Raw genomic sequence first — 141,066 nt, 5'->3', positions numbered from 1 at the left:
CAGGTGACAGACTGACCCCTGGCCTCAGGGAGTGCACAGGGTGGCAGGGGGCGGTCTTGGTGACTGAGAGGTGACAGCTCAAGTGTTCAGTATGACCAGTAAGCCTGGAATCTCCATGGCTGGGGAGAAGGCACCTTGGCAGAGGGGCCTCTGGGTTGGACCCAGAGGGGTGGGGCACATTTTTGATAGAGCTCAAGGGCATCTGAGCAGAGTGACGGGTCACAGCGTGTTTCAGCAAGGCCACCTTGGTGGCAGGTGAGAAGGAGGAGGAAGGAAGGGGTAAGACTGAAAGCAGAAGGACAGGTCAAAAAGGGCCTGACAGTGGGCAGCGCCCCCATTCACTCAGGGTGGGGAAGGCAGGGTGCCCTGGGAAGACAGGGCAGTGCCCAATCTAGAACCATCTCTGAAGCAGAAACTCCGAGAACACAGCTGGGGTTGGCAGGGCACAGCGGGACGGGGAGGACAGGACCGTGATCTGGGAGAGCCGCGTGTGCCAGGGCTGGGAGGCTGCCCGAGACCTTGGGCGTTCAAGGAACAGGGAGTGGCTGGAGGTGGGATGCGGGCTGTGCCTGCACATGGAGCCCCACTGGCCGGGTGAGTGAGGCAGAAATGCAGCCTGGGTCTTTCAGGCTGAGCCGGACACCCTGGGGACAGCCTGTGTCACTTTCCACCGGCATGTGGAAGTGTGGAAGGCCTTGTGGGGCTGCCAGAGGCGGCCTGGAGGGAGGGGCAGTCACCACGGGATTGTAGAAGGACCCGGCTTCCTGTGGGGAAGAATGGCCAGGGCTGGAAGGAGAAGCTGGGAGACCTCAGGGGAGGCTCCTGTGCTTATTCCGGGAAGAGCTGGCCAGGCTTCCGGCCAGGTGGAGAATAACAAGGAGGTCAGCCAACAGGACTTGGAAGTCAATTGGACAGGAGTGCTGGGGCACGGAGGGGTCACGGTGACCACAGGGTCTAGCCAAGGGTCAGAAGCCAGCCTAGGATTCCAACGAGCCTGAGTCCTGATTCAGCTAATTACACGATCAAAACAGGCCAGGAGCTTCTGCCAGCACGTGGGGTCAGCCAGGTGCCCAGACCTGGGAGGGAAGGCCCCGGCCCAGCCTTCCGGACTCTGTTTCCTCCTGGAAAGATGCAAGAAGCCAGAAGCCACAGCCTTGGCACGCCGAGCCCAAACTGTTCCTCTCCCTGCTGCTGCCACCACCTCCCATTCCCATCCCGGTGGCCCCGGGATCCACCAGGGCCGGCCACCCCACCCGCAGACCCCTGCGCCTTTCTCTCCAGATCAGGGCTGGGGCGCCCCCACCCCCCCCCCGCCCACACATTCACCACCGCCCTGGAGGCAGAAACTCTGAAATCCAAGACAATCTGGCCGCGGCCACCTGGCCTTCAGCCCCCGCTCCTGGAGGCCGGGCTCCCCATGTAATCCCGCCTCCCCGGATTAGACGCCTCGGGCGCTCTTCCTGCCCCCGCCCCGCCCGGGCACGGAGTGCAAACGCCCGCCCTGCGCTCGGGGCCCTTCCCCTCCGTCCCCTCCCCTGCCGCTCCGCCCACCGCCCGCCCCCTTCCTTTCTCCACTGCCGCCACCACCGAGCGGGAGCGGGTGCCACCGGGGCTCCCCCGCCTCCCCGGGCCCGGCCCCCCTCCCCGGGCGCCCCCGCTGCCCACCCCCGGCTGGCTGGCGCCTGTCGGTCGCCTGGAGACCAGCCGCCGCCCCCGCCCGGACCCGCGGCCGCGGCCGGAAGTGGCTCCTGCCGGGCTGGCGGCCGCGCGGGAGGCGGGGCGCCCGGGGAGGGCCCGGGGACGCGCGCGCCGCGGCCTGCAGAGCCTCCGCCATCTGGCTGCCTGCGCTCCCGCCGCGCCCACGCGGGCGGCTAAGCGGGTGGTGCAGCGGGGCCCGGCGCCCTGGGGCCCGACCCCGCTGCACAAAAGCAGAAGGGGGACCCCCACACACCCCCGCAAGGCAAAGCCCCTGACCCAGGAGGTGGCCTGTGTCCGTTCAGCCCGTCTTGGGAGCTTTACGCTCCGGACGGTGTGTCCGGGCGGAGGGCACGTTGGGAGGCCGCCCCCCACCCGTGCCCCGCTTTGCCCGCAGTGCCCACCCAGCCCGATCCGACGGGGCCGCCTTCCTACTCCCGCAGGCAGCCCGCTTCCTGCCGCAGAGCCCAGATGCTGTTTATGCGGCCTCTCCAGTCTCCGCGCACTGTACTTTTTAAAGTGATTTGATTCAAAGCACTCATTCTTTAATTAAAGTTCATTTAGCTGCCATCTGTCTGGGTTCAAAACAGCTTCGTGTTTTGCAACTCTAAATGAGGATTGTTATTGGATTTGTAAACACATCCACCGAAAAAAAAAATTAGAAAAAGAAAATCAACAAAACATTTTCAAAAGTAATAAATGAGGAATGTGCCGAAGGAGTGTTAGGAGCTGCATCTTAAACACTGTAATTGCCGGGGAATGTATTCTGGTGGGTACATAATCATTTTATATACAAATCTTTGTGCAAAAATCTGGTATCAGTGAAAAGATCAAGATTATAGAAAATGCCGGAATTATATCTGACTGAAAACAGTAATAAAGCAATAATCAGCGCAGGGACAAAGCTAGGGTGAGGCGGGAGGGGAGGGGAGGGGAGGGAGGGGCAGCTCTCAGGCACCTGCTCCCAGCCGCCATCCTCCCTCACCGCCCAGGTGCACCCCTTCCGCTGAAAAAAACAGCCTGAGCTCTGGGGACAGGGTCTTCTTTGAAGGAGTCCACACTTCATAGGGCGCCTGGCTGGCTCAGTCCCTAGAGCGTCTGACTCTCAACCTTAGGGTTGTGAGTTTAAGCCCCATGTTGGGCATAGAGATTACATAAAAATAGATTTCTGTGGGTTTTCAAGATTTATTTATTTTAGAGAGACAGAGAGAGCACGCGTGGGAGGGGTAGCAGGAGAGGGAGGGAGCATCTCGACCTGAGATCAGGACTAGAACCAAAACCAAGAATCAGGCGCTTAGCCCGCTGCACCACCCAGGTGCCCCCCTCCAAAATAAATGTTAAAAAATGATTGAGGGTTCTTCGCTGAACCCCATGATACAGAGTCTCCTCCCGCCACCTAGCCCAGCCAGAGAAGAGGAGAAAAGATGGAGAGGAAAGTAGACAATTGTTTTTTGCTTTTTCTTTTCAGTAATGCTTCATGCTGTGGCCCAGTGGAAGGGGAACAGTCTTTGGAAAAATAGTAATGATTTTTCAGTGGGGAAACTGAGGCCCAAGTTCGGTGGAGGAGCAGGGCTAGAGGCTGGTGAGTCTCCCGACGCACCGCTCTTGTCTGCAATGTCCTGGGTGATGTCTGAGGATACCGAGTGGGGATGTGGGAAGCAGCTGAGGTGGGGATTAAAATAGGACCCAATGACCCTAAGACTTTCTGCATGATTTGGCCTCTGCCCTGTGCTTCTCAGAGGTCATCCTCAGGGCTGTCTGCATATGGGGTTGGGGGTCCTTCTTCCATTTCTTCAAAAGGGCTTCCCTTCCTTCCCAACTTAGAGTGGTGCCTCTTTCCTGTTTTACCTCTCTCTCTCTCTCTCCTTTTTTTTTTTTTTTTAAGATTTTATTTGTTTGTTTGACAGAGATTGCAAGTAGGCAGAGAGGCAGGCAGGGGGGCGGGCGGGGAGCATCATGTGGGACTCGATCCCCAGACCCTGAGATCATGACCCAAGCCAAAGGCAGAGGCTTAACCCACTGAGCCACGCAAGGCGCCCCCTGTTTTACCTTTCAATGAAACGTCTCCTCCTGAAATTACAGAAGACTAGGCCCCGATAGATAATGATTTTTAATGGAACAGAAGAATGTAAAAACAAAGCCACTGTCACGCCAGGAGATAGTCTTATCATATCAGGGACAATAAATCCGTGGTAAAGCTCGCAGTGCTGACTCAAAAGTAAAGAATGACCTGACACACATTCTCGACTTATCTCAAATGGAGGAAAGTCAAATGGAGGCACGGAATGGGCAATGCCGACTCTTGCTGGCCCTCCTGCCTTCCACCAGGACAGACAGACCACCTTACGATGACTTTTGCCCTAATTCCGTGCTGAACCCCCTACGGTGCAAGCCCCTGTATGACTCTGTATGCCTCCTTTGCTTAAAACTTCCCAGGTCTTCTGTGGCTCGAGGAGATGCCACTTTGGGAAATGGCCCCAGTATCCTCTACTAGCTGCAGGCAAAATCCTTCCTTTCCCTATTCTTTGGCTCAGTTGTGTCTTTTGGGTTCGACACCCACCAAGAGGCAAACCTAGTTATGGGTTAACACCAGGATGGCTGTTATAAAAAAAAAAATAGAATAAAATAAAACAAAACAAAACAAAACAGGATAACATGTGCTGGCAAGCATGTGGGGAACTGGAACCTTCATCCGTTGCTGGTGGAACTGTAAAATGATGGTGCAGCTCTTATGGGAAACAGGCAGAATTGTCATATGACCCCATGTGATCCTGTCATCTAATAAAAATGTGTATTTCACCTGCATGCCTGATACCAGCACCTAAAACCCTTGGAATCTTCTGATAGCACAACAAGGGTGTCTTTTGTTATTCATAACAATCTTCATAACAATCTTCAACCACACCCAACTTTATGTTACTGAAGAGGCTTTTGGAAAGCCCCTAACAAGGGCCCCATCCTGACTCCTGGGGAGGAGAGCGGGCTAGAGATTGAATTAATTACCAATGTCTGTGGTTTAATCATTCATGCCTAGGCCCGGTTTTGGAAAAACCCCACATATCTGGTGACCCGAAGTGTAGACCGGAAGTATAGTTGTAGTGGAGAAGAGCAGAGTGGACCCTTGTCACCCAGCAATTCCGCTCTAGGTGTGGACGCTACAGACCTGGAAACAGGGACTCAAACAGCAGATCTCTGTACACCCACGATCATTTGCATATCATGCATGGTAGCCGGAAGGCAGAACCAACCCAAGTGTCAACCCACGGACGATGGATAAGACAAACGCGGTCTAGCCACACAGTGGAATATGATTCAGCCATTAAAAGGAATGACACTCTGACACCTGCTACAGCACGGGAGCTCTCTGAAAACAGGCTACATGCAAGCAGGCAGACACAAAAGGACAGACAGGGTATGGTTCCCTAGGATGACATACTGAGAACAGGCAAATTCACGGAGACAGTAAGTAGATTACAGGTTACCAGGGGCTGGGAGGGGAGGAGGAAAAGGGGAGAATGACTGTTCATTGGGTACAGAGTTTCTGCTTGGGATGATGAAAAAGGTCTAGAAATAGTGGTGATAGTTATACAACATCGGGAATGTACTTAATGCCACTGAGTTGTACGCTGAAATGGTAAATGGTATGTTATATGTTTTTTTTTAACTTCATGTTTTAGTACTCTTTTTTTTTTTAAGATTTTATTTACTTATTTGACAGACAGAAATCACAAGTAGGCAGAGAGGCAGGCAGAGAGAGGAGGAAGCAGGCTCCCCATCGAGCAGAGAGCCCGATGCGGGGCTCCATCCCAGGACCCTGAGATCATGACCTGAGCCGAAGACAGAGGCTTTAACCCACTGAGCCACCCAGGCACCCCATGTTATGTGTTTTTTAACGATTTTATTACCTATCTATTTATTTAGAGATTTTATTTATTTATTTGAGAGAGAGCAAGAGAATGGAGAGGGTCAGAGGGAGAAGCAGACTCCCCATTGAGCAGGGATCCCGATGCGGGACTCCATCCCGGGACTCTGGGGTCATGACCTGAGCTGAAGGCAGTTGCTTAAGCCACCCAGGCACCCTATTTTAATTTATTTTATTTTATTTTATTTTATGATTGATTGATTGATTTGAGAGGGAGAGAGAGAGAACAGTGGGGAGGGCCAGAGGAAGAGGGAGAATCCACAAGAAGGCTCCCCACCCAAGCATGGGGCCTGATGCAGGGCTGGATCCCAGGACCCTGAGATCATGACCTGAGCCAAAACCAAGAGTTGACCGCTTAACAGACTGAGCCACCCAGGTAACCCCCCTCCACACCCAAATTGTATTTTAAAGCACGCTGGCTGCTGTGTGGAGAATGGTGGCTTCTAGATCAGCCCCCAGTCATCAAATCAAATTCCTTCTTCCATTTTTCCCCGCCACGCACACATGCTGGAAAAAAGCGGACTGCCACCTTGTGTCATCCTGAACCCACCAGGTGATGTGAAGCCCCTGGGCCTACAGGTGGGCATCTGAGAGACCCAGGCTTGCCTTGATCCAACCCAACCCACTGGTCCAGAGGAAGCAAGTCCCCCAGAACACTTTACAGCCCATAGCTCTGCCCCCCTCACCACTCTGGGGGGCCGCCAGAGGAAGCATGGCCTTGTGGAGGGCTTCCTGTAGAGGACGGCTGGGTCTATAAGAAGTGCCATGACAACAGAGGCCACCAGTAGGCAGCTCCCGCAGATCCCAGAGCGGCCACTGGCACCAGGAAGAGGAAGAAGGCAGGGGACACCTGGGTGGCTCAGTGGTTAAGCAACTGCCTTTGGCTCAGGTCATGATCCTGGGGTCCTGGGATTGAGCCCCACATCAGGCTCTCTGCTCGGTGGAAAGCTTCCTCCTCCCTCTCCCACTCCCCCTGCTTGTGTTCCCTCTCTCGCTGTCTCTCTCTGCCAAATCAACCAATCAATCTTAAAAAAAAAAAAAAAAAAAAGGAAAGAAAAGAAATATGCTTTGGACAAATAGTGCTGGTCCCTGCTTGGCAGGAAGCCTGATTCTCCCTCCCCCTGTCCCCTGGTTTGTGTTCCCTCTCTCTCGGTCTCTGTCAAATAAATGAATAAAATCTTTAGAAAAAAAAAAGGGAAGAAGGAGAAGGCAGGTGCAGGGCCCAGTGAGGACGGAGTACCCCTAGCTTTGAAGGAGGGAAGTGGAAATTCTATCTTCCGGATCATGGGGATCTATTTTCCTGTCTATATCCTCCACCTGTCACCTGCCAGCCAGCTGCTCACGGGCCCAGGAGTCCGGCTCCTCTCCCAGACCTGGGTCTGGCCCACGGAGGGGGCGCTGGGGACAACTGTGATAAACCAGTGAGCGCTGGAGGCCACAGACTCCAGTCTGGGAGCCCAGAGAGGTCCAGCCCCGGCCCCGGGTGACCCACAGGAAGTTGGTAGCTGAGCCAGGACTGGCACGAGTGCCCCTTCCAGCTCTGCCCTCTCTCCCCGGGGACCGGTCCTCGGCCCACAGTGGGGAGGAGCAGCTGGTGAGTCACACCCACCAGCTCTTTCCATGGGGAACTTCTTATTTTCTCTCCTCTCCTCTCCTCCCTCTCTTCCCTTTCTGGAAAAATACGATTAGAACTTTGAAAGCTGAGCCGCTTAGCACCGGGCGGCCAGATTTAGCAAATAAAAATACAGGATGTTCCGTTAAGTGGAAATTTTCGATAAGCGACAGAGAGTTCTCAAGCCTCAATATGCTCTGTGTGTTATCTGGGTCATAACCCAGAAATGGCAGCTTCCCTCCTCTGCCTCCTCCAGAACCTGGCCGGGCCTGGCCTGGCTGAGGGGCTGTCCCTTTCCGTGGCACAACTTGGTGTGAGCCCGGAGGCTCATCGGCTCGGTCCCTGGTGGCCGGAGTTTCCGAGAGCGGGAGGGAGCCATCCAGACACCTGCTGCACGATGTTGCAAGGGGAAATGAGGAAGCTGCCCAGACAGCCAGAGAGAACAGGAAACCCCTGGCGGCCACAAGAGAGGAAATTGTGCAGGGAGGCAGTTGGGAGGGGGTGGGCAGGCGGATCCCAGACAGCAGCCCTGCTGCCCCAATCCCCAGCCCCTGGGCAGCACAGGGGCCCAGCACAGAGCGGCACTAGGAAGCAAAGAGCCACCGACTAGGAAGACATATGTCATGTCCCCAGCCAGCTGCAGGACACGGTGATTGAGTCTAACCCGGGGCTCCCACGTGCTGCAGCCCTGCTCAGCGCCTGTAGGGTAGGATCTGGCCACAACCCCAGGTGCCCCAGAGCAGGGAAGGGAGCAGACACCTGCTCTTGAAAGCAAGGACCCACTTCTGGGGAGCCCGGGACCTGCGCTGCGGGGGCCGCAGCCGTGCCCCCATCCCACCCCCCGTCTTGCATCCCGGAGCTCTGCTTCCTCTGGCTGCTTCCCTTCTCACAGGCTGCATCTGCCCCTCTGGGCCTCCCGGGTCCCGGTGGGTTCCCAATGTATCTCTGGGATGGCTGGGCCTCCACGCCAAGGCCTGTGAACAAATCTGGAGCTGGTAGTGCTCGATCCCGCAGCAGAGCCCAATCGTCACGCAGCTTGGAACCCGGCTGGTCACTGAGGACCCGCTTGCCTTGAGCCCGAGTGGTGACCGGTAATTCCAGAACGCTGTGCCATTGTGCCCTTTGCCTTTCTTCCTCTCCTATATGGATATTAGCGTATTTGATTCTTCCTCTCTTTTTATAAGGTTTGTGGACCCTATTATAATGTGTCACAAAATTAACAAATGTTTGCCATCACGACATAAACGGGGTAAAAGTAAAAGCTTCATAGCCTCTGCAGTGTTGACAGTCAGATACGCATCCTTCAACGTCGTTATGCTCACACAAGTAATCTCACACACAAACACACACCGTGACTTTCCTCCCTTTCTTCTTTTATTTTTTTATTATTTTTTTTAAAGATGTTATTTATTTATTTGACAGACAGAGATCACAAGTAGGCAGAGAAGCAGGCAGAGGGAGAGAAAGGGGAGGAAGCAGGCTCCCTGCTGAGCAGAGAGCCTGATGGGGGGCTCGAGCCCAGGACCCTGAGATCATGACCTGAGCCGAAGGTAGAGGCTTAACCCACTGAGCCACCCAGGAGCCCCCCCTTTCTTCTTTTAAATAAAAACGGATCAGGGCACCTGGATGGCTCAGTCGGTTAAGCGTCTGCCTTCAGCTCAGGTCATGATCTCAGGGTCCTGGGATCAAGACCCGCATCGGGATCCACCCATGCTCAGCACGGCATCTGCTTGGGATTCTCTCCTTCTGCCCCTCCCCCGTTCTCACGTGCACACTCTCTCTCTCAAATAAATTTTAAAAAATGTTTTTTAAAAAATGTATACATGTTACTAGAAAACTGGTAACTTTCCTTCCTGGGGATTCCGCTTCTATCTCATTAGCCAGAAATACGCTCCCGTGGTTGTTCCAGGGGCTGCAAGGGAAGCTGAGAAGTTGCGGTTTGGTTTTGATGCTGGGACCACGGCCTGCGAATAAGGAGGAAGGGGAGGAGAGGTGCTGGGGAGCCACCTCCAGCAGCGCCTCCCACAGACGCTGTACGTGGGACTCTGCAACCCTTCTGCTCCCCACTCGATGGGCCATGAACCTTTCCAGATTCACGCATACAGGTCAACCTTAGGGACCTACCCAGAATGGCACAACAGTCCCACAGAATGGCATCACCCTCCTTTCTAATTATACCCAATATTTTCCTAAAGCAAAGGCGGAGGCAATAAAGCCCCTTGTAGATACATCGACTGATGCTAGGGTTTCTGGTCCTCAAGTTCAGATTTTCCCAGAGTGGCTTACTGAACGAAAGAGTGGCATCTCCGTTGCTCTCGATCGCCATGGAACCATGACCCTGAAAATTAATAGCTTAGAATAATAAACTCACGGGGGCCTGGGCTCCTAGCTGGCTCAGTCGGTAGGGCATAACTGCTCTTGATCTCGGGGTCACAAGTGCGAGCCCGACACTGGCATAGAGATTCTTTTTTTTTCTTTTTTTTAAAAGATTTTATTTATTTGACAGAGGGAGACACAGCGAGAGAGGGAACGTAAGCAAGGGGAGTGGGAGAGGGAGAAGCAGGCTTCCTGCCAAGCAGGGAGCCCTATGCAGGGCTCAATCCCAGGACCCTGGGATCATGACCTGAGCCGAAGGCAGATGCTGAACGACTGAGATTATTTTTCAAAAGATAAAATAAATATATAAATAAATAAACTTACTGTCTAATATTGATTCTGAGGGTCAAGAATCTGGGAGCCGCTGGATGGATGCTTCTGGATTGGAGAGCCCCAGGAGGTTGTCCTCAGGCTGTGGTTGGGCAGCCGTCATCTGCTGGATGGGGCGGGAGAATCAGCTTCCAAGCTCACTCGTGTGGCCTGCGGCTACAGGCTTCACTTTCCCGGCACCTGGGCCTCACCAAGGGGCCACTTACAACATGGCAGTGAGCTTACCCCCACGAAAGAATGATTTAAGAAAGAAAATGAGGGGGGCACCTGGGCAGCTCAATTTGTTAAGCATCTGACTTGATTTCAGCTCAAGTCATGATCTTGGGGTTCTGAGATGGAGACCCACATCGGGCTCCCCTGCTTTTCTCCCTCTCCTGCTACACTTTCCCCGTGCTCGCTCTCTCTCACATAAAAAAAGCTTAGAGAGAGAGAGAAAGTAAGCACCCAAGACAGAAGACAGTCTTTTTTTTAATTTTTACTTTTTTATTTTGTATTGAAAGATTTTATTCATTTATTTATTTATTTAGGAGACAGAGACAGAGAGAGAGTACAAGCGGGGGTTAGGGGTAGAGGGAGATACAGACTCCCCTGCTCAGGGTGGGGCTCCATCCTGGGACCCCGGGATCATGACCGGAGCTGAAGACAGATGTTTCACTGACTAAGCTACCCAGGTGCCTTGTATTTTCTTTTCTTTTTTTTTTTTTTTTAATATTTTATTTATTTATTTGACAGAAAGAGAGATAAGTAGGCAGAGAGACAGGCACAGAGAGAGGGGGAAACAGGCTCCCCGCCAACCAGAGAGCCCGATGCGGGGCTCAGTTCCAGGAATAATAGTCCATAGATTCCTATGGATAGACTACATAAAAAAAAAGAATATCGGGCTCTCTGCTCAGCAGGGAGCTTGCTTCCCCCTCTCTCTCTGCCTACTTGTGATCTCTGTCAAATAAATAAATAAAATCTTAAAAAAAAAAACAAAAATATTTTTAAAATTTAAGTTTAAAATCTTTTTTTTTTTTTGAAGATTTTATTTATTTATTTGACAAACAGAGAGAGATCACAAGTAGGCAGAGAGGCAGGCAGAGAGAGAGGAGGAAGCAGGCTCCCTGCTGAGCAGAGAGCCCGATGCGGGACTCCATCCCAGGACCCTGGGATCATGACCTGAGCGGAAGGCAGAGGCTTAACCCACTGAGCCACCCAGGCACCCCCAACATTCTAAGTTTAAATGTAAAAAACGTCACACTTAACATATATTTTAAAAATTTATTTAAGTGGGGCGCCTGGGTGGCTCAGTTAGTTAAAGCATCTGCCTTCAGCTCAGGGCATGATCCCAGGGTCCCGAGTTCAAGCCTGGCGTCCAGCTCCTTGCTCAGCAGGAAGCCTGCTTCTCCCTCTCCCACTCCCTTTGCTTGTGTTCCCTTTCTCACTGTCAAATAAATAAATAAAATCTTTTTTAAAAATTTATTTAAGAAATCTATACACCCAACTCCGGGCTCAAACTCCTGACCCCCCGCCCCCACCGCAGATCAAGAATCCCTAAAATATTTTTAAGAAAAGTATTATTTACTGATTTCTAATCACATGTGCCTATGATATTCTAACCACTTTGAAATGGACCCAGAACGGTGCAAAAATTGCAGTTTGCAGACCAAAGACTGCCAGGGGCTTTTTGGTATGAGAGCAGACCACACCGCGGCCGTAAGCAGAAGGTCCCCTAAGACAACAAACATGGATTCCTGCCTCAACTGGGAGTTTATAAAAATTTTCCATGAGGTGGCAGTAGCTCTTCAAGGAGTTGTGGAAAATGATCTCAGCAGAAAATTCAAGTTTTTTGGTGTTGGTGGGTTTTTGTTTTTTGGGGTTTTTTTTGGCCATTAAAGTGATATCTCTTTCATGCACGTGAACTTTGCCTACCTTAGACTAAAAGCCATGATTTAATAATTCCCCGATTTACAGAGCAAAACTGGTTTCAAGTGTCGCTCTTTTCTGGAATTTTCTCCACCCTATTCTCTACCAGCTCACGCGGGAGGCGGACAGAGGCTTCCTTCTACCTCTCAAGGTCATTTCCGAGCCAGCAGTCTTAATGAATGATGCAAAATGTGATTCCCACCACAGTGACCAGAAAGCCGTGTTCAAGGTCAGCCTTGCCAAGCAATGGGAAGCGAGAGGTAAGTGATTCTGGCATCTGGCAGTTTTTCGTGCCCGCCCCGCCCCGACTGTGTCCCTTACTTTCTCTGCTCTCGAGCTGGCTGCCCTGTTAATTTCTATTTTCTCAGAAATCCGCACCGATCCCAATTTACGCTGTGAGTAGGAGACAAGAGTAAGAGAGGATCCCAGTTAGCTCAAGTGCAGCAGAGAACAAAAACTAGAAAGGGTGGGTTGTTACAGAAGAGAATTGTTTCTGTCCTAGAACAAAGGGGCCAATGGATAAGGCCCGGCTGAGCCAGGGCTCTGCCTCTTAGCAGCTGGGCCCTCACCTGATCTCTGAGCCGGTGTTTTTCAACCTTAGAAAGAAGAACAACAATACCTAGTCACAGGATCCGAGAGTGCAGAGCGGAGAATGTCCAAATTAGTGGGACTTAGCCAAATATTTTACCAGGCCATCCAAATATGTTTCCCTGCTGGCTTTTTAATTTTTTTTCCCCCTTTGCCTGTTTCCCATCCCAGAAAGACGGCGGAATAAAAATCAAAGTCCTCATCCTCCTGTCAATCCCTTTTTGGCTGGCTGTCCTCCCGAATTACACAGCAGGGTCACTCCGGAGCCCTCCCTCCAGCCCCAGGCAATGGCCCCAGTCCCCGTGGGTGGGGTGTAAACTTGAAGCTGCCACTTCGTAAACCCTCTGAATGCCCTTGAAGGGATTCTGCCTTACCCGGAGCCGTCACGTGGTTTCCTTGCGAAGGCAGCTGCCGGCCAAGAAACCCAAGATTTCGCTTAAGTGGATCTGGGAAGCAGCTGCTTCAAGTTCAACCTCTCAGATTCCGTGGGATGTCGCAGATTCCGTGGGATCTCACTGAGATCAGTGGACGTACTTGCCTTCTGGTCTTAGAGCAGCATTTTCACGAGCGTCTTTACACACTAATTCAACAGAGAAAGTGGAGATCCGTGACCTGTAATTTGCAAGATCTTTAATTTACTCTAATTATAAGGACACTTCTGAAATTAATGTCCAGATAACCAAAGGCACTAGATGCCTCCCAGCAGGGCCTTCCTCCCTTCCCTCTTCTCTGTGCCTTCCCAAAACAATGCTTCAATTCAGGTGGGTTTGGGGTTTTGGGGGTTTTTTTGGTTTTGGTTTTGGTTTTGGGTTGTTTTTTTTTTTCTTTTTTTTTACTACTTTAAGTACTTTATTTGCTGTGACCTAGTTCTAAAGCCCCTCTGATGAAAATATCAGCAGTTTTTGGTTAAATCAGTTTGTTTTGTTTTTTATATTTTGCAGATCTCTTGAGGTTTTTTTTTTCCTTTCAAAAAATTTTTTTAAGGGGCGCCTGGGTGGCTCAGTGGGTTAAGCTGCTGCCTTGGGCTCAGGTCATGATCTCGGAGTCCTGGGATCGAGCCCCGCGTCGGGCTCTCTGCTCGGCGGGGAGCCTGCTTCCTCCTCTCTCTCTGCCTGCCTCTCTGCCTGCTTGTGATCTCTCTATCAAATAAATAAATAAAAAATCTTTAAAAAAAAATTTTTTTTTTAATATTTTGGGGGGCACTGGTGTGGCTCAGTCGGTTAAGCGCCTGACTCTTGGTTTCAACTCATGTGGTGTCTCGGGACCATGAGATCAAGCCCCAGAGTCTGTTTCAGATTCTCTCTCTCCCTCTCCTGTTCCTTCTCACGCCTCCCCAAAATAAGTAAATAAATCTTTTTTTTTAAGATTTTATTTATTTATTTGACAGAGATCACAAGTAGGCAGAGAGAGAAGGGGAAGCAGGCTCCCTGCTGAGCAGAGAGCCCGATGCGGGGCTCGATCCCGCGACCCTGAGATCATGACCTGAGCTGAAGGCAGAGGCTCAACCCACTGAGCCACCCAGGCGTCCCTGAAATTTGAATTTAAATTCTAGTTAGTTAACATACAGTGCGATATTGGTTTCAGGAGTAGAACTCAGCGAGTCATCACTTAACATGCAACACCCGTGCCCTCCATAGAGCTGCCTAGGTAGCTTAGTCATTAAGCTGAGCCTTTGGCTCAGGTCAGGATTCCAGGGTCCCGGGATCGAGTCCCACATCGGGCTCCCTGCTCAGTGGGGAGTCTGCTTCTCCCTCTGCCTGCTGCCCCCCATGCTTATGCTCTCTTTCTGACAAATAAGTAAATAAAATCTTAAAAAAAAAGTGTCCTCCTTAATACCCAGCTCCCATCCAGCCCACCGTCCACCCACTTCCCTCCATCAACCCTCTGTTCTCTGTCTTTAAGAGTCTCTTAGGATTTGCTTCTCTCTCTTTCTCTCTCTCTCTCTTCTTTGCCCCTTGGTTAAATCAGTTTTAAGTCAAAGCCATTCATTAAATAGGAATTTTCAAATGCGACTATTCCAGAAATGTTCTCCATGCCGCCTGATCAAGACTAATTTACTGTAATATTACCTTTTTTCTGGAAGGTATCTGCATATATTTGAACTGAACTCAACATTTTTTTAAAATGTCCTAAATCTAAAAAAAAAAAAAATTATTCTGTATTAAAACCAAAACAATTTTCATACCACTTCCCTTTCGAGGCTTTTTTGTAAAGTGTGGTCCTGATACGTCTTGGTAAAAAAAATGAATGTGTGCCAAACTTCCCCTCTTCAAAACAGATTCTTGCTCCCTACAGCCTTGGAAACCAGAGAGCGGCAGCCCACTGTAACAGCTTCTGGCCAAGAGCAAGACTCAGGCTGCTGGGGAACGGGTGTTCCTCGACTGGGGGCCACACACCCCCTGGGATGACCACACTGCATGCCTGGAACACCTCTGTACAGCGTCCTAGCCCCATCGATAGCCCATTCTGTTTTTTTAAAAAATATTTTATTTATTTATGTGTCAGAGCAGAAGCAGGGGGAGCAGCAGAGGGAGAGGGAGAAGCAGGCTCCCCACTGAGCAAGGAGCCAGACTCGGGACTTGATCCTAGGACCCTGGGGTCCTGACCTGACCCAAAAGCAGGCACTTAACCCACAGAGCCACCCAGGTGCCCGTGAATCTCCATATTTATTAAGTAACTCCCCATTCCACCTCCCTCGGCTCCTGGCAACTGCCATTCTACCTTCTGTCTGCAGGAACGTGACTGCTCTAAGGATTGCAAAAAAGTGGAATCATACAGCATTTGTCTTTTTGCAGAAGCAAAACATTTTCAAGTTTATTTCTTGAAGTAATCTCTACACCCAACGTGGGGCTCGAACTCCTGAACCCAAAGATCAAGGTCACATGCTCCCGTGACAGAGCCGGCCCCGTGCCCCTGGGAGCACGGTGTTTTCAATCACACCTTCGTCCCACTGGAGGCACAGCCAGTGAACGCAAGATCTGAAAGTTTGAACTTTACGATGAAGTATGCAAAACACACTCACACACACTCACACACACACGCTGTATAGAGCTGGGCTGCGTGGAACAAAGTCCATCTGTGGGGGCCACGGGATGTCTGTTCAGCGAAACTGCCACCCCACGTTTTTCACCTGGATGAGCAGAAGAGGAAAGTGTGCTTTTGGCAACTGGCAAGGGTCAAGGTCTTTCGAGTTATACAAGAACGGGCCTGCCGGGAGGCTTCTCAGGACGGATCCTGGAACTGAAACCCGACATGAAAACCGGTTGCAAAGGGAAGAGCCCCCCCCCCCACCCCGGGATCAAACCCAGGCCAGGTGTGGGCAGAGGGGCCTTGTGGGGTCGGAGCTCAAGCCTGGGAATTTCACAAAAGGCTGGTCTGGTTCTGCAGGTTTGGCTTTGGGGATCTAATCCTGGGCCTCCCCGTGTTATCTGCACTTCCCATGCCAACCTGGCCCAGGGTCAAGGTAGGCTGGGTCCAGGAGGTGCCGGGGAGCAGGTGCCCTGAGGACTTCGGCAGGAAGCCCGTCAGCAACCGCTTCTTACTGTCTCCACGTGGAAAAACACAGTGTTCTTACTTGACAAAATGTTCTGGAAACTGCTCTGCGGTGGAAGGCGTTGCTGGTCGCCCCGGTGGTGGCAAGGCCAGATGGGGGCCCAGCGCAGACCGGGGCAGCTGGGGTGACCCTCACTGCCAGGGGACACAGGTGGCCCGACCTGTGGCTTCACGCATGTGCCTGAGATGGGGAATGCAGGCGGGGAAGACCCTCCCTGAGGCGTCAGGACTGCTCTTCCCCTTTCCTTTGTTGCTGTGCAATTTGTCTCAATAGCTTGACCTTTTCTTTCTTTCTTTTTTAAAGATTTATTTTATTCATTTATTTTAGGGGGGTGGGGCAGAGGGAGAAAGCAGACTCCCCACTGAGCGCAGAGCCTGACACGGGGCTCTATCTCACGACCCTGAGATCCTGACCTGAGCCGAAACCAAGAGTCAGAAGCTTCACTGACTGAGCCACCCAGGCCCCCTCTACCCTTTCTTTTTAGACCATAAAGGCTTACAAGGGACTGGCCTCCAGTGCCTCCGGGTATGACCGTGGGCCACTTCTGGGGCCTGGCGGGTGGGCTTATGGGCCAGGGGATCCTGGGGCCATCAGATCTCCTACAACTCACTGCTTGTCCACACAGCCCCTTGCCCATTCCCTAAGGGCTCATTCCAGCAGCCCAGACCATCTCCCCTGCCAACTTCCAGGGGCCTCAGCCTTCTGGGGCCTCGTTGCACACACCCCATTTTCACAGAGGGTCCCCGGGTCTGATGTGATATCCCGCACATCGGGGGAAGACTTTCTCAGGGTGCCAGGGAGGCCATGGTGGCCCAGAGATATGGGTGTGGGGCTGAGCGACACCTGCCATGTCCCCCTTTCCCCCCATAAGCCCCCACCAGCCAAGGGAAGCTGGCTGACTGTCGGCTGAGGGCCTCTCTCTCCCTCTCTCTCTTTCCCTCCCTTCTTCTTTCCCTCCCTTCCTCCTCTTCTCTCACAGTCTGTGGTTTCCTAAAAGTGAAACAAGCATCCACCCTAAGAACCCACAATCCCATTTTAAAAAATATTTTATTTATTTATTTGATAGAGAGATCACAAGGAGGCAGAGAGGCAGGCAGAGAGAGAGGGGGAAGCAGGCTCCCCGCTGAGCAGAGAGCCCGATGCGGGGCTCGATCCCAGGACCCTGAGATCATGACCTGAGCCGAAGGCAGAGGCCCAACGCACTGAACCACCCAGGCACCCACATACAATCCCATTTCTAAAGATTTTATTTATTTGACAAGTAGGCAGAGAGGCAGGCAGAGAGAGGGGGGGAAGCAGGCTCCCCACTGAGCAGAGAGTCCGATGTGGGGCTCGATCCCAGAACCCTGGGATCATGACCTGAGCTGAAGACAGAGGCTTTAATCCACTGAGCCACCCAGGCACCCCTACACAATCCCATGTCTAGCCATTTATCCCAGAGAAGTGAAAACACGTCCCCACACAGACTGGTATTACGACCATAGCCACTTTATCCATGATAACCCCACTGGGGAGACCATCGCGATGTTCATCAAGGCTGGAGAAATCGTGCCACGTCCATGCAACGGAATGCGACTCAGCAGTAAGAAGGAATGTGATATTCTGTGACTCCAACCCCAAAGCATTAGAGGGGGCCAGGGAAATAAGCCCTACATAGAAAGTAGGGACTGGATGATTCCCTTGATAGGAAATTCTGGGACAGGCAAACGAGGGACAGCAAACAGATCAAAGATCACAGGGGCTGGGCGGGGGGGCCGGGGGTGGGGAGAGGATTAACCAAAGCAAGGGGGCACAAGGGCACTTTGTCGGTGATGGAAATGTTCTGGATCTTGGTGATGGTGGGGATTCCGTGGGTAAAGACATTGGTCAAAAACACATTGAACGAAACCCGGAAAAAGGAATCATTTTCTTCTGTGTAAATAAAGTACTTGAATAATGGGGGTTTTTTGTGTGTTTGTGTGTGTGTGTTTAAGGCAGCTTAGCCCAGCTTGCCCGAGTGGGTGGCTCCGTTTGGCCTGGAAAGGGAAGCTGGAATGACAGGCATCCTGACCAACGCCTCCAGCACAAATGACTTAGGTGGCACAGAAGACCCATTGTGAGCGGACCGGAGTCTCTCTCTCCAGCCTGTGCCGCACCTGGTCCTCAGCCCGGCCAGCACGAACTGGTTCCCGTTCCCTCTGTGAGCCCTGTACCTTGACACCTCCCTGTCTTTGACCTGCTCCTCTTCGTGCTTTCAATACCCCCCACATTTTTGGTGGGGAGTTTCCATGCATCCTTGAGAGCGCCACTCGGGTGTCTCCTCCCCCGTGGCCTTGGGGCTCTCCCTACGGCGGGGCTAGCCTCACTGTATTAAAACCTGTTACTCTTCTGTCCCCCCACTGTCCGTACCGCCTTGAGGTCAGGCATGGTGCCCGATTTCCCTCTGCACACCCCAAGGCACCTAGCACCTTCCCTGAATGCCCATTATGCAACACGCCCTGCCTACCTAAGTCCGCCAGATACATTCCAACAACCTAATACCACAGATGTGATTTCCCCCAACTTGCAAATGAGGAAATTGTGGCTCCGAGACTTCAGGTGATGATGCTGGAGACCTCAATTCACCTCAATCAGGTGATGAGGCAGGAGGCGGCACCAGTAGGACAGAGAGCGGAGCTCAGTCCCTGCCTTCCGTGAGCTCATAGAGGAGAGCAGCTCACAGAGAGTGGGAAGGGTTCACCGAATGGAAACATGAGTGAATGAATGACGGGGTTTGGGTGGCCGTTCCCCCACTTTGCAGTCTCCAGCAGCAGGAGCCCACAAGTGTAACAGCAGCTCCCTCCTCCCCCGCCTCCTCGGAGGGACCTAACCCAGGGAACTCCAGCACACCCCATCTCAAAGGCGGCCAGCTAGGGACCTTGGGGATTAATTCACCAGTGGATTCATAGTTGTCGTTGTTTTCAATGATTTTATTTATTTGAGAGAGAGAGAGAAGGGGGAGGGGTAGAGGGAGAAGCAGACTCCCCACTGAGCAGGGAGCCCAAATGGGGCTCGATCCCAGGACCCTGAGATCACGATCTAAGCTGAAGGCAGATGCTTAACCCACTGAGCCACCTGGACGTCCCAGATTCACAGCTTTCTCATTGGGCTTATAGCCACAGCTATGTTTTGTATTCTGCTATAAAAATCTTTTGATTTTTGGGGTGCCTGGGTGGCTCAGTGGGTTAAAGCCTCTGCCTTCAGCTCAGGTCATGGTCCCAGGGTCCTGGGATCGAGCCCCGCATCAGGCTCTGCTCGGCGTTGAGCCTGCTTCCCCCTCTCTCTCTGCCTGTTTCTCTGCCTACTTGTGATCTCTGTCAAATAAAAAAAAAAATAAAATATTTTGATTTTATTAACAGTTTATGCCGTCGCTGCTTGCCTTTTGCCTTGCATCAATGTAACGGCTCTGGAGATGTGCCAAGAACGAGGCCCGGAATGCAGTCAACGTTCCTCCAGTATTCATTGGAAGTTCTGTCCGTGCACTTTTATGAAGCTTGATTTTGAGAGACTCAACTTTCCTAGTCAGATTTTAAAAAAATCTTTAATTTCCTATGTCTGTCTGCAACATGTGAGGAAATTGCTTGCAGATAATTTCACTTGACTTGAAAACAAAGCATAACCTTTGATTCGGGGCCAAGTGTGCCTGGTTTTCTCCTCCTTTCCAGTTTATTGGTACAACAGATAGAATTGCGCTTACTCCATGGTACCACCCCGAACAGGGCAATTGGGAAACCGGTACCTATGCTCTGCTTTATGCTTTTATAAGAATTAAACCTATCATCAAAGTATGATGAAACCAAATTATTGCTACTTATAACAACATGGGGGAATCTCATAAACAGAATACGGAGGGAAGAGAAAGGACACAGAAGAGTGTATACCCATCGTAATTCCGTTTACGTAAACTTCAAAAAGAGCGGGGGTGCCTGTCTGGGCCACCTGACTCTTGATCTCGGGGTTGTGAGTTCGAGCCCAACGTCGGGTGCAGAGATTACTTAAAAATTAAATCTTTTTTTAAAAGATTTTATTTATTTGACAGACAGAGAGACCACTAGTAGGCAGGGAGGCAGGCAGAGTGAGAGGACGAAGCAGGCTCCCTGCGGAGCAGAAAGGCTGATGGGAGGCTCTATCCAAGGACTCTGAGATCATGACCTGAACCAAAGGCAGAGGCTTAACCCACTGAGCCACCCAGGCGCCCCAAAAATAGAATCTTAAAAAAAAAGTTCAGAAAGAGACACAAATCTGTGGTCATGGAAATCAGGGCAGTGGTTATTATGGTGGGGGTTGTGGGGGAACTTCTGGGACATTGTCACTGTCCTATGTCTTAGTCTGAGTTCTGAGCACACGGGGGTGCTCCCTGTTAAAGTTCATAAAGCTATTGACTAGTCTGTGCTCTTGTCTGCTTGCCTGGGATATACGAATAAAGAAGTTAATGGGACAAAGTCAAATTTCAGCACCTTTTCTAGAATAAAGGAGGGGCTTTTCACCATTTGCCCTTTAGTTCTGTAAGCCAGCAAAGAGTTACAATGAGATAAAATGTGGTTTGGGAGGGAGATGGGGGGAGGATGGGCAAAACGGGTGAAAGGGAGTGGGAGGTACAAGATTCCAGTTATAAAATAACTAAGTCCGCGGGGACAAAAGGCACAGCATAGGGAATATAATCAATGATATTGTAATCGTGTTGTATGGGGACAGATGGGAGCCACGCTTGTGGGGGTCCCAGCATGACACACAGAGTCCCAGAGTCCCCGGGCTGTACTCTTTGAACTCCTAACACTGATGTAACAGTGTTTCATTTCAGTTAGTCAACATCTGGGACCTGTTTGTTCTCCTGCAGTAATCTGTAAGATTACCTGTATCTATTTTATGTTGTTATTACTTTTTCATTTCATTGAGCATTAGTTTCAGGCGTAGAACACTGTGATTCTAGGGGCGCCTGGGGGGCTCCGTGAGTTAAAGCCTCTGCCTTTGGCTCAGGTCATGCTCTCAGGGTCCTGGGATCGAGGCCCGCATCGGGCTCTCTGCTCAGCGGGGAGCCTGCTTCTTCTCCCTCTCCCTCTGCCTGCTGCTCCCCCTTCTTGTGCTCTCTTTCAGATAAATATATAAAACTTTTTTAAAAATTCCAGAATCTTGATGTTTTTAAACAATTTTATGTATTTGTTTGTTTGAGAGAGAGACAGTAAGCGAGTGAGGGCAGGGTGGGGGGCAGAGGGAGACAGAGAGAGAATCTCAAGCAAACTTGGAATTGAGCACAGAGCTCAATGTGGAGCTGCTCCCACTCCCATGAGATCACTAACTGAACTGAAACCAAGAGCCAGATGCTTAACTAGCTGTGTCACCTAGGCACCCCAAGACTGATTTTTTTTAAGGATTTTATTTATTTATTTGACAGAGAGAGATCACAAGTAGGCAGAGAGGCAGGCAGAGAGAGAGAGAGAGAGATAACCAGCAAAGGGAGCAACAGGCAGAGAGAGAGGGGGAAGCAGGCTCTCGCTGAGCGGAGAGCCCGATGCGGGGCTCAATCCCAGGACCCTGAGATCATGACCTGAGCCGAAGGCAGAGGCTTAACCCATTGAGCCACCCAGGTGCCCCAAGATTGATGATTTTAATCTATGTGTGTAGGAAGGATTCATGAGCTGGGAACAAGGGGTCAGGATCAAATGGGAAGGAGTACAGGTGAGACTGTGGGGTGGTACAAATGGTCTACACTTTGATGACAATGGTCACCATGTATTTGTCAAACCTCAAAGAACTATACTCTTAAAATGGGTGTATTTAGGGGCGCCTGGGTGGCTCAGTGGGTTAAAGCCTCTGCCTTTGGCTGGGGTCATGATCTCAGGGTCCTGGGATCGAGCCCCACATCGGGTTCTCTGCTCAGCGGGGAACCTGTTTCCTCCTCTCTCTGCCTGCCTCTCTGCCTACTTGTGACCTCTCTCTGTCAAATAAATAAATAAAATCTTTTTAAAAAAATGGGTGTATTTACGTTAATTTTACAAATCCATTTTGTTCTCATTATGCATACACACACACAGGGTAACCACCTGAAGTGGTCGATGTGTTCACGGATTTATTACAATAACCATTTCACCTTATCATAATAACTTGATGATTTCATAAAAATCATCAGGTTGTATGCCTTAACCTTACACAACGGTACATCAATTATATTTCAATAAAAATGGCAAGAACATAAAAAAATAAATTCCTATGATAAAAAAAAAAAAGATCCGTTCTGGTGTCACACAAAACGGTTGAGTGGGCAGTTCTGGGGGTCAGTCCCTCCTCCACTGAAGCAAACATTGAGTTGAAAAGAATGAGTGTAATCAACGATTTCAGAACTCTGGGGCCTCATCAAGCCCTTGTAACAACCAGAAGAGTGCTTGACGAGGGAGAGGCTACTGTTTCATAACCAGTGTGCACAAAGCAGCCGCTATTGCCTGGTCCTCGGTCCCCACCATGACTGTGGGCAGAGCAGCCTGTGTTTCTGGAGAGGCTGGACGGGTGCCAGGGTGGGCAGTGGGGAATATCGTCCTTCAAAACTTTGGGGTTGTGCACTTTGGTTTGTCTGGTGGTTACCGGAGCAGACTAGTGTAGACAGGTACCTGCTTTTCCCTCTCGGGCTCCCTTGTGCTTGTGTTGCCTCTCTTGCTATCTTTCTGTCATAAATAAACAAAGTCTTAAAAAAAATTAATGTTAATCCATCTCAAACTCTTCAAAACGATTGAGGAGAAAACACCTCCTAACTCACTCTATGAGACCAGCCTTACCACGATAGCAAAGCCAGACACTAAAGGAGAAGAAAACTATAGGGGCACCTGGGTGGCTCAGTTGGTTAAGTGTCTGAGTCTTGATTTCAGCTGGGATCATGGTCTCGGGGTCACGAGACTGAGCCACAACAGTTTCTGTGCTGGGTGTGGAATCTGCTTAAGATTCTCTCTCCCGGGGCACCTGGGTGGCTCAGTGGGTTAAAGCCTCTGCCTTCGGCTCGGGTCATGATCCCAGGGTCCTGGGATCGAGCCCTGCATCGGGCTCTCTGCTCAGCAGGGAGCCTGCTTACCTTCCTCTCTCTCTACCTACTTGTGATCTCTCTCTGTCAAATAAATACATAAAATCTTAAAAAAAAAAATTCTCTCTCCCTCTCCCTCTGTACCCCTTCCCCCCACCCCCTCGTGCTCGCTCGAGCTCTCTCTCTAAAAAAAGTTAGGAAGGAAGGAAGGGAGGGAGGGAGGAAAGAAGGAGAAAACTAGGTCAATATCCTTTATGAATACAGATGCAAAAATCTTCAACAAAATACTAGCAAACTGAATTCAGCAGCACATTAAGGGGATTATGCGCTATAACCAAGTGGCGTTTCGCTCTGAAATATGAAAATCCATCAATGTAATACATTTCATTAACAGAAGGAAGGAGAAACAGCTACGTGATCATCTCAATTGAGCAGAAAAATAATCGAACAAAAAAAAATTTTTTTTTAAGATTTTATTTATTTGACAGAGAAACAGACAGCGAGAGAGGGAATACAAGCAGGGGGAGAGGGAGAGGGAGAAGCAGACTCCCTGCTGAGCAGGGAGCCCGACGCAGGGCTTGATACCAGGACCCTGGGATCTCGACCTGAGCAGAAGGCAGAAGCTTAATGACTGAGCCACCCAGGTGCCCCAATCTAACAAAATCTAACTCTGTTTCATGGTAATGTCATAAGGAGCAGTGAAAGACTGAAAGCATTTCCCCTAAGAACAGGAACAAAACCAGGATACCGGGGCACCTGGCTGGGTCAGTCAGTGGAGCATGTGACTCTTGATCCTGGGATTGTGAGCTTGAGCCCATGTTGGGTGTAGAGCGTACTTAAAGATTTAAAAAAAAAAAAAACCAAAACCTTAACAAATAAACAAAACAAGGATGTCTGCTTTCCCCATTTAATTCCCCATTTATTTTCCACATAGAAGCTCTAGTCTGAGTAATTAGGCAAGAATAAAAAAAAGGCATCAAAATTGAATAGGAAGAAATCAAATTATTCCAGTTCTCAGACAGTATGATGTTATATGTAGGATGTCCTAAAGAACCAGGCAGAGGGAGAAGCAGATTTCCTGCTGAGCAAGGAGCCGGATGTGGGAGTGGATCCCAGGACTCTGGGATCCTGACCTGGGCTGAAGGCAGATGCTTAACCCACTGAGCCACCCAGGTGTTCCAAATCACTTGTGTTTCTATAAACTAAGCGATGAACAAGTTGAAAAGGAAATGAAGAAAACAGGGGCGCCTGGGTGGCTCAGTGGGTTGAGCATCTGCCTTGGGCTCAGGTTGTGATCTCAGGGTCCTGGGATCGAGTGGGGTGTCAGGCTCCCTGCTCAGCGGGGAGTCTGCTGGCCCCTCTCCCTCTGCCCCTCCCCCTGTTTGTGCGCACTCTCTTTCTCTAATACGAATAAATAAAATATTTTAAAAAAGTAAATTAGGGGCGTCTGGGTGGTTCAGTGAGTTAAAGCCTCTGCCTTCCACTCAGGTCATGATTTCAGGGTTCTGGGATGGAGCCCTGCATTGGGCTCTCTGCTCAGCGGGGAGCCTGCTTCCTTTCCCCTCTCTCTGCCTGCCTCTCTGCCTACTTGTGATCTCTGTCTGTCAAACAAATAAATAAAATCTTTAAAAAAAAAAAGGAAATTAAGAAAACAACTCCATTTCCAAGAGCGTGACAAAGAATATAATACTTCGGAATAAATAAACTTAACTAAGGAGACCAAAGTTTTACATACTGAAAGCTTCAAAACACTGCTGAAAGAAACTAAAGACCTAAACGAGTGGAAGGATAATTTACAATCGCGGAGTACAACAGTCACTATTGTCACAATGACGATACTACCTGAAGTGAAAAACTACTACTCTGTGCAAGGCACTCTAACAGCTGTAGATTGGAAGTGACAACAGATTCAATAGAATCCCTATCAAAATCCAAATGGCGGGGCACCTGGGTGGCTCAGTCATTAAACGTCCGCCTTCAGCTCAGGTCATGATCCCAGGGTCCTGGGATAGAGCCCTGCATCGGGCTCCCTGCTTCTTCCTCTCCCACTCCCCCTGCTTGTATTCACTCTCTCGCTGTGTCTTCCTCTGACAAATAAATAAATAAAATCTTAAAAAAAAAAAAAGACAAGAAAAAGCAGTGGAAACAGAAATTCAAATAGATACTCAAAAAGATAGTTCATGAATGCTCATACCAGCATTATCCACAATAGACAGAAGATGGAAATGCCTCCCATCGGAAGAATGGACAGGCAAAATAAATACATATAGAATGGAAAAGTAGCCATAAAAAGAAATTTCTGTTGCATATGCTTCAGCGAATAGCACTGAAAACTTGCTAGATGAAAGCAGCCAGTTACAAAAGGGCAAATACTGTGCAATCCTCTTTTTATGAGGTATCTAGAAAAGGCAGAAAGTACAATAGAAGTTATGGGGCCCCGGATGGAGAATAAAACGGGGAGTTACCGCCTGATGGTAGAATTTGTGTTTGGGTCCTGCCAAAGTCCTGGAGTCCGCTCACTGTGAGGGCTGCACCACACTGTGGAGGTCCTTGATGTCACGAACAGTCCCCCTAGAAATGGTTCCAACAGTGTGAGTTTTATGTTATACATATTTTACTGACAACCGAACCAAAATGCATACCAAAGTGAGCATTTTTTTCGGACTAGTTGGATGGACAAGACCGTGGGAAAGGGGAACCTTTCCAACATTGTGGGTCGATGATGCTGTCTGGGGCGCGGGCCCGGGGCGAGGACTGGGGACGCGAACTTGCGGCGTGCTGAGCAAGAGCGGGGCCTGAGCTAGGACACCAGAACAGGGGGCTCCTGGGCACAGTTTCTAAAGACGGACAGGCGTGTCCCGAGCTGTTTCTGTCCTCCTGCAAACTGTATGGCTACGGACAGCCCTAACCCGCCCTGGGATTGCTCCGCTCTGGCTGACGGCGCCCCCCGAGGATGCAGCTGCTTTGCTGGGGGGGGGGGGGGCACCTCCCACCTCCCCACCCCCACGCAGGTGCCCTACCAGCTCTCCGGCGGCCACGTGCTGCTGGCGTTTCCAGGGACGCCCAGGACAGGCCTGCTCCCGGGCTCCGACGGAGGAGGCCCCTTGGCCGGCGATGGGAGCCTGCGGGGAGGGCAGAGTCCAGGTGCCCGCGGGGCAGCACTTCCGCCCCGCCTGGACGACCGTGCCCCTCCCCCCCCCCCCCGGGGGCTGCAGGGGAAGTGACGAGCCCGCAGGTCCTGCGGGAGGGATGCCCCGCGGCACACCCGGCGGGCAGGCGGGCAGAACCGGGAAGCGGGACTGGGACCCGCACCCGGAGGGCGGGACAGCCTGACAGGCAGGGTGCAATGGAGAGCCCGGACCGCTAAGCTCGCCGCGGAGACGGATGGAAGTGGAAATGCAGAAACCTTGCTCGGGGAGAACGTGTGTAGGTGTCTGTGTACATACGCATGCCTGTGTCTGCATGTCCATGTGCATTTATCTATGTCCGTATACATCGTGGTGTGGGGGAGGCTTTTCTCACCACTGATTTTTAACACTGAACACATAAGGGAGAAAATGGATACATTCCACTGTATCAACCATAAAACTTAAGCACAACAACGCATCAAAAAAAAAAAAAAAAGTCACGGTCTAATGACAAGCTGAGAAAATATTGTAACACACCCAAGGAGAGAAACCCAAATTTCTTTCATTTTATATAGCACTCGCAGGAGAGTAAGATGGGGGGGGGGCGGGAAGCAAAGGACTTAATGGAGAAAATGCAAACAGGAATGTCCTTTGCAGAAAAATGCATGAGAATGGCAAATAAAAAGATGAGAAGACACCCAACTTGGTTCAAAATCAAGGTGCACAGCAGAATTGGGGTGGGGTGGGGTGGGAAGGAATGCTCCTTTTCACTGGAATTGGGCAGGTGTGGAGGAAGTGGACGTTTTCATACCCTGTCCTGTCCAGTGGTGCAATCTTTCTGAAGCGCGAACTGGCAGTGTGTATCGACCTTTTAGGTGCACAGGTCCTTCAATGTGATCATTTTGCTGTTAGGCATTAGAAGGCTAATACTCAGGTTATTTTATTTTTAAGAATTCCATCCGCCTTTACTAGTCATTGCAAATGCGACCTCCTCCATGTAAAATTTCCTGTCTCCCTCTCTAACCTTCTGGTATGATCTCATGGTGGCAACAACCTGACTATACCTTGTATTTGATTCACTTATCCTATCTGCCTAGATGAGATGCCTGGAGCCTACAGATAGGTAGCAGTAAAGAAGTCAGGCTTGGATACAGGCTGATTTAGATCCGAGTCTGGTTTTGCCATCTGTGTATCCTTGGCTAAGTACCTTAACCTTTCTGAGCCTTTTTAGCAAATGGGGAGTTGTGTTTTTTTTTTTATGTTTTTAAATTATGGTTTTTCGTCTTTTTTTTTAAGATTTATTTATTTGAAAGAGAATGAGAGAGAGAAAATGAGAGTGGGGAGGGTCAGAGGGAGAAGCAGGCTCCCAGCTAGGAGCCCCAGGCTTCCTAAATGGGGAGGTTTTAAGCACCTACCACAGTGGGGTTTTGTCAGCACTGCATGAGATAATTAAGAGTGGAGCACCGGGTATGGCTTCAAAGAAAGGAAGGCTCAGTCTCAGCTAGACAGCAGAGACAGGCTCACAAGCTTTCCGGAATTTCATACATTCTCAGATTCTTACCAGTTCTTTACGTGTGCCTCACTTCCCCCATTATCTCAGGGCCAATCTGAATTCATTTGGGATGGGAACACACAGTTTGCAGGAATAAATCAAGTTCATCTAATACCCCAGGTACAACCCAGAGCCTGGCCAGGTTGCTCCCCAGGTGCAGGGGGAAGTAAGAGGATGACTGAACACCTTCCCACAGTTGGGAAGACAAAAAGTACTTGATACATCATGCCATGGTGGCTAATTTCATCTTTGAGCAGTTTCCTTATCACTGGTTTTTTCCCCCTCTCTGATCCGTTACTCAAAAATTCACTTTATTCTTGGTTGAAAATTTCTCCAAGAGCATCTCTACTTTAATTATTATTATAAACACGAGGTCATGAAAGGGGGGTTAAAAAAGGGTGATTAAGAGTCACCAGAAGACGAGAGAAGGCTTGTGAAATGTACAGATAAAAACTCAAGAATCTGGATCACTGACGTTAAACTGACACTGGAAACATATAGAGAAAAAGGAAGGAATGGGGAGATTTGTTTTCAGCATGTAAACGAAGACTTTCCTTCTCTTGGTGTTATGAAAGTCAGGCTTCCGTTATGCATTTTGTTTGGAAATAGCTTTCCTTGAGACAAATGTACGCTCAGGTTTCTGAGTCCTCTATAATATTTCTGACAGAGATATATATTCTGGAAGGACATGCTACTTATATTACTTGTTTTTTTTTTTTTTATTATTTCTATCATCTGATCAGTCAGGCCCACCTTAATCCGGTGGTAAGAGTTAGTCTTGTAAATGTAGTTTCTCAGATATTAGAATATAAAGCAATTTTTTAAAGATTTTATTTATTTATTTGACAGAGAGAGATCACAAGTAGGCAGAGAGACAGGCAGAGAGAGAGGAGGAAGCAGGCTCCCTGCTGAGCAGAGAGCCCCATGCGGGGCTCTATCCCAGGATCCTGGGATCTAGCCCTGAATCTGGCTCTCTGCTCAGCAGGGATCCTGCTCCCCACCCCCCCAACACACCCCTCCTCCTCTCTGCCTGCTTATGATCTCTGCTGTCAAATAAAATCTTAAAAAAAAAAAAAGATTTTATTTATTTATTTGACAGACAGAGATCACAAGTAGGCAGAGAGGCAAGCAGAGAGAGAGGGAGGGAGAAAAGAAGCAGGCTTCCTGCTGAGCAGGGAGCCTGATGCAGGGCTCCATCCCAGGACCCCAAAATCATGACCTGAGCCAAAGGCAGAGGCTTTAACCCACTGAACCACCCAGGCGCCCCGAATATAAAGCATTTTAAAAATGAGCGATAGAGGGGCGCCCGAGTGGCTCAGTCGTTGTGTCTGCCTTTGGCTCAGGTCCTGATCCCAGGGTCCTGGGAAGGAGCCCCACATCGGGCTCCCTGCTCAGTGGAAGGCCTGCTTCTCCCTCTTTCTCCCCTTACTTGTGTTCCCTCTCTCACTATCAAATAAATCAAATAAAAAAACTGAGCCACCCAGGCGTCCGGCCCTAGTCTTTCTTAATATTTTATTTTATTTTTATTGAACCATAGTTGACACACAATTTACATTAGTTTCAGGAGCACATCCAGGCTTTTGATGGAAACTAAACAGAGGTCTTTTTTTTCCCCCCCATAATGGCACTTGATAGAAGCCCAGTATCTTCTGGGTCCAGTTTCTTGGTTTTCTGTGTAATTGAGAGAATGAGCCATAAAACATGTATCATTTGTAAGCCGGCAGTTGCTCTCTCCCTTCTGCGCTCCCAGTTAGGATTGGTCCAGGTCAGTCCAGAACATGGGGGTTGGGCCACAATGACATTGTTAGCTTTTGGGTGGGTATCTGCACTCTAGCGGATAAATCCTTTGTCATTACAAGGATGCTTTTTTAACCGATTATAAAACACTGTTTTTGCAGTTTTCCATTTGGATAATTTGAATATTTAGAAGGCTGGATCAGGGTGACCTCTTCCAGAATTCTTCCAAAAGGGGGGGGGCTGAATCCCAGTTATAATTTATTCATAATAATTAATAATGTAGATGTGATATAAACCAACCTTCCAGCTCTTGCTGTGCCTTTCATGCTAGCATCTGCCCTATGCAGTCAGTACACCTAATGTTCACGAAAAACTCGTTGAAACAAACAGGGTTTCTTGGAGGGGGCTGGTTAACAGAATTTAGAGGAATATGGTTTTCTGTTTAGCATTATGTTCAGATGGATGTAATCACGTAACTTAATTTGTAACAAGTAAAATCTCTATAATATTTTCTCTGCTTCCCTCTGGGATTTGGGGGAATCAGATGATGCGCAAACGAAAATACTTTAGAAACTCTAAGTTAAGTGTTCTATAAATATTACATGGTATAATTTAGCCTTCCAAACATTATTTTTAAATGTGAACAACATGTGCATGTTTCTTTTCTGACTGAAGAAATCTATTGCTCATTTTTTAAAAAAGATTTTATCAATTTAGGGGCACCTGGGTGGCTCAGTGGGTTAAAGCCTCTGCCTTCGGCTCAGGTCATGATCTCAGGGTCCTGGGATCGAGCCCCGCATCAGGCTCTCTGCTCAGTGGGGAGCCTGCTTCCCCCTCTCTCTCTGCCTGCCTCTCTGCCTACTTGTGATCCCTGTCAAATAAATAAATAAAATCTTAAAAAAAAAAAAAGAAAGAAAGACTAGGGCCCCTGGCTGACTCAGTCAGTAGAACATGGGACTTCTGATCTCACAATTTTAAGTTTGATCCCCACATTGGGTGTAGAGATTACTTAAAAATGAAGATCAAAAAAAGGAAGACCGGATGTGTTGTAAAAATGAGTATGTCAAGAGCATCTCAACTTTTCCTCAGAATCATGGTTTGGGGCAATTTAAAAATACATGACAGAGTCACAAACAGATTAAATTATTCAGTTCAAATTCAAAAGAGCATCTTTAAAGAAGAGCATTAAATGATCTCTCAACAACAGTAACCTTGACCAAGTGATGTGAGCATGATTCTGTCAGCATGGGAGCTCAGAGTTTCCTGACCAGGGTGGGTCCATGATAAATGGTCCCATGATAGGGGAGAAGGCAGACTCCTGATACCAAATATTAAAAGTCTCAGGAGAACATGATTAACTTTCAAGACTGTTGGAAGACATTCCAATATTACCACACCACTTGGTATTTAAAAGCAATCTACAGGGGTGCCTGGGTGGCTCAGCGGGTCGAGAGGCCTCTGCCTTCGGCTCAGATCATGGTCCCAGGGTCCTGGGATTGAGCCCCGAGTTGGGCTCTCTGCTCAGCAGGGAGCCTGGTTCCCTTCCTTTCTCTCTCTGCCTGCCTCTCTGCCTTGTGATCTCTTGTCTGTTGAATAAATAAATAAAATCTTAAAAAAAAAAGCAATCTACAAGGCTGGGAACTCAGTTTATATGAAGATGCATTCCTATCAGTTGGTCTAGAATTCATCTCTTGACTGGCCAAGGCCCATTAGAGTTGGGTTTTGTCTCCCAGGTATACAGTAAAATGGTGTCATACTATATGGACATTCATCTACAAGACTGCGTACACTAGGTTAAACATTATAAAGAGAGGGGCATCTGGGTGGCTCAGTGGGTTAAAGCCTCTGCCTTCGGCTCAGGTCATAATCCCAGGGTCCTGGGATCGAGCCCCGAATCGGGCTCTCTGCTCGGTGGGGAGCCTGCTTCCCCATCTCTCTCTGCCTGCCTCTCTGCCTACTTATGATCTCTGTCAAATAAATAAGTAAAATCTTAACAAACAAAACATTATAAAGAGAAATATTTGGGGGCACCTGGATGGCACAGTTGGTTCAGCATCTGACTCTTGGTTTGAGCTCAAGTCATGATTTCAGGGTACTGGGATCAAGCCCCACATTGGGCTCTGCGCTCAGCCCGGAGTCTGCTTGATACTCCCTCTCCCTCTCCTTCTGCCCCTCCTGCTTGTGCTCTTACTCTCTCTCAAACAAATAAATAAAAAGAAATATTTGAAATAACTCAAAATAAATTAATATGCAAGATTCTGCCACCTGTTGGCCTCCGTGCACTTGGGTCTTAAGTGAGCAGGATCCAAGAGCTGCAAATCGGTCTTCCCATAGGCCTCTTGCTATGAACACGATTCTGACCACAGCAAGCTGTGTGCGATTTAACAAAGGATTCCATCCCTAAACACAAATAATTTGTTACCCAACCCCCCAAACAGCAGTTTGATCCTACGCTGGAAAAACAACTCTGCCCTGCTGAGATGGTATTCAAAGTGGATCATCCCTACAGTCACAGTTAACACAGCACCTATCAGTGAGGTGAGGCACCAGTGGGTTAGCCAAGGAACAGTAAGTTACCACCAGTAACTGACAAGGTGGCGAGGCAGGCCTTAAGGAAGACTGTAAAAGCGTATTTGTGACTATAAGACATAAATGTGAGGGTTACAGTCCCCAACAGCAGTGGGCAGAAAAAATGAGTGGGAACCACACACCATTGCATACACCAGTCATTGTCTTGAAAGGGCCAATTCAAAGCCAGCTGAAGCTTGAGGAACTGCTTTAGGATTTAATGGTTTTAGGAATTGCTTCAACCCCAAAGAACTTGGGAGTTTTTCATGAGGCAGCAGCAAAATTCCACACTGGAGCCTTAAACTCATACACACCGGGGGGGGGGGTGGAGGCGGGGGGGCAAACATGCTTTTAATGATGACAAGTGTAATCTGGACTAAATGAACGTCTGCCTCTCCGGCTCACTTTCTGACACTCTCCAGATGCGACTCCATGACACCAGGACACCCAGTGAGTCCTTCCTTCGCTGTCCTCAACCTTCCAGGGCAAACACACTCACCGATGCCCACAGCAGCTGAGTGTTGGCCCCAGCAAGGCCGGCGGCTCCTATCAGCTCCACGGCAGACTTCCCCAAAGTTACCTTTGTTCCTTAAACATCAGTCGATTGTACGTGCTCCTGGGAATATGCACTTTAATTAAATATTCCAAGATGTTAATGAAATGCGAGTGCGAAAAGAAAACTGTTCTTGGGAAAACGAAGTGAACGCTTCGGAGGGAGACTCGACAAAGGAGAGTCAGCGATCCCATGAGGCGGGGACAAAACGCCTGGAAAAAAGGTTATAGGGGAAATCGTGAACATGTGGGGACCGTCGGCCATCAGACTGCTCCCGCAGGGATCTTTAAAGTCTCTAATTAAAAAACAAAAACCAAAACCCGCCTGGAAATTCTAAAGGCGGCTGTCTGGGTGCGGTCCGTGCAAGAAAGATGGGGCACGCCGCTCCGTGAACGAGGACTCCGAGGGAAGGTCTTGGACCTACATCAAAAGACTGGCTGCTCGGAAAGTTTTCTTTCCAGCGACAAAGGCTGGAAAAAGCGCCGTGGTCGCCACCTACCGAGGAGGAGGGGGTGGGGGTGGGGGGACGGCCGGCGTGCCCCCCCCCCCACGCCGTCCCCACTGGGGACAGGAATCGCGACATCGTTCGGTCTTGTGCTTTTGCAGAACCCCCTAACGACCTCCGGGCTCGAGTTTTGTAAAGTTCTGAGTTTCACTTAGGGGAAGAGCCAGGTCTCGTCCTTCTCGACATTCTCGACTGCTCATCAAGTTGGAAAGAATAATTGGGGGGTGGCGGGGCGGGATGTTCGGTCACATCTAGGCGCGGTGGACCGAACAAAACGAGCGGGCTGCAGGGCAGGTTTTCCGCGCTCGCTCCGTGGCTTCCCCTCAACTTTGCTTCTCCATGTCCAGCGAGGGCGCGGGAGGAGAGCCTGGGGCGGGGGCGGGGGGGTGCGGGTCAATAAAAGCGTCCCCTCCCGTCGCCCCGTCCCAAGTTGGGGCAACGGTCTCCTCCGGCCGCTTTGGGGGCAAGCTTTCAAAACTAACAGAGGAGTTCTTTGTGTCCCGGAGGGTGGTGCAGGGCGGAGGAGGTCCCTTGGCGGAGCACCGAGAGGGGCAGGCCGGCCTGGGGCGCCCCGGCCCTCGCCGCGTTCCGGCCTCGCCATCGGCAGGGAATCTCGGGTGCAAGAGTGAGTGCGAGCCCTGGACGGTGGCTGAGGCCGGCTGCAGCGCCGCACTGAGCAAGCGGGGGCTGCCTGCCCCGGCCTAGAGAGGCGCCCCGTGCCCCGGCTCCCCTCCCCCACCCGGGCGGCCGCGCAGGCCCCAGGTGCAGCCATGTTCTTGCTCCCACCACCCGCGCCTCCATTGACAGTCCTTGCCGGAGAGGGCCGGGCGCTGCGCTCGCCGCGTCCTCGGGTTCGGGGCTCGCCCGCGCGAGGCTTCCTGGGAGTCGTAGTCCGCCGTCCCCGCCGTCGCGTTGATGGGGACAAACCCGAAACTACAACTCCCGCTGGGCGGCGCTGCGGGTGCGCACGCGCAGCGCGCCTTCGAGGAACAAAAAAAAAAAAAAAAAAAAAAAAAGGAGGAGGAGGGTGAGAGAGAAGCTCGGAGAGCAGAGAAAAGGGGCCACCGATCGCCCCCCCGCTTCCCCGCACGCGCTCTCTGGCTGAGGCCGCCCGCCTGCCGCGGTTACCCCGGCCTCTCCCTCGGTCCCCTGTGATCGGATCTCGGCGCTGAGCGAGGCCCTGCCGGGGCGGCCATGCGGCGGTGACAGGAGCTCGGCCGAGACGCCCGGGCCCCTCGCCCTCTCACCTCCTGCCCGCTCGCCCGCTCGCCTCAGCCCGAAGCTGCTCCGCCGCGGCCGCAGCTCGCGCGCGGCCCACACTCGCTTCCCTTCGGCTCCCCCAACCCCGGCGCTGCCTGGAGGCGGCTGCACTCGGGTGAGTCCCTGTCGCCTCAGCTCCCGTCCCCCGCCCCGGTTGCCATCACGAGCGGGGCCTTTATTCGAGACGCGCCCCCTCCGGGGCCTGCCCCGACGGGTGTGGGGGTCGTCGGCGGCCGCGTTGGGGTGGCCGGCACCCCCCCCCCCCCCCCCCCGGCGGGGGGGGGGGGGGGGGGGGGGCCGGGGGCGGGGGGGGGGGGAGGTGCACGCGCGCCCCGGGGTGCGCGTGGGGGAGGGGCGCGCGCGCCGGCGCTGCGTGGGGGGGCTCACGCGTGAGGCCCGCGCGCGAGCGAGCCTGCGGGCTGCGCATGCCCGGCCGCTGATTGGCCGGCTCGGGCGGTGCGGGTGCGCGCGCGGTGCCAGGCCCGAGCCGTGGGGTCGCGCTCGGCCTGGTGTCTCCGGGGCTCGTGCGCCCGGGCAGCAGACGCGCGCGATTGGCCGCCGGGCGGCCGGGGCGGCGCTGCGGCGCTGCCTGGTAACTGCGGCCGGCGGGCAGGCTGGCCGGGCCGCGCCGCCCCTCCCCGCCCCCGCTCCTCCCCGCGCCCGCTCCTCCCCGCCCCTGCCCGCGCCCAGGTGGAGCCCGGAGTGGGCTTTGTCCCGGCCCGGCCGGCGCGCCGTCCCCGCAGGGCCTGTTCTTCGGGGGAAATGGACACAATGACCGGAAGGAAAACCTCGGGCTTCAGGCCCTGGCCAGAAGCCGCGCGGATTGCGCCGGCACCCCGACGGGGCTCGGGGAGGGACGAACCCGTCCCCTCCTTCGTGCAAGTTGCGCCCTTCAGTAAAGCGAGTTCTGTGTTCTTTGTCGTGCGGCCGGGCGCTGAGCGGCCGAGGACGTTCCGGTGTCCCGTGCGGCCGGAGCAGTCGCCCGCCGCCGCGGATGCGGGGCTCCGAGCGGACGTCTCCCTTCTTCGCCTCCGGCCGCGCCGCAGACAATGGCTGGACGGGCCCGAGGGCGGAAAAGCCGTGTTCGGGCGCTCGGGAATCCGAAGGGGAAGTTAGTTTGCAAATGAGGGTGCCTCGGGGTGCCCTGCGGAGGCCGAGCCTTTCCCCGAGGCTGAGGCCTAAGACGAGGAATGACATTTTATGCGCTACTACGTCTGCATATTTGTTTTGTCAATTATTTTCCTTTTTTAAAAAGATTTTATTTATTTATTTGACAGAGAGAGAGCTCATACGCAGGCAGAGAGAGAAAGGGGGGAAGCAGGCTCTGCGCTGAGCAGAGAGCCCGGAGCAGGGCTCGATCCCAGGACCCTGAGACCATGACCTGAGCCGAAGGCAGAGGCTCAACCCATTGAGCCACCCAGGCGCCCCCAAATCTTTTTTTTTTTTTTTTTAAGATTTTGTTTATTTACTTGACAGAGATCACAAGTAGGCATAGAGGCAGGCAGAGAGAGGGGGAAGCAGGCTCCCTGCCCAGCGGTGGAGAGGCTGATGTCAGACTTGATCCCAGGACCCTGAGATCACGACCTAAGCCACCCAGGCGCCCCGTTTTGTCCATTCTTCAGCTCCAGAATGGTACCGCCTGGCGCGGAATTCCCTTTTGCTTCCTTTGGACCTTGGCTCACACCTTTCGTCTGGAAGGACTTTTTCTGCAGGCTTTGGGACTCTGTTCTTGCTCGCAGGCAATCACTGAAAGCTGTCCCTTGCATTGTTGGGTCAGAATTGGTTTCTTTGTGAGGTGTCCCGGTCAGCTTGTGTGCCCCTTCTAGGAGGGTATCTTTAGTTCCCCTGTGAGTGTGTTTGGTTCTGCCCCGTGCACTCGCGTCTGCCTAGGTAGTCAGTGGGTAGGAGGGGTAGGGATTAAGCCTTTTCTACCTTTGTCTCCCCTCCCAGTGTACAGACGGTCACTGGGCCTTGCATAGGGGAGTAACAACAGCTAACAGGTGCCCGGCATCCCTCCTGAGCACTTGTCGTGTATTTTCTTATTTAATCTTCATAACAACCCCGTGATTCTCTTGTGTCGATGAGGAACAAGTCTAGAGAAGCTGAGTAATTTACTCCTGATTACTCAGCAAGTCAGCCTTACCCCAGGATTCGATCCTAGCCGGTCTGACTCTCAACCCCTAAGCCGGTGAGCACCAGCAACCCCTGGAGGGCTTGTTAAAACACAAGTGCTGAGCCCCACCCAAGACGTTGGGATTCTGCAGGTCTGGGGTGGTGCCATGTCATTTGCATTTCTAACTAGTTCACGGCGGTGCTGCCTGGTTCACTGCAATGATGACACTTTGAGAGCCGTTCACCACGGTGCAAAATTCAGTTATGAGTGTAGGAAATTTACTCTAGATTTTCTTTCTTTCTTTTTTTTTAATAAAGATTTTTATTTATTTATTTGACAGAGATCACAAGTAGGCTGCGGGGGGGAGGGGTGGGAGCAGGCTCCCCGCCCAGCAGAGAGCCCGATGGAGGGCTCCATCCCAGGACCCTGGGATCATGACCTGAGCTGAAGTTAGAGGCTTAACCCACTGAGCCACCCGGGCACCCCTACTCTAGATTTTCATCTCAGGTTTTAAAAGGAGGCATGGATTTAAAGTACAGGACAAAATTAGAAACCTAAGTAATCTTGGCTTTTTTTTTTCCTACTCTCAATCATTTTGTAATGTATTTACAGCATTGGCATTATCTCCTCCCAGAGATGGCTGTAGCATCCCTTCACACCACCGAGTCTAATCTGGAAATCTGAAAGGCGTGATAGGGCCTGATCTTGACACCGAGATGGGGGAAGCGCTGATCTCCTGCAGCCCTGAGTCTCCCCACCCACCCGCTCCTCCCAAGCCCCAGGCACTTCCGGTGGTTTGGTTTATTTACTTACTTATTTTAATGTAGGTTGTATGCCCTACGGGGGCTTGAACCCCAGGCCCCGAGATCAGGAGTGGCGTTCTGCACACTGACTGAGCAGCAAGGCGCCCCCATTTGGTTTACTTTTAAGAATGACTACAAAGGTGGTCATTAAATTTGTAGGTTCTGAGGTTCTTTTTCTTGGGGCACAAGCCTTGAGAAAGAGTTTTGAGTTCATTGTAATGGATTTCCTTCTGGAGAAAGTAACTCAAGTTAGGTAGGAGGAATGAATGTTCTGTCATTTTTGACGATGCATTAGATAGCTTGTGTGATCGAAACCAAAGCCTAAAGGACAAGGGCCCTTTCTCCAGGTTGTTATTAAAGGAGCCGTAAATAAGACCCTGAGAAATTACTAAACACTTAACCTTTCCCTTGATTAGTGTTGGCTAGCTTCTGCATTGCATTCTACCTGACTCGGTTCTACCGTGGTTTCTTCATTGAAAACATGCATTTTAAAATATTGCAGTTCTCTTGGTAACTGTTGTGGTATAATTCACATGAAATTGTTTTGACCGCTGGCTTAAACAGATGCTGATCAAGTGATTTTTATGTATGTCTAAGCGAAAAAAAATTTCTGAAGAGTTGAGAATACTCTGAGGACAGTATTTCTGCTAGAAATACTGTTTTAGAAATACATTAGAGGCAATTTACCTCAAGAGTAATTGCCAGAAGTTTTATCAGTAGCAATCTGCTAATGATCATTGGTAGCATTTTCCTACAAAAGTTGTATACATTCATTGCGTGAAGCTTATTCATTGTTACTAACTGAAAGAAAGTTGGAAATGCAATCGGTTGGTTATAATTGTGAAGTTGAGATTTCTTGTAATTAAGGTGGGTTTTTTTTTTTTTAAGATTTTATTTATTTATGACAGATAGCAAGAGAGGGAACACAAGCAGGGGGAGCTGGAGAGGGAGAAGCAGGGACCCCGATATGGGGCTCAATCCCAGGACCCTGGGATCCTGACCTGAGCTGAAGGCAGATGCTTAATGACTGAGCCACCCAGGCACCCCTCAAGGCAGTTTATTATTATTATTATTTTGAGATTTTACTTATTTATTTGACAGAGATCACAGGTAGGCAGAGAGGCAGGCAGAGAGAGAGGAAGGGAAGCAGGCTCCCCGCTGAGCAGAGAGCCTGATGTGAGGCTCCATCCCAGGACCCTGGGATCATGACCCAAGCCGAAGGCAGAGGCTTTAACCCATGGAGCCACCCAGGTACCCCTCAAGGCAGTCTAAGTGGCAACATCGCAGCATGCACAATACTCAGTTGGCCAGAGTGTAGCCTGAAGGTGACTTGTCTAGAGAATAAAATTGAGAATTAGTATTTAAAGGCTGTAAGTACAGTGGGAAAATGATGTGGATAAAATCATCGCAAGTACTGATGGTAGCTTCTTGACACTCATTTTCCATTTTTTTTGTCCTTGACCATTCTCTTCTCTCTTGTCTGTGCTTTGCTGGAACTCTCGCCACGGCAGTTTTCCTGTTTCTGTTTTCTTTTTTTCTTTTTGTTTCTGCAGTCCTTGTCTTTCCACCCTGGCTTGTTGGTGTTTTCTTTCTGGCACTTAACTCTTCTGCTTTTTCCACTTTGGCTGGGTGGGAACCCAAGAGAAAGTTCGAAAGAGCCAGGGATTTTTAGTTGATGGGAGAATTGACTCATTGTTCCTTGGTTGTAGCTTGACTGAAAACCGTAGAGGGCTTTTGGGGCGCCTGGGTGGCTCAGTTCATTGAGGGTCTGACTCTTGGTTTCTGTCAGGTAGTGATCTCAGGGCTCAGGGTTGTGAAATCCAGCCCCGCATGGGGCTCCAGATGGGAGTCAGCGAAAGGTTTCTCTCTGCTTCTCCCTCCCCTGCTCTCTCAGGAGAGAGAGGTCCTGCTCTCTCTTTAATAAATAAAATCTTAAAAAAAAAAAAAACTATAGAGGATTTTTAAAGAATTAGTTTATTTAAAATGTAACTTAAGAGGCAAAATGTGTTTATGATCATGGGAGAAGACTGTGACCTAGACACGGGTTCTGATCCTGCCTGGTGCTCCTCCTGGTCGTTACCTTGAGCAGTTTACTTCCCTGTTTTGTGCCTCATTTTTCCTGTTTAAAAAAATAGGGATGGTGGGCGCCTGGGTGGCTCAGTGGGTTAAGCCGCTGCCTTCGGCTCAGGTCATGATCTCGGGGTCCTGGGATCGAGTCCCGCAAATGGCTCTCTGCTCGGCAGGGAGCCTGCTTCTCTCTCTCTCTCTCTCTCTGCCTGCCTCTCTGCCTACTTGTGATCTCTCTCTGTCAAATAAATAAATAAAATCTTAAAAAAAAAAATAGGGATGGTGATGAGAGAACCCTGTTTCTCTTACAGGTTGTTGTGAGGACTGAGTAAAAGACAGTGCTTGGGATGGTATGTGGCCGACAGAAAGCATTCAGTAAAATTAGCCATAAAAGCATTGTGCTGAATACTTTTGAGAAATTGAATTTTCTAAGGAAATAAACATTGTCCCAGTAATGCTGACTACAGGGTTCATCTCCCCACACTGAAGAATATAAGCTCTGGAAAGGCAGGGACTTCTTGGGATTTTTTTCCTTGTAACTGTTGAATTGTTTTGTTTTTGTAGAAGGGCTAAAGGAAATAATGTTGGTTTTTTTTTTCCCCTAAAAGTTCATGTATGTGATTATATTACAGTATAATTCTACAGAGTAGTGAAGAGTTTGGTTTTATTTGGGGTATCTGCTTAAGATGAGCTGAGAACTTATAAATTTGTGTAATGGAGATGAAACATGTCTACCTTGTGAATAGTGAATTTATCATTGAAAAATAGCCTTCTAGGGGGGCCTGGGTGGCTCAGTGGGTTAAAGCCTCTCTGCCTTCGGCTCAGGTCATGATCTCAGGGTCCTGGAATCGAGCCCCACATGGAGCTCTCTGCTCAGAGGGGAGCCTGCTTCCTCTCTCTCTCTCTGCCTGCCTCTCTGCCTACTTCTCTGTCAAAGAAATAAATAAAATCTTTAAAAAAAAAATAGCCTTCTGGACTTGTTTACTCAACGCATAAATTCACTGCGCCTACTTTCTGTCTTCAGCCCTCACAAGTTTTAGAGGTAGCGACCTCTTTCCCTACTGGTGATGTTGGCGTATTTGAGATAGAAAGTAGGAAAGGAGTTGAAAGTAGTCATTTCTTGGCTTTTCCAGGGTAATTAAAGAAGGTAAGGAAAGCGTAGCTATCTTACTTGTGGCCCAGCAGCAAACACTTCAGTTACATTATGTCATCGGTAACTTGACAGAGAAGGATGACAGCATGTCTTGTACCCACTTTATAAGTGAGGAGATAGAAACTGACCCTTGTTCTGGAATGAGTCGGAAAACCGGCTGAACAGTTATCAGGAAACCCCTTAGCTTCACTTCTCCTCTGTGCCCCTTGAAGCGTATTTAAGCTTTTTTTTTTTTTTTAAAGCATTTTTTGCTCAGTGACATTAATTACATTCAGAATATTGTACAGTTCATCACCACTGTTACTAAACTTTTTGTTTTTTCCCACCCCAAATAGACACTCTGTACCCATTAAGCAATAACTCACCATTTCTCCTCTCCCCCAGCCTCTGGTAACCTCTAATACACTTTCTGTCTCTCTGAATTTGCCTATTTTATTCTTTATTACTTACTTACTTGTAGATTTATTCATTTATTTTATTTTTAAGATTTTATTTATTTATTTGGCAGACAGAAATCACAAGTAGGCGGAGAGGCAGGCAGAGAGAGAGAGGGGGAAGCAGGCTCCCTGCTGAGCAGAGAGCCCGATGCGGGGCTCGATCCCAGGACCCTGAGATCATGACCTGAGCCGAAGGCAGAGGCTCAACCCACTGAGCCACCCAGGCGCCCCAAGAGTAACAAGTTGTATTGACTAAGGCAGCCAGGGGCCCCTTGCCTGTGTCTTTTAAAGTGGAATCATGCCGTGTTCGTCATTTTGTGTCTGGTTTATTTCACGTAGTGTGTTGTTTCCAGGCTCATCTGTGTTGTGGCCTGTGTCTGAACTCCACTCCTCTCTACGGCTGAGGAGTGTTGCACCACGCGGTGTCCAGCGTTTTATTGGTGCTTTCATCCGTTGGTGGACACTTAGATTGCTTCTGCTTTTGGGCTGCTGTGGACATTGGTTCACTAGTGTGTTCCACAGCCAGTTCTCATAACTTTTGTGTATATACTCACGAGTGAAATTGCTGGATCATTGTTTTACTTTTTAATGCTTTCTTTTGGAGCAGAAGAATTTGGATAGATCTGAACAAAAGTCCCCAAAGTGTAAGAAACCCATGTAAATAGCACTTGTCCCCCTTGTAAAGAATAAATTTGTGTCTGCTATCTCCACCATGAATTCTTCTTTCTTTCAAGTGGTTCCTCAAAAAAGTTACAAAATATACATACCACAAAACTGGACCACTTTTCATTTATAGTTTACTTATATTTAGTGTATTGTTAATCTGATAGCTACATAATACTTGCAATGAAGATACTACAGAGAAATCATATCAGTAATCATTTTAACCATTTTTTTTTTTAACTTTTTTTTAAGTAGGTTCCATGCCCAACTTGGGGCTCAGACTCATGACCATGAGATCAGGAGTCATGTGCGCTACTGACTGAGGGGACCAGGTGCCTGTTTTAACCATTTCTAAGTGCATAGTTCAGGAGGATTAGGTACAGTCACATATGTTGTTGGAACCATTACATTTCACAGGACTTTTTCTTTTCTTTTCTTTCTTTTATTTTTTTTTTCTTTAAGCTTTATTAGAGAGAGAGAGAGAGCGCGCAGGGGGAAGAGTAGAGGGAGAAGGACAAGAAACTCCCTGCTGAGCGTAAAGCCGGAAGCAGGGCTCCATCCCACATCCCTGAGATCATGACCTGAGCCAAAACCCAGAGTCTGTGCCTCCCAGGCATCCCTGGGACTTTTTCATCTTCCTAACCTGAAACTGCCTGTTAAACGCAGTCTAGCTTTCCCCTTACCCCAGCCCCTTGAACCCACTGGTCTACTTTCTGCCTGTGATTTGATGATTTCAGGGACTGCATAAGTATAGAATTGATCCTTCCCTGACTGGTTTGCTTCGCTTAGCATAATGTCTTCAAGGTTCATCCATGTTACAGGATGTGTCAGAATGTCCTTCCTTTTTAATTTACTTTTTTAAGATTTTATTTATTTATTTGGTAGAGCATGAACGAGAGAGCATGAGTGGGGGAGAGGGGCAGAGGGAGAGGGAGCTGAGCAGGGAGCCCGATGCAGGGCTTGATCCCAGAACCCTAGGATATGACCTGAGCCAAAGGCAGATACTTAACTGACGGAGCCACCCAGGCGCCTCTGTCCTTCCCTTTTTAAATCCTTATAGTGGTTTTTGGATTCTTGAAGTTTTTTTATAGTGTGGCCAAAGAAATAATTTTTTGAAACTACTGTATTGATTATATTATAGTGTAATTGTAGAAGCAGGGAGGAGTGAAGAGTTCAATCCAGTTTAGGTGTTTGGTTAAAGGGAGCCCTGGTTAGGCAGAGCGGGTGAAGATTGCTGATCCTGTGGGTCTTACCCCTTGGAGGATAGCTGTTGAGTTTGAATTCCATTTGCATACGTAGTCTGTAGCTTAGTATTTTTTACAGCAAGTTAAAAATTATTTTCTGGGGCCTGGGTGGCTCCGTCGGTCATGTGTCCGGCTCTAGATCTCAGCTCAAGTCTTGAACCTCAGGCTCATGAGTTCATGCTCTGCTTTGGGCTCCACACAGGGTATGGAGCCTACTTTAAAAGATTGTTTTTATCATGTCGATTGCTTCTGCAAAGCTTTTAGCATACTTTTTCTGGGGTATGTTGTGAAATAGTGGGGTAGTCCCTTGACTAGATATTCACTTTTTGAGTCTCCTTATTTCATAGTTTTCCCTTTATTTATAGCCTTATCTGTAGGAAGACCTTTTTTTTAACAATGGTATTTAAGAACCCACTTTTTAAAATAGTTTTTTTAAGAATTTTTTTAAAGATGTATTTATTCGAGGGAGAGCGCGCATGAGCATGAACAAGCGGGGGGAGGGGCAGAGGGAGAGGGAGAGGGAGAAGCACCCGCCCCCCCCACGCTGAGCGGGGAGCCTGGCTTAGGGCTTGATCCAGCCCTGAGATCAGACCTGAGTCAAGGCAGATGCTCAACCGACTGAGCCCCCCAAGTGCCCCGGAACAGTTTTCTTACACCAGCAGAATGAGTGGCTGAGCTTCAGTATTTATGCTTCGGGAAGAAGGAGTCCCTCGTGCTTCTGGAGCAGTACTTACTTACCCAGCATGCTGCGGGCCGTCTGGGTGTGTGTGTCCTGCGAAGCCTCGGGACACAGCCTATTTCTTGAAGGATACTGGTCTGCAGAGTGTGTTGTTGAGGGCTTTAGGATAAAGACTCTCGAGTTGAGTGTGTACGTTTACTCTAGGTTCTTTGTTTTAGATACTAGGGGTAAGGTGACTTTAAAATTAAATCTAAAAATTTTTGAGGACCGCATTTGATCTAAATACATGCATGGTGTATTTATTTTTTTAAGATTTATTTATTTATTTGAGAGAGACAGTATTCCCCCAAAAAGTTGGGGAAAATAAATGGGGAAAAAAGCAGTGGTTTATTTTGACACTTTTCTCATTAGTTTTCCTGCCCCATCAGATAATAGTTATTTTATTTAGTGGTAATTAAAGCAACTAGTTGGGAAATCTTCATTTTATCAGAGTTAGATTTGGAGAGTTTATATGCAAATAAATAGGTACATATGTGTTTGGAAAGTAACTATTTGAGTGAAATTTAAATTTTTAAAAAACTTTTTACTAAGTTATTTGACAGAGAGAGGTCACAAGTAGGCAGAGAGGCAAGTGGGGGCGGGGGGGGGGGGGGAGGGGCGGGGGGGGGGGGGGGGGGGGGGGGGGAAGCAGGCTCCCCAGTGAGCAGAGAGCCGGATGGAGGACTTGATCCCAGGACCCTGAGATCAGGACCCGAGCTGAAGGCAGAGGCTTTAACCCACTGAGCCATCCAGGCGCCCTGAAATTTAAATTTTTAAATGGTTAATTTATTGAATGCTTGTGTGAAACACCAGCAGGTACTTAACTTACAGTCTGATAACTTTGTGAGGTAAAGTACACATACTATTTTCATTTTCCAGAGTAGTAAGTTTGGGGTTCAAGAATCCCAGGGTCGGTCATATCTAGTACTGGAGCTAGAACTTGAATTCAGAACTTCGGTCTGATTCCAAACTTGGTGTTCATGATAGCTTCGCCCTGTTGCCTGCCATCTGTGAACAGTGCACTGAGCAGAAATAAAGATGGGACTTTGTAGGTCACAGTTACTTGATTTTCATTTCCTCTTCCCATTCATGCAGAGTTAGAAGAAGAACACTGATCCACCTTTCCCAGTCCTAAGTAATTTTTTTTCCTAAATAAATTTAAAAAAAAAATTTATTTATTTATTTATTTATTTTTTTATTTGGCAGACAGCGATCACAAGTAGGCAGAGAGAGAGAGAGGAAGCAGGCTCCCCGCGGAGCAGAGAGCCTGACGCGGGGCTCGATTCCAGGACCCCGGGACTGTGACCTGAGCCGAAGGCAGAGGCTTCAACCCACTGAGCCACCCAGGCGTCCCTCCTAAATAATTTTTAAATTTGTAATAAGGTCAAAGGGATACATTCTTAGTGTATTGGTAGAGCCATATCTGGACTGTCAATTTAAAAGGGTAATCTGTGCATTTGCAAACATTTTCTCTTAAACTCTAGTGCCAAGAAAAGTTGCTGATCTTCCTGAACAGCTAATAAGGTGCTTTTTTGGTTGTTTTTCAAGGACATTGCTTTGGCTACTTGTGGGGTTCAGGACTGAACTTGGGATCATCAGCTGGGCAGATCCTCTTTCCCTGGCTTCATTTTATTTTGTAATTCTCTTTCACGTGTCTTTTTTAAAAAAAGAAAATGTAGCTATTTTTGTTAGGTATCTCAACATGTTTTCTAAAATGTGGTGGAGAAGGGTATAAAGTTTTAGGCATAAATATAACCGTTACAGGTCATTTCAAATCTTAACCTTCCAAATGTATTTTGTTTCTTCTTGAGAGCGCTTGGGTTTTACTGACACGATTACCAGCTTTATTGCAGCAGGTAGAAATGAAGAATTAAACATCTTAAAATGTAAGCAGAGCCAGCCATCAAAACTTAAAAACCTTGACTTAAAAATCCATCTTGAGCCGTGGTTCATCTTAGGGATTTCTAATTTTATTTCTAAAATAAAAGAGAGAGGGAGCATAAGCAGGGGGGAGGAGAAGAGGGAGAAGCAGGTTTCCCGGTGAGCAGGGAGCCCAACATGGGGCTCGATCCCGTGACCCTCATGACTTGAGCCAAAGGTAGATATTTATTGACTGAGTGACCCAGACAGTTCCCTGGGATCAAATTATTGATTACGCTTTCTGACTTACGCATTTTAGCCAGCGAGCTGCTGTCTGATAGCCTTCATTGTGGCTAAGTTCTAACATTGGGGGGGAAACATCCACCAGAAGTTTAGGATTTATTGTTGAATTCAGCACATGTGTCAAGAGCGCTTACTTATGTGTCAGGCACTGTGTTAGTGCTAGAGTGGCAGGATTCCTCCTCCCACCCCAGTCTAGTGCAGAGACACATGGTCAGTAACAAATACTGTCCAAATTAAAAGCCCCGGGTTTGGGGCGCCTGGGTGGCTCAGTGGGTTAAGCCTCTGCCTTCGGCTCAGGTCATGATCTCGGGGTCCCTGGGATCGAGCCCCGCATCGGGCTCTCTTCTCTGCACAGCGGGGAGCCTGCTTCCTCCTCTCTCTCTGCCTGCCTCTCTGCCTACTTGTGATCTCTCTGTGTCGAATGGACAAATCTTAAAAAAAAAAAAAAAGAGGCAGCAAGACTTCAACACCCATGAGATAAGGCAAAAGTAGGAAAATTTTGATTAGCTTATATGTACTTAGTGCTTTAAACATTATGTGGGACACTCTGAAACTGACAGCAAACAAAAATTTCCCATATATCCTTCACACAAAAACCCCATTCAGTGGGGCGCCTGGGTGGCTCGGTGTGTTAAAGCCTCTGCCTTCGCCTCGGGTCATGGTCCGGGGGTCCTGGGATCGAGTCCGGCGGCGGCGCTGGGCTCTCTGCTCAGCGGGGAGCCTGCTTCCTCCTCTCTCTGCCTGCCTCTCTGCCTACGTGTGATCTCTGTCAAATAAATAAATAAAATCTTTAAAAAAAAAAAAACCAAACCCGTTCAGGATTTGCCAGATGTCACTTTTTTTTTTTTAAGGTTTTATTTATTTATTTGAGAGCGAGAGAGCCTGAGAAGGGGAGGCAGAAGGAGAGAGAGGAGAGGGAGCAGCAGATGCCCCACTGAGCAGGGAGTCCTGTGTGGGGCTCTATCCCAGGACCCAGGCTCACAACCTGAACCAGGGCAGCCCTGCCAGATGTCTCTTAGAGCAAAAGGCTCTGTCTAATCCAGGGATCACGTTTTTCACTCAGTTGTCTTGTCCCTCTAATACACCTCACTTTAGAACAGTTCCTTGGCCTTTGAAATCGGTGCCCTTGACCTTTTTGAAGATGTAGTCATTTTACAGAATGTCCCTCAGCTTGGGTTTGCCCCATGTATTTAGGCAGGAATATCACAGTGTTCTCGGTACAGTCTGTTGGGTGGGACGTGAGGTCTGTTTGTCCCTGACTAGGTTAACTTTGATCACTTGGTGTGTGCCACACTTTATTTTGTTAATAAGTATTTTGTGTGGTAATACTTTGGAGATAATGAAACCCTCTTTTAAAATTTTTAGTTAATTAATTACTTTTATTAACATATAATGTGTTACTTGTTTGGGGGTACAGGTCTGTGAATCATCAGTCTTACACAATTCATAGCACTCACCATAGCACATACCCTCCCCAGTGTCCATCACCCGGCCACCCCATCCCTCCCATCCCCCAAACTCTCTTTTTTAGAATTAAGGATTTTTTTTCTCTTGAGGCTGGTGATTTTTATTTTTTAGAATGAAGGTTAGCGCATGGACCTAAAAATCCCGTTATAGTTTTTGTCTAAATCTCAGAAAACGAAATGTTTTTCTGGAATTTAAATATTGTGAATAGTGGAATTTGGGAAACATTAACAATTTGATTAAATTTGGGTGCCTGGGTGGCTCAGGTCATGATCAGGGTCCTGGGATTGATTCCCACATCAGGCTCCTTGCTTGGGGGTGGGGAGGGCCTGCTTCTCTATCTGCCTATGCTCCCCCACTTGTGCTCCCTTTCTCAAATAAATAAATACAATCTTTTTTTTTTTTTTTTTTTTTTGTCAGAGACAGAGGGAGAGAGAGCGAGCGAGCACAGGCAGACAGAGAGGCAGGCAGAAGCAGAGGGAGAAGCAGGCTCCCTGCCGAGCAAGGAGCCTGATGTGGGACTCGATCCCAGGACGCTGGGATCATGACCTGAGCCGAAGGCAGCCGCTTAACCAACTGAGCCACCCAGGCGTCCCTAAATACAATCTTTTTAAAAAAATAATTTTACAGTAGATGGTATGGTTTAAAAGAACATGGAGTATTAAGATCAGTGAGATCTCTGTTATTTTCTACTTAATAATTCTGTAATCCCAAGCAGTTTACCTTGTTTTTCCAACGTAGAAGCTTCTTATGTTAAAAAAAAAAAAGGTTCTGCTCTGTAAAATGTGTCAGGCAAATGCCCCACTTTGGTAATAAACAAATCAAGTTAATGTCTTTGCTATCCTTCAGAAGCCAAATTAATAGGGTCAGTGAATTAACCTGAAACAGGTCTTCTGTAGCAGCTACTAAGTAGACATAATTAGAACGAATGGTAGCATGTTGAAGGAGATTTAAGACACAAGCTCTGTGTTTGCGTTCCGAACTGACTGTAGTGTATGTACCTGAAATTTAGGGATGGAATGTTTCCTGAGAAACCGATTCTTTAGCTTTTACCACTTAGTGATTATAGGTACAACATGGAGGTGTTAAGTGCCATCAGTTTCAGAGGTAGAAGGATATCAGCAGCCTAGAAGATTGTGGGAATACAGTATTAGATGATGACCCAAATTGATTTTAATGCAACCGAAACTTGTTTAGGATAAAGTCAGCTGATTGAACTGGTAGATCCTTTCCAGTTATTTTAGGCACCCTCTTATGACAAAATGTGTGACATCTTAGATGAGGAATTCTAACTTTTCTGTTTGTGCTCATCATTTTGAGGAAATTTATAAGATACAATTTATATTTAAAAGTCTGAGGTGCCATTTTACATTTTCCTTAGAATTAAGTGGTACTTGAAATTATTTTTACTTCTCACTGAAGATGTTTCTGTTGGTTTACGTACTTTAGACTATGATGGTGCCTTTCATTACTAATTTAATCAAAACTTGACTAGGATTTCTTAATAAAATGAGTTGGTAAATTTGAGTTTTACCTCACGTAAATAATAACCTGAGACTAGGTCTCATAGAATGCAGAACTACTGGAACTGACTCCAAAAAATGAAGGACGAGATCTTAAATAGTGGCCTAGATAAAGACCATCCATAATACAAGAAAACCACACTGTATTTTTAAGTGTATTTTATTTATTTAATTTATTTATTTTTAAAGATTTTATTTATTTGACAGACCCAGCGAGAGAGGAGCACAAGCAGGGGAGTGGGAGAGGGAGAAGCAGGCTTCGGGCTGAGCAGGGCGCCCCATGCGGGGCTAGACCCGGGGTCCTGGGATCGTCACCTGAGTAGAAGGCAGATGCTTAAGGACTGAGCCACCCAGGCTCCCCTTTTTAAAAAATTTTAAGTAGAGGGGCGCCTGGGTGGCTCAGTGAGTTAAAGCCTCTCTGCCTTAGGCTCAGGTCATAATTCTAGGGTCCTGGGATCGAGCCTCTAATCGGGCTCTCTGATCAGCGGGGAACCTCTTTCCTCCTCTCTCTCTGCCTGCTTGTGATCTCTGTCAAATAAATAAAAATCTTTAAAAAAAATTTTTTTAAGTAGATTGTACCTGCAACATGGGGCTCGAACTCATGACCCTAAGATTAAGAGTTACATGTTCTACCTAGTGAGCCAGCCAGATGCCTCCCGCTGCATTTTTGGGGTAGCGGTCAGAAGCTGAAGAAGTTTGGATGAAAGATTGTCTTGGTAGAAATATTACTTTGTTTTTACCTCTGAAACCTGTTGAATAATTACAGAATTGAATGCCATTACCTGTCGTAAGTGCTGTCTGTAGTTTTCCATGGGCGGTCCCCTCATGGTCGGTATTTTAGGTGCTGTTGAGTATTTTCTCAGTGTTCATCCATCCATGTGTCTGGCTGGGATTTAGGGGTTATGGCTCTTGTACAAAACATTGAGTCAGGAAAGTTAATGATTTTTGCAGTCTCAAAGTTTATTTCACCATATTTAAGTAGCTATGTGGGTAGATCTTAATTGTTTACTGCAAGTAACAATAACAGAGAGAACCTTAGCAGTTTATAGGAAATTGTGAAAATAAAGTTTTTAGAAAAAAATTTTAAAAATAATTTTATTTATTTATTTGACAGAGAGATCACAAGTAGGCAGAGAGGCAGGCAGAGATGGAGGGGGGAGCAGGCTCCCTGCTGAGCAGAGAGCCCAATGTGGGGCTTGATCCCAGGACCCTGAGATCATGACCTGAGCAGAAGGCAGAGGCTTTAACCCACTGAGCCACCCAGGCGCCCCGAAAATAAAGTTTTTGAGAATAGAATAGAATAGTGGGCCTGTTGCCTCTATCAGTTTAAATCCATTTCCTCCTGGTTGAGGACTGGGTCCTAGGTCTTGGATTTTGCTAAAATTTTACTAAGTTACTCTGTTGTTTAAACTCAACTCTGAGGGCTGTTACTTGCTGTGAAGAGGAGAGGTGACTCCTGATGGTGCCCGTCAGCAGAGTTCTGTGACACAAATTACGTGTTCACAGAGACACTTGGCCTGTAATTCATATTTTTTCTTTGAACCAAATCGTTTGTTTTTTTTCATAGAATGTGACTGATGCTGATCCGTGAAGTATTCCCTAGTGTCCCTGCAGTCTGTGCTGCATGCACAAAAAGGATACTGTCCTTTGGCTTCAGTTTGTTTGCAGTGGGTGGCCGTGACTCTAGCGCCTCCTGAAGATTGCCTAGTATTACAGTTTTAATCACTGTGTAATTATTTATCTTGGGTTCCTCTATTTAACCTTCTTTTCTGTGATTATTATTGTGCATGAACAAGGTAATTGGGAATTTGGAGATACGGATTCCAGCTCCTTGTTGTAAAAGTTAACTGTCCGTATGGCCACAGCAAGACAGCTAATCTTTCCAGGTTGGGCTTCTCATTTATAACATAATGGAGCAAGGAGGTTGCTCTAGATTTTTTTTCCCCTCCTTGATCTAAGATCACATGTTGTAAGATTGAAATGGAAAGATGCTTGTTGAAATTAACAAAATATAAATGCAAAGAAGAAATAGGGTAAAAATGTAATAAAAAAAAAAACATGATCAGCATAATATAGTACCTTCCCTTTAAAAAAAACGAAAAACAAAAAACAGAATCAGCGTAATATAGTACCTTCCCCACTTACCACTCTGATCCAAAGCTTAAATTTGAAACACAAGTACTGAAAATTTAGTAGTATTTTATGTATTTTTTTTAATTTTATTTTTTTAACGATTTTATTTATTTATTTGACAGACAGAGATCACAAGTAGGCAGAGAGGCAGGCAGAGAGAGAGGGGGAAGCAGGCTCCCCGCAGAGCAGAGAGCCCGATGTGGGGCTTGATCTCAGGACTCTGAGATCATGACCTGAGCTGAAGGCAGAGGCTTAACCCACTGAGCCACCCAGGTGCCCCTGTATTTTATTTTAGTTTTTTAAATATTTTATTTATTTGAAAGGGAGAGAGAGAGAGAGATGGAGAGAATGAGTGGGGGGAGGGGCAGAGGGAGAAGCAGATGCTCTGTGGAGCAGGGAGCCCAACAAGGAACTCGATCCCACGACCCTGGGATCATGACCTGAGCTGAAGGCAGAAGCTTAACTGACCGAACCACCCAAGCACCCAGTTTAGTAATATTTTAGAGATCACCATGATAAAAAATACTAAAGACCTCAGTGGGGTTTTTGTTTTGTGTTTTGCTGTTGTTGTTAGACTGATAATGGCATATGTGAAAATCTTCATGAAGTCTCCAACTCACTATAAAATATTCTTTTTGTTATTTTGCTGTTCAGCATGAACAGCAAGGAGAGTAAATTTTTTAAAAAGATTTTATTTATTCATTTGATAGAGATCACAAGTAGGCAGAGAGGGAGGCAGAGAGAGAGGAAGGGAAGCAGGCTCCCTGCTGAGCAGAGAGCCAGATGCGGGGCTCGATCCCAAGACCCAAGCTGAAGGCAGAGGCTTAACCCACTGAGCCACCCAGGCGCCCCAAGGATCAGTAAATTAAAAGCAGTATGGTCAAATGAAAATTTATATGGAATTGGTTGTTGGCTTATTTTGAGGTAGAACAGATCAAAACAGTAAGGACCCAGATAAACCTAACCCTTGAAATGGATCTCCAACAAGAAATCCAAGAAGACTGGCAAGACTGGCTGGAGTCTGGTTTCAGACACATCAGAAAGGCATCATATCCATTAACCAGTAGCTGCCCAGGATGGGAGATGTAGGAAACAGTAACAGTCCAGTGACGGTCATCTCCGGAAGTTCTAAGGGAGACTTGAAATCCAATCAGGGAAACGAAAGATGAGGTCAGAAAACATTCAGAACGGACGAATTGAGTTAACTGAAAAAAACAGGAAAGAAGGTCCAGCAGACTAAAGTTGCTGCTATTTTTTGCGTGCGAGGCACGCTTAGGCTCCCCCTTCCTTCTCCCCTGGTACCAGTGTCCCGCTCTGCTTTCTTTTCAGTAGGCTCCACGCCCAACATGGGGCTTGAACTCACGCCCAACATGGGGCTTGAACTCACGCCCAACATGGGGCTTGAACTCATAGCCCTGGGATCAAGAGTCACATGCTGTACGGACTGACCAGCCAGGCGTCCCCTGCTTTGCCTTCTCAGTAACTGCCTGCCTTCCTGTTCCATGTGGTCCTAGCTAGAATGCCAGGTGCAGGGAACCCCGGATCATTTTGTTCAGCGTAGCCCCTGCAGTTACACCAGGCTTGCGACACAAGCCCCCAGAACTCTTGTACATGACGTAGTGGGAAGATAATGGTAGTCTGTTTCCTCTGGGGTCGCAGTATGGGTGTGCGGTGAGCCTAAAGATGCGTGTGACTGTCACCTCTGTCTTAGGAGAGAAACCCATTTGCTCCAGAAGTGAAGACTCTGTGGGATAGAGAGAACTTTAATGATGTCTTGTGTTTCCGGACCTAGTTGTGGATCCTTTCAGCTGAATAATTAACTTAGACATTAAAAATTCCTTTCTTGGGGCGCCTGGGTGGCTCAGTGGGTTAAAGCCTCTGCCTTCGGCTTAGGTCATGATCTCAGTGTCCTGGGATCGAGCCCCGCATCGGGCTCTCTGCTCAGTGCAGAGCCTCTTTCCCCCTCTCTCTCTGCCTGCCTCTCTGCCTACTTGTAATCTCTGTCAAATAAATAAATAAAATCTTAAAAAAATTAAAAAAAAAATTCCTTTCTTGGGGTGGTTGGAAATAGGAATTCGTAACCTTACAGTCTAAGATAGTTCTGGCAAATTCATAAATTAGTCTTCAGAATAAAGATAAGATGTGGTTCCAAGGGCGGGTGGAACTAATAAGAAGGTTCTAAAATGACAAAAAAAAGCTGGTATAAATAACAAAAAGTTGATGAGATGGGAACTTGGAAGGGCTAATACAGAAAGGCTAATAGGAGAAAGAAAGTGGTAACTCAGATAATAGAAGTGAAAACCCCTTTTATCCTGAAGGTACCACGCCTTATGGGTCGAGAGGCTCAGAAATGGAAGCCCCGAGCCTGCACAGAATGAGGAGTCAAATAGACGTTTTCCCTCTCAGTGAGATGAGACCCAAAATTGGATGAGGGATGAGTAAGATCTTCTCCATCCCTGCTTGTGGTCGGGTTCACATCTGGGTGGCCCAAGCAGCCTGACCCCCTGGACTTGGATTATGGTGATCCCAGGGAGGTGGTGTTCCCAAACACCGGAAAGAATGTGCCTTCATCATAGGTCTCGCATTTAAAATAATTTTTCTTTTCTTTTGTGTGTGTGTGTTTGTGTGTGTGTGTTTACTGTCTTACGGAACACATAATCATTTTGTTCTTTTTCCTTTTTGTCCCAAAGAATATTCCAAATGACGTTTAGAGATAGAAATCTGCCTATTAGCCTTCCTTGAGTACAGAGCTAACTGTCCCATTTTAGTTGCTTTCAGTGGTGATTTTCCTGTTGTTCATTTCTGGTCTCTCTCTCTCTCTCTCTCACACACACACACACACACACACACACACCCTGTTTAAAATAAATCAGGAAAAGAATACAGGGGTTCTGCGCAAGTGTTTTATGAGAACACTGGCTCCTGTGAAGTTCTTTTTTCTGGGCTCTGCGAATATACTTTTGTTTCGCTTCTGTGCTTTTACTCTTTTCTCCCTTACAGGGTTGTTGTGAGTATGAAGTAGATGATAAACCATGATGGGTGCAATGAATAGATCTTTCTTCTTCTTCTTCTTTTTTTTTTTTTTTTTTTGGTCTAACTGCTGTTTTTTTTTTTTTCTTTTCTTTTTTAAGATTTTATTTATTTATTTGATAGACAGAGACCACAAGTAGGCAAAGAGGCACACAGAGAGAGAGAGAGAGGAAGGGAAGCAGGCTCCCCGCTGAGCAGAGAGCCCGATGCGGGGCTCCATCCCAGGACCCTGGGATCATGACCTGAGCCGAAGGCAGAGGCTTTAACCCACTGAGCCACCCAGGCACCCCTCTAACTGCTGTTTAAAACGAGGGGGCTTATAAAAGGTCAGAGATGAAGGGGGACTTGGAAGCAAGTGGTTGATGTAGTGCTTCAGGGTCTGGGGACCCACAGCCTAGTCTGCCAGTGCCTATCATGCCTCATGCTCCATAAGCTTGTGTCAGCAGCCCGGCCTGGTGTGTGGCCTTGGTATGCATCGTCAGTGCCACTGCGTGATGGCAGTTCCTTTCTGGGAAAGAGAAGAGGAGGGCAGTGGTTACCGGGTGAGGGGTGCAGGGAGAGTGTTCCTTGAAGAGACTGCCCAGGGAAATGACCTCTTGGGACAGGCAAAGAACAGTTCAGAGAGTTTCTGTTGTAATGCAAATGTACACTTTCCTGAGAGCAGAAAGCCCCAGACAAAATGCACCCCCTTCCCCATCAAGCCCTGCTGGATTCATCACCTCCAAGGTTCTTCCCTTTGATAAGTGCTACGGTGCCTCCTGAGAAGTTCTGGTAATGAAACAGGACCTCTGTTCGCCTGCGGCACCCCTGCAGGGCTGTCTGTGTGGTGTCTGTCTCCCCATTTCTTAATACTCATTGAGCGTGAATGACCACGTGGCGGATTTCCGGCAATTTAAGGTGAGAAGCAGAAATCGCAGTAGGCAGAAAATTGTCCCAGTGTTGTGTTCTGACACTAAGAATGGCTATAACCTTTGACACGAAATTGAATTTGTAACATGAGAACATGTCCCCTTTTCACGACTCCTTTTTCCCTTTTTGGAGAACTGAGAGAAAAGGGAGATGAGTAAGAAATCCTATGAACTTTCAGAAATAATGACTGTATATTCTAAGTGAATGTTATGATTATGGCAAAATAATATGCTTTTGCAGTTCATTTTGACTGAGCCACATTTTAATATAAATTTACTTAAACTCTTTCCCAGGAGAAAAGAATGGGACCCAGGCTGTTAGGGAAAGTAATTTCTATGTTTTAAGTGTTCTCTTGCTGAATACTATTGTTCCTGAGTCTGTCTCTTTTCAGGATAGAGATCTTGTTTTGGAAAACAAAATTGCTTCTGTTTGTTCACAGATTCAGGGATAAGTATCAGTTTTTGTTACTGATTTTCCTTTTTTTTTTTTTTTTTTTTTTTTAAGATTTTATTTATTTGACAGAGAGATAGAGCCAGAGAGGGAACACAGGCAAGAGCAGTGGGAGAGGGGGAAGCAGACTTCCTGCTGAGCAGGGAGCCTGATGCGGGGCTGCGGGGCTCCATCCCAAGACCTGGGGATCATGACCCCAGCGGAAGGTAGACATTTAATGACTGAGCCACCCAGGTGCCCCTTGTTACTGTGTTTCATTGTAAAGTGTTATTTCCCAAGTATGCACAATTTGTTACTTGTTGATGCCCAAATTTAGCCTAGTAGTTAACCGGCTGGGAAACAAATGGTGGGAGCTAGGTCACTTTTATTTATTTATTTATTTTGAAAGTAAGGTCAGTGCCCAACGTGGGGCTTGAAGTCACTACCCCAAGATCCAGAATCGCATGTCCTACCGATTGAATTAGCCAGGTGCCCCTAGAAAAAAGTTTTTTTTTTAGTATTAGCAGTGCTTTTGTTTTTGAGAGAGAGCCCAGGAACTGGGGTGAGAGGTGGGGGGGGAAGCACAGAGGGAGAGGAGAGAGAGAATCTTAAGTAGAAATGAAGCCCTCCACAGGGCTTGATCAGATCACTACCCTTAGATCATGATCTGAGCTGAAATCAAGAGTCAGCTGAACCAGTCGGGCACCCCGGTATTAGTAACTTTAAAATAATGCTTTTGATTGTGGCTTCTTAGAGTCTTTATGTGGTATATTTTTGCTTTTTTGCAATTTTCAATTTCTATAAGATATGCATAACAAAATTACCATTTTAACCATTTTAAAATGTACAGCTCCCTGGCATTAAGTGCATTCATATTGTTCTGCAGCTCTCAGCATCATTTAGCTCCAGAACTTCATCTTCCAAATAAAATTCTGTACACATTAACAGTAAATCTCCACTACCCACTCCTCCTCATCCCTGGCGGCCACCATTCTACTCTCTGGCTCTGTGAGTTTGCCTGTTATGTAGGTATCTCCTGGGAGTGGAGTCATAATACTAGTTTTGTTGTGTCTGGCACATTTCACTTAGAATACTCTTTTCGAGGTTTGTTTATATCATAGCATGTTTTGGAACTTTCTTCTCTCTCTTTTTTTTTTTTAAGATTTTATTTATTTTTTTTGACAGAGATCACAAGTAGGCAGAGAAGCAGGCAGAGAGAGAGGGGGAAGCAGGCTCCCTACTGAGCAGAGAGCCCGATGTGGGACTCGATCCCAGGACACTGGGATCGAGTCCCACATCGGGCTCCTTGCTCAGCCAGGAACCTGCTTCTCTCTCTGCCTCTCCCTGCCACTTCACCTACTTGTGCACTCTCTCTCTCTCTCTCTCTCTCTCTGACAAATAAATAAATAAAATCTTAAAAAAAAATAAGGAGGAATTCTATGCCATCGGATGTACATGTCCCATTTTGTGCATCATTCAGCTGACGGTGGACGCCTGGGTTGTTTCCACCGCTTGGCTGTTGTGAATAATGCTTTTGTGAACATGGTGTAGACATATCTGAGTGTCTGCTTTCGGTTTGGGGTATACACCCAGAAGTGGGATCTGTGTCGTGGTAATTCTGTTTAATTTTTTTAGGAACTGCCGAGTTGATTTCCACCCTGGATGCATGATTTTATGTGCCCGAGTGCGGTGTACGAGGGCTCCAGTTTCTCCATATCCTTGCCAGCACTTTCTGTGTAGTGTCATGTGTTGCATTTTTATGGTGTTGGAGGGTTAGCGAGGCTCTTTTCTGACACCCAGGTAGCGGAAAATGTTTTCTAAAGAGGATAATAATGCTGTATTGTAAAGCATTCTTAGATGTTATTTGTCCTTCTTGGTAAGAACAGAGAAATTATCTTCACCAGTCTCTGTCTGCCTTACCCACTGCACGTGTGCCTGGGAGGAAGGGAGCTTTGCATCTGTGTGCTGTGACAGGCTGTGAGAAGTGATCACTGGACGGTGTAGCGCTTCACCTCTAATTCTCACATGGGAGATTTTTTTTTTTTTTTCTTTTCCTGAGAGCACGGGGGGGGGGGGGTGGGGGGGGAGGGAGAAGCCCGCTCCCCGCTGAGCAGAGAGCCCCACGTGGGGCTAGATCCCAGGACCCTGGGGTTTTGACCTGAGCCAAAGGCCGATGCTTTAACCAACTGAGCCACCCAGTCGTCCCTCACTTGGGAGACATTTTAACTGGTCGTGGGTGACATCTGAATTTATTTTGGGGATTATGCTGACCTAATTTTATGGAAATTAGTTGGAAATTTAGGGGATAGATTTTATATCTTAGAGGATGGGAGTTTTTGACAAATTGAATACTCAGCTTCTGGGCTTTTTTTCCTCTTATGCAAGAAAACTGTAAATTAGGCATCTGTGGAGGACTGTCGCAGCTCTGAACATCTGTGTAGAAGGACATTGTAAATTTCTGCCACTCACTGTCGTTTTTCTTTCCTAGGGATCATGGCCCAAGTAGCAATGTCTACCCTGCCCGTTGAAGACGAGGAGTCCTCAGAGAGCAGGATGGTGGTGACGTTCCTTATGTCTGCTCTGGAGTCCATGGTGAGATGGCTTTATAGTTAGAAAATGTTTGTAGTTGGATAGGGATTGGGCTTGTGGGTGAGATTGAGGTTTTTTGGAAACATACATGTTTTCTGGTTTTATAAATAAGAGATTTTTGCTTGAATAGTAGTTCTGGATTTAAGCCTTTCAAATCATTTTGTTACCATGTTTCCAAACAATCTGAACTTACCTAAATGTTTAATTTTTTACATTTAATTTCAGTTGTTCACCTATCAATATCTTAGGCAATTTCTTGTTTCGCAAGCAGTAGCTTTGAATTTATGTGGAACGCTGAAGACACTCTGGATGAGCTGGTGTGTGCTGGTGTGTGCTGGTGTTCAGTTGTGTCTGTGAAGAGCACTGGCGGAATTCTGAGCCCTAAGAGCACACTTACTCTTTACGTTCCATATTGTGCTTGCGCTCACAGTTGTTCTTGCCCCGCTAACTCTTACTAAATATGTAGTGTTAGCTCTTCATTTTTAAGAAACCTGTATTGTATACATAATTATAGTAAACTGTTACGTATCCTTTTGCTGTATTTTTGTATTACTGTGGTGGTAGTAATAATAGTTTGCTCAGTCATGTTTTTATAGATCTATAGCTGGAAACCTGGTATTTCAGCTCATAGACTTATAAGAGTCAGACTTAGGTATTTTCTGACATATTGAAATTAAACATGTCCTAGATAGGAGAGGGCTGTGTATTTCCGGTCCTAAGTGTGACTCGTATTAGATAGCATTGAACCTCACAGGTGTCCGTATGACAGAGTTTGCAGGTTGGTTACCTTTCCCCCTTCAGGCATTTTTTCCTTCTTCGTACTACTTGAGAATTTTGAAAAATTCTTTACTTAAAGAAAGTTAGTGGCTATGTATTGCTACCTTTTTTTTTTTTTAAGATTTTATTTATTTATTTATTTATTTGAGAGAGAGCGCACGCAGGGGGAGGGTCAGAAGGAGAAAGAGACACTCTTAAGTAGACTCCCTGCTGAACAGGGGGCTAGATCCCAGGACCCCAGGATCATGACCTGAACTGAAGGTAGACATTTAACCGACTGAGCTATCCAGGCTCCTCTGAATAATAGTTTAAAGGTTAAATCCTACTGTTTTTTTTTTTTTTTTTAAGATTTTTATTTTATTTGTCAGAGAGAGCGCGTGCCCATGTGCACAAACATGGGGAGTGGCAGGCAGAGGGAGAAGCTGGCTGCTGCTGAGCAAGGAGCCTGATTTGGGACTCCATGCCACGACCCTCGGATCATGACCTGAGCTGAAGGCAGACGCCAAACCACCTGAGCCACCCAGGAGTCCTACTCTGGTTTTTTTTATTGTTTTTGTTGTTGTTGTTGTTTTTTAAGATTTTACTCGTTAATTTCAGACAGAGAGAGAGCATGAGCAGGGGGTGGGGATACAGGGAGAGGGAGAAGCAGACCCTCCACTGAGCAGGGAGCTCGACACAGGGCTCAATCCCAGGAGCCTGGGATCATCACCTAAGCCGAATGCTTAACTGACTGAGGGCCCCCCCATCCCCATTGGCCCCCTACTGTTTATTAAAATGGTTTTCCTTAATACTATTCTATACATAGAATAACTCGGTCAGATGGAACCCATTCTCTTCCTTAGACTGTCTAATTTTCTTATCTTTGGCAAAGTCACTTCTTTATTCTTAGGTTTTATGTCTTCCTCACCAGCAGAAAGACTCTCTCTCCTCATATTCCTCGTTGTAAATTATGAAGTGTAATTATAAGCGTATAGGTCAGTTTCATCTTTTCCCTTGGTCCATAGATTTCTTTGATCTAATCTTTGGGCAGTACATGAATCTGGCCCTGCTGTTTCATTAATGCTGCCTTTGGTGACAGGGGTGTCCAGCTAAGTGTGGATAGTGATGCGTAGGCATGTACCCTCACACCCTCACACCCTGGCCTACAACAGAGAGGAAATAACTCTTCCTTCCAGGTGAGCAGCAACAGCGTATCTCATATAAATGTCATGTTATGGAATGATGGGGCAGCATTAGTCCTGCTGGCACAAGTGTTGGCTCCACCTGTAGGTCAGAAGTTTTGTATTAGGGTTTTGCTATATTTAAAAAGATTTCCAGTCATCTCGTAGGCGTAAACTTACTTATTCAAGATAACATTTTAGAGCAATATTTTGCAGATAATTTCTATTTAAGGTGGTTATTGTGTAAATAAAAACCGATTAGAGGAAAGCTGTAGTTTGCAACAGATGCTACTGAGCACATGGGCTATTTGCCCCCCTCCCAAAAGTCAACAACAAAAAGCAAAAGAAAACCGCCCAAACTTCCAAGCCTTTATAATGTGGTAAGTTAAAATTCTAGATGAGTAGAAAAAGTAATAGCACAAACTTAGAAAAAAGAAGGAAAAATACATAATTATATATTTAAATCCATAAATAGTTTTTCAATGCCTGAAATAAGTGAGGTGCTTTTATGTATCAATAGGGAAACATATCACTAAGATAGTAGAAAAATAAGTAAGCGGTATGTTACTTTACAGAAACGGTATTGTACTAAGGTACAATACTCTTTATTTTTAATACCAACCAATCAGTGGATTATTATTATTACTATTTCTAAGGATTTTATTATTATTATTATTATTAAACATTTATTTATTTGAGAGACAGTGAGAGAGAGCGTGAACGAGGAGAAGGTCAGAGGGAGAAGCAGACTCCCTATGGAGCTGGGAGCCCGATGTGGGACATGATCCTGGGACTCCAGGATCAGGACCTGAGCTGAAGGCAGTCGCTCAACCAACTGAGCCACCCAGGCGCCCAAGGATTTTATTATTTTAAGTAATCTCTACACCCAGAGTGGGCTCAAACTCAGCAACCCCAAGATGGAGTCGCCGTGCTCTACCAGCTGAGCCAGCCTGGCGTCCCGGAGTGGACTATTGATTAAACTAAGATGCCCTTTTAGAATGTTCCTGGAAAAGTTAACGGTATCATTTGTTAAGAATATTTTGATTTCGTTCCACTAGAAGGTCAGATGGGAGTATGAGCTGATAGACTCTTCTTAAAGCAGTTTGCAGTAGGTTCTGAGAACCTTGGAAGTATTTACTTTCAGAGTCAAAAGTTTTTTGACTCGTTTCCTATCTCTTTGACACTCTGCACACAAATATTTTGTCACCAGATTATTTCGGTGTTATTTTAAGAAGTGATCATTAGAATCACCAACACTGCCAGTAACGTTAGTACCAAATAAAAGGAAATGGAATGTTATATAAGAGTTAAGATTTTTAAGAACTTTTTTTTTTAAAGATTTTATTTATTTATTTGAGAGAGAGAGAGTGAGAGAGAATGAGAGGGGAGGTCAGAGGGAGAAGCAGACTCCCCATGGAGCTGGGAGCCTGATGTGGGACTCGATCCTGGGACTCCGGGATCATGACCTGAGCCGAAGGCAGTTGCTCAACCAACTGAGCCACCCAGGTGCCCAAGATTTTTAAGAACTTTTAATTTCATAAGAATATACTTATTCCAAGCAAGCCATGCTTATTTAAAAAAAAAAAAAAAATCACCCCAGCATGATTCGCCTGGTGCGTTCGACAGGGATACTCTGGAGGTGGGATGATGTAGTAGATGTTGTCAGTTGGCTTCAGACTTCCCTTTAGCCCTGATGGCCCTGACCCTTCCTGGTGCTGTGAGTGTTCCAGGCTCCCTGGCCCAAGGTCTCCCCTTTCTTTGGGAGGGCCCTCCCCGCTCAGAGCTCCCCAGACTCAGCCACACCAGCCATCAACTCTCTGTCTGCCAAATCCTGCGCCCCTCACTTCTCTTGGGTGTTGCTGTAGAGCGTGCTCTCCAGTAAGCCTTGGGTGGAAGTCTGAGGCTTTTTCATGGGGATTTGACTGGGGACGGATTAGAAGGCATTTCTGCCCTTTTTTCTTACAAATTCTGTTTTTTCCTGTTTAACATTGGGATTGAAAACTATATAAAAGAGCGGTACCTTTAAAAAATGGTGACTCTTTTTCTATGATAATCTAAGGCCAGAAACTAGGAACGTCATCTGATTCCAGATACTGTAAGACCATTGAAATGATAAGACTTTTTATTTTTTTTGGACAGTAAGAGATCACAAGTAGGCAGAGAGGCAGGCAGAGAGAGAGAGGGGGAAGCAGGCTCCCCGCTGAGCAGAGAGCCCGATTCAGGGTTCGATCCCAGGACCCTGGGACCATGACCTGAGCCAAAGTCAGCAACTTTAACCTACTGAGCCACCCAGGCGCCCCTGAAGTGACAAGATTCTTTATTCATCCACCATACACAGTACTTTAAGACATCTGTATGTAATACCACATTTGCTCTTTGTATTTAGTGTAAAGAACTCGCCAAGTCCAAGGCAGAAGTGGCCTGCATCGCGGTTTATGAAACAGACGTGTTTGTGGTTGGAACTGAGAGAGGACGTGCTTTTGTTAATACCAGAAAGGATTTTCAGAAAGATTTTGTAAAATACTGTAAGTATTGTATCTTTGTCTTTTGTATTTTGTAAATACTGGACCTAAATAGTTATGGATAACAAATGTCTTATTTTCTAAAGCAGAATGGGATTTATACTAAAAGGATTTTCTAAAATGTTTAGAGACACATTTCAGAAGCTCAAGATGTCTCTGACATTGTAATATATAATGGTAAAAGCTGAAGAGTTTAAGAAAAATGGTAAATGTTTATCCTGTGTTCCTTGTTTGGTGTTAGTTTGGATTAGTGGCACACCTGGGAGAGGAGGTAGAGAAATCTTGAATTGATTAAAGGTTCTTTTTTTTTTAAGATTTTATTTATTTATTTGACAGAGACAGTGAGAGAGGGAAACAAGCAGGGGGAGTGAGAGAGGGAGAAGCGGGCTTCCCGCTGAGCAGGGAGCCCGAAGTGGGGCCCGATTCCAGGACCCCTGGATCATGACCTGAGCCGAAGGCAGAGGCTTAACGACTGAGCCACCCAGGTGCCCTTAAAGGTTCTTATTTAAATGAACCATTAGTTTCTTGATAGGTATTTGGCGTGTTCAGAGCAAGTCTTTCTGTACACGAAATTTGTGTAAGCACGCTGCAGAGTTAAACCAGTCTCTGATTCCTTCCATAGAACCAAGTTGTCAGAGTTCTTAATTCATTTTGTGGTCCTCCGAGTGGGAGGTCATCCAACTGATGAAAAATTTTTTTTTTAAAAGATTTATTTATTTATTTATTTGACAGAGATCACAAGTAGACAGAGGGGGGGGGGAAGCAGGCTCCCCACTGAGCAGAGAGCCCGATGCGGGGCTCGATCCCAGGACCCCGAGACCATGACCTGAGCCGAAGGCAGAGACTTTAACCCACTGAGCCACCAGGCGCCCCTGTAGGGATGTTTGTGTGTGTGTGTGTGTGTGTGTGTGTGTGTGTGTGTCTTTAAGTGCCAAATTTAAATTTCCATTATCAACTTAGATCCATTTAAATTTCCATTATCAAGTTAGATCCAATTCATGATAAATTGAGCAGATCGTGGGTAAATAAAATATTTTTCTTAATTCATTAATGTAAATTCTTAATCATATTTTTAGCCCTTTTTAGAAAAGCGTATCTTCTCTACACTGCAGGCCCCCCTCCACGCCCCACTATAATCTTTTAAGCTTTATGATAGTATAATCTATTTAAATATTTTCATTATTTCTGATCGCTTTGAGAATTTTTAAGGCTTTGATCATGTTTGTGTATTTAAGTTTATAGTAATAATGTTGTTTTGATTATGTGTATATCGGCTGCCATCTGTCCCGTGAATACTGTAGTCCCACGGGCAGCTGTGTTCGTATTCCCATTCCCTGTACTGTCTTGCCTGTGTGGTTCTCCAGTGCTTAGCACTAAGCATTAGGGGAATTCTCCTCCGTTGCAAATTGTAGTCCCTGCCTATTAGTATTCGTACTTTCTTTTTGTTACCAATAATTTAATGCCCTAGAGAATAATCTTTGGATGTAATTCTCAAGTACATAATATTTGTTTATATAAAGTATTTTGCAGATAAGGATCAATAGTGTCTTCTGAAACCTGATCAGTAGGTATATGAGTCAGTTTTACAATTTTTTTTTCTTTTAAGATTTTGTTTATTTGAGAGGGGGAGAGAGAGAGAATGAGAAGAGAGGTCAGTGGGAGAAGTGGACTTCCCGCTGAGCAGGGAGCCCGATGTGGGACTCGATCCCGGCACTCCGGGATCATGACCCAAGCCAAAGGCAGTCACTTAACCAACTGAGCCACCCAGGCGCCCAAGTTTTACAGTTTCTTGGGGAGAATTTTCTTTCCCACAGTTTGGAGCAATGAGATGATAATCACTCATAATTTAAAATGTTTGTATTATGACAACAAGAGAAACAAGTGAAATTTATTTCAGTGGTTATAGTTTAACCCAATATTTTTTTTTATTTTTTACTTTTTAAAGATTTTATTTATTTGATAGAGAGAGATCACATGTAGGCAGAGAGAGAGGGGTAGGAGGTTCCCTGCTGAGCAGAGAGCCTGATGTGGGACTCGATTCCCGGACCCTGAGATCATGACCTGAGCCGAAGGCAGAGGCTTAACCCGCTGAGCCACCCAGGCGCCCCTAACCCAGTATATTTAAAACAGCATGTGGTCAACATAAAAATGATCAGTGCGGTATTTTGCATGCTCTTTTGGACTAAGTTTTCAAAATCCAGTATTAATGGCAGATGTACCGCGTATCATCATTTGGACTGGGACATCAGGTGCTCAGCAGCCACAGGTGTCTAGTGGCTGTGTGTTGGACATTCTGAACCTGGAATGTTTTCTGTGACATTGCTAATCTCATTTAAGTTTGTAGGTGACAAATTACTGTAAAGATACCTTTTCTTAAAAAAAACAAAACAAAACTACAAGTAGCTAATTTTTACTTTATAGAATTCTTTGTTAAAGCTGCAGTTATTTCAGGTGATGACCGTTTATGGTTTTTTTGGGGGGGGTTCTTGTTTATTTCATTTCATTTATTTATTTAAATATTTATTTATTTATTTATTTTAATTTTTATTTTTTATAAACATATATTTTCATCCCCAGGGGTACAGGTCTGTGAATCGCCAGGTTTACACACTTCACAGCACTTACCATAGCACATCCCCTCCCCGATGTCCATAACCCCACCCCGCCTCTCCCAAACCCCCTTCCCCTGTTTATGGTTTTTATTCAAGTCATTTATTGTAGGTTTTTATTTTTAAATGCCCCCTGCTCCCCCGCCCCCGCCTTTTTAAAGATTTTATTTATTAGAGAGAGAGCGCACGCGCGCGCCCACCTGTGGGTGTGGTGAGGTGGGGGAGGGGCAGAGGGCGAGGTTGAAGCCAGGAAGCCTGATGCTAAGCTCTGTCCCGGACCCTATCTGAGGTCATGACCTGAGCTGAAAGCCGCCGCTTACTCAGCTGAGCCACCCAGGCGCCCCTCTTTTGTCTTTTTATAACAAATGATGACCATTATAATATTAGAAGAAAATTGTTCTTACGGAAAGGCAAATATTAAGATAATGGATGTGGGCATCTTACGTCATTACTTACTTTGCAGGTGTTGAAGAAGAGGAAAAGGCTGCAGAGATGCACAAGATGAAATCTGCGGCCCCGGCAAATCGCATGAGTGTGGATGCCGTGGAGATTGAGACACTCAGAAAAACGGTTGAGGACTATTTCTGCTTTTGCTACGGTAAGGTTATACACTTGCGTTTTTGGTTTTTTTTAAGACTTTATTTACTTACCTGACTCAGAGAGATGACAATAGGCAGAGAGGCAGGCGGAGAGGAGGATGCAGGCTCCCCGCTGAGCAGAGAGCCCGATGCGGGGCTCCATCCCAGGACCCTGGGATCACGACCTGAGCTGAAGGCAGAGGCTCAACCCACGGAGCCACCCAGGCGCCCCTACACTTGCATTTTCTAAAAGAGACATTATGTAATTGAGTTTGCTAAAGGGTGAATTGTGTAACTGGTTTCAAGGTCAAATCGCATTTCTGACAAACTGAATGGATCGATTTCCAAACATGGGGTTAACATCAGGAGTGACGATACTTCCCATTTCTTATTTGAAGAAACCCAGAAACAAACAGATGTACCTATTAGAGCTGTGGGGCAGGTTTTTTTTCCCCTTTTCTATTTACAAGCTGTGTGAGGTTTGTAAGAAGAGAAAAGTAGATTTCCCAGGTACTCCCTGGCTCAGTCCCTGCATAGATCCTCCCACTATCAACTACCCCTTTCCCTGGAGAACCTGCGTTAATACATAATACTCACCCAAAGAGAACTGTTTATTTTTGCCCTGTGTGCTGATCCCACCAGTTTCCTGAAAAAACCATCTTTTGTTAGTCTAAACACGTGGCAAACAAAGTGCTTAAAAAAACCCCAAAACTGTGGGAGGGAGAAGTTACTGGTTACACTGTGAGATCATAGGTAAAATTCATCTCACGGGGGCGGGGCACGGGGAATAGGGTTTCTAGGCGGTGTGGGCCTCTGCCTGATACACTCAGACGGGGTGGTAGAACACACTCAGTTACGCTTGCCCTTTGTATTTATCTGGTAAGTTTTCAGTGAAATATTGGCCAAAAATTGCTGGATACTTTATGGTAACAGTGGGACCTGTTAGGTTTCCATGTTCTAAGGCTGAATGGTATATGAGAAGATTGTATTATACCACGGCAAGGCCATCGAAAAGAAAGACGATGGTGGAAGACAGCAGGCATTGTTTCTTTTGTTCTGTGTAGATTTTATATAATATTTTATATACTTTTCATTTTGGCCTTTTGGATCTGTTTCAGGCTTAGAACTTCTAAAATGGGAATAGGGCCCTCTGGTACTTTGAATTTGTTTGGAAGTCGGATATTACAAAACAGCATGAATGCCATTTGTTAAGCCATGATAAACTAATGATGATTTTGTTTTTTTAATCTCCACATTTAATGATGTTTATCTTCTTCTACCTGAACGCTGTCCCTCGCCCCCAGGGAAAGCTTTAGGCAAATCAACAGTGGTACCTGTTCCGTATGAGAAGATGTTACGTGATCAGTCTGCTGTGGTCGTGCAGGGCCTTCCAGAAGGAGTTGCCTTTAAACACCCCGAGAACTATGATCTTGCCACCCTGAAATGGATTTTAGAGAACAAAGCAGGGATTTCATTTATCATTAAGAGGTGAAGTACTTTATCCCTTTTCTGTCAACAGTTTAGTATATAAAATTGAATATTCAGTTTATTATAATATATTTTAAACATTCTTGTTTACTTTAGAAGTCAATTAAATTTGTTTTATATATTCATGTGTAGTTTTTCATTTTGTTTTAATGCAGACCTTTCCTAGAGCCAAAGAAGCACCTAGGTAAGTGATTACTTTGTTTCCAGATAGTTCCCAAGCCTGTTGGGCCAAATTAAACATATTTTCCTGATTTCTCTTATTTTGAGAATATGATGTAAGACATCTTAGGAGTAGGGTGTTATATATAAACCAGTGAGAAGTCGCTGAACTGAAAAAGTAGAGACTTGTTTTTTTGTCTTTAGTTCTGCTACTTTCCTTATGATGTAGTCAAGGTTTTACCCTGGCGACGTGTTCGATCATACACTGGCTGTGCCCTCATTTTCCAGAGTTAAGAGGATGACTTCATTACCTAGCTGTCATTGAGTAGGCGCAGAACTTCTGGGCGCAAGATTGGGTGGGGAGTGGGGGATGCACAGCTTTGCCTCAAGCATTGAAGCTTTGGAGTGCTGGTAGTTTTAATGGAAGAGACAAAAACTCATAACGTCCCCACAGCGGGAGCATAGCCTGCACGCTGTACAAATGGTTTGTTGGAGGAAGCATTTGTTTGTGACCCAGGAAGGCTTCCAAGTTGAAGAGGGCATTGAGGTGGGCTCTTGAAGACTGAGGTGGATTTCAACAGGACTTCCTATTGGGAAGTTTGAGCCATTGCATTTGAAGGGAAAAGTGATTTTTAGAAGACTGGTGCCCTTTGGAGGCAGGTTTATTTGAGACTTTTGAAAATAAATGACCATTATCATTAGCAGTCTCTTAACCAGTGTAAGGAAGAAAGGAAAAATAATATATACACACACCCATATTTTATTTTTTGTTTAATAACCTTTGTTTTCTTTTCATCATGATGAAAAGATCAATATTTTAGGTGCTTTATTGAGGTATACTTGGCACGACATAAAATTCCCTTGTATTAAGTATAGAATTCAGTGGGCTTTAGTAAATTTACAGTGACAGTTTACAAAGTTTTACAGTCCTTGCCATCTAAATTCAGAATACTTTCATCATCATCACTATTGTTTTCATGAATGTTACATAAATTAGATATATAGTGTGGATGCTTTTGAGATGGTCTTTCACTCTGCATAATTCAGTTGAGGCGCATCTAGATTTTTTTTTTTTTTTTTAAGATTTTATTTATTTGGGCGCCTGGGTGGCTCATTGGGTTAAGCCGCTGCCTTCGGCTCAGGTCATGATCTCAGGGTCCTGGGATCGAGTCCCGCATCGGGCTCTCTGCTCGGCGGGGAGCCTGCTTCCCTCTCTCTCTGCCTGCCTCTCTGTCTACTTGTGATCCCTCTCTGTCAAATAAATAAATAAAATCTTAAAAAAAAAATTTATTTATTTATTTGACAGAGAGAGATCACAAGTAGGCAGAGCAGCAGGAAGAGAGAGAGGGGGAAGCAGGCTCCCCGCCGAGCAGAGAGCCCGATGCGGGGCTTGATCCCAGGACCCGAGACCATGACCGGAACCGAAGGCAGAGGCTTAACCCTCTGAGCCACCCAGGTGCCCCAAGGCTCATCTAGATTGTTGGGTGTATATGTAGTTATTTCCTGGGGCGCCTGGGTGGCTCAGTCCTTAAGCATCTACCTTCAGCTCAGGTCATGATCCAAGGGTTTTAGGATTAAGCCCCGCATCAGGCTCCCTGCTCAGTGGGAAGCCTGCTTCTCCCTCTCCCACTCCCCCTGCTTGCATTCCCTCTTTCGTTGTGTTTCTCTCTGTCAAATAAAATTTTAAAATCTTTAAAAATATACTAGTTATTTCATTTTTCTTGCTGAATGGCAAGTATTCCTACATTTGAATATACCTCTCATGTCCATTCATGGGTTGATAGGCCTTTAGATTGTTTCCAGTGGGCTGTTAAAAATAATACTACCATAGACCTACTTGAGTAAGTTTTTGTCTGGACATGGGCTTTAATTTCGCTTTGGTATACATGCCTAGGAGTAGACTTGCTGAGTCATAGACTGATTTTGCATTTAGCTTTAAAAACACTGCCAAGCTACTCTCTAGGTGCCTGTACCATTTTATGTCCCTGCTGGTATTGTCTGAGGGTTCTGGTTTCTCCACAGCCCCATCAGCACTTGCTACTGTCTTTTTGGTTTTATCCATTCCAATGGATGTGAAGTGGTGTGTCACTGTGGTTTGGAAAGTTGAGTATCATTTCATGTTTTAGCGACCATGTATATATCCTTTGGAGTAAGGTCTGTTCAGGTCCTTTCCATGTGTTTTTATTGGGTTATTTGTAGTGTTGTTATTGAGTTGTAAGAGTTCTTTTTATATTTTTGATGTAGATTTAATACATTTTCTCCAGTTTTACAAGTTGTCTTTTGACCGTGTTCTGTAAGGAACAGAAGTTTTTAATTTCTATAGAGTTTGGGCTATTCTTTTATCACTTGTGCTTCTGATCTTGTATCCAAGATTGTTGCCTAACACAAGGTCATGAGGGTGTATTCTGTTTTCTTCCTTAAATTTTATAGCCTGAGTTGTTACATTTGGATCTGTGGTCAGTTTTGAGTTAATTTTTGTATATGGCACATGGTAAGGCTGTAAATTGTATTCCAGCACAGTTTGTTTAAAAGACTCTCTTTTCTCCCTCAAAGTGCGTCGGCATTTTTGTTGACAGTCAGTGGACCCTGCTTGTTTGTTTCTGGACTTTCTATGCAGTGGATCACGTTGTATGTGAATCGGGACAGTTTACCTCTTTGCAGTCTGGATACTTTTTATTTCTTAATCTTTTTTTTCTAGCCAGAATGTCCAATACAATACCGAATGGAAGTGATGATAGCAGACCTCACCTTCTCAATATTAGGAGGAAGACATTTGAGCTCTTGTCACTATGTTAGCTATTGCTTTTTTGTAGGTGTTCTCTATAAGATTGAGAAAGTAAAGGTTTATTGTCTTGTTTTATTAAAATTCCAAATTTTCTATTTATTTATTTAAAAGATTTTATTTATTTATTTGACAGATGGAGATCACAAGTAGGCAGAGAGGCAGGCAGAGAGAGGGGGAAGCAGGCTCCCTGCTGAGCAGAGAGCCCGATGCGGGGCTTGATCCCAGGACTCAGGGATCGTGATCTGAGCTGAAGGCAGAGGCTTTAACCCACTGAGACACCCAGGGTGCCCCAATTTCAGAACATTTTCATCACGCTCAAATAGAAGTCCTGTTCTTGTCAGACAGTCACTGTTTGCCAATTCCGAGCCAGACATACCTCTGCTGGCAATGTTTGTCCGCGCTCCAGTGCCACTGGGGCGTTCCTGGATTGCTGGAATCATAGTGCATTGCTGTGTTTGTTTCACCGATAAAAATTTGAGCTTTTTCCTTAAGGGGAGAGGGTGCTGGTGGCTGAGGAGATGAAAGCTGCTTGTTGGCCGATCCGCACCCTCTCTTCCTTCCCTATGGGGAGAGAGTGAAGGACGCTGTTGCGCGGATTCACATGGCACTCACGCCGGTGTGACCCAGAGCAGCAAGCGCTCCTGCCCTCGCTCATTCTCTGTTTAAGAACGTTGGAAATAGGAGTCCTGTTGAAAGTGTTGGCGAAACCTAAATCTCATGTTTTTTTTTTGTACATAGGAGGTCGTGTGATGGTCACAGACGCTGAAAGGTCCATGCTGTCTCCCGGTGGAAGGTAATATGCAGTTGATCGGTACGAGTAAACCTCCACACCCCAGCACCTTTAGTTTTTAGAATCTTGAGGTATTAGAATATTAAAAAGGCCCATATCACACGTCTTGAAGGTTAATACTCAGTGATTCATTTGGGGTCCTACGAGAATATAGTTTTTGACTAAGTAGTTCCTGGGGGAAGCTAACAGGATGAGTTGATAGCTACACTGGGCTCCACAGGGAGGAGGAGTAAAGTGGAACTTGCACGTCGTTACACTTTCTTCCAAAAAAGACTGATTGGAATTAAAGTACTAAATTCAGTGGACAAGTTATATTTACGCAAGAAATAAATATGTAAATTTAATATAGAGTCAGTTTGCGTTAAGCTGGGTCACGTGAGTCATTTTGTGTGTTGGCGAGTGGACGGCGCGTGGACGGCCGGTACCGGCGCACATCTTTATCCCGCCTTCTCTTCCTTTCAGCTGTGGCCCCGTCAAAGTGAAAACTGAGCCCACAGAAGATTCTGGTATGTACTAGCGCCTTTAGAATCTACTATGAAGTAAGAGAGCCTTTTCCTTAATTTAGAAGGTTGGATTTTGACTCCTTATTTACTGTGATTTTTTTTCCCTTCTACTGTAATGTTTTGATGAGAGGCAGACAGAATAAATTTATTCCAATAGTGACTTTTCTTTTAAATTAAAAAAATTGTTTCTCAAAGATTTTATTTATTTATTTATTTGACAGAGAGAGAGAGAGAGCAAGCACAAGCAGGGTGAGTGGGAGAGGGAGAAGTAAACTCCCCACTGAGCAGGGAGCCCGATGCAGGCCTCCACCCCACGATCCTGGGCTCAGGACCTGCGCTAAAGACAGAGGCTTAATCAACTGAGCCACCAGACATTATTTCCTTTTTTTTTTTTTTTTTTTTTAAATAATTTATTTGACAGACAGAGATCACAAGTAGGCAGAGGAGACAGGCAGAGAGAGAGGAGGAAGCAGGCTCCCCGCTGAGCAGAGAGCCCGATGTGGGGCTCGATCCCAGGGCCCTGGGACCATGACCCGAGCCAAAGGCAGAGGCTTTAACCCACTGAGCCACCCAGGCGCCCTGTTTCTTAATGTTATCAAATATTATACTAAAATTTGGATAGTTTTTTAACTGAATGTTAGCCAGAAGTTTTTAGCTAATTACCTGTTGGTTAACAAAATTTGTTGCTAGGTTTCCCCCCAGTTATATAGGATTAATAGTGTAAAATGTCAGCTCTTTCTACAGTGCTTTTTACACAAGCTGAGCAAATGTCTCCTTACTCTCCCCGCCCCCCTTTGCCCATTTCTGCTCTCCAAGGAGATTGCTTTTAACTCTACGGTGTTTTTGGTGTTCAGTTTCTTTTTTTTTTTTTAAAGATTTTATTTATTTGACACACAGAGATCACAAGTAGGCAGAGAGGCAGACAGAGAGAGAGGAGGAAGCAGGCTCCCCGCTGAGCAGAGAGCCCGATGTGGTGCTCGATCCCAGGACTCTGAGATCATCACCTGAGCTGAAGGCAGAGGTTTTAACCCACTGAGCCACCCAGGCGCCCCTACAGCTTTGTCTTTTGTGTGGAAATATGTCTGTCTTCATTTCTCTTGGGTGGATAGATACCCAGGAGTGAATTGCTGGTTCTTTGGTAACTCTGTGCTCAACTTACAAGCAACTGACAAATTGTTTTCTACAGTGGCTGTAGGTTCTTAGCAGCCGTGTACAGGGGCTTCAGTTCTCCATATCTTGGCCAACATGTGATATTGTCTTTTTTTTGTTGTTATAACAATTCTAGTGAGTATGACATGGTATCTCATTCTGTGGGCTTTTTTTTTTTTATGCTTTTAAATAGACGTTTTATTTTTAGAGCGGTTTTAGGTTCACAACAAAATTGAATAAAAAATATGGAGGGTGTTTTCATGTATCTTGTACCCTACACATGAAAACCCTCCCTCCCAAGATTAGCATCCCACATTAAGGTATTAAAAATGATGAACTGGGTGCCTGGGTGGCTCAGTGGGTTAAGCCACTGCCTTAGGCCCAGGTCATGATCTCAGGGTCCTGGGATCGAGCCCCACATCGGGCTCTCTGCTCAGCAGGGAGCCTTCTTTCCCCTCTCTGCCTGCTGCTCTGCCTACCTGTGTTCTCTCTCTCTCTCTCTCTCTCTCTCTCTGTCAAGTAAATAAATAAATAAATCTTAAAAAAAAAAATGATGAACCATTATCACCCAGTGCCATAGCTTACATTGGGGATCAGTCTTGTGCATCCTCTGGGTTTTGATAAGTGTATAGTGACGTGCATCTGTTATTGTAGCAGCACACAGAATAGTTCCCCTGCCCTAAAAATCCTCTGTCCTCTCGCTTTTCATCTGTTTCTCTTCTCTAACACCTGGCCATCTGTCACTGATCTTTTTACTGCCACCATTGTTTTGCCTTTCTTGGAATGTCCTAAATTGTGATTTTAATTGCATCTTTTAATGATGTTGAACATCATTTTTCATGTACTTATTAGCTACTCCTGTATTAGTTTGATGAAATGTCTTTTTAAATCTTTTGCTCATTATTTAATTAATGTTATTTTCTTTCTTTTTTTGTTATATATTATTGAAGTTGAGTTGACATACAATGTTACGTTAGTTTCAGGTGTACAATGTAACGATTCAATAATTCTCTCTGTTACTTGGTGCTCAACCATGCTAAGTGTGGCCACCCCCTGTCACCATGCAGCATTATTACAGCACTGACTATATTCCCTATGCTGTACTTTTTATCACTATGACTTAATTTTCGTATAACTGAAAGTTTGTACCTTTTAATCTTTTTCCCCTGTTTTGCCCATCCCCCCACACACCTCCCTTTGGCAACCACCCGTTCTCTGTATTTAAGAGTCTGTTCCTTTGTTTTGTTTTTTTACATTCCACATATAAGTGAAATTATATTGTCTTAGTCTTATCTGACTTGTTACTTATTTCACTTGGCATAATGGCCTGTGGGTCTTTCTGTGTTGTCACGGGTGGTAAGATTTCCTTCTTCTTTGTTTCTCCCTCCCCCCCCCCCTTTTCTTTTTATTGAAATTTTTTAAATTATAGAAGTTATTTATATATTCTGGATATAGTTTTTTTTTTTTTAATCAGAAACCATCTTTTGCAAATGTAGTTTTATACTCTGTGGCTTGTGTTTTCATTTTCTTAATGGTGTCCCTTTAAGCCTAAAAGCGTTTTCATTTTGTTGCAATTCAGTTTTACAAAGTTTTCTTTTATCGCCAGGGGCTTTGGTGTTACATCCGAGAAAACCCAGACTCTTTGCCTCACCTGAGGTCATGAGGAATTTTACCCTGCTGTGTTTTTTTTTTTTGAATTATACAGTTTTAACTCTTATGTCTAAGCCTCAGGCCTGTTTGAGTTCATTGTTGCGTGGGTTGCCAGGGAACGGTCTGATTTCATCCTTCTGTGTTTGGATGCCCCACTGCCCCAGCATCCTTTGGGTGTCTTTTATTGAAAAGTTGTCCAGTCCCCATCATTTCGCCTCAGCACCTCTCTCAAACAGCAGGTAACCAGGTATATTTCTGTTCCCTTAATCTTGAATCCCAGTCTTAGAACAACAGCACACCATAGCTCATGTTATTTCATGGTTTGGTTTTGTTATCTGTTAACATACGGAACAATAAGGATATGATTATTTCACTGTCTCTCAATACGTCCCCTTTTCCACTTCAGCTATCTAGTTAAACTGATTTTTACCGTTCAGATTCTTTGAGAACTGATTATGATCTTGGACGTTGTACTTTAATGTTTCCTTTCTTGTCATGTCCATTTCTAGGGCGCAGGTGGTTTTGCTTATTTATAAAACATACAGCTCTTCCTGACTGGATTACAATTTCTTTGTTAAGATTTTTTTCTTTTTTTAGAAGATTTTATTTATTTGGGAGAGATAGAGAGAGAAAGCACAGACGGGGGGAGAAGCAGGCTTCTTACTGAGCAGGGAGCCCAATGTGGGACTTGATCCCATACACCGGGACCATGACCTGAGCCAAAGTAATAATCATTGTATTATTACTGGGAATATAAATTATAATGAGCTTTGGTGATTGGCAGTGAGAAATGGGACATTTACTGCATTTTCTTATTGAAGGCATATATGCACTGTAAAACCTGAGCAGTGGCTATAGCTGGGGTACAGAAATTTTAATTGGGTCAAATGCAGTTTTATATCACTAAAATAGTGACGTTTTCTGTTTGACCTCTAAGAGGGGACAGAAGCCAACTGTAATTTCGTTATATCCGAGTTTGCGCTGTTGCAGAGCCTGTCATCATGGAGCTTTTACTCTGCTCTCTATTTATTTGTTTTATTAAAGATTTTATTATTTGACAGACAGACACACAACAAGAGAGGGAAACACAAGCAGGGGGAGTGGGAGAGGGAGAACTCCGCAGGCTTCCCGCTGAGCAGGGAGCCCGATGTAGGGCTCGATCCCAGGACCCTGGGATCATGACTCGAGCTGAAGGCAGATGCTTAACGACTTAACCACCCAGGCGCCCTGCTCTGCTCTCACTTTAGTTAAAACGTTATCTTGGGGTGCCTGACTCACTCAGTCGGTAGCGCATGGCACTGCTCTGGATCTCAGGGCAGTTAAGTTTGAGCCCCGTGTTGGGTGTAGAGATTACTTAAATACTAAATAAAATCTTTAAAAGAAATCACCTTATACAGTGAACTTCAGACTTAAGGTTCATCTAGGAACACTAGGAACACAAGGATATTATTAGGAAGTCTCTACACTCATGTTCTCATATTACTAAAAATTAGAACTACTATATCCTCTGAGTAGATGATAAGAAGGCTGCAGAAGTCCTTAACCTGATTGCTCGGGCTACCGTACAGAACTGTAAATGCCAGCCCTTCGTTGTGTTGAATAGAGAACCACGGGAGCGCCCTTCGTAGGACAAAGAGGCACATCTTCACCAGTTTCTTACCAGTTTCTAGTACAAACCAGTACAGATGAGGGGTAAGTAGTTAGGAAGTGGAGGTACCATTAACTTGTAGACGGTTGGATTTTGTGTGTAGAACACCAGAGAATCAGCTAGAGAACCGCAGACAAGATACCGAGAGTCTGACTTGACCTTGTGAAGTGTGAAAGATTCCAGATACCGTAAGAGTTTAGATTAAAAGCATTATGGAAAAAAAAGTTAGTAATACTTTGAATAATTGCTAAGTACTACATTTGGCTAAGAAAGAATTAAAAATGAAGGATGGCAGCGTCGGCCAAAGTGTGCCAGCGGACATGTGAGACACAAGGAATTGCTACTCGCAAGACAGATGATGAAGGGGTGTTGTATTGAACTTAAATTAATGATCAGAGATTCAAGAAGCAAGAGAAAATGCTTAGTCTGGTTAAAGAAAGGGAGATAAAAATCCAACAAAGATGAAGTTGTGTCGGCAGACCGGCGGCACCCTGCTCATACCCCGTGAAGAGCAGCTAGAATCAGCAGCTTCAGGGAGGGTTGCCGAATTGTGGCTTTCTTACAGGTGATGCTTCGGTGATTCTTACCATTTTATTTTATTTGTTTATTTTTATTTATTCATTTATTTTTAAAAAGATTTTATTTATTTACTTGATAGAGATCACAAGTAGGCAGAGAGAGGGGGAAGCAGGCTCCCCGCTGAGCAGAGAGCCCGATGCGGGGCTCGATCCCAGGACCCTGAGATCATGACCTGAGTCGAAGGCAGAGGCTTTAACCCACTGAGCCACCCAGGGGCCCCTTTATTTGTTTGTTTTTAAACATTTTGTTTATAAGGAATCTCTATACCCCACATGGGGCTTGAACTCAACCCCAAGATTCAGAGTCGGGAGTTCCAACCCACTGAGCCACCCAGGCGCCCCTTTCGTACATTTTGAGGTGCATGTGCTCTTTGACCCTTTGCTGCTTTAATAAAATGGCAGTTGACCGGCAGTTCCCGTCAGTGGAGTTCCCCGTTGCCGTTCACCTGGGAGTGCGATGGCTGTGATTCTGCTGCTGTCTGCAAGGCAGCGCTCGTTCACTGCAGAAATCCTATGGGAAATAGACGAAGAGTACGTTTTTTATTATTCTTTCAAGTTTTTATTTTAGTGTCACATATTTTTAAGTTTTTTTTTTGTTTTTTTTTTTTTAATTTATTTGACAGCAAGAATGGGAGAAGCAGATTCCCCATTGAGCAGGGCACGCGGTGCGGGGCTCCATCTCAGCACCCCAGGACCGTGACCTGAGCCGAGAGGCACACACTTAACCAGCCGAGCCCCCCAGGAGCCCCAGGAACTTTTTACTTCGTTTGAATAGAAGGTGGTCAGGGTTCATCCCGCTCTTTCTGTAGTCTGGCTCTAGCGTCTGCCATACCGAGAAGCCCTGGTTCCGTTTTGAGTGGTGTTAGGACAATAGGGTCTTGGTGTTGGGCGTGCTTGTTGCGTTTGGGATGTCTCTGCTTCTGAAGCGACGAAGCTTGGGAACTGGTGTGTGCGCCTGGGGGTGTTTCCATGCACATGAATACATACATGCATTCATTTACATTTTATATTTTCCATGCCCAGATCTTCAACATCCCAAGGGTTCCCCCCGCCCTTTTCTTGTATAATTCCCTTCTGGTAGAAGGAGAATCCTGCCAGCCAGACGTTCTTAGTATATTGACTTCATGTGACCCCCGTCCTGTTGTCTAACCCATGGCTCCTCACCACCCTCCTCACCTCACGGCCGCTCTGACCCTCCCTACTGGGTTGTCACCGCTCCTGCTTGCCCTCTCATCTAGCTCAGTCTCCTAAAGCCCTCCCTTGGTGTCCCCTGCCCCTCCTTTTAGTTCCCTTCTCGTTCTGCCAGCCTCCTCTGCTTCCCGGGGCCTCCCTGATGTAGCCGCCTACCTCGCCCGGTGGCAACTACTGGCATTGGGGGTAGGTAGTTGGGGAAAGGGAAGCTGTATTTATTTATTTTTTTTAGGATTTAATTTATTTGAGAGCGAGAGAGGAGAGGGACAAGCAGATTACGTGCTGAGCATGGAGCCCGACTGGGGACCCAATCCCAGACCCTGAGATCCTGACCTGAGCCAACCAAGCCACCTGGGCGCCCCAAGGCGAGGCTGTATTAATTGTGCTTGTGTGAGAGAGGGATGTTGGGGAGAGAGAACGGGAACTTCTGTGTATGTTGCATATAGGCCAAGTCCTGGTTTTTTGGGAGATGTGCAAGAAGGGTAGCATTGAATATCTTCATTGGGAGGAAGTATTTTAATCTATTACACTTTTTTACAGAAGGTTTTTCCCTTTTTCCTGCCACAGGAGATCTCAGTTTTCTGTTTAGCTTTTGGTTGATTGCAACTGAATCACCATTTTGTACATCCTGTTTTATTGAATTCTTTAACCATCTTTATGTATGAATATAATAGAATTGCTCTCACAGAGGTTTTTTTTTTTCTTAAGGATTTTATTTATTGATGCGACACAGAGAGAGAGAGGGAGACAGATAGCGAGAGACAGAAAACAAGCAGGGGGAGTGGGAGAGGGAGAAGCAGGCTTCCTGCTGAGCAGGGAGCCTATGTGGGGCTCGATCCCAGGACCCTGAGATCATGACCTGAGCCGAAGGCAGATGCTTAATGACTGGGCCACCCAGGTACCCCAAGGTTTCTTTGTTCTCCCTCTTGTTGTCTTCATATTCCCAATTTATCCTGCAATTTCTTTTGATATTTCCATTTTACTTTTTTTTTTTTTATATATGTTTTGGGTACAACAGTCATGGTCTGGTCAGGAGAAAGAAGCCGTAGAGAAAATCCACCGTAAAGATGAGCCGGTTTTCATCACTAGCTTGGTAACGAGGAGTATGATACAGTATCAGATGTGGAACAACCCCGGGAATTGGCCGCCACCCCTAGAACTTTGATTCTGACTTCTGAGGTGGCAGACTGTTGGGTGGTGCTGGCATCTGAAGGGACGGGGACGTGTTAAAACTGGTTCTGGTGGTGGTGGAAAAATTTCCACTGGGTCTTGCTGTTTGCTATTTGCTATGGGAAGGGTCTGCTTTCACCAGGTTGGTGGAGGGTCTGTGACCCTGATGGGGACAAAATGCAGACAAGAAGCCGAAAGGACGTTGCCGGTTCATGGTTTCTGCTCTGGCCCTGTAGCCTTCTCCCTGTTGTCCTCCCTTGGGAATTCTTGCAAGGAGCCAGACTGGTTTGCAGTCCAGGCTCCAGCAGGGTCTGGGAGTGTGTCTGGAACTGGGACAACAGCGTCGTGACCGCACTGGCTACTCCCTCTGGCTGCTCCGTCCGCACCCTCCTCCACACACTTGCGCTTTCCGAGAACAGGACAGCTGTTCTGCGGGCAGGCTGCAGCTCTCTTTCGCACAGAGTCCGTCGTTTCTGGCCTCTCCCCAGAATGAGGGCTTCCAGGGTCCCGACAGTCTTCGTGCCTGTCTCTGGGAAACCTAGTAGTGTCCAGTCGTGTCCATTCGTGAGCTGTGTTATTTGTGTCTCAGATTCACTCTCAACCTATTTGAATATTCTTTATTCTAGAGGCTACATGGTAATGGAAGCCGAACAAAACTTGTAAAATAATAATGCACAGTAGAACGGAGAACGGTTTATATCCCCAAATACGTTGCATTTGCAGAAAGACACATTCCTAACATGGAAGAAAATAGGCACATGTTCACATTTCTGTAGTTTGTCACAAAAATTAATACCTTCTTTAATTCATTGCCCACTGCGTTGCACTTCCTTTGCCTTCAGTCAGGACGTTAGCTGGTGAGGTGGTTCGCCTGTTTGGGGCCGCGCGAACCTTCATCCCCGAAGTGTCTGAATCCCCGCTGGATTTGCCTTTTTTGTCTGCTTTCATTTTTCTCTTAACTTCACTGATGAGCACCGTTGTGGTAAAGGGACAGCCCGCAGACTCTCAAGGGTTCCAGACTGTTCTCTGCCGCCGCCGTGGGGAGCACACCCGTCTCCTGTTGGTAATTGCTTGTTGCTTTAGGGATAAGTGTCCCTTGGTATGGAAAGCTAGCTCTTCCTGGCTATTTCCAGTTGGCGGCACTCTCTCCCGGCTGCTCACGTCCCGTAGCGCCGGCACAGGGTCAGACCGCTGGAGAGCCGCACACAGTGAGCCTTCACGCGTGTGCAGTTGGACGGTGTGTGCTTTTGTTCTAGCCACAGAGGCCCACGTCCAATTATCTGTCCTAACCGTAGGCACAGCGTTAGGCAGAAAGGTACATTTTGTCCCCTTGTTTATAAAGGGATTTATTAGGAGGGAAGAAAAATCAGTGTATCTTCTGAAAATGGTTTACAGTTATGCCATCTTGACTGCGGAGTGTTGAGTCATTACAACTGAGGTTTACAAATATTCCCTTCCACCTCTCAGCGGGGGGCAGAGGGAGAGGAAGAGAGACAATTTTAAGCAGGTTCTGTGCCCAGCATGGAGCCTGATGCGGGGCTTCAATTCTGATTCTGAGACCATGACCTGAGCCCAGACAGATGCATGCCCGACGGAGTCACCCAGGTGCCCCTACTCGTGATTTTCAGTAGTTTGTAAAAGTCTTTCTGATTCCTTTAGTAATTTCGGCACGCAGTGTGGGACTTGAACTCATGACATGAGATTAGGAGTCGTGTGCTCTACCAACTGAGCCAGCCAGGTGGCCCTGTGAAAGCATTTTAATGCTGCGTGAAAAGAGAAGTATGACTAATTTTCTTCAAATCCAGAGATAAGAATGTCCGAGAAAAAAGTTCGCAGCAGGTAATCTCAGAAAATTAGTAACAGTTAGAACTTTGTTTCGTTTGGATTTTAGATGATTTTGCCCCTTTGCTATACCTAGCAAACTTTTGTCCTTTCCGAGTTTTTACGTATGCATTGCTCTGCATTATTAGGGCAGGAGAGATTTTCTTGCATCGTCTACCTGCATGCCCTAAAGTGTAATTAGGTACGTTCACTTCCTTTTACAGGTATTTCCCTGGAAATGGCAGCTGTGACAGTAAAAGAAGAATCAGAGGACCCTGATTACTACCAATATAACGTTCAAGGTAATACTGTGTATACCGTTTTTCTTTCCAAAAGTTGTTGGCGGTTAAAATTCAGATTTGCCAATTGCCTAAATTCATTGAATACTGCTTTATGGATTGTTTCTTGATTGGCATGCATGCTTATAATTTATCGCTGGAATAAGATAGATTTCCAAAATGTGGCAGTGAAATAAGTCATCTGTCTACCGGGGAATGTAAAATAGCCATTGATGTTCTTGAGAGGCAAGCAAAAGTTGGGCACCATCTAGAATTCAGTTCTAGTTTCTAGTGTTATTTGCAAGACACAAGAGGTCTTTTGAGCCTCAGATATTCTGTGCAACAAAAAATACCTGTGTAACCGTTATCATTATCTTAAAAATCTGCAAAAGGTAAGACTTGCATAAATTTTTGGCTGTTATTTCTCCCCTCATTCCACATCTTTCTGCTCGCTTGTTAAAGGTTGTGCCTTAGTAATGCAGTTTGCTCTTACTCATCATTGGCTTTTAGTTGAGAAGAGTGTTTTCTATATTTATAGTCCATTTTATTTTTAGAGGTACATAAAATACTTGAAAATATTTAAAGTATAAAAGCTGATTAGTATCGTTGTCTGTATATACCCATAAATCTGTCTGTACTTCAGTTAGGATAATGACATTTCCGTAACCCTCAAGTTCCTTTGTGTTTTGTTGCAATTCACCGCCCTCCCCAGCCAACCACTGATCTGTTTCCTGTCATTTGACATGAGTTTCCATTTTTTAAGAAATTTCTGTAGGTGGAATCATTATAAAGTATGTACTGTTTTCTTGGGATGGGATGTGACTTCTTTCATTCCACATAATTGTTTTGAAATTCATCCACAGTGTTACATATATCCATAACTAATGCCATTTTATTGCTGAGGATTATTCCATTGCTTGTCTGTCTATCAGTTTGTTTATCTCTTTGTATATTGATATTTTGGTTGTTTCTGCTTTGGGGGGGTTCTTAAAAACAAAGTTGCTTTGAATTTTTGTGTGCAAATTGTTGTATGGAAATATGCCTTCATTTCTCTTGAGTAGATTCCTAGAAATGGCATAGCTGGGACATATGGTAGGTATTTAATTTTGTAAGAAACCACCAAAGTGTTTTGCACAGTGCTTGTACTATTTTACATTTCCACCGGCAATGTATGAGGAGTTCTGAGTTGTTCTGCATCCTTGCCCACACTTGTCCTGTCAGTCGTCTTCTTTTTAGCCATTTTAGTCAGTGTCTTAGAGACCTCGTTTTACTTGTGATTTGTGATTTGCCTGCTACTTGTAGCTCATTTAAAAAGATAAACTCTTATGAATTCTGGAGCATTGTGAAAGTTTTATGAATGAATTTATTCTGATTTGCAGTCATGTGAATACCTATGTACATATATTCAACTTTAATAGTGAATTTCATTATTTTTTTTGTCAGTTTTGCACATTTTATTCTTGTGATGTTAGTAATCACATGGCTAAGAGGTTGAGACAGTTCTTTGGAGTTTGAATTAAACAGTTAAAATTTTGGAAAAAATTTAGCCTTTATAAAAGTAGCCGTTGGTGCCTTCCTAATACATGGACATAAGTTTGATAAATACTGTTGAATGAAATAGTCTTTTTCAACACAAATTATTTTTACAATAAAAAGGTCTGCTTTCATCTTTGGTACTGTCTGTTCAGAGCTGTGTCATTCTCAGCCACGAGTATAGAAGCTTTCCTGTCCCCTTTTGAGACTGTAGGTTGAGTGATTTAAGAGATCACTGGAAAAAAAAAACTGGAAGATGAGGGTTGGAAATCAGATGTTTGTAGAGGGAGAGATTGCTTGAAATGTAGTACTTTAGGTACAGTTGAAGGTAAGAGCTAGACAATGCATATCTTCTGTGTTTTATAAAAATTGTGTAATTTTACGTTTAGGTCTTCAATCAGTTTAGGCCTTACTTTTGTATGGTGTGGAGAATGTTTGGTTCCAACTGGAGTGTATGGCTGTCCAGATTTTCCAGTAGCGTTTGTTGAAAGACTGTTCTTTCCCATTGCATTACCTTTGTGGCTCTGAATATTCTGTTCCGTTGATCTCTGTGTCTCCTTTCACCGATTCTACATGTGTCGAGTACTGTAGCGTATAGTAAGTCTTGAAATCAGAGTGTGGGAGTCCTACAGAATTGTTGTTCTTTCTCAAAATTGTTTGGTCTGTTTTAGCTCCTTTATCTTTTCATATGAGTTGTAAAAATCAACTCGGTGATTTGTTCAGAAAACTGCGGGGGTACTGATAGAGATTGTGGTCAGTCCGTGCAGCCGATACAGGCTCATTCCCTTCATGCCCCTTCTTCTGGTTCATGAACATGCTTTCTATAGCTTTTCCTAGATTCCCTTTTTCAGAGGTTTGTTTTTGGCAGAGAGATCCTGTATGCACATTTTGTAAGATTTACATCTAAATATGTAATGTTTTTTGTCGTTACTGAGAATGGGGCTGTTCTTACACATTTCACTTCCAACTGTGGCCAGTCCCGAGAACTCCAGTTTTTAGGTACTGACCTGGTATCTTGTGACTCAGTTAAAATTCACTTACTAGTTCTAGCAACTTGTGGGTAAAGTCTTCGGGACTTTCTAAGTAGACAGTGTCATTCCTTCCTTTTCCTTGTGTTAATTGTGCTCTCTGGGACCCTCTGGTGTTGTGTCGGACAGGAATGGAGAGAGTAGACGTCCAGATCTTTAAGTAGAGTAGCCGTGAGGTTTTCGTAGATGCCTTTTATCTGTTTGAGGAAGTTCTCTTTTGTCTGTGCTGGTAGGGATTGGATGTCGAATTTGTAGAAGGTCTTTTCTAGGGGCGCCTGTGTGGCTCAGTTGGTTAAGTGTCTGCCTTCAGCTCAGGTCATGATTGTCCCTCACTGTCCTCGCTCGGTGGGGAGCCTGCTTCTCCCTCTGCCTGCTGTTCCCCCTGCTTGTGTGCGCTCTCTCTCTCTGATAAATAAATAAACAAAATCTTTTTAAAGAAAAAGGTCTTCTTGGGCACGTGGGTGGTTCAGTGCGTTAAACCTCTGCCTTCAGCTCAGGTCGTGATCTCAGGGTCCTGGGATCGAGCCCCGCATCGGGCTCTCTGCTCAGCGGGGAGCCTGCTTCCTCCTCTCTCTCTGCCTGCCTCTCTGCCTGCTTGTGATCTCTCTCTGTCAAATAAATAAATAAAATCTTTAAAAAAAAAAAAAGGTCTTCTATATCTCTAGAGATGATTATATGGGTTTTTCTTCTTTACTCTTGTTAAAATGGTGATTGATATTAATTTTCAAATGTTAAACCAGCCACACATTACTGGGGTAATAAACCCTATTTGGCTATAATGTATTCTTTCTATATATTATTGATTTTAAGCTATATGAGTCGGAAGGCTTCTTTTCTTGTAAATGTCTTTGTATTTGGTTTTGGTTAATACTGGCCTCAGTAGAATGAATTGGGAAGTAATGAATTGGGAAGTGATGTAATGGAGCAGTGTTTTTGTAGATTTGGTACTATTCTGTTCTTTAGTGTTTGGTGAAATTTGCCAGTGTAGCCACCTAGACCTTTTGGTTTCCATAATGGAAAGTTTTTAAACTCAGTCTATTTTTTGGTTTTTAAATTTCTTATAATAGATGTGGGCTGTTCAGGTTATGTATTTCTTCTTCCCCCCCTTTTTTTTTTTTTTAAGAATTTATTTATTTATTTGACAGACAGAGATCACAAGTAGGCAGAGAGGCAGGCAGAGAGAGGAGGAAGCAGGCTCCTCACTGAGCAGAGAGCCCGATGTGGGGCTCGATCCCAGGACCCTGAGCCCAACCTGAGCCGAAGGCAGAGGCCTAACCCACTGAGCCACCCAGGCGCCCCTCTTCTTCCTTTAAAAAAAAAAAAATTAAAAAAGATTTCATTTATTTGACAGAGAGATCACAAGTAGGCAGAGACAGAGGATGGGGGGGTGGGGAAGCAGGCCCCCTGCTGAAGCAGAGAGCCCCATGGGGGGCTCGATCACAGGACCGTGGGATCACAACCTGAGCTAAAGGCAGAGGCTTTAACCCACTGAGCCACGCAGACACCCCTATGTATCCTTGATTGAGCTTAAGCAGTTTGTGTCTTTTAGGGAATCTGTCTACTTCGCCTTACGCGGTTTTTTTGTTTTGTTTTTAATTTCAGTATTTCAAGGTCTGTAGTGATGCCCCTCTAATTTTCAGTCTTTTTAGATTTGTGTCTGTTTTTCTTGGTTGCTCTGGCTCAGGGTTTCTCAAGCTTGTCAGTATTGACATTTTGATCAAACAGTTCACTGTTATGCTATGAGTTGTATAGAAGGTGTAGTAGCTTTCCTGGCCGTTACCGACTAGATACCAGTAGTATCTCCCTAACTGTGACCATCAAAACTGCCATAATTTTAGGGCGCCTGGGTGGCTTAGTGGGTTAATAAGCCTCTGCCTTTGGCTCAGGTCATGATCCCGGGGTCCTGGGATCGAGCCCTGCATTGAGCTCTCTGCTCAGCAGGGAGCCTGCTTTCCCCTCTCTCTCTGCCTGCCTCTCTGCCTACTTGTGATCTCTCTCTCTGTCAAATAAATGAATAAAATCTTAAATAAAAGCTGGAATAATTCTGTGATATAATCAGTCCCCGTGGAGTGGGGACATAGTCACTAGCAGTGGAGAACCATCGGTCAGGCTTTAGAGCTTTTACTTAATTTTTCTTTTCTCTCAGAGATCCAGCTTGTACTTGTAGTGACTTTTACTCTTAACTTTCTTTCTTTTTTCTTGTGTTAATTTTAATGTTTTTATTTTGTGTTTCTTAAGACAGAAGATTAAATCCTTGATTTGCAGTTTTTTCTAATAGAAGCATTTAATCCCATAAATTTCCCTCTTAAGCCTCAGTTCAGTAGTCCACAAAGTTTGTATTTATTTTCATTCAATTCAAAACATTTTTTGATTTTCCTTGTGATTTCTTCTTTTCCTGTGCTTTTGTAGAGATGTACAGTTTAAGTAAGTTTTTATTTTAATTCTAGTGTAGTTAATATACAGCGTTGTTAGTTTCAGGTTTACAATATATGATTCAGCACTTTCATACAACACCCAGTGCTCGTCGCTGACGAGTGTGCTCCAGATCCCTGTCACCTGTTCCTCCCATCCCCCTGCCACCTCCCTCTGGTAACCATCTTTGTGTTTCTGTAGTTATGAGTCTGTTTCTCCCTTTGTCTTTCTGTTATTTTTTCCTCTTTACTCGTTTGTTTCTGAAGTTCCACATATGAGTGAAATCATAGGGTATTTGTCTGTCTCTGACTGACTTATTTTGCTTTGCACAATATTCTAGCTCTGCCCATGTCATTGCAAGTGGCGGGATTTCGTTCTTTTTATAGCTGAATAGTATTCCATTCTCTCTGTATTCCACATTTTCTTTTTCCATTCATCTGTCTATAGACACTTGGGATGCTTCCATAATTTGGCCAACGTAAGTGATGCTACAGTGAACATAGGGGTGCATAGATCCCTTTGAATTAGTGCTTTTGTATGTTTTGGGGAGATAACCCAGTATTGTGATTCCTGGGTCATAGCAGAAGTGTGTACTTGGTTTTGTTTGTTTTTTGTTTTTAAGAAGTATGTAGTTTTAATTTCCACATCCTTGTGGACTCCTCAGTGTCTTTTCTGTTACTGATTCTCATTTTTCTTGTGGTTGGAGAATACTCTTTGCATAATTTCAGCTATTTTAACTCTGTTAAGGTTGGTTGATAGTCTTTTACGTCTGCTATCCCTACTGCTACTTCTGTCTCCTTGTGCTAGTCATTCTAAACAGCATTGACATCTCCAGCTGACCCTGGGTCCGTGTTTCCTCGTGCTTTCGGAAGGGCTGTCGTTAGGTGCCAATGTCCTTAGAAGCTCCTTCCCTTGGGCTCCTTTCTAGGCAACCACTTCCAGTGGTGACCCTTCTCCTGACCTATAGCAACCTACCTTAGTTTTGTCTGGTTTTGTGTTTCACTTAAGTGGAATCCTTTTGCATGTACTGTTTTAGGCTTCAGTTTTTCAAAAAATATTTTTATTTATTTATTTATTTATTTATTTATTTATTTATTTATTTATTTATTTAAAGTAATCTTTACACCTAGTGTGGGGCTTGAACTCACAACTGCAGAATCAACTTATTCCACCAGATGATCCAGCTGGAGACCCCTAGGCTCTAAACAAAGTTTCTGAGACATATTGTTAGGTGTGCTTGCAGATCATTTATTTGCATTGCTGTATGTATTTCTAAAATACTTTATTTTAAAGTGAAATATTGAAACCTAAAGACATAACGTACATCTGCCCAGGTTTTTGGAATCTTAGTCTTTTGACACACATCCCCCCCACACCCCGCCCAACCGTAATTGACACTCTTCTTTGGGCTCTCCCAAATTTCTACTTTTCTTTTGTGTTATTCCAAGTTGACCATTTTCTTGAAATTGAGGCTCGTCCTTATCAGTAAAGGTTTGTTTGGGTTTCTTTGGGGTTGCTGGCAGGGCAAAGGGAGAAAGAGAAAGAGAGAGGATTGATGCTAAGCAGGTTCCGTGTGCGGTCTAGTCCGGCACCAGATCTCAGGACCCTGAGATCCTGACCTGAGCTGAAATAGAGAGTCAGATGCTTAATTGACTCAGCCAGCAGGGTTAAGCCTTAGCCATAAGGATTTTATGCCTTTACTCTGTATCTGTTCCCACAGATGTGTCTGTGTGAGTATTTCCATGCACATGTGTTTTATATTTAGTATTTTGTTAGTTTTTAAGCTTGACACAAATGGTATCATAATATATATGTTAGTATGTACATACCAACTTGTATGTCCCTCATTCAGTTTGAGTTTTTGAGATGAACTCGTTTTACCACTTGTATATTTAATAGTATTGTTGTACAGTATATGTAGTTCGTTTGTTCTTCTTCTGCATTGGACATTTATGTTTTCCTCCAAAACTTTCAGCATTTTAAGATAGTCTCCGACATATCTCTGTGCACGTGTCAGTGCTTCCCTAGGGTAGCGGTCCTCAGATGGGAGCATTAGGACTGTTTGATTTCCATGACTGCGTAGACACCACTTGCATTTTGAGTGTTCTTAGAATGAATAAAATGTATGTATGTGTGTTAAAACATACATAGCTAAAATTAAACATAGGTAGTTTGAGAGGGTAGTGATCTGTGAAGGTATCCTGGGCAAATATAACTACTAGAAGTCAAGTTTAACAATATTAATTTGAGACCAAAGAAGAAAAAAGTAATAGGTATAAAAAGTTAAACTACATGGGTGTTATAGTGGTTGATATAGTGGTTATTAATGTATACCGTGTAGTATATATATACACACAGACAAACATACACCTTTGTATATACCTTACAATATAGTCTCAAGATTAAAATAGAAATAAAGACTTGGCACAGTTGTTAAAATTTGTAGATCTCAGTCATGTGGGAGATTTTTTTTTAAGGTTTTTAAGCATTTTTTTAAAGGTTTTAAGATTTATTTATTTGACAGAGTGCATGCGGAGGCTGGCAGGCAGAGGGAGAAACAGGCTCCCTGGTGAGCCAGGGGCCCGATGCGGGTCTCAATCCCAGGACCCTGGGATCATGACCTGAGCCGAAGGCAGGTAACTACTGAGCCACCCAGGCACCCCAGTCATGCGGGAGATTCTAACGAGTGACTGTCAGTAACTAAAACATCACACTGATGAACGCCGGCAGATTATAAGTAGGAAATTCGCATTCTCCGGTTTAGAAACGTAAGCTACTTGATGGCACATATAGACCTCAGCACCAAGCACATCAATTTACAAAGCAAGACTCTTTTACAAAAATGGACTTTATCCTTGTTCACAGATAATCTTAAATTCTCTGAACATAATATAATTAGTGTAATTAGAATTCAGAAGTAAACAGGCTATTTAAAACAAATCCTATACATTGAACATCGTACAAAAATGTACTTTGTGGAAGGAGGACCTTCTTTTTAAAAGATGGGACCAGAACAATGCTGAGAATACTATGGAGCCAGACTTCAGAAAAAGCAGCTAAAGCCGAATTTAGAGGTCAGGTAACACCCTTAGCTGTCACTTAATTGTTTTCTGTGTATTGTTTACGCAGGAGCATAGGACTAGGAAGCAGTGAATCTGGCATTTGAATTCAAGTCTCTTTCATTCAGTGTCTTGCTCTTAATTGAAATTTCAAATACAGTTTGTGCATTTTCTCTGAAACTTGTTTTCTTCTACAACGTGTTCTTTACTTATAATGAATGTGTATTTTGGGTCTTTGTGAAATTTCTCATGAGTTGGTACTTTTCAAAAGTCTTAAAATACGGTCCTGGATTCAGAGATAGTGAAGTGTCTTGTATTCATTTTAGTACAAGAACATTGTTGTTTTTTTTTTTTCTTCCCTGTAGTCATCACAGGACTTGAGGTCACAGCCTCAAGAACATTGTTTCTTTTAAGTAGCCATTAGTTGTGTCTGTTTCAGATTGATAACTCTCATCACTAACAAACTTGATACTGCATGTAGCGTTGTCAAAATCTTTATAGCCTTCTGTGAAGGTTTAGTTGACTCAAAATGCTTTATGTATTAATAACTAGGAAGGACAGTGTGAGGTTTTTAAGGAGTCCTATGGATCTGCAGGAAAGGGGGAATGATGAATTAATTGTTAGTTTGTCTTGTTTTCTGTTTCAGTGGAGATTCAGGCTCACTGATAGTTTAATTACATGAGTTTAGAGATTCTGAGGAAGGTCTAACAGTTGATTCAGCAGTTTTCTTCAGCATGACAAAACATTTTTTAAATATTTGCAAAGGAAGGAGGAAATACACCTTGTGTGATAGATCAGTTAAAATCTGTGTTAAGTGGAAAGTTACAGTTTTGCTGTTAGAAACCAGCCATCTACTGGGTAGAAAGACCCATGTCCACCATTTTAGACATGTCATTCCCATTCAATCCATATATGTCTGGTCATTTTCAAAATTTCGTTGGACTGTCTATAAACGAATTTATCTGAGTACACCTTTTCCATTCACTAAGACCATGAATCGACACCATTCATTTTGTCATATATTTTTTTTCATTTTGCCTTTTTTTTTGGTTCATGAAAAGGCTGTATTACTCCATATCTCTCACCCAAATCTGTTTACTAAAGTGACCCAAAATATATTTTTGGGATTACTTTTGAAGTATTATCTTTGTATTCCAAAGCAGGCCCTTCCGAAACTGATGATGTTGATGACAAACTCCCCCTTTCGAAGTCTTTGCAAGGTATAACCTTTTTGCTTCCGTTTTCCCACATAACTGTTCTGATGTGATGTTCTTTATATTGCACAGACTGTGTTTTAGTATTAATATCTGTATTGTTACTTTTCTAAATGGAAAAGGAAAAAGAAAATGTATTGGCCTTTTTTTTAAACATAAATGAACTTCACAAGCAACAATTTTTCAAAACCAATTTTCCCTTTTGTGAATCTAGTAATGAATCTCGAAATGGGTACATGACACACTTTCATATTTAAGGTAAAGTACACATTTATACCTTATATCAGAATAGCCAGAAATACGGTGTTTATTGTATAGCTAGTACTGTAAATTTTGATAAGGTCATGTTGATATTTAGTTTTTAGAAAGATCTGTGAAATAACCACTTTGTAAATAAATCCCTACGTTTATTAATTGAATCCTTTTCTGGGAATTATTGGATGGTGTGCCCTAACTTGAGGATGGTAGGCTGTTTGTGATGGCTTTTACTTCTGTCTATTCTGGCTGTGGTCGAGTAGGGTTTTTTTTTTTTTTTTTTTTAAGTTTACTTTGACTATAAATGCAATTGCTTATTTCAGATTTAAAAAAAGAACAGAAAGGACACAATCCTTGTTGACACTCACTCTTTGTGATATCAGGGTGGAACAGTCTCCTAATTTGACCCACCCTTTCCTGTGAAGCACTGTTCTTTGCCTCATTATCTCGCATTCCTTTGACCTCACATCTTTTGTTTTCTTTGACTTTACAGTCAAAAGTCAGGAAGCTCCATGAATTCAGATGTTAACGTTAAAGGTGTTGGGGGTGGGGGTGTCACTGTGTGTTGAGAAAGCATAGTTTAAAAGTTAATAAAAGAATAAACCGTGGCTCTAGATTTATAGATTTACCTAGCATTTTGAGCTCAGGTGAGTCTTTATAATATGGAGTACGTGGAAGAGAACCCCAGGATAATTATGGCTTCATAAAGCTAGACATTCAGAAACCCAAAGTATTTGACTTTAATGTGGCTTTTTAAAGGGTACTAGGTATTGAATGGGAGTTTTTGAAACCGTAATTGATGCTCTTTAAAAAATTAAGATAAAATACACTTAAAACCTATGTCCGAGGGGTCACACCTTTAGTACGTTCTGAGTTCACGTACCCAGGGGATGGCCAGGCAGATTGGATTTTGCTTCCCCTGTGACTTACTCTTACTCCCAGGGAATACATTCATTGATCCACGAAGGCAGTGGTTTTCAGCTTTTTCCATGTTTGCAGCTCAGACATTAAGGACAGAGGATGAATATTCTGGGGCAGTTTGGGCAATTAATCCTAAGTGGCTCTCTGTTATAGGTTCCTTCTTTCCTATTTATGAGTAAGCTTCTGCTCTGGTAGGATGAGCCTGTTTACCTTGTGACTGCCTAACCTGATACATTGCTTTATGTTCCAGTTTTTAGAAGCAGGCAGATTATATTACCTGAATTAAAATGCTTTTGAGACTAAAGGTAGTATCTTAAATTTTAACTTACGAGTTTCCTTTTAGTACAACTTTGATTAAATAATGGGGATTGAGTTTCCATAGCTTCCGCCATTGTAAAAATGGAAAGCAGGAAACATTTCACAGCAAAACCTGAACTTGTTTGTGTAGACTTTAGTAGAGTCTGTGAGCAAAGATAGTGTTTACTCTGATTGTGTTTTTGTGTGTGCGTCATTGACAGATGAGCATGGTACCTTGAACCATAATTGTTCTGTATCTCAAATTCCAACATCTATCAGTAATTTTATTGTATAGTTACAGTAAATACTATTAAATCCCCAAACCTACTTAGGTTTACTTTATCTATTTACATTTTAAAATAATTTTTTGTGCTTTCAAATAGAAGTGTTACATGTCTTTTCTGAATTAGATCACATTGTTGGAATTAACTGCGAAAGAATTAATCAGTTTGTATATGTCGTATGGTTAAGTGTTAAATGATTTGCACTGTTGCCTAGTTTCTCTTCTTTCAATGTAAGTTTTTACTGGTTTAGTATATGTGGTTTATTTTCTCTTTAGGAAGCCATCATTCTTCAGAAGGCAATGAAGGAACAGAAATGGAAGTACCAGCAGAAGGTTAGATATAAAAGGTTTTTTAATTTGCAGTATCTGTATTATGTTTGTTCTCTATTAAATATTACCCTTAAAACACCTTATTTGGAACCAAAAAGGTGATTGTTACAGTATGCCTTTTTAGCCAGCAGGTTTATTTTTTTAGTCCTAAGGTGTTATATACGTATTTTACTCTACTGAGTAATAAAACATGTGGGGACGGAAACGGAAGTGGTCGGTCAAGCTCTCCTGATGCAGAGTACCGCCTTTTATCCTGATTGTCTTGGGCCGTGTTAAGGATCCCTTGAGAAAGAATGGCTTCAGGATTGCGGACCTAAAAATATGATTGGCCTCTGTTCATACTTCATTCTCAAACATATTATTTAATGGTACCATTTTTTAGAATAGAGTAGTATTTCCGTATAAGATAAATAAAGGAGGGGTTTTCTTTCTGCTTATTTTCATCCCCATGACTACCCTGCGTGGACCTCATTGTCTGTTTCCCAGCGAATCCTCTGATTGTGGACTTGAGGAAATATTTAATTGTGGTGTGGCTCTTGAAATTCTCTCAATCCTGAGTGAAACTGTTGCCTTGCCGAATGGCTTCCTTTTTCTCAGCAGTTTATATAGCTCCAAGATGACTGGCATAAGGTACCTGACTCTTGTTTTAGAATTATGATTTCTCTCATAAACTGGTCACGTTGTGCCTTTTTCCCCTCTGGAATAAAACAGGAGTCTATACGATAAATTTTTATTCCTTATATGTGCTTTTTATTTAACTTTTTTAAATAAATAATTTGATTTCTACCCTCTTTTGAGGAGAGAGAGGTCTTAAGGACCCTGGAATGTTGACTAAGCTTTCCAAATTCAGTTTTACATTTCTTTTTGAGATCTTTTTACAGAAAATTCTGTGGATGAATTTTTTTTTTTAATGTCTTACTGTGTACAGGTAATCAGATGTTTCCTCCATAACATCTGTAACAACATCTGTTTTAGGTAGGTGGTCCGTGTGCAACAGGGAGCTACCTGTGTGCAGGCCACGCTGGGCCCAGGCAGTCCTCAGGCAGTCTGCGTTGTTCCGTAGTCCACAATGCTGTCATCAGATACTAGGCTTTGAAATACTTGATGTTTGAGATTTTTATGGTCACAGTGCATTATGGACAGAGTTGAGTCGAACCTGGGTTCTGGTCTTTATTCCTTTACTAACAAGTGAACATGATCTTTGGCAAATCAATGAATCTCTCAACCTTTGCAAAATGAAAAGAGAGTCGATGAGAATACTCTCTAGCTGAGCTTTCCAGCACTAACATTCTGACGTACATTTGTTTGTGTAGTAACACAGATAGAAATAAAATCTCTAAGTCCCACATTAAGTTTGGGGATAGAATCCTGTGTGCCTCTGTCCCGGTCATTGTCTTGATATGAAGGTCCCCGAAGCGAAGCGTGGCTTGTGGTTTTAATTTAATGATGTAAACCACTCCTAGGATTTCTGAAAAGAGAGGGGAAATAGTAAACAAGAGAGAAAAGCCTTTGTATCTTAGCATTTTTTAGTTACAGCAGGGAAAGAATAGTGACAGCATTATAATCTCCTTCTAAAATCTGAGGGTTTTGAGTTCATTAATGCTTAGTGCCAGTAATTTGGTATTCTCAGATAGGTGCCCAGCGGTTTTCCTTTTTGTTTTCTCTCATCCCTGTTTGCAATGAAAAGGGTTAGATATTGTAACCTAACAACTGTGAGCTGAATTCAAATGCCAGTAAAAATTTTCTTGTAGGCTGCTTTTGGAGTAACAAATCAGTGAAATGTTGGAACATACAGAAAGTGCTTTATAATGAATGTCATTTTAGAATTTTATTTTTTTCAAGATTCTACTCAGCATGTCCCTTCAGAAACAAGTGAGGACCCCGAAGTTGAGGTGACTATTGAAGGTTAGTTACCTAAAAGCCTTGATTCCACAAGTGTACTTCCGGTCCGAAAAGTCCTTGTCACACTCACATCGCTAAGTCTTCATCTCGTTCATTCTCAGCGGGAACCTGGGGAAAGAACCGAAGCTTATACGTGTCTCTGTGACCGATGCCGCGCAGCCCGGGCCGTGGGGGTTCGAGACAGCAGCACGGGCCGTGAGCACGAGCTGCGGCCCGCGGGTGGACGGAGCGGTCCTTCCCCATCACCGGGAACTGAAAATAAATGCGAGCTTAGGAGCAGTGGAGATGCACGCGAGACCAGATGTTAGAACCTGTGGTTGGGTCGTGGTGGAGGACAGCTCGCTGCTGCCTCATGATGGGGAAGGGCAGGTGGCGGGTTAGTTCGTCGTCCTTCGCGCTCACCCCTAGGAAACTATGAGAGGCTCGTGCGGACTCTGGCTTTCCAAACCACTCTCGAAGCAGTTGTGACGAATAGATTCTGAAGTAATATCTTCAGCTAAAGTGGCTTCGAACCCAGTTTCATGATCCAAGGTTCTGCAGGAATGCAGATGAGCCAGAAGCACGTATAACGCCAGCGGATATAGGGTTATCAGCAGGATCGCTCCCCACGTTAGGAAGCGCTGAGTGCGTGCTGCTGCCTTTCCATTTCAGTCACTGTCTCACGGGGCTCCTGTGAGGCTCCCCCCCCCCACAGTACTTCTCTCCTGAGGTAAAACACTGAAGCACTACAGTAAATTTCACTGCTTGAAGTTTCATTTACCCCCCCAACCCTGTTGTAAGGTCCCTAAACTCAGGGCTGGATGTCTGTTCATTGTCTATACACATAAAAGTAATTTTATATATAATAAATACACACGTATATATATGTGTATATATATACATGTATATAGTTGTGCAAAATTAGACGTTTTCAGCATCCAACATTATGATAGGCATTTAAAATGCACAAATATCCCATTTCCAGAGGTTCCCCCCAACCCCACCCCAAATAACCACACACCTAGGTACTTGAGTTTTGGAGGGAGGGTTGTGTTTTTCTTTGTTTGTTTTGTTTTTTTTTCCTGCAGCCTCACGTTTCTTGATTTTATCTCTCTCTCCTTTAATAACCTGTCTCCTTTGTCATTTAGTTATTTATCATGTTTGGCTCTTTCATACTACTCGAAATGTTTGTCTTCATTGCTTCTGAAATAGAAGTTGATGATCCTCATGAAAATTTATTTCCTACTTCATGTCTTAGTATCTCAGTATCACTTACATAGTTCTTGTATCGTTAATATAATTTTACTAACCTAAAAGCAATTTTGAATTGTTTGTAGTCAGCATTAAATGCTCAAATTTAATTGCTTTTTAATTACAAACCTCAGGTATCAGAGAAGGAAGTCTTAAGAGCATATAAATATTATACACACTCAGAACTTTGTCCTTTCCGTAGAGATAGGAAAAATAGATGATTATTAAAATAATTAGAATAGAACTTTTTTTAAAAGATCTTTTATTTATTTATTTGACAGAGATAAACATCACATATAGGCAGAGAGGCCAGCAGAGAGAAGGGGGGAAGCAGGCTTCCCGTCAAGCAGAGAGCCCGACGCGGGGCTTGATCCCAAGAACTGGAGATCATGACCTGAGCCGAAGGCAGAGGCTTAACCCACTGAGCCACCCAGGCGCCCAAATAGAACTTTTTAATGAGAGAGCAGGAGAGCAGGGGTCGGGGAGGAACCAGAGGGAGAGGGAGAGAGAGTCTTAAGCAGGTTCCCCTTGCAGCATGAGCCCGATGAGGGACTCAGCCTCACGACCTGAGGCGGATCCAAGAGGGGCGCTAAACCCACTGTGCCACCCAGGCACCCCTAGAAGAACACTTTTCAATAAGACTGGTAACCTGGTGGATTTATGAATGCTTAAAGCAGATGCAAGCTGTTAAAATTTCTTTGAAAATAAATACTTGCTTTTATAGCACAGCACCTTTAAAGATAATCATGAAAGAAATGGATCATGAGCCTAAAGTGTGTCAGTCTTTTCGGTTTTGACACTGCGGAGGAGAGCGGTGAGTGCCGTTTCCCTGAATCTTAAGACCGTGCCAGAAGTTTACTTTACCCAGCTGAATTTATCAGCAAGTAGGAGAATGTCTTCTGCTGAGAAGAGCGGTGAAATGCCAGGCTCGTTGGAAGGAAGGTCAGCTGTGAGCATCACAAGGAAGGTCAAATGAGAACCAATATGCACGTCTGTTGGACAAGTATATGTTGTAATTTTCTCTGGAAAGATGATTGCAAAATGGTGGAAACTAGTTAAATATCGATAGTGAGAAAAATAAAATGCGGTATTTCCTCATGATAGAAAAAAGTACACAGGCATTGAAATAGGGTTTTTTGTTCACTTTGGTTTTAAGTAAGTGGCCTGAAAAAAAGAAATTTTGAGATTCCTAGATTGAAAAATCCCTGCCTTTCATGAACAAAGCAGGTTTAAAAGGAGTAGTGCATCTAGATAATGATGTTAGTTTTGTTTAGGAAAATGCTGTGTTTAAAAGAAGATAGGGACACCTGGGTGTTCCGTTGGATGAGCCATCTGCCTGTGGCTCAGGTCGCGGTCCCAGGGTCCTGGGATCGAGTCCCATGGAGGGCTCCCCAGTGGGGAGCCTGCTTCTCTCTCCCCCTCTGCTGTTCCCCTTGCTTGGGCTTTCTCTCTCTCTCTCACACAAATAAATAAAATCTTCAAAGAAAAAAAGATAAGATAATCTTATTTGCTTGGGATGACTTTTAATTTCTCCCTGTCTTTCTGGGTCTCCCAAATAGTTTATAGAAAAGAAAAAAAAAAAAAAAAAGAACTTGTCATCAAATAAGTTTGTTAGTGTTTCGCCCAGCACTTTTTCATCGATCTCTGTGTTTGGAATCGTGGAGATGCAAAGAGGCTGGTTTAGCATTGATGCAGACGCATCATCCGCGATCATAGTCCTTAAGGCAGCTGGTGGCGTGCTTGGAGTTGTGCTGTCCCATTCGTGGGGATTCACTTGTCCTTGAAGTCAGTGGTACACATTCCCCCCTTGTGTGACTTAGGTTTGGGATATTGCCTCTGGAATAAGGGGACCACGCCTGCCTGAATTTAGTAAACACCGTGCCTGCATTTGGGGGTAAAATCAGACAGCCGCCCGGTCTTTGATGCATGCAGAGAGAATCTTCCATCAGAATTGTTGGCGCTGTCATGGGCTGGTAATCCAGCGATCTTCTCTGCTTCAGAAGAGGTTCCCTGATCATGACTTTTTTAGGGCCTCGGTCCCCCAACCTGAGCCATTCGCACATGCCCGTTGTGCTGGGGCCTGACCTCCTGTCTGTTTCTTCACCCCGGTTTTTCTTTACATCGATGGAGAAGAGATTAATCATTTGGAACTTAATCCCTCATCTTTTTAAGTAAAACTATGTTTGAAGTAGATTTTCTCTCTCCTGTCCGTGGAAACATGTAAATACTGCAACACGGGGGTGCGGTTCTGCACACACTTGGCACGTGGACGGGCAGCGGAGGACACTGCCATCCTCTGTTGGAATCCTTTTCCGTGACTTTCATGCATAGGAGCCTCGTACATGTCTGGCTGCCGATTGTACTCAAGGACTGCGGTTTGCAAGTACCCGTTCAGTCGCTGCGAGTACCCAGCTGTGTGTATGTGCCTTGGGCCCGTGCGAGGTAGTGAGCGTTCAGACGCGAACAAAATAGGCAGGTCTGCTGGAGGGTTTTGATCAAGGGGAGCCCCAGGTTCTGTCCTTCCCTTTGAGGAAACAGGGCTGTTTTCTGAAAGACTGAGAGCGGACCCGGAGTGGAGCGAGACCGCCGGCGCAGAAGGCTGCTGCTGCGTCGGGCTCCCGGGGCGGAAAGCTGGGGGTTCTAGAGCCAGGTGGAGGCCGTGGAGATGAAAGTGGTGAAGTCTGGGTATGTTCTGAAAAGAGAGTCCGTCAGGAGGCGTTGCTGTTCGTCATTGTTTAGCTGTTTTGCTTGGCTTAGAAATGTTACCGGCCCGTTCACAGGCTCTGGGTGATGGAGTGCGTTCGTATTTGAGATTCTTGCGTTTTGAGTATTACAGCCGCTGAAGAGTCACGTAATGAGCTTCCAGCTGTTCGTGTAGAAATTAGAGTTTTAGAGGAGTTGGGACCTGGATCCGTGGATGAGAGTTATTGCCACTAATTTGACACGTGGAGGGTAATTCTGTGTACTTTTCAGAAGGGATAGTATCTAGTTTATTTTGATTTTTAAATGATAGGTGGCAGATTGTATGATGAAAATACTACTGTTGGATTGTGTTGCAAATGAAAGTATCAGAAAATTTGTTGCATATTTTGTTAATGCATTCAGCGTTCAGGATGCCATAATACATTTAGCTCTGAAGCCTGTGGTGTCCTGTAGGTATATTTGTAAATATGTTGCAAAAAGGAGAACGGGCTTTTTAAAGTACGGATTTTAAGTAGGGATAGTAGCTGCCTTTTTTCAAAGTGTGATAGGAGCTTTGGTTAGTCCTGGTAGCGTAGTGCTTTTTGTTCCCACGTAACAGCTACCCCACGTTAAAATATTTTGAAATTTATCTTAAAAGCTTTTAGCCTTGATGATGTAAACAGTTTTAGTTTGGGCTTGAATTTGAAGCTTCCCGAAATGTGTGTCTTTTAACACAAAAGTGGTTGCTGCTAGTGTGGAAGTGTCCTGATCGTTAGGATGACTGGTCGGTCTGCCAGACCTGACTGGTGGAAGGGGCAAATGCTTACTTACAGCTTTGTTTGATATTTGGCTACAGAGCAGTAAGTAATTTCGGCCCCGCGGGGCAAGGTTTTCGAGGTCAAGCATAACATTTCCTCATCCTTTCTCGAAAGAAATTGGAGTTTTGAGCAGCAAAGAGTGGAAGAGACTCTGGAAGGTCATAGCTGTTGCTGTGGTTTCGTTCCATGTTTCACAGGATTTAAAACACCCAAAGATAGATGAGTAAATATATGAAGTGGGTTAGTCTTTTACTCGAATGCGTGCTGTGCTATTTTATTGCCACAAATAATGAAATTCATCGCTTGGTTCGCATGTATAGATTAAACTTGCTTGTCGCTGGAGAGAAATGGGGAACCACTTTTTAATAATACCCAGTCTGCTCCATAGCTTGTCTTGTTTGCACACACTCTCCTAGGTTTGTTTTTGTTCTTTTCTTTCTGTTTATGGTTAGTGAGGATACTTGGGTAAAATATATTTATCCCACTAAATCCTTTACGTTGTAAAATGAAGCCGGGCTGATGGAAGCCGACTTGACACTGGAGACAAGCTCTCATGCCCTTTCCCCGGGCCCGGGTTTTCGAGTGTATAGTTGAGGTCAGTCTAATAGAATTGTTGGGATTCTTCGTTACTACCCCCCCGGCTCTCTTGTCCTCTTAATTTTATGCTCTTTTGGTTTTCATTTTATGTAATTTCGGTTAACAGCTTAAACGATGACCTATAGAAATAGGCTACATTAGCCCACAGGGAAAGTACTTCTGTTTTCAACGTCATTGCTTAATGTTTGCAAAGAAATTTTAACATTAAGCATTTTAAAAGGCTTTGGCGCAGGGCCCCCGGCTGGCTGGGCCGCTACAGCGTGCTCCTCTTGATCTCGGGGTCATGAGTTCCAGCCGGTTCCAGTTGGGGGTAGAGATTAGTTGAAATAGAACAAAATGGTTTGACACTGTTCATAGGTGAAGCGAGTGTCTGTCATTATGCGAACTAGCATAAACATGCTTGTAGGCTTCTAAAAATCTGGAATTGGAGAAAGACATTTTGGGTTTTTTTCCAGTACATTTTCAGAATGGAAGGGCAAGTGTATTAATGATACCGTGTATGTTTTCGCAACTGTGTCTTTTTAGGTTGAATTTAATTACTTGATAATCTCTTATAGTGTTTGGACCATTTTTGTAACCATTTGGCCACTAACGCTTGTCATAATTTAATAAGCCCAGAAGACATGGTTAACTTTTATTTTACTAGTAGTTTCTAATTTTAAGATCTTTTAGGATAGATTTCTTTTTTTCTGGGTTTGAGGAAGGGTTTGTGCAGTGACAGTCAACACATGAAAGCTGGAGTGTTGTAAGTTGGTCCTATGATACCATTTCCCAGGATCCACTGAATGTGGCATCGTGGTCTTTCCCAGCTCATAAATGGGTCCTAATGTAACTTAATCCACTATTGGTGGCATTGGTGACTTTTTCTCCTGTTGGTTGGAATAAGGAGAGCAGATGATTTCAGGCTGCAGGAGTATCTGTTGGCATTAGGGGAAGAACCCAAAGTCATGAGCCACGTCGACAGCGTCTGATAATCTCTGATATCTTGAGAGAATGGCAGACGGGTGTTTGAGGCTTTGGTCTGATTTTCCCTCGATTGACATATGAAGTGCACAGAAGTCATGTCTGGTTGTTCCAGGCAAGGTCACGTATTTGGGTGGATTTGAATTTCTTGTTATCTCTTGGAGAGCTCCGTGCTAGTTCAGCCCTAAGAGTTACACTGAGTCTGATCTCAGCTGCACTGTCAAGCACGGTGACAAGGTCGAGTCACATAGCGTTCGTGGAGCCGGTTTCTTGAGCTGTTGAGAGGACAGTGACGGTTATCTCAAGGAGTAACCTGTAGTATTTGAGTGGCATTTTTTGGTGATTCCTTAACACAGTGATTATTTTTTTTCTATCCTCACATTGAGTTTCAAGTAGAGATTTCTTAAAGTGGTGTTTTTAGTAAATTATGGACGATGTTTGAGCAGCAAAGTTACGATTGTGCCATGTGACATTTTCGGGGTTCTAGAAGAAGATGATCTTGGTTGCTTTTCTTACTTTATCCAGATGTCCTTAATTCTGGCCTTAGATGAAGTTTCCTAGCAGGGTTGAGCTGCAGGACATATCCGTGAAGACGGTAGCATGAACTCACACTAGAGATGTCTGAAATCTGTACTTCAGTATCTGCTTGCTCATTTCTCCTGGGTTTTGTGTTGACTCTAGCATTATCTGTTTCACAATGTAGCCCTGTTCCATTAATTCTGTAAGTTTTGTGTTTGTTAAAAGTGGCCGACATCCAGTTACCCGCCCCCTTGTTTATGCATGCTTAGATTTTGTATGAGCTCAAATGTTTCTCTGTTCGAGCTGTATTTCCTTCCCCTTTTTGTATATATTTGTACAATTTTAGGTATCTGTCTCTCAAAACCTTTTTCTTGAAAGACTTGAAAGAAACTGGAGTCTTAGGACCCGAGAGGGGTTGGGGGAGAAGGGAAATTTGGGAGGATGTAACTCAAATTAAACCAAAGAGGAGGATGTCAGGCAGAGGAAAATGAGGGCTGTCAGCTGAGCACGTTACCCCAAGAGTAGGACTGCAGGTGTCACCAGGAAGGAGTGGGCCAGGAATGACCGCAGACAAGGGCCCACTGCGGCCGCCCGCGGGCGTAAGCCCGTCCTTTGAATGTTGAGACCCGCGCGGACAGTAGCCGCAGCTCACAGACTGTTCCCCAGTGATGACAATTCTCTTTTTCAAGATGATGATTATTCTCCACCTACCAAGAGACCAAAGAGCAGCGAGCCCCCCCAGCCGCCCGTCGCAGAGCCTGCCAGTGCCGGGAAGCGGAAAGTGCGGGAGTTCAACTTCGGTAGGTTTCGCTGCAGACCCACCGCGTTCCTTTCGTGCCTTCCAGACGTTGTCTGTTTCCCCTAAGACTGAGAGCCGCTCGCTCGCCTGTGAGTGTGTCTGTGTGTCCGGGGGCGAGGCGGGGGAGGTGCTTTAAAACTGTTACTGCCTCAGATTCATTCCAATGTGGGGAGGACCAGGGCAGGCTGAAGGGCGCCCACGGACTCTCGAAGCGGAGGGTGCACTGCCCGAGCACGGGCCGGCCTGTCTTCCGACGTGAAGTACAGTGACTGGACTTGGAACCAGTGTTTCGATGACTCCGTAATTAAGTTGCTTTCCTTAGCTTTAAAACCTTCCTAATTTAAGATCTATTTTACGCTTTGATTTTTCTTGTTCTTGTAACTGCCAGCAGTCACTCTAACCCAAGCCCCAGTGCATGGTGTATCTTTTTCAACGGACTAAATAGAACGTCAGTGGGGCAGATTATGTGCAATCCATATTTCAGATAGGTAGAACATGGAACGTCTACGCTTTCTAAATAGCTTTTTGGTATTTAAATTTGTCATAGTCGTAAATATTGGACATAAGTTGGATTTTTTTATAGATAGTAGTACGTTTACATGTATTTCTACTCCTCAGCACTCAACGATATATAAATACTGATTTCCACAACTTAGGTTTTAGACGGTTTCCTGATTGACCTTGGACGACACCTCTTTTTGCCTCCATTTTATACTGTTCAGTTAGACTAGTCTTTTCTGACTTTGGACATTCTCAGGCTAAAAAAGAAGGTACTCAGTGTTCTGAAAATAAACTTTATTTTTCTCAAAATTTTTTACTTAATGAGGTAATCTATACCTCCGTGTGGGGCTTGAACTCACAACCCCAAGATCAAGAGTTGGACATTCTTCTGACTGAGCCACCAGAGGTGTACCTCGAAAATAAACTTTAAAAACACCTCTTATAATCTCTCATTGGACCAATTCTGAGCAGCACAATTCTTAAGAAATGCTTAAGAAAGCAGTGAAGTTACATAGGTGGATCTGGATTGTTAAAAATTAGGATGTGAGACTTTTGCTCTTGGCTGGGGTCATGAGTTCAAGGCTCATCTTGAGCGTAGAGATGACTTCATAGAAGAACAATTAGGATGTATTATGTAGAAAATAAGCCACTAGACGTTGGGTCACTGTAATAGAATAGTGCCCCCAAACAGGGGTTTAGTGTTCAGATGTAACTGGAACTCTCAATTTTTCAGAGAAGTGGAATGCTCGAATTACTGATCTACGGAAACAAGTGGAAGAGTTGTTTGAAAGAAAATACGGTAGGTTTAAACTCAGAAATTCTTGCAATCGTTTGTCGATAAGTCTTTCAACAATGGGGTTACTTTTCATCCAGTGTAAGAAAGTTCTCTCTCTCAGTGAAGTTACCGGTCCCTGAGAAGCTCGTGGAGGGCGCCTGTTCAGGTATTAGAAACCTTGTCGCTTAGATTACTGTGAAGCTTCGGCAAAGTTTTCTTCTCGGATTACCAGTTAGCACTTCTTTTAACCCTTCACCATGCTCCTCTGGGAGTTTAATTACATGTGTTTTGCGAAGTCTCAGATCTTGGCGATCGAATTGAAGATGAGCTTTTTCATGAAGTCTTTTTTTCATCTGCTTGGTTGAGTCCAGTATTCATATTGTGTCCTTATCTTCTGGACCACGGATCGAACTTAATTCTCGTCTGCTTTTATTATTCTGTCCTACATCTGCCTTTAGATAGTGATCAAAAAAACAAGCACCATGTTACTACCAGTTGGTATATATTACCTAAAGTAGGTAACACCTAAAAATAGCAACCTTCTTTGAACTGTGTTTTTATTTGGAGGATTCTTTTCTTTTCTTTTCTTTTTTTTTTTTAAGATTTTATTTATTTAGGGAGTCTGGGTGGCTCAGTGGCTTAAATCCTCTGCCTTCAGCTCAGGTCACGATCTCAGGGTCCTGGGATTGAGTCCCGCGTCAGGCTCTCTGCTCAGCGAGGAGCCTGCTTCCCCCTCTCTGTCTCTGCCTGCCTCTCTGCCTACTTGTGACCTTTCTCTGTGTGTCAAATAAATAAATAAAACCTTTTTAAAAAATTTATTTATTTATTTATTTGACAGACACAGCAAGAAAGGGAACACAAGCAGAGGGAGTGAGAGAGGGAGCCAGATGCGGGGCTCGATCCCAGGACCCTGGGACCATGCCCCGAGCTGAAGGCAGACGCCTAATGACTGAGCCACCCAGGCACCCCATTATTTGGAGGATTCCTAACTTTGCAATGGACTAACAGTCTAGAAAATGGGCTGATTATACTGAATTTTCACTTGAAAATTGGTTTTTTGGAGTGCTCTCCCACTCATGGGGTTTCTGTCGGTGAAGTTCTTAAATGATAGACAACACTGGCATTATTTACTCCGCTTAAAGAGGCGGCTCCTGTACCATTTTTCAGGGATGACACTCGACCCCTCTGTGAAGATTCGGAAGGAGAGTAAACTCAGTAACAAATTCAGTAACTTCTCCTTAAGGCTCTCCTAGTGGCCTTCCCTCTCCAGTAGCCGTAGCGTTTTCCCTGTGATCTTACTTGGTCCATTTTAAAGCATAAACTTCCAGAACTTGTTCTATGATCGTCACTGTTCCCCGCTGGTACGGCTACAGGCCCTGGGGCCAGAATGCGGGGCCCTTTCTCTTCATCCTCTCTGAGGCTGTTTTAGGGAGATTTGGTAAGTTAGACGGTGTAGTGTCTGTAATAGGTGGCCCGTAAGTACCTGGTGCTTGTTGTTTATACTTTATTATATAGTTACTGTAGTAGTGTTTAGAGTAAAAGTAATTTTCTATTAGAACAATTTTACAAATCTCAGTGCTTCTCATAAAGGAAAACAAAAATTATGTTTTTGCTTTTGTTGTGATGGTGGTTTATTGCATTATTTTGCATATAAGAAAACAGTGTTTTCCGACTGTTTTGAGAGTATAAAAACAATACTCATATTTCACAAATGGAAACAATTTTAATGGTGATAGCCTTAGGGGAAGATGTTTTCTTTGTTACCGTGACTAGGATTTTCAGCGGCAGCGTGACAACAGAGGATGTAAAGGTAGCCGGTATTAAAGTGTATACCGTGGTCCCCTGAAACGTCAGTACCCGCACTCCTGTTTAGCAAACAGACTTTAACATAAAGTACTAGTGAGAAGGGGCGGCTGTTCTGATGGAGGGCGATTCCTGTGGGAGAAGGAGGGAGCAAGGGGAGGCCACCGGAATCCGTCCTGCTTTGGGGCTAAAAGGGGCCATGGCCAGGTCAGTTGCTCATCTGCTGTCCTTGCGGCACACCCGCTGGAAGGCTGCTTCCTCGGCGGGGCTGTGCTCACGAAGGAGAGGTCTGGAAGGATGTGGTAGGTACCTGCCCTGCGGTGCTAGAACATCTGCTGTCATTGACTCCGCCTCAGAAGGTTTAACTGCGGAATTTTGATGGTGTCTGCAAATGTGCCTCTGTTGGGGACCAACTTAGCCTGTGCTTTTTTTTTTTTAAACCTTTAAAACTTCAGTGTCGCAGCCATCCTGTCCCTTGAGTTCTAAGAAGTCCACCTTTCGGAAGGGGGAGCTGAGGGGGCCTGGCTGACTCAGGCAGGAGAGCCTCTTGCTCTTGCTCTCGGGGTTGGGGGTTCAGGCCCCACGTCGGCCGTAAGGTTTGCTTGAAAACGATGCGGAATCGGAGTTGGGTGAAAGGGGAGGGTCGTCTCGACGCCAGTTCCATTATCGCCTGAAAACGAGGCATGTGGCGCTCTGTTGTGCAGAGAATCTGACCCTTTGTAAGTGTTGGATAACATCGCTGAGGTCTTCTCATTGTACTGCAATCTGGAGACTCGCCCGTGCTTTTGACCCTTCGCAGCTGCTGCGTTATTTTACCTTTGGACAAATAAAGTGTAGCAGAATCTTTACAGTTCAGGAAAATCTGCTTCTGTTTGTTTCATTTAAAAAATCCCCTTTTACACCAGTGTTTATCGTTGAAAAACACGACTCGTCTTCCTGTCTAGCTGGTGTGAGCCGGTATGTTTTTCTGGATCGTATGTTCCTTAGATTTCAGCAGGACGTCTGCTGCATCTGCATCACCCCCAGATAATGCACTATTTGATTGCAGATTCGGTCGGAGTACCTGCATCGTCGGTGTTGGTTTTCTTTTAGTTCCCTTTTGTTGCTCTCCTTATGATTCAGTTAAACAGAAGCAAAAATAGTCATAAAAGTTACAGAGCAGTACATATTGAATTACGCTGTTGTACAGACTGTGTGGTTAATCCCTGTCTCAATTAATCATTTTTCCTTTCTCTTTTTATCCTTAAAGCTCAAGCTATAAAAGCCAAAGGTCCTGTGACGATCCCATACCCTCTTTTCCAGTCGCACGTTGAAGATCTTTATGTAGAAGGGCTTCCGGAAGGAATTCCTTTTAGAAGGCCATCTACTTACGGAATTCCTCGCCTTGAGAGGATATTACTGGCCAAGGAAAGGATTCGTTTTGTGATAAAGAAGTAAGGCGCTCTTTGGACTCTTGTCTTTGTTCTCGTTTAGTGCATTTTTTTATACTGTTGTCAAATGTTCTTTAACCTCCAGGGCTGTATTTTAATTAAATTGGAGTTATATATTGTTTTATTCACCACATTTTAATGTGTTTCTGTGGACAGGATTTTCTTTTTTTTTTTTTTTAAGATTTTATTTATTTATTTGACACAGAGAGAGAGATCACAAGTAGGCAGAGAGGCAGGCAGAGAGAGAGAGAGGAAGGGAAGCAGGCTCCCTGCTGAGCAGAGAGCCTGATGTGGGGCTCAATCCCAGGACCCTGGGATCATGACCTGAGCCGGAGGCAGAGGCTTAACGACTGAGCTACCCAGGCGCCCCACAGCTCTCATTTTAAGTCCTTCTGTTGGAGATGAGTCTTTCTGAACTGTGTGTATATTGCAACTGATTTTTAAACTTTTTTCCTGAGATCTCTTGAACTATAAACAGTAAAGGAAATGAATGTCGTGGAATTAGGGACTCCTGGGGGGTGGAGTCGGTTAAGTTTCTGACTCTCCGTTTCTGCTCAGTCCTGCCTTGGGCTCTGCACAGAGTCTGCTTAAGAGTCTCTCCCCCCCTGCCGCCCCCTGCCCCTGCACATGCTCGCTTGCTGTCAAATAAAATAAACCTTAAAAAAAAAAAATCAGGGACGCCTGGGTGGCTCGGTTAAGCGGCTGCCTTCAGCTCAGGTCATGATCCCAGCGGCCTGGGATTGAGTCCCACATCGGGCTCCTTGCTCGGCGGGGAGCCTGCCTCTCCCTCTGCCTCTGCCTGCTGCTCTGTGTGCCTGTGCTCACTCGCTCTCGCTCTCTCTCTCTGACAAGTAAATAAATAAATCTTTTAAAAAGTATATCAGTAGTGGAATAACAATATTTAATCATTTGCAGAAGTATTCAGCTTCCTTACTTTGGGAACACTGTGGAGCTGCTTAAAAAATGGGAATTTAACAACCACCTCGGTCAAAGATTACAGCCGAGCATGCTTCTATCTGTGTTGGTATTCAGTAAGGGGGTGACAGCTTTTAAAATTTAAGCATGAAAGAGACCCAAGAGGTACCTGAGAATAATGAGTGAGCTGTCCTCCCCAGAGAGGACCTTGTTGCAAATAAATTTTTAGTTGTGAGATCTAATGGACTCTTGAAATTGAATTGTCAGCTAAATGGGCTTGCTCTAAAACTGACACTCGCCAAGGACCATGAGTAAGGATCCTCCTCCCCCTACGCATTACTACATGAATAAGTTTGTTTTAAGAAAAGTCTTTTGCACTGTCATTTTATTCAATTGTGCTTTTAATATTAGAGGTTTTAAATTCATTTTTTAAATAGCAAAATAAAACACAATTTATTTTATAGTTTTGTTATATTTATATAGAATTTTTATATATAGAATTATATTTATATAGAATTTATTGTATATATTTCTTAACGTACATATTATTGCTAGTATTTGCTAACCTTAAAGTATATAAAACTGTTGGATGTTGAAGTGTTAATGCAAGCCTGCCGTGGGATACTTACTTCATGCCGCACGTCCTGTTCCAAGTCCTTTCAGTACACTTAGTTACAGTTATGGAAGCCCTCTTCTTCATTGAGAGAGACCTTTTTTTTTAAAGATTATTTATTGGAGAGGGTAAGGGAGCACAAAGAGGGGGTGGGGCGGGGGGACAGCAGAGGGAGAGGGAGAAGAGGGCTCCCTACAGGGAGGCTCCATCCCAGGACCCTAGGATCATGACCTGAGCCGAAGACGGACTCTTAACTGACTAGAGCACCCAGGCGCCCCTTGAGAGGGACTTGTAAGCCCTTCTCTAATGGTTAATTAAGGTGCTTCATCTTGATGGATATATTTTGTTTTAGAAGGGTAATTCTACAGAGTTTAGCAAATGTTTTATTTATAGCTCACTAATACTATTTAAACACTATCTATAACCATTGATTCAGTCCTGTGCTGGTTTCCAGTATTTCTCCTTTTTTTTTTTTTTTAAAGATTTTATGTATTTGACAGAGAGAGAGATTACAAGTAGGCAGAGAGAGAGAGAGAAGCAGGCTCCCCGCCGAGCAGAGAGCCTGATGCGGGGCTCGATCCAGGACCCTGAGATCATGACCCGAGCCGGAGGCAGAGGCTTAAACTCACTGAGCCACCCAGGGGCCCCTCCAGCATTTCTGAAATGGCTGTTACCGGGGTCAGTCTTGTCTCTGACCCAATCTCCACCCCTAACAGCATCCTCTGACTTCAGGTCATTACACCAAAAAGGAGTGATGAGCTGTATAAGTTAGATGGTGAAAATTCTGTGATTTAGAAATTATGTTTTCTGGGCAGTTTTTAAATAAAAAAAAAAAACGTCATCTGTCTCACAGATGTGTTCGTATTGAAATATAGTTAGGATTTTTTTAACCAATTTAGAGATGTGAAGTGAGGTAGTCTTGAGTATAAAGTAAAGTGAAAGGAAGGATGTCATTATAGAGTTTCGCGGTCCCTTCATTGGTGTTACGCTGTGATCGGGTATCTTTTGGTTGGCTGCAAAGGGAACTCTTTCCGTGAAGGATACATGTTCCAAGATGCACCTTTTGAAACAATTTGCAATTACCATTTGGTTTGATTACTCTCTAGAAATCTCTGGAGAGGAGGGTTTAATAGTGCCCAGCAGTTCAGATGGTCTCATCTTTTTAAAGCCGGCCCTCACGCCTGAGTGTCACATAAGTACTATTAGTTGCTACTTTTGCTGAATCTTACCGGGCAAACACTTGGTACTTTTTCTCACCTTGCAGACATGAACTTCTGAATTCAACACGGGAGGACTTACAGCTTGATAAACCAGCCTCCGGAGGTAGGTCTCCAGTCTTGTTTCAGACTGTGTGTCACAGTGGGGTCCCTGGCCGGCTCAGCGGGTAGAGCGCGCGGCCCTTGGTCTCGGGGTCATCAGTTTGAGCCCCTCGTTGGCCATAGAAGTTACTTTAAAAAAAAAATATGCCAAATCACAACATCATATACAAGAAATGCACAGTATTGAAAGAGTATTTTCTGTTCTCTAGAAGGATAAACTCAGGTTCTTCCTAATCATTTTAAGTAAGTGCGGACGTCACACCACTGGGCAGACTGAGAGAGCTAAGCTCGTCCACTTCTGAGACACAAAGTCTGTTACTCGGCACGGTGAATCCGTGTGTCACCCACGTCTGCATGAGTCACCTGAATCCTCCCTCATCATTGTGCACAGGACACAAGAGGGATGACTTCTTAGAACACAGAGCCGTGGGTATATCACTTGTCTGTGAGACGCGTTTTGGAGAAACACACTTGTGACTTGTTCTCTTACTTCTGTCGGCTCTGGAGGCCTGGGGGTGTAGGTGGAAAACGGGAAGCCTGTCACTTAGGGTTGGCGTGATGGAGAGCTTGCCAGCGTCATCCTGTCCCTCCGTTTACCATCGCGGAGCTCACCCGCCGGCTGCTGCTCAGGAACCAGAGCTCTGCTCTCTCCGAGCTGTGGTCCTGACACTGGAGCTGGGAGATCACTCCTCATTACTAATTTCCATTTTGTCATTGTTTCATTCGTTGTTCTTTCTAGTCCGTGTCAGCACTGTTTTTAAGAAACACATTCTGAAATCTTAAAAAGAACAGGAGAGCCTGGCTGGCTCAGGCAGTGGAGGGGCGACTCCTCACTCAGGGTCGCGAGTTCAAGCCCCACGTTGGGTGTAGAGATTGCTTAAATAAATAAACTTTGAAAAAAATCGTAATACTTAATTGACCTGGTTTAGTAATGTGACCAGTTTGAGAACGTTTGTGTGTTTGTTCTTCTTACAGTGAAGGAAGAGTGGTATGCCAGAATCACTAAATTGCGAAAAATGGTAGATCAGCTCTTCTGCAAAAAATTTGGTAAGTCTGATTTCCCCCACGACTAAAGTATATTACAGAGTAAGTTTTCCAAATTTTGCTTTTAAGAAAGTAAATACAGTGACATGATACACCTTGTTTCCTTTTTTCCGCTCTTTATAAAAAAATCCGTCAACATATAATGTATTTATTAGTTTCAGAAAAAGAGGTTAGTGATTCTTCGGTCTCACATAACACCCAGGGCTCTTTCCATCACGTGCCTGCCTTCATGCTCGTCACCCAGTGACCCCATCCTCCCACCCCCTGTGCTCCAGCAACCCTCAGTTTATTTCCTATGATTAAGACTCTTTTATGGTTTGTCTGACTCTGATTCCGCCCTCCCTTCCCCTGTGATCCTATTTTGTTTCTTAAATCCCACATACGCGTGAGATCCTACGATAATTGTCTTTCTCTGATTGATTTCACTTAGCATAATACCCTCTAGTTCATCCACATCGTCGCAAATGGCAAGGTTTCAATTTTTTGATGGCTTGAGTAGTATTCCATTGTGTGTGTGTGTGTGTGTGTGTGTACACACCACATCATCTTTATCCACTCCTCTGTCGGTGGACACCTGGGTTCTTTGCACAGTTTGGCTGTTGTGGATGTTGCTGCTGTAAACATTGGGGTGCGCGTGCCCCCTTGGATTCCTGCATTTGTATTTTTGGGGTAAATCCCTAGTAGTGAAATTACTGGGTCGTAGGGTAGCCCTTAAGGAACCTCCGTACTGGTGTCCGCAGTGGCTGTACCTGTTTCCATTCCCAGCAGCAGCGTAGGAGGGCTCCCCTTCCCCGCAGCCTCGCCAGCGTCTGTCTTTCTGGACGGTTTCTTTTCCGCCATTCTGACGTTTCTTCCATCGGTGAATATACACGCGTTAATCATGCGGCGTCGTAAACCCACACCGAGGGGAGGGGCCGTACGGCGGAAGCACGAGCCCTTTTCCTGAGTGACTGACCCAGTGTTGCTGGTACAGCGCCAGGCCCCTTGCAGCCCAGGAGTCCCTTGTCTTTGGCCCCTTCCGTAGCACTTGGTGTGGCTTTCTGTAGCAGCAGGCCTGGGCCACAGTCTGTCCCTGAGGGCTGGTTATCCAAAAACGGGGTGTGCCCCCCTGTTCTTGTTCCCTGGCCTTGCCGGCTCTCGTCCCCAGACACGTCACTGTACTTGGGTTTGGTTTGTTGCCGCGGAATCCCTTGTTACCCTGGGCCGCTCTGCCCGGCTGTGTCGTGCTTCTCAGCAGCCTTCAGCCGGGCTGCGCTGCTGCTTGTTTTCACGGTTACAAACCATTTATACGGACAGTTTCGAACCTGGCTGACTCTTGTTTTTTTCCCATGTCACTGGTTGTCTTTTTCGTTCTTGATGGCACCTCCCTCTAGTTCGGTCTGCGCTTAGAGTGCTGCCTGGCGGCTCCGTCCTGAGTCCGTTGCCTCCTTCCCTGCGGTGTTCTCTCGGCCGCCAGTCCCTCCCATCTCATGTCACCAACGTAGTACCGTGATTCGCTATTTCCTGATGGCTTTCGCATTTAAGCTGCTAACCCTGGACACTCTCATTTGACTTCAGAACTTTATTTTTCCCCTGCCTGTTTCGTACGTCTGCCAACTTCACGTGTCCAAATTAGGATCTTTATCTCCCTTTGTAACCATGTTCCTTTCCCCGACCATCCGGGGACACCACCTTCTCCCCTGTTGTCCTAGCCAGAGCTCTGGGAGTCACCCTGGATTTCTTGATTCTCACAAGGCCTCCTGCTGACCGGACTTACAGCTCAGCCCAGATTCTACCCTTTTCTTCTTTGCTGCTGTCTCTCACACTGTCAGAGCTGGTGCTACAAAGCCAGTAGGTTTTAATACCATTAGAACCATAAGTCCCTTTTCTGTTTTCTACTCCACGGCCTCCGTTTGTTCTTGGAATGAACCCCACAGTCTCTGCTCATGGCCACCCCGCCTTCTAATGTCACCTCGTGGACTGTCCCCCGGCTCACTCCAGACTGGCTCGAGTGACTGTCTCCTTGTCCTTCAATTTTCGAAGGTCCTGCCCTCCTGGGGAGTGTGCCTTGCTGGGACCTCATGTTTTTGTGCCTCTCCTTTTCGTTTCTATCTCCGTTCTAGTGCGGCCGCGTTGGCCAGGTCTTCACTGGGAGGCCCGTCTGCCGCACGCCGCGGAGCACATCCTGTCTCAGCCCGTTTTCCTTCCTCAAAGCACCGATGGGGGTCTTCTGCCTCCCCTACGGCGCCAGCCAAGATCCTGCGTGTCTTGCCGCTGCTAGAATTGTGCTTAGTGCTAGAGCAGGCGCTGCCCGGATACTTGGGAACAGGCCTGTGCTACGGACGCGCGGTGTGTGGCCTCGTTCCATTGTGCCCTGGAGAAGACCGGAGGCCGTCCTCAGCACCCCAGCTGCCCCACGCGGGGGAGGCTGCATGGGGGGTGGTGTGGCAGCTGGCGCGGACAGGCCCAAGGACCGCAGCGGTTCTTCCTGCTCTGCGGGAGAAGCCATTTGAGTTTTACCGCCCAAAAAGCCAGGTCTCCTGGCTGATGATTCTTACTTGCCCCGTGGTTTCCGAGAGGGGTGCATGGCACTGGGTGTTAGATGTAATAACCCAGCTCTTGGGTACCTCACGGATGGCAGCTGCGAGCTTAGGTCATTGGTGATGTGTTGTTTGCAGAATCCGTGCACTTGCTGTTGACTGTGCTCTGGACGTGGCAGTGGAAGGCAGTGGGGAGAAGTCTGAATTTTAAGTATTTTCTCCTCATCCCTGTCCTTGACTACCCAGTGTGAGTATAGGGCCTTAATGACAAGTTCCGTCCTCCTAGTATGTCTAGTCAGAGATCAGCTAATGAGCGAGAAACCAAAGTGTCTTCCCCACTTTAAAGGTCATTGTATTTCCGAGGCATTTAGTGAAATGAGTCAGGTGGAAGAGGCCACCATAGTGTCATCAGAGCCCAAGGGTATCTGCATGAACAGGTTTAAACTTTGCCCTTCCATGTGGTTCTGGAAGTTGAACTTGGGAAAAGAGTTGGCCAAACCTGTTGGCACCACGGATGCTTGCCATGCAAGCTGACGTTGGCCTTGTGGAAAGAAGAGGCTGTGGACAAGCTCATATACTCATTCACATAAGAGGGAGCCAATGGAAAATGTTCTGGCCTCGTGTCGGAGCTAAGAAAATAAGTAAGAGCTTACCTGTCGCTACATTATAAACAGTAGAAGTCTGGTTCTTTGTTTCTGCTCATGGCCTTGGGTGAGTCTAGGACTGTAAGTACCGTAGAGAGGGTTGCTGCTTCCTCTAAGGTTCCTAAAAGGGAAAGGGGGGAAAGCTTATATTTCTATAAGTGTCAAACATCATAAGTCTAGAAGGTTCCACGGCTTCATCAAAATAGTCCGTTGTAGGCCTTCTGCACCCGTGGACACCTGGGCGCCAGGTGCTGAGAACGCGGCAGAGCCGAAGGCAGTGGGGCGCCCCCAGACACCAGGGGAGAGGTACAGGGCAGAGCCACGGTGAGTACGAAGTATCCGAGGGTGGCATGGGGTCTGGGGACACGAGGCGAGGGGGCTTGTTGTTTTCTCTAGAGGAAGCCTCCCTGAAGACCTTCCCTTTCCCCGTAACGTCTGTTCTTCGTATCTCCACTCCAGCACTTGATTCCTTTTTATTTCATAGGAATTCCATTCGAATCATGACTGTGTTCTTTCTGGCCGTATTTCCCTGGTAATTATTATTCTGTTACGTATCCAGTTGCGCTGTGGATTTCTCCTCGGTGTAAAAGGCTCTGCCGTATTTCTTGAGGGAGTGTTTCTTTTAACAGTCATGATCTTCATCACACTGTGCGGTTCCAAATACACAGTCTTTACTTAGAGCAGAGAGGTCCTGGGCGCCTGGGTGGCTCAGCCGTTTAGCATCTGCCTTCGGCTCAGGTCATGATCCCAGGGTCCTGAAATTGAGCCCGTGTGTCGGGCTCCTTGCTCAGTGGGGAGCCTGCTTCCCCCTCTGCCTGCTGCCCCCACTGCTTGTGCGTTCTTTCTCTCTCTGACAAGTAAATAAATAAAATCTTTTTTAAAAAGCAAACGAGCAAGAGAGGGATCTTGTACTTGGGCCCTTTGGATTCAGTGCTCATGACACAAGGAGGAAGTTAAATGGAAGGCCTTGACCTTTCTTATTAGAGCTGTGTTCCGGAGTGGTTTCAGAGCACGGATTACAGCTGCCATGTTTACACTTTGAAATTCTAATTCTCCACCTGTTCAAAACTGGAAAGTCAGTGCAATGCGTTCCCATGCACCCATTTTTTTTTAAGATTATTTATTTATTTGACAGACAGAGATCACAAGTAGGCAGAGAGGCAGGCAGAGAGAGAGGAGGAAGCAGGCTCCCCGCTGAGCAGAGAGCCCAATGCGGGGCTCGATCCCAGGACTCTGGGATCATGACCTGAGCTGAAGGCAGAGGCTTTAACTCACTGAGCCACCCAGGCACCCCATCCCATGTACCCATTTTTCAGAATCCGTGATCGTGAAGATTGTCCACACTGTTCATCTTTTCCTGTTTTTTTTCCCCTCGGTAGGAACATGAAGCACATCACAGGCACTGCATCGTTTATGTTGTGTTCACGCGCCTCTGAATAGAGCTTTCATTTCTTACACAAGCACCGCGTCGTCGTCACACTTGACACAATTAACCATTCCTTTGTACCTGCTCTTGGACACTCCATCTGCGGGTTTCCTCGTTCATCTGAAAAGTCCCTTTAGAGGTTTTGCTTTGAGGGGCGCCTGGGTGGCTCAGTGGGTTGAGCCTCTCTGCCTTTCGCTCAGATCATGATCTCAGGGTCCTGGGATCGAGCCCCACATTGGGCTCTCTGCTCAGCAGGGAGCCTGCTTGTGATCTCTGCCTGTCGGATAAATTAAAAAAAAAAAAAATCCTAAAAAAAAAAAAGATAAAGGTTTTGCTCTGAATCTGGGTCTAAACAGAACTCAAGCAGTAGCTTTTGGTTGATGGCTGCTTTTCATCTAAACCAGTCTCTGCCTGCTGTTTTTATTTCCGTTCTGTGCATCCTTGGCAGAAGCTACTTTTCAAATACCACATTCATGTAGTTGGGGTAAAGAACATTCATCTCATCGTTGCAGTATAAGTAAAAAGTAGAAACTGTGTGTAGGAGTCACTAGCAGAATTCTCACACTCAGAGCCCAGGTAGCAGCCAAAGTCGGCCTCTGGATGATTTGACAAAGTGGTATTTAACTTTACGTTCTTTATTCTCTGTGGCAGTTCTCTTATCCTGTTTATTTCTTCCCAAAGATACTGAAAAAGCTCTTACAGGATCGTAGAGCTGTTAAGATGGTCTTCGAATCTAGAAGCTTCCCTCCACCAGAAGTTACTTCTTGATCACGGGCCATTCATACTTGCCTTTGCTGTTTCCGTAGTTAGTGTGTATGTTTCCAGAATTTACTTTGCTTTTCAAAAAGTTGACCACTATTTTGCTTTGGATTATACTAAACTCTGATTTCAGCAGGAGCTTAATCTCCTGAACTGTGTTTCCTTTGTAAAGCTGAAGCCTTGGGGAGCACGGAGGCCAAGGCTGTTCCTTACCAGAAGTTTGAGGCACATCCTAATGACCTCTACGTGGAAGGACTACCCGAAAACATTCCTTTTAGAAGTCCCTCATGGTATGGCATCCCAAGGCTGGAGAAGATCATACAAGTGGGCAATCGAATTAAATTTGTTATTAAAAGGTAAGATGATAATCTCCAGAAACAAATGTAATGCTGTCCTTAAGAAAAGATTAATTTCGGGACGCCTGGCTTGCTCAGTCGGTTAAGCGCCTGCTTTCAGCTCAGGTCATGATCCCAGGGATCGAGCCCTGCGTCGGGCTCCATGCTTGGTGGGGGAGCCTGCTTCTCCCTCTCCCTCTGTCTCTCTGTGTGCTCTGTCTCTCTAGCTCTCACTCTCTCGCAATTAAATAAATCTTAAAAAGGGGGGGGGACGCCTAGGTGGCTCAGTGGGTTAAGCCTCTGCTTTCAGCTCAGGTCATGATCCCAGGGTCATAGGATCGAGTCCCCCATCGGGCTCCTTGCTCAGTGGGGAGCCTGCTTCTTTCTCTGCCTCTGCCTGCCTCACTGCCTGCTTGTGTGCTCGCTCTGACAAACAAACAAAAGCAGTTGGTGGGACCACTGACCGGCTCAGTTGGTATGGTGTGCAACTCTTGATTTTGGGTTTGCGAGTTCAAGCCCCACATTGGGCAAAGAACTTGCTTTAAAAATAATAATAATAATTTTGGATTTGCATTTTATTTGATGGAGAGAAAGATCACAGGCAGGTAGTGAGAGGGAGAGAGGGGGAAGCAGGCTCCCGGCTGAGCAGAGAGCCTGATGCGGGGCTCGATCCCAGGACCCTGAGACCATGACCTGAGCCAAAGGCAGAGACTTAACCCGCTGAGCCACCCAGGCGCCCCTGGATTTGCGTTTTAAAAGGATTCTTCTGGCTTGAGTTTGAAGGGTAGTGGAATGGGTGATTTGTGGGGAGGGAGAGGGTGCCGAAGGCCTGTCTTGACTACAGAAGGCTGCTGTGGCGGTAGAATGCATAGCTCTGGCTTATTCCTTGGGGCTTGTGCGTTTGTATGGTCACCAGGTCTCATCGTGTAAGGGAGAGGGCTCTTCAGTTCAGCACAGCTAGATATTTCTGACCGTATTGTGGTGGAGCTCGTGCGGTTTCAGAAGCAGTTGAACGGTTTTGGGGAGACGGCGACTGGTTTCGCACCATTGAGCTTCACGTGCCTTTGAGGACATTTGGTCAGAACCTGAATCTGTGAAAATTGCTATTTTCAAAATAATCGAGTCCTCCGGCTGATTTCCCCCCCACTGGACTGAAGCGTGGTGACGTCATGGACAGCGCCCAGCTGTGTGGGGTGGCCTGTTGGGCACTCCTGCGCGCACTGTTACTCATCCCGCTCGTGTTTTTGCAGACCAGAACTTCTGACCCACAGCACTACCGAAGTCACTCAGCCCAGAACCAACACACCAGGTAAGGTAGCTGTGAGTTCCTTTTTAAAAGCTCAGATCAGCGTTTTTAACAGTCTTTTAAAGTGATGGAACTCATCTTTCTCCCTTTCCCCCAGAAATCGTATGTGGACGCTCAGTACAGGCTCCTTCGTTTATCAGTGCACACCCAGGTAGTTCTGGGAAAGCTCAGGCTTCGAGTTTAGATCCGTGGTGTTCGGTAGAAATACGTGTGTCACGAATGCATGCCACGTGTGTCATTTTTAATATTCCGGTAGCCAGATCTGTGTTCCATGCTGTAATCAAAATCCACAAACACAATAGGTCCAACTTCGGTACGTATTTTTACACTCAGAGTACATCTCACGCGAGGGAAGCACATTCCGAGTCTTGGGTTGTTGCCTGTGGCTGATGTGGCGGAGCTTGCAGACTGACCTTAATCTGTAGTCACTCGGCCCCTGTCCTCTCTGACAGACAGCGCAGTTCCAGCAGCTGCGCTGACCTCATAGCCCAGTGGAACTGGGAGGTCTCAGTCTCCGTTGTGTGAATGAATGGTTTTATTTTCTCCATCTGAACTATAAGGGTGCCTTTATTCCTTTGCCGTCTTTTTGTTCAGCGTGCATAGTGTCAGAAAAAGTGACCGCAGCTTGTGTGTCTTCTACAGACTTCCAGACTTCTGTTGCCAAGAGCTAGGGGGCGTTTCTGAATTCATGCAGTTAATTGTTCTTACAAAATGGCATACAAGAGGGATGCCTTCGTGCCTTAGTCGCTGAGTGTTTGCCTTCAGCTCAGGTCGTGATCCCAGGATCCTGGGATCAGAGCCCCACATCAGGCTCCCTGCTCAGCGGGAGGCCTGCTTCTCCTTCTCCCTCTCCCACTCCCCCTGCTTGTGTTCCCTCTCTCGCTGTCATTCTCTCTCTCTCTGCCAATTAAAAAAAATATATATATATACCCAAGAGGTCTGTACTAGGCCCTGAGGGTACCTGCAGGCAGCCAGTGAAAGCGAGCCAGGATCCCGGAGAGATGGCAAAGTCATTTGTGTTTATGGTGGCATGCAAAATGGTTGAGAAGTACCGTGTGCAGGGGAAGCCGAATTCTCCTGTACCAGGAACCCTGTTGGGGAGAGTGTGACCGTGATGAGAGGCTCTGTCCAAGTCTTCATTTCTCGAGAGAAGCACCAAATTCAAGGTTGTGCTTACGGGATCGCTGGTTGATCATTCTGGTAGCCAACTGCAAACGTGACAGTAGGTTGAGGGAGCCCGGGGTTGGCCATACTTACCTGTGTCGTCCTCTGGCCGAGATCCTTGAAAAGCCTTTCATCCAAGAAGAGTCTCGATGCTCTGAATCATTAATGGTACTTGGCCTCCCACCTTTCTCAGGAGACCGTGGCAGGAGTTAAAGTTGTTGTTCTTCGTTCTAGCAGGACCAGTCATCTGGTCTGCCGATAAACTAGGCATCCCGTTTTTTGCTGGGCTAATGCAAGTCAGACTGCGTAACACAAGTTAGTTACCCCATTAGGAAGGTCTGTGTAATTGTTGGCATGACATGAGATGTCATAAAACTTGTGTGCTTAACGCACGGGGCACTTTGCCCTCAATTCTGTAACAGACACACACAGGTCACGTGGGAGAGAGTCCTGGAGTTGTAACCAGGTGGTTGAGCTTCGAAGGAGCAGATGAGGAAGGGTCACCCGCTTCCTGGGAGGAGTAGTGCAGAGACCTTTACCAGCAGAGGAGGTGTTGGGTGAGGCAGAAAACGGACGAGTGAACAGAAGCTCTTGACCTTGGAGAAGTGGAGTCTCGATGTTTCTTAATACGAATCTTTGGTTTGTACCAGACTTCCTTCCTCTGGCTGAAAGGTTGAGCCACACCACACGAAACACTTGAGATGGTAGGTTTTCTTTTAAAAGTAAGAGTTTTTAAGGTACTTCCCCAAAGTAAAAGTGTATTTACGAGATTTTCCCAAGCCACTGACCTTTAGCAGTATTTCCAGAACTTCCCAGCATGTCCAGACTGCCTCTGTCCACGGGCGCAAATGACTTCTGCCCTGAACGTGATGCTTGTGCTCTGCCCTCCTTTCCTTCTTATTCTTTCTCTCTCTTGCTCGCTCGCTCTCTTCTTTGTCCAGCCCCCCCACCCCCACCCCCATCCAAAGCTCCAGCAAACAAGCCTCGAGTGTCTTTTAAGTAAGTAACATCCTACATCATGTCTTCTGCGGTGGCTCATTTTCCCTTTATTTACGAGGGGGTTGTGGTCTTGAAGCCAGGCTATAGATGTGAGTAGTGTCAGGTCAGAGCTCTGTAGCCCTTTAACGTGCAGCTCTCCCATGTATTTCTGTGATTAGTGGAGTTTCCCTTCCTGTGGATTTCTAGCCACAGGCCAGCCTGGTAACGCAAGGAATGGCTGACAGAAAGTAGATACAGTCGAAGCTGTTCTGTGAACCTCACACGGCCGCTCCTCCCTGCCCTGACAGGGTCCTGTGGCGCTCCTCCAAGGAGGAACCCTCGAAAAACACTATTTAGAGGCTTCTTACGAGCTCGTTCTTTATTTAGTGTGGACCGAAATTTGATTTCTGTCTTCCTGAAGCTCCGGTGTTTGCCAGGTGCAGGGAGTCTCCTCGAGACCCAGAGGTTTTGGGGCGCCGGGGTGGCTCAGTGGATTAAAGACCCAGAGGTTTTGTTTCTAAACAAAATCAAGTTCAGAGCGTCACTGGATTTAACACCGAAAACTAACAGAGTGTTGTATGTCAGGTAGAGCGGAATGTTCTGAAAAGGAACATCACCGGGAGGAACCACATCCAGCCTCCTTCTGTGTCCACACCAAGAAGGAACGTTGTTAATCGTATTTACTTGTGCTTTCTAGTCAAAGAAGACTGGAATGTCAGAATTACCAAGCTACGGAAGCAAGTGGAAGAGATTTTTAATTTGAAATTCGGTAAGTGAAACCCAGTGATTGTGTCTTAGTTTAGAAATCTGAACGGAAGGCGGTGTTCCGTGTGACTCACGGCAGTGGGGCTGTGCGGAAGGAAGCCCCAGAAACGGGGTTTTCGTTGATCTCTGCTGCGTCCGGACGGGAGAGCCAAGGGAGCAGTCGGGGGAAGGCTCGGTTCTGCCGCGCGCTTCGAATCGGGCGGACACCGCAAGTGCAGCGGATACGTCTCCCGCTTGTCCCAGCGCCGGCTTGTCGGCCGCGGATTCCGGGAGCGCGGTCTTGAGGGGGCTTCTGAGGGGACCCGGCGGGCGTGTTTCCGTGGATGGCGCGTGTCCGTCATGGAGAAGGAGGGGAGGAGTGGGAGTGATAGCAGCCCCCCCGGGGCCTTCCCGTCTGCCCTTACTGAACGGTGTTCCTGTGCTGTGTCCCGGATGCCGAGCCTTCCACCTCTGCCTCTGCTCTCGCCAGATGAGCGGCGCTCGGGTGCACCCCGTGCAGCCCGTATCTGTCATCGGCAAGCAGGCTTTCGGGGCGCCGTGGCCCATAGTTACCGATTCTGCCCAGAGCACAGAGATCGTTCTAACAATGGAACTTCCCTCGTGATTGGCTGAAGCGCTAAAATGTTCTTTTTCAAGATCCTGTTTTTTAGGCCCCTTCTTGAGTTTTGCACGATATCCTATGCAAAATGCTTCCAAAAATCGAGTGGGGACTCCCCTTAAGAAAAGAAAACTACTGAGTGGAGATCGCTAGATGGTAGGGAATCTTTGCATAACGCGTTTGAGAATGCCCGGGTGTTAGCTCGACTAACGTGGTGATCACTTTGCAACTGTACAAATACCAAATCATGGTACTTGGTACGCCTGAAACCAGTGTCAGCTACATGTCAGCTATACCTTGATAAAAGGAAACATTTTTAAAAAGAACACAGACAAAAATAAAAGAATACCCATAACATTTTACCTTCCTTGTGTTACGTTCTCTTAACTTCCAGCTCAAGCTCTTGGACTCACAGAGGCAGTCAAAGTTCCATACCCTGTGTTTGAATCAAACCCCGAGTTCCTTTATGTAGAAGGCTTGCCAGAAGGAATTCCCTTCCGAAGCCCTACCTGGTTCGGGATCCCGCGACTTGAAAGGATTGTCCGTGGGAGTAATAAAATCAAGTTTGTTGTTAAAAAGTAAGTTCAGTTTGCCCATATAATCATTTCTGGCGTCAAAACTGTAAAGTTCTGTTTCCATCTGAAGTGTTTTCTGTCTGCGGGTGGCCTTGCCACAATGGGAGAGCTCAGTTCCCATGCACAGGCCCTTTCCTTGGCTTGTCCTTGAACCCGCATAGATTTTTTTCTTCATACAAGAAGGGTGACTGACACCTGCCTCTCAGGGGTAGTGTTCGGCTGGGTCAAAGACATGGTGCTGATGCTTTGCCTTCCTCGTATGTGAATGGAGGATGAGGACAGATTTGTAGCTGCCCCAGTGCTCCTGAGGCAGCCTGGGTTTCTGTGCTTGTGTTTCTTACGTACCTATCTGCAGGGTTTCCGTACTTGCCCAGACTAAACTAGTGTCCGTTAATTTTCACTTCACGGAAGAAGTCATTTACTCTTCACAAAATCATGTAGCAGGTCATGGTGGGAGGGAAAAGTGAGGGTTGTTCTTGTCCATAGTGACAGAACGCGTTGTCACATTACGGCACGATGGTCTTCAGAAAAGAAAATCACTGGTCGTGGTAGCATTTACTAGCTGTGAAGACCAGTAGTATGCTGGGTGTTCTAATATTTCTTGGTTTTCTCTCTAGACCTGAACTAGTTATTTCCTACCTGCCTCCTGGAATGGCTAGTAAAATAAACACTAAAGGTGAGAGATCGCATGCGCTATGTTTCACGTCTGTGCTGTGAGACATTCCCTACTGATATTACCTGAATCATACCGAGTCACGCGCCTAGTGTCTTTTCGGGGCTTTTGGTTTGTTTCTTTGCTTTTAAAGGTACTTTATGTAGTGTGCGCCCCCCCCCCCCAAAAAAAAAAAACATTTCATTGAAAATTCCTGCTTGCCATCCTCTTTATATTGCGTTTCCACAGTGTTGTTGAGACTCTGGTGGAGGATGACCACTTTAATCCTTCAGGTCTCTTTGAAAAGATCCAAACTGTATGAATATTCTGCTTTAATAAAGCATCCCCTTCTGGGTGGTTTTTTTTACCCTCCAATATGCAGAAGTGATCCTGTGCTTCTTTTATAGCCTTGCAGTCGCCGAAAAGACCACGGAGCCCTGGGAGCAATTCAAAAGTTCCTGAGATCGAGGTCACTGTGGAAGGTAAGGCCACTCGGGGGCAGGTTTCTGGTGATTGTCCAGTTCACTAATTCTATCCATTAATTCTTCAGTTTACTGTTCGCTTTTATGCAGATGAATTTTTACAAATCTGGGCTTACACGTGGAGCGTAAAAAACAAAAGAACACACATTATGAGACTGGCTTCTGGGTTTCCTCTTGTCCTTTTTTCATGGATACAAGAAGACTGAGCTCGTGGTTCAGGTGTGCATACTACAGGGCAGGACATACAGGAGATGGGGTACCAGACCGGCCTGGACCCCTTGTCTGCAAACACAGTGTATGTGTTAGGTCTCTTGGTTGGGCGGGAAGAATTTGAAACAAAATGATGCACAGGCTTGAGTGCTAAGAGGTTTGGATTTTTAAGTCTGGGCTCCGTCATTTAGGCAAAGTACTTAAAATCTCTGCTTTAGTTAATATATCTGTAAAATGGTAATAAGAATGGTACTTAGCTCATATGCTGTTTTTTAAAAATTTTTAATCTTTTTTTTTTAAGATTTTATTTATTTGTTCTACAGAGAGAGACACAGCGAGAAAGGGAACGGAAGCAGGATTAGTGGGAGAGGGAGAAGCAGGCTTCCCACCAAGCAGGGAGCCCAATGTGGGGCTCGATCCCAGGACCCTGGGATCAAAACCGGAGCCAAAGGCAGAGGCTTTAACCCACTGAGCCCTTCGGGTGCCCCTGGACATAAGTTTTTAATCTCGATTTCTATTTAGACGGCCTGATTATTAAATACAAATAAATGTATTAACTAGAATGATCTCGTGTAAATGGTGATAACTTTTCTTGCTTTGCAGTAGGATTAGCAGGGGAGACGAGATAGGAATGGGATGCTTTTTAGGTTGGTAATAAACCCATTTATTATACATAGCAGCTTAGAAACCCATTTTGGGGGGAGTTACCTCGGTGGCTCAGTTGGTTAAGCGTCTGCCTTCAGCTCAGGTTATGATCTCGGGAGTCCTGGGATCAAGTTGCGCATCAGGCTCCCTGCTCAGCGGCGATCTGCCTTCTCCCTCTGCCTGCTGCTTCCCCTGCTTGTGTGTGTGTCTGTCTGACAAATAAATAAATACCACCACTAAACCATTGTTTCTAAAATGAAAGAAATACCATTTAAGTGTTAGACCCTCAATTCGCACACTTTATATTTTTGATTTCTGATTGAAAAGGAATGGACTAAGGTCGGTGATGGGTTGGTGAAAAATGGTTTTGAGCTGCCTTCAGATTAACAGAGAATGGGTTTATGTTATGTTCCCCCTGCTGTAGATTTCCTGTGCCACGGTAGCTTTCTGTTCCTTCACCGGGTCTGTAAATGGACTCTGAATTTAAGTCATATTTGTTAAAATACCATAAAGTCGTTGCTAGTATTTTCCCTTGATGTATGTAGTAAAAGCTGTGTCCAGGTCCGGGAGCTTTTTGGCAGTTTAGCGGTGAGGGGAGAGGTATTTTGCCTGCACCGCACTAATAGTGTTTTGTACGTCAGGCTTATTTGGAACTGTTTTGCTTAAAAGATAAATGTATTACATATAATTTATACACAGTAAAATGTAACCACTGCGGTCCTACAGTCTGAGTTTTGGAAAATGTTGGTGCTAGCGTTTGAGTCGGTTTTTGGATCGTCGCCAGCACCCTGCCCCATTCCCCGGGTGCCTCAGCAGCCAGTTGTCCCGGCTGGGCCCAGGCGCAGCCTCGCCCCATCTGCTTTCATCCCACGGAATGCTTTGGCCTGTTCTGGAATTTCGTGTGAATGGAGTCCTGTCGGCTCTGCTCTTTGCGGCTGGCTGCTTTTTCACAGCATAAGGCTTTTTGATCTGCACTCGTGGCATAGCGCCGTGCCCCCTTCTCATGGCGAGCACCCCTCCATGGTGTGGCTTCCCCATGTTTGTTTACATGTTCGTCAGCGGACGTCGGGTCTGTTTCCAGCCTTGGCTGAGAACGAGACTGCGAACGCTGGTGAGCAAAGTGCGGCCTGTGTCCTCTCAAGGAGCAGAGTCGTGGAGCTGTTCAAGGTCCGCAGGGCCGCCCAGCAGTCCTCGCGAGCGGTCTGTCATTTCACACTCCCGCCAGGAGCCGCCGCGTGCCTGGTGCCACCGGTCCTCCCGGTCCTCGGCCCTGTCATCGTTTTAAATTTAGCTTTCCCAGTGGGGGTGGGGTGCTTTTTCACTTCACTGTAAACCGGAATCCTGCCTTATTAATGTAGAATAAGACCTAGATACTTCAGTGAGGTCCATTCTGTCTGCTGCTCCCAAGTCCCTTCCCGTGTCACCCCGTTGTTACTAAAGGCTCGCTTCACCAGCGCGGAGCCTAAGCAGAGGGGTGAGCCGGCTGGCCTTAGTAGCCCGTTGAAGGGCTGCGGGCCTGGGCGGACTGGTGGCCTCTTCGTGGTTGTCCCTCCCGGCGAGCCCAGGCTGCTAGAGACAGCTAGCCTTTGCACACTTGGCTTTCGTATTTGTTCTAGAGAGAGGAAGCACGCACTTGTGAGTGGGGGGAGGTGCGGAGGGAGGAGGAGCCCAGTGAGGGCCTGGTCTCAGAACACTGGCATCCTGACCGGAGCTGAAATCGAGCGTTGGGTGCTTAACCGACGGAGCCGCCCAGGCGCCCCCTTGACGTTTTACAGAGCATGACAGACACATTTCATCTCGAATTCCCCGCTGCCATCCTCCCTCTAACACTCCCGAGGATTCCGAGGCCGTATCTAGGCTGAGTTCAGAAGATGGAAAGTGGCTGTGCGCGTGCCAAGGGCTTGCACTGCTTGAGTCAGGTTCTGGTCCACAGGCACATCAGAGACTAGTGGTGAGGCCTGAGGAGCCAGACCCCGGCAGTTGGGATCCCAGCCGCACCACGTGCTGTGTGCTTGGCTGCAGGCTGCATAGCCCCCGGGGCTCAGGGTCCCCGTGGGTACGGTGGGCATGTGTGTCCTGTGAAAACCCGGTGCGCTCGGGGAAGTGACCAGGCCGTAGCTGTTGGTCGTGTCACTGCAGACGTTGTTCTCCACCGAGGGCAGCATAGGAAGTCGCTAACTCAGTAGCACTGTAGTTCAGGTGAAAGCCCAGAGGGTATTTTTTATTTTTTTTAAGATTTTACTTCATTTGAGAGAGCGTGCCGTGCTGGGTGGGGGAGGGAGAGGGAATCTTCAGCAGTCCCCGCTGAGCCCCGCACAGCCCGGGGCAGGGCTCCGTCCTAGGACCCTGAGATCATGACTTGAGCCGAAATCAAGACTCAGAGGCTTAACCAACTGAGGCACCTGAAAGCCCAGGGTCTATACAGATACTCTGCAAAGTGGGAAATTTGGAGTTGGAAGAGCTATCTCTAGAGTGCTGGTTATTTTCTTAACAGATTTGAAGATACTTAATTTCTTCTTCTTTTCCCATTACTTTGGCTGTTATGTTTTTAAAAATTCTTCAGATTAAAATAAACTTACTACTTAAGCATTAGGTGACCTCTGCATAAAGCGGAGTCAGGGCTTGGGATTTATAAGAATAACTTAAACAAATAGCTCTTTTCATTCAGTGGAACAACAACCAGTTTCCCACAACACTGTTTCTGATTTGTACTAAGAATTCAGGGGGGTGTGCAGAATCAGCTGCAGAATCGGAAGGAAGCCTTCTCGTGGAGACGGCACACCCATTCCCGAAGCTGTCGTTGTTCAGGGGTTGAGAGGAAAACACACAAGCAAACATAGCTACCCCAAAATTAGATGGCTCCAGAAGGTTCTGTCGGAGCATTAAGTGAATTGAAAATTCGTCAGATCTTCCAGAAAGCTAATTCTGTTCGAGGCGAAAATGGCTGAATGCAGGGACGGAAGTGGAAAAGTGGATGGAGAATGTGGTGGGGGCCTCGGTGCCCGCTGCACTGCAGAGTTTGTGTACAGTCTGAACTTGACACGGGTGTTCAGGGAAACACGAGCGATACTGACACATGATGAGGTGCGTGTATTGATTATGATTTTTTCCTTCTAATTCTTCTTTAGGCCCTAATAACAACAACCCTCAAACCTCCGCGGTTCGAACCCCTACCCAGACTAATGGTTCTAATGTTCCCTTCAAGCCTCGAGGGAGAGAGTTTTCCTTTGGTAAATAAGAATTTTATTTTTCTTAATTCCACCATTTTATGTGAAAGGAACCAATACAATCGCTGTATTTTTCTAGGTGAATTGTTCTTTCTTAGGTTAGTAGGTGTATATGAGCTATGAAAGGTACTATAATAGCTACTTAGCCCCTCTGTGCTTCAGTTTCTGGATTGGGGAAATGGGTATACTGTTACTTCCTGCCTCGTGGGGTTATTATGAGGAGTATAAGTACTAAGTTATTTCAAGGGGAGAACCATACCTGGCACACTGAGGGGGCTGTCCTTGTTTTTTGGGAGGTTTCTTGGTTTTCATTTGTTTTTGACTTTAGTCTATGTCATTTATTTGTTGCCAGTGTTTTAGTAATACAGTGAAACGGTTTAATAATGTAGAATTAGAGTAGTTGCCAAGACACGACTGTGCTAAAAACCCATGTCTTTTTTCTTAAAGATGCACAGTGAAATAAGTTGTTGAGCAGAGATGTATTTTGCCAAGTAATGCTAGTAACTGTCTTGTTCTTCACTTGCAGAGGCCTGGAATGCCAAAATCACGGACCTAAAACAGAAAGTTGAAAATCTTTTTAATGAGAAATGCGGTAAGTTTATTTTGAAGAGTTAGTACTAAAATATATGGTAGCCTTTTCCCGGTAGGAGAGTGGGAGCAGAACACAGCCTCGAGCGTTACCGCCATGGGCGACCCCGGTCTCCTGCGGGCGTGGGCCCGCCTTTTCTCCCACTCCTCTGAGCACTGCAGCATGGAACACGTTTTTCTAAAATTGAAAGTAATACAGCCCCCCCCCAAAAGATATAATTTTAGTACCTGCAAAATGTAATTTTAAGAGGACTTTTTTAAAAAGGGTGAGTTTTAAAACGGGACTGTGAGAAGGAAAGGAAACGTCTGTGTGTGTACAGGTGAAGCTCTCGGCCTCAAGCAAGCTGTGAAGGTGCCCTTTGCGCTGTTTGAGTCTTTCCCGGAGGACTTCTACGTGGAGGGCCTGCCTGAGGGTGTGCCCTTCCGACGGCCGTCGACGTTCGGCATTCCAAGGCTGGAGAAGATACTCAGAAACAAGGCCAAGATTAAGTTCATCATCAAAAAGTAAGCGCAGTGAGCTGAAAGGAGCCTGGCCGTGAGGTGGTGGCGCCGTGACGTTGGCACGTTGGGACTGGGCTTCCCCTTTGTGCCAAGCCCTGGTTAGCTCTAGGAGTCAAAGAAGAAAGCTCTTTGAGCTGTGTTTCTGTAGCTCTTCTAAGTTTTTCATGATCGGTTATAAGAGGGAAGGGGGGCTGTGGCTTGTCAGAGGGATAACCCCTTGACCTTGCTGAGTATACCGCTGTCTTACCGTTAACGGTGCTGCTGGGGTCTAAGCAGTTGTTCGGTTTTGTGAAGCCCCGTGATTTCTCCAGCTTACAGAATATTTTCTCTTTCTGTCTTTAAGTTTATTTATTTTTTTAGTAATTTCTACACCCAAGCTGGGACTTGAACTCACGACCACGAGATCAAGAGTCGGAAGTTCTTCCAACCAAGCCCGGCAGGCGCCCCCAGAATATTTTAAATTTCAGTTGGCTTTGGAGGTCTATGAATTAGGCCAACACAGTTGAAATGGATGGGAATGATCAGAAATTAAAAATATATGTTGATGCTCAAGAATTATATGAAATTAATGGAAGTGAATTTTAGGCTATTAACGTTTGCTTTTGAGTCACACAGCAGAATTGTCAAATGCTCATAGCCAACACTGCCAACCAGGATGGCCACCTCTTGTACTTCTGACCAGGTCTGGAGAGGTCTGGCAGTAGCTAAGCCCTCTGCTTCTGTGTCTTCCTAGAGAAAGACCTCGTGCTCGAGTTTTCACAAGTTTGTTTTCTGTTTCCATGCTGCCCCCATGCAGCGTGTTCCCTGTTTCCATTCTCAAGTCTAGCACTGGATCCTTCCAGGATACGGTGGAAACCACGGGCCCGGGAAGCTCGTCGAAGCTGGTGGAGCTCATTGGTGCTGTGACCATGAGCAGAGCGGGGTTTTCCCTAGATGTTTCTTTAGACGAGGGACTTGTTCTTTCTGTTCTTACGTTACTAAGAATTGAATGTATATATACAAAAAATAAATGGTTTTATAAAATCTTTGTTTAACTTTTAATGTTTTACTCTGGGATTATTAGCACACATGTTTTTTTCTCCTTCCTGTTTTTCAGGCCTGAGATGTTTGAGACCGCAATTAAGGAGAGCACGTCCTCCTCAAAGAGCCCTCCGAGTGAGTGTCCTTGCTGCAGAAAGTGTGCGGTGGGAAATGGATGTTGCAGCAATGATTTTTTAAAAAATCATTGAAAGAACAGCTACTGAGTTAAAACCAGGAAGTTCATTAAAAGTTGTGGTTTTGACTGCTTTACAATTTTGAGTTTATTTATGAGAATGTTTACGTGTCTGCTGCTATACTGAGCACAGCGACAAAGAGAAAAGAGTGGGAGGGGGCAGTCTTTCAGGAAACTTGATCCCTCAGAGTGACAAAATATACCATCAAAAGGACCAGCCCTGGGGCACCTAGGTGGCTCAATCGTTGGGCGTTTGCTTTCGGCGCAGGTCGGCGCAGGTCATGATCCCGGCGTCCTGGGATCAAGCCCCACATTGGGCTCCCTGCTCAGTGGGAAGCTGGCTTCTCCCTCTCCTGCTTACCCTGCTTGTGTTCCCTCTCTTGCTGTGTCTCTCTCTGCCAAATAAATAAATAAAATCTTCAAAAAAAAAAAAAAGGGAGCAACTTCTCAAAATTGGGTTAAATACTATCTTGTGTCATTGGAATTTTAAGTGCGTCAGTAGAGCTGATTTTTTTTTGTTTGTTTTTTAGTTTATTTATTTGACACACAGAGAGAGAGATCACAAGTAGGCAGAGAGGCAGGCAGAGAGGGAGGGGGAAGCAGGCTACCCTCTGAGCAGAGAGCCCGATGTGGGGCTCGATCCCAGGACCCCGAGACCATGACCTGAGCCGAAGGCAGAGGCTTAACCCACTGAGCCACCCAGGTGCCCCAGTAGAGCTGCTTTAATTACAGTTTATGTGTGTTCTAATCCGAACTTTCTCTTTTAAGGAAAAATAAATTCGTCCCCGAACGTTAATACTACTGCATCAGGTGTGGAAGATCTTAACATCATTCAGGTGACGATTCCAGGTATGGTTTCTCTGCCTTTCTCTTGGTGGAGTTTTCCGAGTTTGGGTTTTCACTTGACTGACTCGGGTTCCTGGGGCTCGCTCCGTGCCATGTTGTGCCCCTGCCCACCCTGCCGGGAGCACTCACCAAACACATCACCTGACCCGTTCCTTTCCAGAAAGCTCTACGCAGTTACCAGACACAGCAGGAGCTAGTACCTAGTGTTTTGTTTAGGAAATCTGGACAGGAGGGCCGGCAAAGCTCCTTGTAACAGGAACAAAGGCATAGCATTTTCAGTTTGTTAGAGTCAAATCAGATACATCATTTCAATCTTAATTAGTGTAAGATACTTAAATTGTCCCAAAACATGAAACGAGTTCACTCAGAGCACCAAAAAATGGACTTGGAATTAAAATTGCATTATTGAGCTATGGCCGTCTTCTTGCTCTTTCCAGATGATGATAACGAAAGGCTGTCAAAAGTTGAGAAAGCGAGACAGCTCAGAGAGCAAGTGAACGACCTCTTCAGTCGGAAATTTGGTGAGTTTGGCGTTTGCCATAAGCGCGGACATTTCCTCCCGGCGAGCGCTGGGCAGTAGATTGCTGTCGTCTTCCTGTGTAAAAGGAAGTGAAGTTGAAATGCAAGCGTTCTTGCAAGGGTTTTTCTAAAGTTTTTTCCTAAGGAGACCTTAGCTGTGTTAGACCCTCAATGATGGTCGCCGTCCAAGTGAGTAGAAGTGAGTTCGGAGGTAGGGTTTGGCGTGTACCGTGACTGTCATTAGCTGCGGGGACTGTCCTTAATGCTGCTCGTGTGTTCTCCTCACTCCGGGGGTGATAGCTGATCTGTGCTTTTGTGCTGTTTGTCTTGTCCTAGGTGAAGCTATTGGTATGGGTTTCCCTGTGAAAGTTCCCTACAGGAAAATCACCATTAACCCCGGCTGTGTGGTGGTGGACGGCATGCCCCCCGGAGTGTCATTCAAAGCCCCCAGTTACCTGGAAATCAGTTCCATGAGAAGGATCTTAGATTCGGCTGAGTTCATTAAATTCACAGTCATTAGGTAAGCGGGTCTTCCCTGCTTGTTCGTAAGAACGAACCTGTCGATCGTGAGGCTGAGTCGTCTTCCAGAATGTATTCCTGGGTAATGACAGAACCACGTTTTCCATGCAGGAAGGGGACACACAACACCCTTGAGTTCTTCTACCGTGAGATTCTCTTTTCCCTAGGCTGACTCCTAGTTGTCCGGTTTTGAAGGCAGGGGGTTAGCGAACCTTTGCAGGCCGCTGCCTGTTCTTATAAAGCCTTTTTAGAACACGGCAGTGCAGTTGGTGGTGCACAGCGCCTGCCGCTGCTTTCAGCTTGCAGGGTGCAGCGGAGCAGCTGGGGCAGAGACAGGATGGTCCGCAAAGCCGAAAGTACTTAGCGGCTCACCCAGGACAGAAAACGGTGGCTAGCCCGTGCCTTGGGAGTGTCAGCCCAGCCTCAGGGCAGATAGGGCTCGGATCCCAAGTCAGCCAGGTCATTCTGTCTCCTTGCCTGTACCTGACGAGCTGTGCTCGTCCCCTTTGAGAATGGGCTCCTGATCACGGAACGGGGATGATGATTTTTCCCGTACTCTCGCCTGCGTCGCGAGGTTACGTTTGTTGATGCTGTGTGTCCCAGGAGGCGTCTAGCAGGCGTCCTCTTTTCCGTCCGCCTGACCAAGAGTCCTTGTAGTCTTCACCCTTGCAGCTCCCCAAACCATCCCTGTCGCTAAATCTTCCCAGCACGTCCACTGTTAAGTTCACGGTTTCTAGTACCCGTCACTTCAGACCGGCTCTCGGAATAGCTCATGCGGTAACCTCCCGAGGCTTTCCGTCCTGCGCTTATCTTCTGCCAGTGCCCTTTCCCTAAAAACCCCATTTTTGTCCCACTTAAGCCATGCCCAGGGTCTGTGCTCTTCTCCAGGGGTCGGGGTAAAAGCGCGTTTCCACTAGGCCCCGACACTGAAATTCCTGTGTTCTTTTTTCTTGGCTCTTGTGGTGTTCACCATCTTTAGTGCGGCCTTTTCTGGTGATGGTCTGTGGTAGTTACTCATATGTCTGTCTGTTCATAGATTAAAAAGTGTAAGATTGAAACGTAGTTGGATAACATTGCTCATTCTAACACGTAAGTGACGTGAGTTAAATACTAGTTCAGTAAACCGAATATATGTGTAAATTCTCGTAGAGCAAAAATTAACTGTTGTATAATTTGTTTCTCTCTTTAGACCATTTCCAGGACTTGTGATTAATAACCGTGAGTAGATTTCATGAAATCTTTTCCTTTCTTCTTTTCTGGGGAGTGGGAGACGGTGCGCGGGCTCTTGGCTCACAGAATGTGGTGTTGTACGTCACATTACGTTTTGGTGTTTTAGCCCCACTGCCAGCGCACCAGGCGCTTTTCTACAAGTAAAACGGGGTTAGGTGCTTGGCCGTTAAAATCCCAGGCTGTTCCTTCATCAGATGCTGATACTAGTCCCCCTTTGGAGAGTCTCTGAGCAGCTTAAATGACTCACTTGGCGTCAGACATCTTACATAGGGGTCCGCGAGCTCCTGCTTGTTTGTAAATAAAGCTTCATTAGAACATTCCTGGCTTCCTTGCTTCGGGCGGGGCTGGCAGGCCGCGAGAGACCGCTGGGACCTGCAGAGCCTGAGATCCGTTGACTAGCGCCTGGTGAGAAAGCGTGTTGAGCCCAACCTGGAGCCTGCTCGGCGCGCTCCTAAGGACAGTCTGGATTCGGCGTGACTGCCGCGTGACTGCTGCTCGCTGCTCTTGGTCTGAGCCCGTGTCTGGCGCAGGTTGGGCCCCCATGTGTTGTTGCCCCGACAGATACACGTGGTTTTCCAGTTCCCTGACGTTCGTAACATTTAAAATCGTATTTTCAGCCAGTACTTCGTGAACGTTTTTCAGAAGTGAGAGTTCTCGTCCCCCCAGTACCGTCAGAGCTCTCTTCTGGTTGCTGTCCTGACTCTGACACCCGTCTGCGCTCAGTACTCGCTTCCGGGTGTGCACTGGGAGAGCGGACGCCTCTCCAGTGTCATGTTCTGGAGTTTTGGGGGCCCCTGGAGCAGCAGAGGGCCCCCCCCCGGGCAGTCCGGCCGTCACCGTCGGTGCCCCCGCCCCCCCGTGCCGCGTTGCGCTGGTTGCGCTCTTTGGGGCCTTCGTGCTTCAGAGCCATAGGTTTTGTTACCTTCTGCTTCCGAAGTCTGGGGTTTCCCTCTGTCATGAAACATACTCATTTGGTTGTACCCCTAAACCGTGCACTCCCTCTCTGAAGGTTGTGTTTTTATTATCGTGTCTGCCCTGGCCAGTACGTGGTCCCCAGCAGTGTCGGTAAGGAAGGAGAAGCTAGGCCTTGCTTCGCAGATTTTCGCTGCACTTGGTGACAGTCCGCTTTCGCCACGCCAGGGAGCCGCGTGGTGGTGTGTGCTAGAACTTCCTGAATGAGTCACTCTGCGGGACGCACCAGAGCTCTTCATCCGCGTTCCCTTCTTGTCATCAGGAAAATCTTGCCTTTGCGGCAAGGTCAAAGCAGCCCAGTAGAGAACGTCTGTAAACGTGCTTTTCCGTTGTGACCGCCTGTCGTTGTGTTACTGTTAAAATGAATCTGCTTTTGTTTTCAGAGTTGGTTGATCAGAATGAGTCAGAAGGCCCAGTGATACAAGGTAAATCAAGCAGGTCAAACAGAAATACCCCGACTTTCGCGATACAGTGGGTTGCATGAAATGAGGGGGGCCTCACTTGCTTACATGTGCTGACTTCGGGGAAAGTCATTTACACACCCAGACTTCGTGCGTTTGACTCCCGTGTTCGGAGGCCTGTACGTGCTCAAGCCCTGGGTCCTAAGTGAGAGCTGTGGGCCACATGTCATTTGACCCCCCCCGTCCCACTCAGGCAGAAAGGAGGTCAGGAACCCTAGGAGGCCAGTGTTGTAGAGTGTAGTAATTTTTTTAGCGACGAGTGTGTCTTTCTAACTTTACCCCTTTACGCCATTCATGTCAGAGGCTCGTTAGCCTAGTTGTGTCGGGTGTAAATTGTGACTTGAAACATTCTTAGAAACCAGCCTGGAGGCCGGCCACCGTGATCCAGTTGAAAACAATGAAAGGCTTTTATTTTATCAAAAAGGAATCCACAGGATGGTGGGAGAGACCTGAAAAGGAACTTCTTTCTTGTTAGAGCTGTGTTAATTACGGTTGTTATTTAAGACTTGGGGTGCGTGAGGTAACTTAATACGTGTCCGTAAGGAGATTTGGGGGGGAGTCTGGTGGATCATCACGTTTAAGCGCAAGACGCTGTGGCTGCTATTGGATCTGGGACTTGTCTTTGTGTACATTCTCTGGAGAACTTTGTCCTTGCTTCCTCTAGGCCCTTTAAGTAAGTGAGAGCGACTTTAGAACAGTGTTAGAGTAAATCTTCCTGTGTTTTTCTTCAGAATCAGCTGAGCCCAGCCAGTTGGAGGTTCCTGCGACAGAAGGTAAAAAGGGTTAGTCCAGCTGCCAGACACTGAAGTCCCTTAAGAATGTCCTCAGGATGGGGCACCTGGGTGGCTCAGTGGGTTAAGCCTCTGCCTTCGGCTCAGGTCATGACCTCAGGGTCCTGGGGTCGAGCCCCGCATAGGGCTCTCTGCTCAGCGGGGAGTCTGCTTGTCCCTCTCTCTCTGCCTGCCTCTCTGCCTGCTTGTGATCTCTGTCTGTCAAATAAATAAATAAAATCTTTAAAAAAAAAAAAAAGAATGTCCTCAGGACAAAAGATCAAGTGTGGTTTCCACGCCATTTCCCTAAGTCCCTGTGGTTGCATTTCTTTTGTCTCTGGGGGAATCGGTTCTGTCGTTTACATCCAGAAACGGTCGTGTTAGCAGTGACTTGTGGTTCTTCTGCTCTGTTTTCCCCATGTGACTCTTAATGAATCCTGAACCAGTGCAATGACTACTTTCTAACCCAGATTTTTAAACAGATAAGTAGTAAGTGTTTGTTACCTTGAGATTTTTCAGTAACACAATTTAGAACTGATTGCTGGAGGACCGTTGTCTCTGGCAATGTTATCTTCAGTGTCTTACGGTTCCTATGAAATCATTTCAGTGCGGAGTTTGGTAGGAGTGGGTTTATAATCCTACAGATTTGCATTCATAGTGCAATTTACCAGTTCCCTTTTGTTTTTCTTGATAGAAATAAAGGAGACTGATGGAAACTCTCAGATCAAGCAAGAACCAGACCCTACGTGGTAGACCTCTTCCCCTCCTAGGGTAAATCAGCTTCTGTGTCCGGGATGCCATCTCGTGTTCGTCTGCACCCGCCTGCGCGTTCAGAAGCTAGTGTGTTTTCCCTGCTTCGGCCACAAATGGTGCCCCCCACCATCAGGTCATAGGAGGTCACGCGTAAGCCCTACTGGGTGCTTTGAGTTAGAGGATCAAACAGAGGGATGTTCCTTAGATCAGTATTTGTGAGTCAAAAATGTAAAAGCTCTTTTGTCCTAAAAGGAAAATGTTTTGTTTCTAATCTATAGGGTAAATCTCACCCCCTCCATTGGAGTACACTCCGAGCCCGTATCACTGCACTGACAAAAATAGCATTGCCGAGTCTGGCTGAGATGCACAGTCCACTGGGCATCTTGCGTAATGAACCTGCAGCCTTGAACTTGGTCGGGTTGTTAACAGGAGAGGCAGCTCTACACCAGGAGTCTGCCCGCTTGGTTCTTTGATCCCGTCGAACCTCGCTAAGGCCGAGCTGTTGAATAGTGATGGTGGCTGTGGGGTCAGGGTCTTACTTCACAGTAGGTGCTCCGATCTGCACCTGCTGGCGCGCTTTTTTATACAGAGACCTTTTCTTGTCTGGGAATTTGCCGTTTACCGTCCGTTCATGGACTTAGTGCTGATTGAGTTTGGCTTTTGCCAGTGTTAACGTCCTGTATCCGGAATAACCTGGTTTCTCGCTTGTCTGTTTTGTCTCCTTTTGTAGCCTAAAGTGTCAGTGGGTGAGAAGAGCTTTTCGGACCTGTTACTGCCCCAAGCCGTGTAATATACTTGTATAACAGAAATACCTTCTATACAAACCTTTTTTTCTACTTTTAGATAGAAATGTCTACTTTTTCAGCAGTTCTGTGAATTGAATTAAAGAGCAGAGTGACTGTAGATTCGGAATGGCTGGTTTACTTCGGAATGTATTATAAGGATTTTACAGCAATGCTGGAAAACGACAGGGAAAATGACAGGGATGAATCTCATCAGATTTTTTACGTATCGGCGGAGCCTTCGGCTAACGGTGTTTATTTTCCAATCAAGCGAAGATCTCTCCCACTGGAACATCTCAACTCCTGCGGTGAAGCAACACCTGTGATCGTACAGTCCTTTCAGTTTTTCTATTTGAAAAATCATTTAAGTGACCCTTTTGTTCACGGCTCTCCTTGACGACGGAGTGAACACTTAGTATCTGTATATTTGACTAAACCTTTTCCTAAGTGATCTATCATGGTTCCTATGTTTTTTGGTTTTTTTTTTAATCCTAATTAAAAAACCACCCTCTGGATCCCTAACAAGCCGGTGAGAGGTTAGTGTGTCAGCGTGTGGCCTAGAGACACGGTACCGGGAGTCTCTTCCACGGTGACGTCGCATCCAAGTGACACGCGGGGGCGGCCCAGCGGCGTCGGGTCAGGTGCGAGGGTTGGGCCGGGCCCCGGGGACAGACGCTCAAGCCTCGCTCTCCCGGAACCCGTGGTGCTGTGGGTTTCTGGATCGCCGCCAGCTCGGATCAGCCTGCAGGGGTTCCGTCGCCGTCGCCGTTTTGGAACTCGGGTGCGGGGCGTGCGGCCGGAGCTCAGGGCTCGCCCTCCGGTACCCCGCGCCCCCAGTGGGAGGGTCTTCGGCGGTTGGATTTCGCAGACAGCGAGAGTTGTAAAATACCAGCTATGAGAAGCTAGAGTACGTGATGGCATAGAGTCTTCGTTAGCTTTATCACAATATTCACGATGGAGAATTATATTACATGGTAGCAGAAATAGGCATTTTTATGTGTTGCTTATATTTTACCTCAAATTAAATTGTAGATATAGGGTAATAAATAAAATCCATCCATGCCTTTCACACACTAATTCATTTCTTCCGAAGGTGTTTTCGTGGTCGCGTGTGGGGACGGGGTGCGGGGGCTCGGCGGTAGCTGAGGGCGGTGCGGGCCGGGCGGCGCGGGTCTGGGCGGCCCGAGCCCCGCCCCCCGCGCCGGCTCCCGCCCCGGGTGAGCACGTGCGCGCGCGCAGGTCACGTGGGGGCCACACACGCTTTTTTTTTTCTTTTTTCTGTCCTCGCAGCGTGGCCTCTGCCTCTCCCCTCTCCGCGACCCGTGTGTGCTCAGGGAAGGCAGGGCTGCCCGCCCGCCCGCCGACGGGGTGCCGGCCGCTCCGGCAGGTCTCCTGCTTCCTCGGAGGCCTTCCTGAGGTGGGCGCGGCCCGAGCTCGGCCTTGTGCCCTTGTCCCCAGCGCCCATCCCCGCCGTTCCCGAAAGCGCCGTCCAACGGCCGCGTTCAAAAGGAATTGAGCACCTGCGCCTAACACGTGGCAGACCCCGGGATTCCGGACCCGGGATTATGGACCCGGGATTACGGACCCCGGGATTCCGGACCCGGGATTATGGACCGGGGATTCCGGACCCGGGATTATGGACCGGGGATTACGGACCCGGGATTACGGACCCCGGGATTAGGGACCCGGGATTATGGACCGGGATTCCGGACCCGGGATTCCAGGCGCAGCAGGGAGCCGTGCTATCTGTCCGACCTGAGCGCCCCACGCGCTTCCCGGCTCCTCGTGTTGTCAGCCTCTGCTTGTCCTTGTCTGATGTCACACCTGCCGAGCGTGTGTACCCTGGACAGACCGCCCAGAGTCCGCGCGACGGCCACCTCGTCACTTTGGAAAGGTCTAGGGAACGCTCTCCTGGCCGGTCCCCCTTCCCTCGTGACCCAGCAAGCCTAGTTTCCAGAAGTGCCGGCTCTCCCGGGGGGCGGGGGGCGCCGTCCCGGCCCGTCCTGGAGGAGCAGCTGGTGAAACGCGCGGTTCTTACCGCTCACCGCGGGTCTCCAGAACCTTCCCGCCTGTTAGCGCCAGGCCCCTGCGAGGGTTCTGCCTTTCCAGATGGCCTCCCTGCCCAGAGGGCCGCCCTGGCTTTGTTGAGGGAGGGGGGATCCCAGCCCCGGTGGCCCAAACCTGAAGCCCTCGGCTCCCGGGGTCGGCGAGCGGGCGGGCAGTGGGCACATAAACGGGGCCACAGATGGCGGGACCCTCACAGGCAGTGGGGGGGACTCCGTGTCCCCGCCGAGATCTTTGTCAGGTCACTGAGGACTGACGGGAGAATGAAACGGCGCAAATAGGTCTCGTCAGTAATTCCCACAGGCTTAGTGTTTCTGAAACGGCCTCCTTATTCCGTAAGTTTCTGTTAAACGGGTTTTATCAGGGACCGTAGTGATGAGGAACACCGTTTGTTGACCACGTCCAAGCTCTGCTTCGGGACAGCTGTTAACCTTGAGGAAATTTCCATCAGGAAAACAGTACACGCAAGTGGACACCCCGGGACTGGGACTCAGGACCCCCACGCAGAGTCCAGCCAACTGCTGACCGGCCCCCGGCCCCCCACCTTCCCAGCTCCCCACCCTCCAGTTCCTGGAGTCTTTGGGAGGGAGGACCCGGGGAAGGGCCGGCGCTGGACCGAAGCGGGGGGGGTCTGTCCTGAGAGACCTTGGCATCGGCCTGCCCTGCCTACATGTAAGCCTCCGAGCCCAGGTCCGCCTGCCCTTTCTGGCGGGGAGCACATCCGACGGGAGCTCCCGGGGGTTCCCGCCCTCTGATGTATGAGGCGAGGGGTGTTTGGTGTGCGCTCGTCCCAGGCTGGCGTCCCTTCGAGACTCCAGAGATGAGGAAGTAAAGGCTGACTGTTAGTCACACCCCCCTCCCCGGTCTGCCGGAGACGCCAGGGGCAGCGGTCTGAAGCCCTCAGTGTACACTCACTGCTGCTCTCCGCGGCCGGCGGCTGGCTCCCTCTCGGTTACTCTGAGCATCCTTACGGCCTCATTTCTGCCCCACCGTCACCGCCACTGAGGACCAAAAAGATGTGTCGGGAAGAAAAACAGTGTTAATTAGACCAGATTACACTGAGCACTGCAAGCCCCCGTCTGAATAAGTTCAGGGTGGTTGGCTGGTTTAACCAATAGTGGGTAGACAGTTGTCACACACTGAAGGGTCCCTTCCAAGTGGAAGCCCCGATTTCTGGACATGGATGTATTTGAAAGGTAATGTTCTCCAGGGATGACTCGGTTTCCCTGGGGTGGGGACCAAGAGGAGAACAGGGTTCCAGAAATCGAGACGGCCTGGAGGCTGCTGTCTTGGCCTCTCCGACCTGGGGGTCCAGTGGGGTGAGCACAAACAGGGCTGTGCACCCTTCCGCTCAGCCGCCCCAGAAGCTGCCGCACCAGGCTCCGCAGCTGGACCCGTGCTCCCACGTGTGATCGGTGGGCGGCTTCCCGGGCCTTACCGCGCGGCCGCCAGCCTTCTTGGCTCAAGCATCAGATTTGAAAGCTCGCATCTGGTTGTAGAAAATCCAGGCCCCTAGGGGTCTGGTGGCCTGGTGACAAGTACCGTGCGTAGGCCTAGCTTGGCCCCTCCAGTAGTGGGGTTTCTCACTCCAGGTCCTGGGTTAAATAACAAAGCAAGGGAGATTGGATTGGCCTGTGGTTCTCCTCCCCCCTCCATTAACTCCGATCAGATCAGCGGTGGTCAGTGTGTCGCCAGACCTCCCCGTTCTGCCCCACCCCACCCCGGAGACACGCCCCCCTTGTGGTTTTATTTTAAGGAAGTGTGTCGAGTGGTCGAGTCCAGTTAGGATACAACACCGGTTAGTAAAGGTGCTTCCTGCCGGATTTCCTTCTCAGGAGCAAGGTCAGGGGGCTGAGAAGCGTTTCGCAGCATGAGCCTCACGCCCGGTCTCTGCTTGTCTAAGATCTCAAGTTGCTGAGGCAGTAACGACTCCCATCAAGGACCTTGCCTTTGGCAGGGGGTGGGGCGGGACCCGCGGGGGACATCCCCCCTCATTTCCGTAAAAGCTTTGGGGTAGATCCAACCGGAGGCGGAGAAAGCAGCTGCTTCCTGGAAGCATCTACTGAGTTCAGTCCCTTATGGTGACCGGTCTAGGACCTTTTTGGAAAAATCCTTCAGAAAACACAGCAGGCAAGGGCTTCCAAAAATGCGGGGTCGGAGCGAGGAGCCTAGGGGGGTGCGGTCCCAGAAGCCAGAGCAGGTGTTGGCCTGTTGGCCCTGGGAAGGGACCAGCGGGCCCCGAGCTTGATGTGAGACGGGGTTTTGCAAGGGGCACAGGAGCCGCGTCACACCTCCGTACGCCACCTGTCTGCAGGGGACCTGTCCCCTCGCTGCACGCCTGTGCCTCCCGCGTGCTGCATCCCCTTGGAAGCGCCCGAGGAACCAAGTCCTTGAGTCGCCGACTCCACCACCCCTCTGGCCGTCCTGGGGCTGGGCAGATCCGTGGGTGGCAGCCCAGCCCCGGCGACTCCATCTGGGGCACGACTTCTTCATTAACTGAAGTTAGCTTCAAGCTCAAAGATCACCACAGAATCCCCCGCGGTGGCCGCTCGCTGCTGGGTTCCTCCTCTGCGGTTAGCTGATGAGCTTCAAATGGCTTTCGTTGCATGACACATCTGGGCCCCGCCGGCAAGGGGGTGCCCGCCCGGCCGTGGGTGTGGAGGGGCGGGCACAGGCCAGGCCTTGAGGGCTCCCAGGCAGCCCACCAGGGAGGAGGTGGGCTTGCGAAATTCCACCCCTCAGCCGGGGTCTGCCGGACGCTGCAGCGCCTTGAGGAAAGCCCTGGGCTGCGCCCATGACCTTGGTTTCTGTCCTCTGCCTGACCTTGTCAGGAAAGCCTCTGTCCCAGCCGCAGGTGACTTACCCTGGGAGCCTGGAGGCTGTCATTCATGTGACATTTCCCTCGCTCAAGGCCCAGGTTCAACAGCAAGAAAGCGCCCTGACTCGGACTTCGGAGTGGACCTGTGTCCCCTCCGTTCTGCTGACCTCGGGGTGTCCTTGTGCACAGTCTGCAGCTGGGGAGGGCTCCCCGCCCCGCTCACAACAGCCCGTGAACGGAGCTGTCCCGGCCGTCTTGCAGGTGAAAACACTTAAGGCTCCGAGTTAACTTGCCAAGGGGCTCCCAACTAGAAATGGAGGAGTCCCAAGTCCTAAGCAGGGGCGGGTGTGTGTATGTGTATGTGTGTGTGTGTGTGTGTGTCCAGTGGATGGCATGGACGTGTCCTCCCCCGGGGCGCTGCCTCCTGCAGCCCAAAGGAGGGTCGGAGCCCACACTCCCCAGGCCCCGGGTCCCGGGGAGAAGAAACTCCAAGGGTGGGACTCTGGTGTGTCCCGAGCCCTCTCCCAAGTTCAGGCACCCGGTTCCCTTCTGACGAGGCCTCAGGGTTCATTCCCGACCCGCCCAGAGTCCATTTCGGGTCCAATTTCCTGAGAAATAAGACTCGTGGTCCCTTGGGACGCAGATATCCGGCACCCCACGTTTCTGCGTGCAGACCCCCGCTTGCAGTCAAGAGCCTTGACCCTTCCCGGCCAGCGTCCCCTCCACGTGGTTCCGCTGCCTGCCAGTCAGTGGCAACTCGGGGGCCCCGATCTTGCCAGGGTGGGCACCAGGAGAGAACTGGTGCTGAGGGCTGGCCCGGGGCGTCCCCCGTCTGCTGACCCCACCCAAGGAGGGACAGCAGTTCGGAAAGGACACAGAACAGCCTCAGAACCACGGCTGA

General features: G+C 46.5%; 1 protein-coding gene across 12 annotated transcripts; it reads left to right on the top strand.

Moving 5' to 3' along the window:
* Window positions 1-34,051: 34,051 nt before the first annotated feature.
* On the top strand, window positions 34,052-135,736 carry GTF2I (general transcription factor IIi). Of its 12 annotated transcripts, none has more exons than XM_032872400.1 (35): window positions 34,056-34,423; window positions 57,646-57,749; window positions 62,070-62,208; window positions 65,278-65,412; window positions 66,697-66,880; window positions 67,036-67,064; window positions 70,563-70,617; window positions 71,077-71,120; window positions 80,549-80,626; window positions 89,798-89,854; window positions 91,881-91,937; window positions 93,777-93,839; window positions 101,335-101,445; window positions 102,679-102,744; window positions 105,773-105,956; window positions 108,746-108,804; window positions 109,776-109,847; window positions 115,365-115,548; window positions 116,778-116,836; window positions 119,673-119,744; window positions 120,733-120,916; window positions 121,531-121,589; window positions 121,973-122,047; window positions 126,031-126,132; window positions 126,656-126,721; window positions 127,038-127,221; window positions 128,315-128,373; window positions 129,200-129,280; window positions 129,715-129,798; window positions 130,133-130,316; window positions 131,505-131,533; window positions 132,901-132,942; window positions 133,710-133,751; window positions 134,443-134,519; window positions 135,232-135,736. In XM_032872400.1, exons 2-34 carry the CDS (start codon window positions 57,651-57,653, stop codon window positions 134,499-134,501), a joined length of 2,997 nt encoding a protein of 998 aa, XP_032728291.1. In that variant the 5' UTR covers window positions 34,056-34,423; window positions 57,646-57,650; the 3' UTR covers window positions 134,502-134,519; window positions 135,232-135,736. The 12 variants fall into 12 exon arrangements, with proteins under 12 accessions (XP_032728300.1, XP_032728291.1, XP_032728289.1 ...); XM_032872398.1 differs by having other exon boundaries at window positions 133,710-133,760; XM_032872399.1 differs by having other exon boundaries at window positions 89,795-89,854.
* Window positions 135,737-141,066: the final 5,330 nt, after the last annotated feature.

This window comes from Lontra canadensis, unplaced genomic scaffold (genome assembly GCF_010015895.1).
Source record: "Lontra canadensis isolate GAN:19392208 unplaced genomic scaffold, GSC_riverotter_1.0 scaffold45, whole genome shotgun sequence".
Classification (NCBI taxonomy): Eukaryota; Metazoa; Chordata; class Mammalia; order Carnivora; family Mustelidae; genus Lontra; species Lontra canadensis.
The sequence above is the reverse complement of the archived record's forward strand: the minus strand, read 5'-3'. Positions and strand labels throughout refer to the sequence as shown.

What these genes read in the sequence shown, in the direction of transcription:
- GTF2I (XM_032872397.1), top strand. Translation starts at nt 57,651, where the DNA reads ATGGCCCAAGTAGCAATGTCTACCCTGCCCGTTGAAGACGAGGAGTCC. An exon ending in GCTCTTCTGCAAAAAATTTG is followed by an intron (nt 109,848 to 115,364) that starts GTAAGTCTGATT and finishes TCCTTTGTAAAG; the next exon opens with CTGAAGCCTTGGGGAGCACG. An exon ending in AGGGAGAGAGTTTTCCTTTG is followed by an intron (nt 126,133 to 126,655) that starts GTAAATAAGAAT and finishes CTTCACTTGCAG; the next exon opens with AGGCCTGGAATGCCAAAATC.